Source organism: Theropithecus gelada, chromosome 15 (assembly GCF_003255815.1).
Source record: "Theropithecus gelada isolate Dixy chromosome 15, Tgel_1.0, whole genome shotgun sequence".
NCBI lineage: Eukaryota > Metazoa > Chordata > Mammalia > Primates > Cercopithecidae > Theropithecus > Theropithecus gelada.
In genome coordinates, this window is record NC_037683.1 from 105,078,957 (window position 1) to 105,223,135 (window position 144,179).

At 41.8% G+C, this 144,179-nt stretch overlaps 2 protein-coding genes across 6 annotated transcripts; one reads left to right on the plus strand and one right to left on the minus strand.

Annotated features, from left to right (window-relative positions):
- Positions 1–22,612: 22,612 nt before the first annotated feature.
- SPTLC1 (serine palmitoyltransferase long chain base subunit 1) lies at positions 22,613–97,041 on the minus strand. Of its 5 annotated transcripts, XM_025359176.1 has the most exons (16): positions 96,887–97,007; positions 94,511–94,618; positions 90,780–90,874; positions 70,142–70,235; positions 69,266–69,338; positions 63,723–63,782; positions 61,028–61,160; positions 51,202–51,331; positions 47,388–47,477; positions 41,359–41,466; positions 39,034–39,129; positions 38,585–38,681; positions 37,421–37,475; positions 29,909–30,026; positions 26,539–26,612; positions 22,613–24,029 (listed from the first exon to the last, which is right to left on the minus strand). In XM_025359176.1, exons 1-16 carry the CDS (start codon positions 96,941–96,943, stop codon positions 23,936–23,938), a joined length of 1,482 nt encoding a protein of 493 aa, XP_025214961.1. In that variant the 5' UTR covers positions 96,944–97,007; the 3' UTR covers positions 22,613–23,935. The 5 variants fall into 5 exon arrangements, 4 of the variants coding, with proteins under 4 accessions (XP_025214961.1, XP_025214963.1, XP_025214962.1 ...); XM_025359178.1 differs by lacking the exon at positions 63,723–63,782 and having other exon boundaries at positions 22,613–23,997; positions 96,887–97,041; XM_025359177.1 differs by lacking the exon at positions 63,723–63,782 and having other exon boundaries at positions 96,887–97,041.
- On the plus strand, positions 86,663–88,159 carry LOC112607887 (putative UPF0607 protein ENSP00000382826). Its single transcript, XM_025359180.1, has 2 exons — positions 86,663–86,881; positions 86,945–88,159. Exons 1-2 carry the CDS (start codon positions 86,838–86,840, stop codon positions 88,155–88,157), a joined length of 1,257 nt encoding a protein of 418 aa, XP_025214965.1. The 5' UTR covers positions 86,663–86,837; the 3' UTR covers positions 88,158–88,159.
- Positions 97,042–144,179: the final 47,138 nt, after the last annotated feature.

Sequence of the window (144,179 nt, forward strand, 5' to 3'; positions counted from 1 at the left end):
TCCAGGATGGTCTTGATCTCTTGTGATTCACCTGCCTCGGCCTCCGAAAGTGTTGGGATTACAGGCGTGAGCCACCATGCCCGGCCCTGAATAGCAAATATTCTTTTTGGAAGAGAAAAGGAGACCTCAGGGTGATCAGATAAATAAATAGATACATCAGACAGACAGATGGGTGAACAGATGAATGGACAGATAGACTGATGGATAGATGAATGAAAGGATGGATAGATGAGTGGGTGGAGGTATGTATGGATGGATGGATGGATGGATGGATGGACAGGTACAAGTAGATAGCAGTATCATCAGCTTTTGGAAAATAGTAGCCTCTTTACTTCAGATTAGCAATCAATGTGATATTTTCTCTGAAAGATGCAGCCTTAAACCCTGATAGATACTTGCCCAAGAATTCAGAGGTATGAGGCTCTGTCTCACAAATGGCTTAAGTATACTGAAATTGAAGTATGAAAACTTTGTTCATTCATTCATTCATTCATTCATTCGATCAACAAATCATTATGGAATGTCCACTCTGTACCATGGCCCAGCAATGACCCCTGTCACTATGGAACTTAATGGCTCATTCCCATTTTTATTTGTAAAGTCGTAAATGACACTTGTAGTTCAAGAACAAGAAAGTATAGATGGCTGGGTGTGGTGGCTCATGCCTGTAATCCCAGCAGTTTGGGAGGCTGAGGTGGGCAGATTGTGGTCAGGAGTTCCAGATCAGCCTGGCCAACATTATGAAACCATGTTTCTACCAAAAATACAAAAACTGAGGCTGGGCGCAGAGGCTCATGCCTGTAATCCCAATACTTTGGGAGGTCAAGGTGGGCGGATCAGGAGATCGAGACCATCCTGGCCAACATGGTGAAACCCGATCTCTACTAAAATACAAAAAATTATCCGGGCATTGTGGCGTGCCCCTATAGTCCCAGCTACTCAGGATGCTGAGGCAGGGGAATCGCTTAAACCCAGGAGGTGGAGCTTGCAGTGAGCTGAGATTGAACCCGGGAGGCGGAGCTTGCAGTGAGCTGAGATCGCACCACTGCACTCCAGCCTGGGCGACAGAGCGAGCCTCCATCTCAAAAAAAAAAAAAAAAAAAAAAAGCGGGGGGGCTGAAGCCACTGGGCTTATATCTTCATGTGCCATTTCATGTGCACTGCATGCCCTTCGTGATATAGGGTAGGGGGATGCTGGGCTTTGCTAATGCTGCCCCTGTAGATGGATTAGCCCACTCACCAATTACCCAAGCGTGGAGTAAGGGTTGGGTCAACCCAGCAGGGTTTTGGAGGAAAATCAGGCCACCTGTTTGTGCCCAGTTGTGAAACAGGAGTTAGAGCTCCCCATTTGGTCTCTGTTGTGCTTTGCCTTTACCCAGTTCTCGAGCCAGACTTTTGTTTGTCTGTCTGATTGTTCGTCTATGCCTATTGGAGGTTTCAGGCCTCTCTGGCATCCAGTCTGGGGTCATATGGGATATATAAAGAAAAACCAGAGAACTCACCATGTTGTCATTTCTGAAGTTTTAAGGCCTCTAACCTATCTCCCTTCTTCTGTCAAGCACTCAGAATTCTTTTATCATTGTCTGTTGAATGATTTCCAGGGTATTTTGTTATTTTCAGAGGTGTTAGAGGGTAAGAGGAGAAAAAGGTGAATTTATACTTTGTCTCTTTTTTTTTTTTTTCAGATGGAGTCTCACTCTGTTGCCCAGGCTGGAGTGCAGTGGTGCAATCTTGGCTCACTGCAACCTCTGCCTCCCGGGTTTAAGCAATTCTCATTGCCTTAGTCTCCTGAGTAGCTGGGATTATAGGCATAATCCACCTCGCCACCTTGCCCGGCTAGTTTTTTGTATTTTTTAGTAGAGACGGGGTGTCACCATCTGTTAGCCAGGATGGTCTCGATCTCCTGACCTCGTGATCCACCCGTCTTGGCCTCCCAAAGTGCTGGGATTACAGGCTTGAGCCACCGCGCCCGGCCGGCTTCAGCCCCTTTTAACTCCCATGGCAGAGGATGGCCTAGGAATATCTGGTGATCCAGGAAAGCAACTTCCACTCCTTAAAGGAGCCGCAGCAGGAATCAAGCGAGAACTTCAAAAATATCAGAAGAATGAGGCAAACCGGAAGAGAACTGCAAGGGCTCTGAAAACTAAACTGTTGTTTAGTACATTTTCTGCTGATATAACAGAATACTTGAGACTGGGTAATTTATAAAGAAAAGAAATTTATTTGACTCACAGTTGTGGAGGCTCAGAAGTCCAAGATTGAGGGGCCACATCTGGTGAGGGCTTTCTTGCATGTCATCCCATGTCAGAAGGTGGAAGACCAAGAGAATGTGTGTGAGAAAGCAAGAGATTAAACTTGCAGCCTCAAGTCCTTTTATAATCGACATTAATCCATTCATGACGGGAGAGCCCTCCTGACCCAAAGCCTTCCATGAGGCTCCACCTCCCAACACTGTTGCATTTGGGATTAAATTCTCAACACATGCTTTTTAGGGAACAAATTGAAACCATAGCAGCTGTCATTGGAACCATAGCTCACAAAAGTGGGCCAGAAGCTAGACTAAATTGGAAAAGGGTAACTGTCTGCTAACACAGAAGATTTAAGTGGCATCAGCAGCCTCGTAACATGAGCAACCAAAGTGCTCAGGATACAATAAAAATGTACTCATCATACCAAAAATCTGGAAAATCACACTTTTAATGATAAAAACTCAACCGATGCTAATACTAAAATATAACATGGAAATTATTTGGCAATTATTTAAAAAGGTTTTAAAACTTTTGCAATAAGAATGCTTCAATAAGCAATTGTGATTCTCTTGAAACAAAAAATTAAAAACCTCAGAAAGAGAAGTTATAAAAAAAGAACCATATGGAAATTTTAGAACTGAAAAATACAATTGAAATAAAAAATTCATTGGATAGACTCAATACTAGAGTAGAGATGACAGGGAAACTTGAAAACAGATCAACAGAAGGTATTCAATCTGGAAAATAGAGGAAAAAGACTGAAAAAAGTGAACACAGCCACAGGGACCTGTGAGACAGATATCCAACTCTCTTAAGTATCTAACATTCATATCATCAGAGTTCCAGAAGGAAAAGAGAATAAGGTGGGACTGGGGCCAAGAAGAACTCAAAAAACTAATGGCTGACAACTTCCCAACTTTGGAAAGAGGCATAAAACTACAGAATCAAAAAGTTCAGCAAAATGAAATGGGATAAACCCCAAGAAATCCACACAGAGACACATCATAAACTTCTGAAAAACTGAAGACAAAAAATTTTTTAAAACAGCTAGAGATAGGCTGGGCATGGTGGCTCACGCCTGTAATCCCAGCACTTTGGGAGGCTGAGGTGGGCGGATCATGAGGTCAGGAGATTGAGACCATCCTGGCTAACATGGTGAAACCCCATCTCTACTAAAAATATTAAAAAAAAAAAAAAAAAAAAATTAGCCGGGCATGGTGGCAGGCACCTGTAGTCCCAGCTACTTGGGAGGTTGAGGCAGGAGAATGGCGTGAACCCAGGAGGCAGAGCTTGCAGTGAGCCGAGATCACACCACTGCACTCCAGCCTGGGCAACAGAACAAGACTCCATCTCAAAAAAAAAAAAACAAAAGAAAACAAAAGAACAGCTAGACAGCTAGAGATAAATGATGCATTACCTATAGTGGAAGACCAACTTGAATGACAGTTGATTTCTCATCTGAAACTATCAAGGCCATATTTTTCAAGTGATTAAAAAAAAAAAAAAAAGCAAAAATCAGCCAAACAAAAATCCCAACTATCAACAGTGAATACTATATGTAACAAGCCATCTTTCAACAGTGAAGAGGAAGTAAGACGTTTTTAGATGGAAAAAAACTAAGAATTTGTTGCTAGTAGATTTAGCCTTTTGCTAAACAATGGTCCCCAAACATAAAGAAAATGTTAGGTACTAAATTGTGTCCCCTCCACCCTCACCTTTCTTTTTTTTTTTTTTTGAGACGGAGTCTCACTTTGTCGTCCAGGCTGGAGTGCAGTGGCGCGATCTCGGCTCACTGCAAGCTCCGCCTCCCGGGTTCACACCATTCTCCTGCCTCAGCCTCGGAGTAGCTGGGACTACAGGTGCGCACCACCACGCTCAGCTAATTTTTTGTATTTTTAGTAGAGACGGGGTTTCACCGTGTTAGCCAGGATGGTCTCGATCTCCTGACTTCATGATCCACCGGCCTCAGCCTCCCAAAGTGCTGGGATTACAGGCGTGAGCCACCGCGCCCGGCCCACCCTCACCTTTCTATACTGAAGTCCTAACCTCCAATGTGACTGTACTTGTAAACAAGGCCCTTAAAGAGGTAATTAAGGTTAAATGAGGACATAAGTGTGGGTCCCTAATCCACTAGGACTGGTGTCCCTATAAAAAGAGGCAGGCACACCAGCTGTGTATATACAGAACAAAGGCCATGTAAGGACACAGCAAGAAGATGGTCATCTGCAAGCCAAGGAGAGAGGCCCCAGAAGAAATCAAACCTGCCAACATCTTGGACTTCCAGCTTCTAGAACTGTGAGAAATAAATTTCTGTTGTTTAAGACATTTGGCCTATGGTATTTTGTTATGGTAGCACTAGCAGACTAAGACAGACAAAGGCAATAGATGAATGATTGTACCTTCAGAAAGGAAAGAATAATGGAATAGGTAAATAGAGAGGTAAGCATAATAGACTACTCTTCACTTGTGGAGTTTCTTTAACCGTACTTTGTGTTTGAAGCCACAATTATAACACTATTCAGTATGGTATTTGATGTACGTAAACACTTCATACAATTATATTTAAAATGTTGGAAAGGTAAAGAGATCTATATAGAAGCAAGGTTTCTTAACTTCACTCAAAGAGGTAAAACAGTGACATGGGCAGGCTACAGTAAATTACATATATATGTGGTAATGCCTACAGCAATCACTAACAAAATTGTACAAAGTAGTACACTAAGAAATATTATAAATAGGCCAGGTGCAATGGCTCACACCTGTAATCCCAGCACTTTGGGAGGCTGAGGTGGGCAGATCACGAGGTCAGGAGAGCGAGACCATCCTGGCTAACACGGTGAAACCCCATCTCTACTAAACAAACTACAAAAAATTAGCTGGGCGTGGTGGCGGGCACCTGTAGTCCCAGCTACTCGGGAGGCTGAGGCAGGAGAATGGCGTGAACCCGGAAGGTGGAGCTTGCAATGAGCTGAGATCGTACCATTGCACTCCAGCCTGGGCGACAGAGCGAGAGTCCATCTCAAAAAAAAAAAAAAAAAAAAGAAGTATTACAAATAAAAAGGAATCTAATTCCAATGAATGTTTAAGTAACTCACAAGAAAGTAAGGCGAAAATACCAAAGGAATAAGAAACAAAGTAGACAAACAGAAAACAAATAAAAAAAATGGCAGACTTAAGCCTTAGCATATAAATGATTAATTTAAATATAAATGGTATAAATATACCAATTCAAAGATTGTCACATTGGGTGCCACAGGACTTAATTATGTGTCTATGAACTAAAGATGTAAAAAATAACAACACAGGTAGGAAACAAAAAATGGAGAAAGATATTCCATGCAAACATAAATGAGAAAAAAAGCAGGAGTGACTATATTAATGTCACATAAAGTACACTTCAGAGCAAATGATATCATTAGAAACAAAAAGAGCATTACATAATAATTGAGAATTAATCCTCCAAGATATAGCAATCCTAATTGTGTATGCAGCACACAATAGTGTTTCAAAATACATGGAGTAAAATCCAATAGAGATGAAAAGAGAAATAAATTCAGAATTATAGTTAGGGAATTCAAAACTCAGTTTGAAGCAATTGATAGCACTACTAGAGATAAATTAGCAAGGATATGGAAGAATAAACAGCACCATTAACTGACATTTATAGACTACTCCATCAAACAACAGCAGAATATATATATTCCATTCAAGTGCTCATGGAACATTCATTATTAAGGCTCTATCCTAGGTCATACGATAAACCTTAACCAATTTAAAAAGACTGAAATCATGCAGAGTATATTCTCTAACCATAATTGAATTCAAGTGGAAATCAATCACTTAAAGACAACAGGCCGGGCGCGGTGGCTCACGCCTGTAATCCCAGCACTTTGGGAGGCCGAGGCGGGTGGATCACAAGGTCAGGAGATCGAGACCATGGTGAAACCCCGTCTCTACTAAAAATAGAAAAAAAAAAAATTAGCCGGGCGCAGCGGCGGGCACCTGTAGTCCCAGCTACTCGGGAGGCTGAGGCAGGAGAATGGCATGAACCCGGGAGGCGGAGCTTGCAGTGAGCCAAGATTGCGCCACTGCACTCCAGCCTGGGCAACAGAGCAAGACTCCGTCTCAAAAAAAAAAAAAAAAAGACAACAGAAAAAAATCTCCAAACACCTGGAAATTAAATAATACACTTCTGAGTCATCTATGGGTCAAAGAAGTCTCAAAGGATATTGAAAAATAAAAACAAAATGGACGTCAATGAAATTGAAAACACAGCTTTATCAAATGTGTGGGTTTCAGCTAAAGCAATGTTGAGAGCGATATTCGTAGCACTTAAATGCTTACATTAGAAAAGAAAAAATAGGGCCGGGCGCGGTGGCTCAAGCTTGTAATCCCAGCACTTTGGGAGGCCGAGACGGGCGGATCACGAGGTCGGGAGATCGAGACCATCCTGGCTAACACGGTGAAACCCCGTCTCTACTAAAAAATACAAAAAACTAGCCAGGCGAGGTGGCGGGCTCCTGTAGTCCCAGCTACTCCGGAGGCTGAGGCAGGAGAATGGCGTAAACCCGGGAGGCGGAGCTTGCAGTGAGCTGAGATCCGGCCACAGCACTCCAGCCTGGGCGACAGAGCCAGACTCCGTCTCAAAAAAAAAAAAAAAAAAAAAAAAAAAAAAAAAAAAAAAAAAAAAAAAGAAAAAAGAAAAAATATATCAATTGATAAGCTAAGTTCTAGTTCAAGAGACTCGACAAAGAAGAGAAAAAAATGAAATAAACAAACCAAAGCAAGCAGAAGGAACAAAATAATAAAACAGAAATCAATAAAATTGAATACATGAAGAGAAAATTAATAAAGCAAAAAATCTCATTTGTCAAAAAAATCAATAAAATTGATAAATCTCTAGTAATACTGACAAAGATAAAAAAGAAGACATAAATAATTCCCAGTGTCAAAAGGAAAGTATATCAACATATCCTGCAGCCATTAAAATAACAAGTAAATACTATAAACAACTCTATGCTCATAAAATTGACAAAATTTGGGCTTCTGTTCAATGAGACAGGTAATAAATAAATGACGAATATCTGACAGTGCAATTACCTAAAACCTGTGAGGGGATGCTACCCAACCCAGCATAAACTGGGAACTCTTATAAGAATGAACACACAAAAGGCAGTAATTTAGATAGCAAAATGGGGAAGGAGATATATAAAAGAGTTACAAAATAGGAAATCCTAATTACTGCTGAAGGTTGATAAATCAGAAAATAAGGGCATCATATCATTTAGGCAAATGTTTGGTTCTTCAGTAGAATGAAAGAGAACATGGTTTAAGTGGTTCCCTCTTGAGAGTGTGGCTGAAGGTGGGGACACTTATGGTGGAAATCTTCCAATTCAATTTGATTTTTAAACCATATGTGTGTATTAGTTTGCTGGGTTTTTATGTTAAAAGAAAAAGGAATAAAGGTCAAATAGCTTCATCTACATCTTTCAAAAAATTAAAGGAAATATCTCACTTAAGAGTCACCCAGACAATAATATTTATACTTAGCAAGTTGCATAAAAATTAAAAATTAAAAATATAATTCCCAAAATGATGGCAACATATTATTCACAAAATAGGAGTCAAATAGGTAAAGACAGATATTTGACAAATAAAACACAGGTATAAATACAGAAATCTTATATAGCAATTAAATATATCCCATTCTACTCTTAAAAAACATTTTTAGTAGGTTACAAGAATATAAAAATACATTAAATAAAAAAATAGATTGTGAATGTAGCAGTTAGGGAATACAAAAATGAAGAAGAATGCACAAAAATATAATAAATATTTAATTTCTAAAGTACTTTATAGTACTTCCAAGTATCTTCCTTTTCTAATACAGATTCATTTTTTTTTCTAAAAATAAAATAAGTATATTATTGAATTTTCAAGTGACACCAGAAAATTGTAAAGAATCCAGCATTTCTCGGCTGGGCGCGGTGGCTTACGCCTGTAATCCCAGCATTTTGGGAGGCCAAGGCGGGCAGATCACAAGGTCAGGAGATCAAGACTATTCTGCCTAACGCGGTGAAACCCCGTCTCTACTAAAAATACAACAACAAAAAAATTAGCCAGGCGTGGTGGCGGGCGCCTGTAGTCCCAGCTACTTGGGAGGCTGAGGCAGGAGAATGGTGTGAACCCGGGAGGTGGAGCTGGCAGTGAGCTGAGATGGTGCCACTGCACTCCAGCCTGGGCAACAGAGCGAGACTCCATCTTTAAAAAAAAAAAAAGAATCTAGCATTTCTCAACATTACAGCATCTAGAAATAATTACTATTAACATCAGCTGAACATTCCTCCAGACACATTACTTTGGGTATATGTATCTAACACAGACAGACATCTAACATACATACACACTCAAACAGAAAGAGCACCAAGAAAATGGGATCTTGTTTAAGAAAGCCATGTGATTTCGTGGTCAGGAGCACAAACACTGCAGCCAGACTGCCTGGACTGTATCCAGAGTCCACCTCTTACAGGTGTGTGGCCATGGGTGAGTCCCCTCACCTCTCTGTGCCTCAATGTCCTCAGTCATAAAATGTGGATGTCAGTAGCATCCGCCTCCCAGGATTTTTGGGAAGATTAAGTGAGTTAACACATAAGGAGTGAATGGAATGGCATAGGGCCCATTGCAAGCCTTTAGTCTGGGAATGTCGTTTTCCGGTGTGATTTCCAGTGGCCTGAAGGCACCAAGAGGAGCAGGAGGGAAAGGCTATCCTGGGTCTAGGCTCTGTACACCGGAGATTTTGTCAGACGTTCTAAGCAGAAGTTCATTCGTCATCTGAGGAGGTGTTCTCGCCGGGGCCACAGGCTGCTTCCCATGACTTCTGGAGGTTTGGGAACAGCATGTCTCTTGCTTCCTCCAGAGCCTTCTGCACGAGTGGTGCATGGCAGATGGCTGCGGGAGAACGTTTTCATTTCTTTACTGGCTTTTACCTGTATTTCCACCCTTTCATTTCATTAGACATGCAGCGTCACTGTAGTACATGTCTTTTTTCTGGTTTTTTTTTTTTTTTTTTTGAGACGGAGTCTCACTCTGTCACCAGGCTGGAGTGCAGTGGCGCCATCTCAGCTCACTGCAACCTCCGTCTCCTGGGTCCAAGTGATTCTCCTGCCTCAGCCTCCTGAGTTGCTGGGACTACAGGCACACACCACCATGCCCAGCTAATTTTTGTGTTTTTGGTAGAGACGGGGTTTCACCACGTTGGGCAACAAGAGAGAAACTCCTTCTGAAAAAAAAAAAGTTGGTATCTATCAAAGGCTTTGGAAGCCCTTTGACTCAGCCGTTCCAATTCTAAGAATCCATACCCCAGAAACACTTGCAGATCTACGTAACACTACAGGGTCAAGGATGTTCATTTCAGCATTGTTTGTAATAGGGTAAAAAAAGAAACTTAAATGTCTACGAAAAGAAAATGGGTCAAATAAATTGTACGACATCCAAACTACAGAATACTATGCAAGAATACTATGCAGAATACTATGCAAGAATACAGAATACTATGGGCTGGGTGTGGTGGCTCACACCTGTAATCCCCACACTTTGGGAGGCCGAGGCAGGTGGATCACGAGGTCAGGAGTTCAAGACCAGCCTGACCAACATAGTGAAACCCTATCTCTACTAAAAATACGAAAATTAGCCGGGCATGGTGGCGCACACCTGTAATCCAAGCTACTCAGGAGGCTGAGGCAGGAGAATCGCTTGAACCCAGGAGGCGGAGGTTGCAGTGAGCTGAGATCGAGCCACTGCATTCCAGCCTGGATGACATAGTGAATGAAGTAATGGTATGCAAATTTTCCTACGTTAAATCAGAACAATGAAGTTGCTCTATGTTGTGTAAAAAGCAATTTGAATACAGGTACATATGTAAATGTTTAGAAACCATTCTTGGAGGATAGCCAACAAACTGTTAAAACAGTTACCTCTGGAGAAGGGAGTAAAACTGGGTGAAAATAGGATTTTCAAGTTTTATTCTTCAGGCCTCCTTACTGTTTGGATGTTTAATAGGAATGTATACCACTTGTGTAATGTAAACAACAGACACAACAGAATAGCAAGGCTTCTTGTCTCTAGGGACAACAAACAAGGAGCTCCCAGGCCCTGCTAAGTGAGAGTTACATGAAACACACACCCTGAGCCAGGAGGACCACACAGGCACCAGGTGAGGAGAAACAGACGAGGAACAATGGACAGCGCACAGTTACCGACCCCTGGTCGCGCTCAGCTCCAGGCAGAGACTGTGGACATCCGCACCAGGGCAAAACAAGGGTTTTATCTTCACTTGAACAAAATAAATCAAGAGTTTTGAAAAGGTCAACGTGACAGCCATTAAGACTGTATCTTCCAAAGATCTGGAGGCTGTGGAAATGGGAGGCTGAGACGCACACTGCTGCTCAGTCCTGTTCCAACCCAGTGTCCACTCAGAAACCTTCCCAGGACTCTTCCATGGGACCCTGCTCTGAGCAGGGGGCAGGGGACTTCTTCCTGGGGAGGGCCCCCAGGCTTGTGTGTGTGTGGAGGGCAGCCTCACACTCAATTTATTCGCTCCGAGCTTGCGGGCTGAGGAAAGGCGAAGCTGCAGATAGGACTCTTTGTCACCTGGAAGGGTTGGGAAAGTCCCCAGGCAACACCAGCCTCCCGACTGTCACTTCTGGAGGCGGCTCTCCGTGCTGGGATGCTATTAGTGATTTGAACAGAGTTCTCTCTGACTTGTTAACTTTCTTTAGCAGGGTGGGAGGTGCAGAGGTCGACTGGGAACTGACTGCCAGGATAGCTGGATTTCTCAGTGTAGCATCCAGGAAGCTGATTCTAAAGCTGTGCATGTGAGTTAATAAGGACAGAAACATTCCTTTCTCTAAAGCAGGGGTATCCAACCCCCAGGCTGGGGACTGCTTGGTACCAGTCCCTGGCCTGTTAGGATCCGGGCCGCATAGCAGCAAGTGAGTGATGGCCAGCCAGCATTACCACGTGAGCTCTGCCTCCTGTTACATCAGTGTGGGCATCAGATTCTCACAGGAGCGCGAACTCTATTCTGAACTATGCATGTGAGGGCTCTGCGCGTTGCTTATGAGAATCTAATGCTTGGTGACCTGGGGTGGAACACCCTCAACTCCCTGCGTCCCCCACCCCCGGGCCAAAAAAGTTGGGGACCGCTGTGCTAGAAGATGAACAGCAGGAAACGCAGCTGCAAAGAAATTGCTTCAAAGCCATTCATTAGGGAAGGGGTAATATTAAGTTTTGGGGGACAGAGACACTCCGAGGATAAGTAACAAGAGTTCCAGGAATGGAATACGTTTGAAGCTTTTGGTTTGCACACTTTGGTCAAAAAGAACACTGGCACCATGGCTCACACCTGTAATCCCAGCGCTTTGGGAGGCCCAGGCAGGAGAATCACTTGAGGCTAGGAGTTCAAGACCAGCCTAGGCAACATGCCAAGACCCCGTCTCTCTAAAACATTTTAAATGTTACCCAGATGTGGTGGTGCACGCCTACTTGGGAGGCTGAAGTGGGAGGATTGGGAGTTCGAGGCTGCAGTGAGCTATGATTGCACTATGCACTTCAGCCTGGGCGACGGCATTAGCCATCTCTAAAAACAAAAACTAACCGGTTAGTGTGAATAAGAACAAAAGGGATTTTGAACTTTTCTAGAGGAAGGTATGTGTAGTAATTTCTCAATGACTGAGGTGTGTCTGGAGCCAAGTAGAGTTTCCCAATCTGGCCTGGGGAAAATACTATGAGAAGAGGAGGATTCGATAGTTCTGAAAAATACAGCTCTCCAGTGCAACCCCCTATTTTGTAGGTGAGGACGTGTTCAGCGAAGACCATGTCCTCGGACTTGTGGCTAGGACTAGACTGGGAGAGAGCTCTCTGTTGTAAAGTTTGCCTCATGCTGCCTCCTTTCTCTGTGTGGCATCCTGCCCCGGTGTGTAGACATGCCACTTGTCCCACATCACAGACTTCTAAATATTTGTTATGGGCAGTCCAGATAAGAAACTCTTTGCTGTAATGACAGAAAGTCGATTCATTAATGCCTCTGTTTATTGTCCTACGCTGGGGCTTGCACTTGACTCAACAGATTTTAGTATATTCACAGAGTTGTACAGCCATCACCATGATCATTTTTACAACACCTCCATTACCCCAGAAAGATCCCTCCAGCTGGTATTCAGTCAATCCCATTTGCACTGCTAGCTGTGGCCGACTACAAAATCTGTCTTCTGTCTCTTTCAATTTGTATTTTTTTTTTTTTTTTGAGACGGAGTTTTGCTCTTGTTGCACAGGCTGGAGTTGCCCAGGCTGGAGTGCAATGGTGCGATCTTGGCTCACTACAACCTCCACCTCCCGGGTTTAAGTGATTCTCTTGCCTCAGCCTCACAAGTAGCTGGGATTACAGGCATGCGCTACCACGCACGGCTAATTTTGTGTTTTTAGTAGAGACAGGGTTTTCTTCATGTTGGTCAGGCTAGTCTCGAACTCCCAACCTCAGGTGATCCACCCACCTTGGCCTCCCAAAGTGCTGGGATTACAGGCATGAGTCACTGCGGTCGGCCTCAATTTGTTTTTTCTGGACATTGAATATATATAGAATCATACACTACGTGGTCTGGTCTATCGCATCTGGTTTCTTTCAGTTAGAATGTTTTTGAGATTCATCCATGTTGAAACACTTTGTCCATAGTTCATTTCTTTTTTTGCTGAATTGTATTCCATTGTGTGGACATACCACACTCTGTTTATTCATTCACAAGTTGGTAGGTGATGTGGTTTGGTTGTGTCCCCACCCAAAGCTCATCATGTAGTTCCTCTAATCCCCATGTGTTGTGGGAGGGACCCAGTGGGAGGTGTTTGAATCATGCTGCTGTTCTCATGATAGTGAGTGAGTTCTCATGAGATCTGATGATTTTACAAGCGACGTTTTCCCCTTTGCTTGGCACTTCTCCTTCCTGCCACCATGTGAAGAAGGACATGTTTGCTTCCCCTTCTACCATGATTGTAAGTTTCCTGAGGTCTCCCCAGCCATGTTGAAGTGTGAGTCAACTAAACCTGTTTTCTTTATAAATTACCCGGTCTCGGGTATTTCTTCATAGCAGTGTGAGAACAGGCTAATACTGTACGCATTTGGACAGATTCCAGTTTTTCACCATCATAAATAATGCTGCTATTAGCATTTGTTTACAAGTTTTTGCATAAACATGTTTTTGTTTCTCTTGGAAGCAGAATTGCTAGGCCATATTGTCTTAGTCTGGATGGGCTGCTATAAAAAATACTGTAGACGGGGTGGCTTATAAACAAGATCTTTATTTCTTACCGTTTTGAAGGCTGGAAAGTCGAAGATCAAGGTGCCAGCAGGTTTGGGGTCTGATGAGGTCTTGCTTTCTCACAGACTATGCCTTGTCACTCTGTCCTCACATAGTGGAAGGGGCCACTGGATTTCCTTGGGCTTTTTAAGGACTTTAATTCCATTCATGAGGGCTCCACCCTCATGATCTAATCACTTCCCAAAGGCCTTGCCCTTTAATAGTATTATATTGGGGAATGGGTTTCAACATACAAATTTCAGGGGAACACAAACATTTAGACCATAGCACACAACACATTTGTAAACTTTTTAAAGAAACTGTCACATTGTTTTCCAAAGTGATCACACCATTTTACATTTCTACCAGCCATGTATCAAGTTTCTCTTTTTCCGTATCTTGCCAATATTTGGTATCTTCTTTTTGACTATTCTAGTGAGTGTGTAATGATGTTGCTTCATAGTTTTAACTTGCATTTTTTCTGATGCCTAATAGTGTTAATGACTCTTTCATGTGCTTATTATCATTTCTATGGCTCTCATGTTGAAATACCAACTCTTTCACCCACTTGTAAATTGGGTTTTTAAATTTCTTATGACTGAGTTGTAAGAGTTCTTTATATAGTTGGATATACATCCTTTATAAGTATATAATTTGCAAACATTTTTTCACAGTCTCTGGCTTGTTTTCATTTCCTTCATGGGGGTTTCGGAGATCAAAAGTTTTAAATTTTAATGAAATCCAGTATATCAATTTTTTTTCTTTTCTATCTCATGCTTTTGGTGTTTTATATATAAGCACTTTTTGCTTAACTCAAGATTTAAAAGATTTTCTCCTGGAAGTTTTGTAGTTTTAGTTCTTACACTGACGTCTATGGGCAATTTGAAGTAATTTATATATACAAAGTAGGTCTAAGGTTTTCGTTTTCAAATAGATTCTGTATTAGTTTCTGATGGCCTCTGTAACAAATTAGTGCCAACTGGTGGCTTACAACTATAGGACTTTATTTTGTCACTGTTCTGGAGGCCAGAGCCTGAAATCACGGCATCAGAAAGAGATGCTCCCTTGAGGACTCCAGAGAAGAATGGGTGCCTTACCTCCTCTACCTTCTGGTGGCTGTTGGCATTCCTTGGCTTGCAGTTGATATCTCCTATATCTGCCTGTTTTCACACTGCCTTCTCCTCTGTCGGTGACCCCCTCTATGTCTGTGTCACCTCTTTCTGCCTGTATCTTACAAGGACTCTTTGATGGTATTTAGGGCCTACCAATGTAATTCAGGATAAGCTCATATCAAAATCCTTAACCATCACACCGACACAGATTCCCTTTTTTCCAGAGAAGGTAACATTTACAAGATCCGGGGATTAGGACTTGATTCTTCAGGTGGCCATCATTTAACCTACTACAATATCAAATTCTCCCAGTGATGTTTGTTAAGAAGACTATCATTTCCTTATTGAATTGCCTTGGCACTTTGTTGAAAGTCAACTGGCCATAAATATAAGGGTTTATTGATTTCTGGACTCTCAATTCTGTTCCATGGATGTATCCTTGTATCAGCAAAACACACTGTCTTGCTAATGCAGTATTATGGCAAGTTCTGAAATCAGATAATGTAAATTCTCCAACTTTGTTCTTTTTAAAAATTGCCATTGACTACTGTAGGACCTTGTATTATATTTTCACATACATTTTAGGTTCAGCTTATCAATTTCTGTGCAAAAATCTGCTGGAATCTTGATGGGAACTGAACTGAAACTATAATCTGGGATATGTTTTAGTCCATGGAATGGCTCTCCATCTATTTAAACCTTAATTTTTTTTTTTTTTTTGAGACGGAGTCTTGCTTTGTTACCCAGGCTGGAGTGCAGGGGCGTGATCTTGGCTCACTGCAACCTCCACCTCCTGGGTTCAAGCAATTCTCCTGCCTTAGTCTCCCAAGTAGCTGTGATTACAGGTGCTCACCACCATGCCGTTTTTTTTTTTTTCTTCCATTTTTAGTAGAGACAGGGTTTCACTACGTTGGCCAGGCTGGTTTCGAACTCCTGACCTCAAATGATTTGCCTGCCTTGGCCTCCCAAAGTGCTAGAATTACAGGCGTGAGCCACCACGTCCAGCCAATCTCTCTTTTATTGAGATGGAGCCTCGCTTTGTCTCCCAGGCTGGAGTGCAGTAGCACCATCTTGGCTCACTGCAGCCTCTGCCACCCGGGTTCAAGCAATTCTCCTGCTTTAGTCTCCTGAGTAGCTGGGATTACAGGCGTGTGCCGCCATGCCCGGCTAATTTTTGTACTTTTAGTAGAGACGGGTTTCACCATGTTGGCCAGGATGGTCTTGATCACTTCACTTCATGATCTGCCCGCCTCAGCCTCCCAAAGTGATGTGATTACTGGTGTGAGCCACCTCGCCCAGCCTGCCAATCTTAATTCTTATAGCAATGTTTTGTAGTTTTCAGTGTATAAGCCTTATACATTTTTGTTAAATTAATTATTATTTTATTCTCTTTGACATTATACAGAGAATTGTTTTCTAAACTGGATGCTTTCCAATCTGGATGCTTTTAATTTTCTTTTTTAGCTTTATTATATAGGCTAGATTCTCGAACACCATTTTGAAAAGGAGTTAAAGATATTTGTGTCTACGTTCAGGAGGGAAATTCATATGCAGTTTTCTTGTAATTTGTCTGGCTTTGGTATCAACATAATAATAATCTCATAGAATGAACTGTGAGATGTTGCCACCTTCTCAATTTTTCTGAAAGAAATTTGTGAGTGATTAGTACTACTTTTTCTTTATTTGATAGAATTCACTAGTGTCTACCTGTATATGGATATTTTTGTGAAAATATTTTAAATTATTAATTCCATTTCTTTAGTTGTGATGGTCTATCAGATTTTCTATTTCTTCTTCTTTTTTTTTGAGACAGGGTTTCAATCCTGTTGCCCAGGCTGGAGCACAATGGCTCCATCTCGGCTCACTACATCCTCTGCCCCTCAGGCTCAAAAGAGATTCTCTCTGGAGTTGCTGGGACTCCAGGCACATGCCATGCAGCCTGGCTAATTTTTGTATTTTTAGTAGAGATGGGGTTTCACCATGTTGGCCAGGCTGTCTTGAACTCCTGACCTCAAGTGATCCACCCACCTCATCCTCCCAAAGTGCTAAGATTACAGGCGTGAGCCACCACCTTGGCAGATTTTCTTTTTATTCTAGAGTTTGATAATTTGTGTCTTTCTTGGAGTACATTTGTGTCATTTAAGTTGTCTAGTTTCTGTAGGGTTGGTAGTGATGTTACCTCTTTAGGTCCTAAATTGGCAATTTATGTCTTCTCTGTTATTTTCTTGGTTAGTCCAGTTAAAGGTTTGTCAGTTTTGTTGATGTCTTTTAAATAAAGTCTTTTGATTTCATTATTTTTCTTTATTTAAAAAAATTCCTCTCTTTCTGCCCTCCCTCTCCCACAGGCTGGTCTGCAGAGCCCTACTCCCAAGGAGTACGGCCCTGGGTGGAGCTCAGCAGAGTCTGCCCACTCCCTACGCTGGCCCACACAGGCCTCCAGGAGCCCTGAGAGGGACCAGCAGAGCAGACCCCTAGAGTGTGATGGGCGCCAGCCCTGCCTGAGGCCCAGTCGGGGATCTTTCTGCAGATCTACCTCTGGCTCAGCGCATGCCCCCTGCCCTGAGAACAGGAAAGGGCCCAGAAGGGCTGACTCACTGGGCCGACACTCACACGGAAATAGGATGCACTTTATTTACCGGTGCAAAGGCAGGTGAGAGTGCCTCCTGTGTGACTGTTGGCTCTCCTGCCTGGTGGCTCTGAAGGGAAGGAGCCAGTGAGCCTGACCCCGGGAGCGGCCATCCCCGTGTGCCCTGCTTGGCGGGCCCCAGGCGGCTTCCCCAGGCCCAGGTCTGGGGCCCCAGGCTCTCCCCTGCCTTGTGGCCACGCGTCCGGTGCTTTGGGTTTTTTAATGCCAGTTCTCAGTACAGAAGTGCATTCTTAAAGAGGTTCCAGCTATCACTTTTAACCACATATATATACATATATAGTCTATCTACAAAGTGGTTTATTTGCAAGATGTTTCAACAGTGAGCTCGGGCCCCGCCCGCCTTGTGACCATCTGTCCCCAGTCCTCGTCCCCGCCCGTGCCCTGGTCCCGAGTGGCGTGGGGACAGGCCACTGTATGTATTAAAATGACTGCATCAAATAAATGTTTATTGATTTAAAAAAAAAAAAAAATCCTCTCCAGGCCAGGCATGGTGGCTCACGGCACTTTGGGAGGCTGAGGTGGGCGGATCACAAGGTCAGGAGACCGAGACCATTCTGGCTAACATGGTGAAACCCCATCTTTACTAAAAATACAGAAAAATTGGTCGGGTGTGGTGGTGCATGCCTGTAGTCCCAGCTGAGGGAGGAGAATGGCGTGAACCCAGGGGGTGGAGCTTGCAGTGAGCCGAGATCGCGCCACTGCCCTCCACTCCAGCCGGGGAGACAGAGCGAGATTCCATCCCAAAAAAAAAAAAAAAAAAGCCTCTCTAATCTTTATTTCCTTCCTTCTACTTGCTTTGGGGTTTTACTTTAAGGCGGAAGCTTAGGTTATTACTAAGATTTTTCTTTTCTGATACAGGTATTTAAAAACCTGCATAAATTTCCTCTTAACCACTGCTTTAGCCGCCTCACATAAACTTTTGATTTGTTGGCCTGTGGTGGCAGCACGAGAGCAGAACATGAGCTATGGCTGCTGTAGGAGTCATGGCAGAACCAGCATTTAGAAAGTTTCTTCCACTCTTCAGAAGAAGGTACTGGTTGAAAGGCAAGTATTGGTTGAAAGGAGTGCAGCAGAAACTGTAACCAAAGGAGACGTCAGGCTTATGAAAAATCTAAAGGAAAAGTATTGCAAGCAACAGTAGTAGCTGCTGGATGAGGCTATAAGGGAAAAGGTGGAGAGATTCAACCAGTTAGCGTTAAAGTCAGAAATAAATTTCCTCCAGGATAGAGAGACACCAAAATAGTTCTAGATGACAAGGACTGTATCTTATTAAGAGACAGCGGACATTCTTGAAAGTATGTAGACTGAAACAAACCACTATTGAAATGGCATCAACATGAAGCTGCCCACTGAAGTTCTGCAATCTTCCATCATGCAAATAATTTGTCTTTTATAATAAAACTGGTAACTAAATTTTTTTGATATATTGTATTTGCTTCAGTTCATAACATTTTGAAACCTCCTTTGTGTATTTCTTTGATCTGTGGGTTGTTTAGGAGCATACTGGTTAATCTGGGTGTTTTCCAGTTTCCTTTTTTTTTTTTTTTTGAGATGGAGTCTCACTCAGTCGCCCAGGCTGGAGTGCAGTGGCGCAGTCTTGGCTCACTGCAAGCTCTGCCTCCCGGGTTCACGCCATTCTCCTGCCTCAGCCTCCCAAGTACCTGGGACTACAGGCACCCACCACCGTGCCCAGCTAATTTTTTGCATTTTTAGTAGAGATGGGGTTTTACTGTGTTAGCCAGGATGGTCTTGATCTCCTGACCTCGTGATCCGCCTGCCTCGGCCTCCCAAAGTGCTGGGATTACAGGCGTGAGCCACCGTGCCCGGCCTTCCAGTTTCCTTTCTACTGTGGATGTCTGATTTAATCATGTTGCAGCCAGAGAATATACTTTTTATGACTTCAATCTTTTTAGATTTACTGAGACTTGTTTTATGGCCCAGCATGTGGTCTATACTGGAGAATGTTTCATGTACACTTGAAAAGACTGTACTTTGGAATCTCTGGGTGAAGAGTTCTTTCTTACCACCCCCGGCTAATTTTTTTTTTTTTTTTTTTTGAGACGGAGTCTCGCGCTGTGTCACCCAGGCTGGAGTGCAGTGGCGCGATCTCGGCTCACTGCAAGCTCCGCCTCCCAGGTTCAGGCCATTCTCCTGCCTCAGCCTCCGAGTAGCTGGGACTACAGGCGCCCGCCACCACGCCCGGCTAGTTTTTTTCGTATTTTTAGTAGAGACGGGGTTTCACCATGTTAGCCAGGATGGTCTCGATCTCCTGACCTCGTGATCCGCCCGCCTCGGCCTCCCAAAGTGCTGGGATTACAGGCTTGAGCCACCGCGCCCGGCCCCGGCTAATTTTTGTATTTTTGGTAGAGACAGGGTTTCTCCACGTTGGTCAGGCTGGTCTCCAACTCCCGACCTCAGGTGATCTGTCTGCCTCGGCCTTCCCAAAGTGCTGGGATTACAGGCATGAGCCACTGTGCTCGGCCATGTTTAGCTTTTCTTGTCTCTTGTATGTAGCAGAGTTTGTGTTTTGCTTTGTGAACCAATTTGAAAATTTTTTTCTTAGAGTAGAAATAAAGTGCACGGGCCACATGCGGTCGCTTATGCATGTAATCCTAGCATTTTGGGAGACTGAGGTGGGCACCCTGTTTGAGCCCAGGAGTTTGACATCAGCCTGGGCAACAGAGTTAAACTCTGTCCCTACAAAAATATTTTTAAAATTAGCCAGGCACTGCGGCACACACCTATAGTCCCAGCTACTCAGGAGGCTGAGGCAGGAGGATCGCTTGAGCCCAGGAAGTTGAGGCTGCAATAAGCTGTGATCGCGCCACTGCACTCCAGCCTAGGCAACAGGGTAAGACCCTGTCTCAAAAAAAAAAACCACAAACAGAAAGTGGATGCCCATTCACTGTATGATATGTTTAAATTAGTCTCAACTCATGCTGTTTTGTCGTATTTTTAAAAAAATTTTATAGATTCAGGGAGTACAGTGCAATTTTGATACTTGGGTGTATTTTCTGTGTGTATTGCATTATATTTATTATTTTTCCCCTGTATAGGCTCTAATTTTGCTTTTTTTGAATTTAGGAAGTTTCGTTTTTATTCTACTACTTATCTTTATAATAAAACTTCCTATAATGTACCTAATCCCCCGTTTTTGTACTTCTAGTATTCCCTTTGTCTAAATATTTTTGTACTGTACTCCACCTATTTACATAATACACTATGAGCAAATTATTTTCTTTTTTTCAACTTTTAGATTTAGGGGTACATGTGCAGTTTCTTACCTGGGTATACTGCATGATGCTGAGGTTTGGAGTACAAATGGTCTCATCACCAAGGTGTTGAGCATAGTACCCAATAGTTTTTCAACCCTTGCCCTGCCTCCTTCCCTCCCCACAGTCAGCATCTATTGTTCCCATCTTCATGTCCATGAGTATGCGGTGGTTAGCTCCTAATTATAAGTGAGAACATGCAGTATTTGGTTTTGTTTCTGAGTTAATTTGCAAGGTATAATTTACATACATTGAAGTATTTTACTTTTTAAAAACTCATCTCATGACAGATTATTCTGCTTTTTTTCTTTGAGACAGGGTCTCACTCTGTTGCCCAGGCTGGAGTGCAGTGCTAGAATCACAGCTCATGACTGCCTTGACCTCCCAGGCTCACATCATCCTCTTGCCTCAGCCTCTCAAGTATCTAGGACTACAGGTGCACACCACCATGTCTGGGTTTTATTTTTTGTAGACATCAGGTTTCGCTATGTTCCCCAAGCTGGTTTCAAACTCCCGATCTCAGGCAGTCCTCCTGCCTTGGCCTTCCAAAATGCTGAGATTACAGGTGTGACCCACCATGCCCGGCCTTGTATTTCTTAATCAGATGCTTTCCCCTAGTGGTTTCCTCAGGAAGGGCTCAACAAGAAGTATTAAATTCTAATTTTAAATTGTTTTTCTATAACCTTGTTATCTGAAAGACTGCTTTGTAGATATAAAATCCTTGAATCGTATTTCCTTCTTCCTTCAAATCTCTAGAAAATGTTGCTGTCGAGATGACTTATTTTACCTGTGTTCCATCATCCTTAAGCTTCCTACTCCTCTTCACCAGGAAATAAGTAAGGAAATTAAATTTAAGCATCCTCCATAGCTTAACCCGTACTCTGAGGTGTACGTTATGAATGTTTTTATTTAAGTCATCACAAGGACAGTGTTCTGGAAAGATGCATGGAGATATTTCAGATTTAGATGTTGGACATCTCTATCTTCTGGGACTAACGTCTTATGTCCACAAGGAAAGACGGCATGAGGCCCACACATCAGATGATTATTATTTCACAGACTTAAAGATACATCTTCTCCACCCACATTGCAATATCTCTAATTTTGGAAGACATCTTACAGCATAATACAGGTAGAATTATTTTCTTCTAGTACATAAAAAAAAGTACACATGGTACAATTAGTGAAGTACTGAATTTGATGAAATACTGGTGTATTTTCTGTCCCAACTTGACCCAAAGTCCCATTTTTCCAGAGTTAGAATTTAGTCATAGACAATAAAAAGGTGGTGTGGTTCTCTTCTTCCCTGTGGATGTCCTGCTGAGTGGAAATGGGCTCCAAATGGTCTCTACCCTGCTCGCCCCAAGCCACTGCCTTTTAAAACACAGACTCATCGGTAGAGCGCTCTGGAAACTTCCCACTCTGTGAAAGAGAAATTTGTAACTTGGTCCAGATTTGAGATGACTGTACTTTCTCAGCATTTTGCTTCAGTTTGATCCAAATTTTACTGTTTCTAGTAGACATTTCTTTGTGGTATATATTACTGGATTATGGTCACTCTATAATTGTAACATAAAAATTTTACTTTTGGTTCTTTTTGTTTACAATGTTGGTTTTAAGGATTGAAGTAATGTGCCTGATCCGCCATCTTTCCCAGAAACTTATGGTCATATTTTCAAAAAGTTTATTACAAACATGATTTTGATGTTGCTATTTTGACTTAGAAAGTATTATAAAAGAAGCTGAAAAGTTATTATTTATGAAAATAATGGCCATGATATTTTTGTAGTCCTATGAGGTCAGCAGGAACCTAGGAAACTTCAGATACCATATATTCTTTGGTTGGATGTGAAAAAAGGAACTAAGAAATTTAGTTGTTATTTTCTAAAATAAGACAAAACAACACACAGAGAATACTACCCCAGTGCAAAAGAGTTAAAATTAAGACACTATTCTGTTGGATATATTACATATGCAAATAGACTAATAATCAGGAATGTAGGTTTATTTCATTAAAAAATAAAACAAAACAAACCAGACTCATCCCCCAAAGAGTACTTTATCCTTTAAAGCAGCAGCCATCACAAGGCACATACGTACAAAATACCTCAAGCAAAATAGAAACTGAACATTCAAAAAATACGTGTTATTTAAAAAGATGTTGAAGATCATTTGAGTAATATGAGCATAGATTATAAAAATGGTAATTTTATTCTTCTACCTTTAACAAGAGAAGGAATGATGGTGTAATATTTATATGCTATCTTGTGGCACATATAACAAACCTTTATACCACGTAACCTGGTTTGCTAAAGAAAAAACAGGTAAAGTACTGCTTAAAAATGGTATTTTTAGTGCTTTCACATCTTTTGTAGACATCGGGAATCTGTAAGCTGAAAAGAAAAATTATCTTTTTCCTTAGCTTAGAAAAAGCCTGTAGTTACATGTCCCTAGGCAAACCCACCATACAGAAAAGGAATACATTTGAGATATTCTAAAATATAAAGGATATTATTTATATTCTGGGATCAACATAATAACCAACCCTCTTCCTAAAACAGATTAGAGGTGAACACATAAGAAATGTAAAGAAAGGTCAATTATATTAAAATAAAATAGCATCTGATTTAAATTATTGCTCACTTAGGAAGTATAATGAACATTCTCTGGCTAGGGATGCTCAGTTTAGAAATGGTGTGACATCAATACTTAGTGTGTACAAAAGTTCTAGGATTCAAATACAAGGCAAAGTTTATAATAATCACACAAAAAGTGTTCCTTTTAGCCACCATTTAGCTTCACACGATGAAGAGTGGAAAATCTGTGGTTTAATTAGATCTTCAACATAAATTTGTACCACATACGTTGAAGTGTTCCTCTTAGCTTTAATGCTGCAGTCATTTTTATATGAAATATTAAGGAGTTAAGGAGTGCTTACTGTATCATTACTATTAGAAGGGAGGGAAGAGACACTGAAGCTCCAGTTTTAAACGACAACAAAAGAATATAAAATACTAGTGTAAGAAAACATTTAAATAGTACTAAATGCACAATTTAAATATCAGTTATACACTGTCATTAGTTTTCCTCTTTAAAAAAATCAGTTCCTGGGCTTTTAGACGTGTTTTCTTTTTAAAAAAATAAGCATCCTTCTCATGGTCAATTGGTCCATATTGACATCATTTGGTAACAATCCTATCAAAGATCCACATGTTCTTGCTCTCCTTCAGGCCCCTCCGTGGCCAGCGGGAGTCTTGAGTCCTGTCTGCCTATTGTGTGGCAGGAGGCCACGGTCCTGGGACTGTCCCTAGAGCAGGACGGCCTGGGCCACCTCCTTGATGGTGGACGCAGCTCTCTCCAGTTCTTCTGCTGTTTGTTCCACCGTGACCACAACCCGAATGCTGAGAACAGTAAAGGACACAAAGAATTATCTTTGTGGGCCAGGTGCGGTGGCTGACGCCTGCAATCCCAGCACTTTGGGAGGCCGAGGCAGGCAGATCATTGAGGTCAGGAGATCGAGATCATCCTGGCTAACACGGTGAAACCCCAACCCCATCTCTACTAAAAATAAAAAAAAATTAGGTGGGCATGGTGGCGGGCGCCTGTAGTCCCAGGTACTTGGGAGGCTGAGGCAGGAGAATGGCGTGAACCTGGGAGGCGGAGCTAGCAGTGAGCCAAGATCGCGCCACTGCACTCCAGCCTGGGTGACAGTGCAAGACTTCCTCTCAAACCAAAACAAAAAAACAAAAACAAAAACAAAAAACCAAAACAAAAAAAAACAAAAAAGAATTATCTAGGCCGGGCGCGGTGGCTCAAGCCTATAATCCCAGCACTTTGGGAGGCCGAGGTGGGCGGATCACGAGGTCAGGAGATCGAGACTATCCTGGCTAACACGGTGAAACCCCGTCTCTACTAAAAAATACAAAAAACTAGCCAGACGAGGTGGCGGGCGCCTGTAGTCCCAGCTACTCGGGAGGCTGAGGTAGGAGAATGGCGTGGATCCGGGAGGCGGAGCTTGCAGTGAGCTGAAATCCGGTCACTGCACTCCAGCCTGGGCGACAGAGCGAGACTCTGTCTCAAAAAAAAAAAAAAAGAATTATCTATATGAGGTGAGGACCTGCGCTCACAGTCAGCCATCTATGGCCTGAGAGTCAAATCCACTGCCTCCTATTTCTGTAAACAAACCTCTCTTGGCAGTTGGCCTGTCTATTCATGTACCTGCTGCCCACAGCTGCTTTCTCACTACTGTGGCAGGTAGGTTGCTGTGGCAGGGACTCTGCAACCTGCAGGCCTTGGCGTACACCACCAGTGCATACCCAGTTAGAGTGAGTTGCGGTAGGCCCTGCCTCAGAGGCTGGGAAACAGCATCCTGTCCACCATGTACTGCTTCAGGCAGCGCCAGGCACAAAGCAGGAATTCCATCCTTCTCAAACCAGCGAGAGTTGGATTATGCATATTTATGTCAATAGCAATGTGAAAGCTCTGTAATTCTCTAAGGTATGACAGAAATGTTCAAGTTTTCAGGAAATCAAAGAAATAATAGCTTGAAAGGGCAATGCTACCTCTGTCCCCTCCGTTCCCTCTGCAAACATCTGCTTCATGCATGTGACACATATTTATTGAGCTGTACTATGCTGTGCATGGAGTCCCGAGGGCACAAAACCAGCATGGCTCCCGTCCTCATGCACCTACAGTCTTACTAACAAGTAAACGTAGGATGTAGGATTATACCTTTGGGTAAGTGCAATACAAGATGAAGGGAGCAGCCCAGGCTGGAGTGCAATGGAGTGATCTCAGCTCACTGCAGCCTTCACCTCCCAGAACCAGGTGATTTTCTCACCTCAGCCTCCCAAGTAGCTGGGACCACAGGCGTGCACCACCATGCCCGGCTAATTTTTACAGAGATGGGGTTTCACCATGGTGCCCAGGCTGGTCTTGTACTCCTGGGCTCAAGTGATCTGCCCACCTCGGCCTCCCAAGTGTTGGGATTACAGGTGTGGGCCACTGCGCTTGGCTGAGAAGGGCAGGGTCTTTAAGGTGCTTTGAGCTGCTACCACAGTGATCTTCCAAATCCTGATCTGGCGCTCCAGGCCAGCAGAGCATTCAAACTCCCCAGTGGGCTCTCCTGCAGCCTCCCTGACTTGGCACCTGGCCTCAGGACCCTTCTCTCCAGCTCTTCTGCAGCTTCCAGTCTGTACTCCCAGATGAACCTGGAGGTCTCCAAGCCACTGACAACCCTGAGCAAAGCACACACCACCGCATCTGATGGAAAGCCACGATGCCCACCGGATGCCCAACACACACACTTCTCCAGGCTTGGTGTAGACATCACCTGCTCTCAAAAGCCTGGGCAATGAATGCCCCAGGGCAGAACTGACCATGTCCATGCCCCCTGCTGTGACTGCCTGGCCCAGTGTTAAACATTCGTCTTTTACTTTTGGTGTTTTTTCTTGATGCTGCAGCTTTTCCCCACCGTTGCTTGGTTTTCCCCAAGTGTTAGTGAGTGTCGCTGACTGAAGGAGCAGTGGAGAGGTGTGCCCACCCCCACCCAACACTGCCGATCGTCCCTGCAGGACAGTCCTTGTGGCAGAACTCCTGGTCCGGCACGTGCCACCTTTCAGATGTGGCAGATATGAGCTGATGGAAACTCAGTTTGCCCGAGTTCATTCCTGGGCTCCCAGACATTTCTCTGAGTTAACTGAGAGGGTACTCAGTGAGTCCTCGGGAGCTTTTCAGTTAAAATTTAAAACACTTCTAGTTTAAGAGCAGAAAACAGGTAATGTACTATATTTTAATGACACATATTCTTCCTTAGCCTATGATAGTCTTTCAAAACTTTTCAAAAGATAATGTATTTCATAGAGCTCAGAGCAGGGGAAAAAACTAAGGTCATATTTGAATGTCACCGACCTGGGAGGAGGGAGACACTTCTCTTCCTTCTCCAAGTAGCGCGCCTGAGTTAACGCGATACTTCTGTTCATGCACTGCAGGAGGAAAAAGAACATGTCAGCAACCTGGACTTCAGACACGGCGGTAATTAAACTGGGCGAATGCTGAAATCCTGCAATGGTAGCTTTAACTCACTTTTCCAATCATAATTGCTAGAAGATATCACCAAGATACTACACCACCACTTTGGCAGCAATGTCCACAGAACTTTCTGCGATGACAAATCCCTCTGTTCTGTAGTGCCCAGCAGTCGCCATGAGCACTGTGTGCCTGCTGGGCACAGGGAGATGTGGCTGGTGCTACTGAGAGGTCACAGTTGTGCCTTTTATTTCCACTTAGTTTAAATTTAAACAGCCATAGATAGCCAGTGGCTACCATTTAGACAAAGCAGAGTTAGAACATGAGGAAATGGTGCGAGCAAAGTCCTGCAGGCTGGACTTAAGACCACCACCACCAGTAGGACTGTGTCAGAGAAAAACCATTGCACTTCAGATATTAGCAAAAACGATGTCCACATGTGGCATCTGGGCATGGGGCCGCTGGGCACTGCAGACTCTCGCGTTAACAACGTTTTACACAGCTTTCCTACATATTAACCATCTGTCAACATTAAGAAAAAATGAAAACAATCTCTACTAAAATAAAGAAAGCATAAACACCAGAGCAAGGTAATAGGCTACAGTGTTTTCCCTCTGGAGTGATGAAAATGTTTTGGAATGAGATAGTAACGGTTGCACAACCTACTGCATGTATGATACTAAAAGCCACTTAACGATATACTTCAATAGGGTGAATTTTATGGTATGTGGTATGTGCGTTATATTAAAAAAAAGTAGCAACAGAGCAAAGGCCAGTGTAAAGGAAAGAACAACCATTCCACGTGTCTGGCAGTAAAGGTATCTGCCTGAAGAGGGGTCACGTCATAGGCTGCGAGGAAGAGATGGAAAACCCATACCAGGCAATGACAACAGCCTCCCGCTGACTCCAGGCTCTGCAAGTGTGCTTGGAAAAGTGAACTCCTGCAAACATCTGGACTGGCTCTGTTTCTAGCCCTGGCTAGTTAAGAGACACTATAAACAATAGCTCAGTTTGTAAAAACAGTGTCCTGTTGAGCAACTCAAAATAAACTTGGCAAAGCCTCTCAGATCTGCGAAACTTAAGTAAGAGTTACGGCGGCATGGTTCTTTCCTCTCCTTCAAATACTGAAAAGAAGATGAGGCAAGTGGGACGAAAGATCCGGAAGATTTTACAAATGGAAGCTATGATGATGCACAGAAGTGGGAAGATATATATATATATATAAATGAAGTTTCTAGATAGTATTCTGTTCCCTACCCCAGACTGTTCTCTTCTCACTCAACTCGCAAGAGGATTTCCTTAAGAGAACCAGTATCAAACCAGGCCCAGACAGGAGTTTGAGATCTGTGAGCTGTCCACAGACTTTTCACTTCCTCTTTCGTTACGTGGCTAATCCTTGTAAGCACAGTATTTTAACACCGAGTTGCTTCATTCACACGTTCTCCTCTGCGTCTCTCTTTGCTACAAAGCAGTAATAAGACTTTAGCTGTTGCTATCTAATGAAAAGAGAACACAGGTGGATTTACTATGCAATGAATACACTGGCATCTGAAGGAGGCGACTGTCCCTCATCATGAAGTATGTGTGGACAACTGTCCCGATGCAGTTCGAGAAGAGACTCAGTGAGAACGGCGGAGCCATCACTCAGACCCAACACTGGCGTGTGCAGCTCATGAGCCTGCTCTGCAAACACAGCTCTCAGCTGTCCCGCTGGGGCAAGTCTATTGAAAACAACAAATTCACCTGCCTCATGAAGGTAACGAAATGAATGGGAATTTTACTGGCTTGTCCATCTAGTATGTATTTAATTTACACATTTGTTTTAGTTTTCCATTTGTATGAGAACTCTAATCACAAACACGTTATGCTTAGTTTTGTGTTTGTATGTATTTAAGGAACGTCACAACACAAACGATGAGGTAGTAAAGCAGGCAGCGGGATGTTTTCCCTGTCGAGAGAGTCTTCATGTCCAGAGTTATTCCTGAGGGGACATCAGCTGCATTTCCTCACCTCACAAGATAAGCAGCTCCAGCCTGATCATTCATAAGCTGACACGTTTCTTTAGGAAGCTCAGATCCTGGGGCTTGTTTTATGTTTTTGTTAATGTAGCTGACTCTAGAAGGCCACAAATTTTATGAAGTTCTCCACAAATCTGTTATTCCAGATTATGTGGCTCAAACATTTGGGACATAGGACAGCTGAAGCCAGGGAGGCAGCAGAGGCTGCCCGCACACCCGGTCTGTATACTGCACAGCCACGTGGCCTAGAAGAGCCTGCCTGAGAGGCTGTATAGGCAGATGAGGCTTAGGACAGGGCCTGGCCTCGGAAAGGCACATGATAGGTGGTAGCTGCCATTATGACCCCAGAAGCCTGGTAGCATCGCTCATAGCTACAGCCTCTGGACAAGGAAGCAGAATCATGCCCATTTGCATTCTCAAATACATACTAGGTACATGTCAGACTTTTCTAAAAGCAGCAGCAGCAGCAGCCCACATAAAAGTCCAGATTCTTCTGAAAGCAGATGTCCAGCATCCCAGGACTTGGAAGAGGGGAGCAGGGTGGGTGGCATTCCACTGCCCCTCCTGAGTCCTTCCTGCCCAGGTTACTCCGCTGCTCTTCCTCCCCCTTTTAAAGAAACTTCTGTTGTCCCTGCATCACTGTAAACCCACGTGCCCAGGGCAGGAAGCACTCTGGAGGGGTAGTGCTGCCAGATGAAAATGGGCAAGTGGTTTCCCTGGTGATGTGTTTCTTAGACAATTAGTAGTAAAATAACTTTTGGAAGATACAAGAGCATCCTAACTTCAGGGTGACTGCGAGTGGACTGTCCCTGAGCTGTGCTGTGGGGACAGTCAGCTGTCCAGGAATGTGTGCGATGCCCACACACAATGCCTCCCCCAACTACACATAGGAAAGCCTGGCTTTGTAAAATGGTGAGCAAGTGAGTTTTCTGCAAGGCTAATTTTTCAGAGGAGAGGCCAAGTATATTTAAATGCAAAGTGGTACAAAACAGAATAACTTTGGAGGGAGCCACATATTGACCCAATGGGAGGGCCTGCTGCCCGTTACCATGGCCAGAAGCTAGGAAGGACCTGGAGGATTAAGATTCCATGTCCAGAGTGGGTCACCAGCATCTTCCTTTCTACTCTCTTCTCTCAGGGCAAACAGACTTTTCTTAACAAATAACATTAAAAAATTGCTTGGGGCAAGGGCAGAAGTGGTGTGGGGGGATTTCCTCAAGTAAATGGATACTTACTTGGTCTACAATTTCCTGAAGCAGTCTGACATCTTGCTCGCGAGACCCAGTGCTCTCTTCCAGTTGCAGGTGAAAGGCTGGAGAAAGGGACTCCCCCACCACTTTTAATCCAGAAATCCTGAAGAAGGGAAACACACACACAGCCATAAGTTCCTTCCAGGCTCCAAGATCACTCACGGAGAAATAATGTTAGAAGTCCACAATGTCAAGGCACAGTGAATGTACAGAAGCTTGCGACTGACGGGGAGCATTATTCCAATTCCAACAAAGAAAGCGAAGCGAGGCACCCTGGGCGGTGCTTCCTCCTCTAAAAAAGTTTGCCTGTGATGTGGCTTCCTGAGCGCAGGACCGGGTCTCATGGCCCCAGCCTCCCACCAGAGAGTCTGTGCACCGTACTCCCGCCTGGGCGCCCCTTCTTATAGGTCCTCTGGGCCCCAGCTTGGTCTGTCATTCCCTTGCCATGTGCTCCCTCGCCTCTGATGTTTGTTCTTCCCTGTGCTGGCTGCACATGCTGGGGCCCAGCTCCAGCACTGCCTGCTGCTGGGCCTTCTTCATCACCCACTTTAGGGAAGGCTCTGCTCCATCATTTGCTATTTTTCACCCTGTCTGGATCCTTCACAAGCTTCTCACTACAGTTTATGTTACGCTTCCTTATTATCTATGTCTTTAGTTTTTATTTTGTTTCTCATTAATTACAGGGATGATTTCTAACATTAACAACATTATGCCCCATCTCTACAAACAAAACAAAAACAAAAATACAAAAATTGGCCAGGTGTAGTGGCTTGCACCTGTAGTCCCAGCTACTTGGGAAGCTCAGGTGGGAGGATCGCTTGAACTCAGGAGGTCAAGGTTGCAGTGAGCTGAGATTGTGCCACTATACTCCAGCTTGGGTGACAGAGTAAAACCTTGTCTCAAAAAAAAAAAAAAAAAAAAAAAAACCAACAAAAACCAAACATACATTATATTTTGACTAATAGCAATATGTTTAGATAGAAAAATGTCCTTATTTGCATGTTATGTTTTAGATTTTACTTGCATTAAAATTATTTTGTTTTCACTTAGGATTAACAGCACAAAAATCTGTAGCTTCTCAAAGACAGATCTTTAGGGGCCAAATCCTGTATTTTTAAATTAAATTAAATTAAATCCTGTAGTTGTACTATAGCTGTCAGGAGATGCTATGCCACATTATTAATATCCAGTCAGGTTCATTTAAAGTCTATTTTATCCTATGATAACAAATATTATTTGAGTTTTGACCTACCTCCTAGGACACAAATGTGATACATGTCTATTTGAAACTGGGCTAAACATTTTAGATCCTTTCATTTAGTTTGTTTCACCTAAAATGATTTGTTTTTCCCTCAGAATGAAATAACAACAAAAAGCACTAGGTAGCACAACTGAATCTTCCCAGTTTAGGACTCGACAAGCCTTTACAGAATGACTACTGCATGTTACAATAATGTGAATTCTGGAAACTCATCTGACCTGGCCTTCCAATCACCCTTGGAACATTATTAATTAGCATCTCCTTCCTTTAAATATAATGCATCATGCTAGATCTCTCAATAAAGCAGCCTACAGGTCTGAATCATGGAATCTTGAGGATGTGGAATGTGAGGGAACCTCCTAGGTTAGTTCTTTACTAATGTAGAAACTAAGCAATACACTTTCAAAACCCATTTCCTGTGTAAATTCTGACCATGTTAAACACATACATCAAGTATCTTTTTTTTTTTTTTTTAAGGTCATATATTCTCAGAGTATTAAAAAATTGCTTTCAGCCAGGTGTGGTGGCTCATGACTGTAATCTCAGCCCTTTGGGAGGCTGAGGCAGGTGGATCACCAGAGGTCAGGAGTTTGAGACCAGCCTGACCGACATGGTAAAACCCCGTCTCTACTAAAAATACAAAAATTAGCCAGGTGTGGTGGTGGGTGCCTGTAATCCCAGCTACTCAGGAGGCTGAGACAGGGGAATTGCTTGAACCCTGGAGGCAGAGGTTACAGTAAGCCAAGATCGTGCCACTGCACTCCAGCCTGGGCAACAAGAGCAAGACTCTGTCTCAAAAAAAAAAAAAAAAAAAATTGCTTTCCAAATAACATTTCATATGAATCAAATGGCCTCAATTTTCCTCAGGAAATACCAAGGGGCCAGGCACGATGGCTTGTACCTATAATCCCAGCACTTTGGGAGGCCAAGGCGGGGGGGAACACGAGGTCAGGAGTTCGAGATCAGCCTGACCAACATGGTGAAACCCCGTCTCTACTAAAAATACAAAAATTAGCCGGGCATGGTGGCAAGTACCTGTAACCCCAGCTACTCAGGAGGCTGAGACAGGAGAATCGCTTGAACCCAGGAGGTGGAGGTTGCAGTGAGCTGAGATCGTGCCACTGTGCTCCAGCCTGAGCAACAGAGCAAGACTCCATCTCAAAAGAAAAAAGAAAAAAAAAAAGAAATACAAGGCACGTGAGGTCCAAATCTAACTTGTGCTTTTTGATCAAATGGTCTCACCTCACATGCTGGTGAGAGAAGGAATTAAACAAAATGCCCTATCTCTGGTTGCCTAGATGCTGAATGTCAGATGAGTTTAATTAAAACCAAATGGACACAGTTGTAGCTTGAGTTCAGAGAAGCCATGTTTCAGAGTCTATTACATTACTCTTTAACGAAAGACTTTGCCGGACATATCATCTTATCCCAACGGATAAACAAGCACTGGGCTAGCTCCCAGGGACAGAGCAATCACCAAGGTAGCCACGGTCTACACTGTGTGCTTACAGTCTATAGGGAGAACCAGGCACCAATAACTACAATTACAATGAAAACAGAGGCAAACCAGCATAGGATGTCAACTTTCTTTTCCAAACTCAACCTCAGGGATGAGAGAAGTGAAAAATTAGAGAAAAATTGAACAAAAAAATTACTCAGAACTAAGCATTGAAGATACTGCCTCTAAAAATATTTATCTTTAATATATTTATTAGAAAATAAGAAATAAAACCAAAAGCTAAATGCAAGAAGCTGAAGAAGAGTAAGAACACAATGCAATGAGACAGTGCATAAAAATATGGAAGAAAACACTGCGATGAAAACACACAAAATCAAACTTACACAAATAGTTAAAATAATATGGATATATGAGAGATAATCAACAACTATCCCCAAGCCAAAGGCTCCAAGCCTATACGGCCTTAAAGTGGGAGACCTACTCTCAACTTTTGAAGAAACGATCAAGCCATGTTTTACTCAGTGGAGCCATGAAGTAGAAAGAGTGGAAAATAGCCAAATCATCTAGTGAAGCTACCCTAATACTGACTCCCATGTTACATAAAATTGGTATAAAGTTATAGATCCATTTAAATTATAAACATAGATATAAAAAGTCAAATTAAAATATTAGCTAAATAAATCTAACAGTGGAGAAAAACATATTATAATGAAGGGTTTTCTCAAGAATGCAAGGATGGTTTAACATCAGAAAATATTTCAGTGTAATTCAGCCATAAGACAAATTTATGATTTACCTTAATAGATGTTTAAAAAAAAAAAAAAAAAAAGGATAAAGTTCAACATTTATTTATGATTTTAACAAAAGGTCTTCAAATTTAGGAATAATTTAGCCAGGTGCAGTGGTACATGCCTGTAGTCCCAACTAGTTGGGAAGTGAAGGTAGGAGGATTAACTTGAGTCCAGGAGTTTGAGGCTGTAGTGTGTTGACTATATCTGTGAATAGCCACTGCACTCTAGCCTGGGCAACACAGAGCAATCCTGTCTCTTAAAAAAAACACAAAACAAAATAAAACTAGGAGTAATTTGATAAAGGCTACTCACCAAAAACCCATAGCATGATGTTTTATATTTAATGAAGAAGTGCTTCTATACTGGGAATAAGAAAAGAATGTTTGCTATTATTGCCACTGTTCAATACAGATTAGAGACCCAGACCAAAGCAATAAAATAACAAAATGAACTAAGATGTAAAAGCACTAGGAAGCAAAGAAAGAACACTATTATTGCAGATAACAGGACTTCTATGTACATCATCATAACAGAATGAAACAACTACTGGAAATAATAAGAGTTTAGAAAGACTCCTGGATATAAGGTCAGTTTAGAGAAAACAGTAATATTCTTATGAATTAACAATAAAGTAGAAAATATAAGAGAAAAGACAACTCCATTCACAACAGCAACAAAATCTATAGGATGTCTGAAAATCCCCTTTAAAGGTTCCATGAAGGTACAAGGGCTTTATAGGAATTCCATTACAACACACAAAGGGAGATTTAACTAAAGAGCTCTTGTTCATGATGACAATTCCCTCCACATTCATCAGAAAATTTAATGCAATTCCAATCAAGATTCTAGCAATAACTTTGGAGGAACCTGTATTCCAAAACAGCAATAAAAACAGACACTAGTGATAAACCTGTATTCCAAAACAGTGACAAAAACAGAGAAAATAAAAACAGTCTGAGTAATGAGCAAATATACCAATGGAATGGAAGAGACAGTTCAAAAACAGACCTAAGTACAAATGGGAACCTGGTATATGATAGAGACAGTACTGCCAACCAGTAGGAGAAAGGATGTTTTATACTTAGCTAGACGTTATTCAGAAATTGACCTCAGTAATCTTAAACTGAAATATTCTTCTCTTGACCAATTTCTTTCTCTAGCCACTATCTTGTTTCTCAGCACCTCTTTAGAGAAAAACTCCTCAAAATAGTCATCTAAGCTGTGTCCAACTGTCCGGAATCTCCTTCAAGCAGGCGTTTTACCCCACACTCCCGTGAAACTGCTCACCATGTCATAATACCTTTACATGATGAAGTCAAAGGATCAGTGTTCTGTTATCTGGTCTGGCCTGTAAGCAGTGGCATATCACAGGCTGACCTCTTACATAAGCAATTTCTTCCCTGGATTCCAGGACTCTAGGCTCTTCTAGCCTGCGTCTTCCTCACTGGTCACTCTTTCTCGGACTAGTCGTGGCTAAGTTTCTGACCTCTTCACATTGAAATGCTTCAAATAATATCTATACCCCAAGACTCAAAAATTTGTCTCTAGCTCAGTACTCTTCCTCACACTTCAGACTTGCACATCCAGCTGCTGCTCTGCACTCCATGTCTGACGGGCACTTCGGGCTTAACACAACCACTGCTGACCTTCCCCAGTAAGTGTTTCTCCACAGTTCTATCACTCTCTCTCACTAGCGACTCTACCTACTTACTTTGACCAAACCCCCTAAGCTCCACCTGGAGTCTTCTCTTTCTCACTCACCCTGCATATGAACTGCTAGATCCAGTGTGCTCTCCCTTCAGAAGATACCCAGACTTCTCACGTCACGGATCCCACCATGGTCAGAGTCACCATCACCTTTCGCCTGCGTCAATCTCCTAACTGGTCTCCCTGCTTCTGTTCTTATTGCTGTTCAATGTATTTTTTCACACCATGCAAAAGTAATTTTGCTAGGGTATCCGACAGGGTGTGTCACTTTTTTGCTCAAAACCATGCCAGGACTTTCTCTGTGTGTCAAAGCTCTCATCAGGGCTCACAAGTCCCTGTGTGTGGATGGCCCAGGACCCAGACCTCATCTTCCACTAGATTCCCTACTCCTTCCCTCCTGTAACTTTGACCTCTTTGCTGTTTTTTCACTCTTCTCTGTAACCATCTAGATACCAGCACGTTTGCTCCTGCGACCCTTTTGAATGCGTGTTTGCTATGAGGTGCCGTGGAGTCTTCCAACTGTGGATACTGAGCAGGCAACTGAGTGTGAGACCTGGAGCTGCAGTGGTCCAGGGTGGAGATATGAAGCTGGGAGCTGTCTACATACAGGTGTCATGAAATGATGTGGAGCTCCAGGTGTGGAAGAAGGTAATGAGAAGAACAGAATCACAAACAAAGCCTCGAAGAACAAGGTGTTGAAAGAAAGCCTTCAGAGACCGAGATGGAACCATTCAAAGATGTAAGAGGAAATCCAGGCGTGCAGTGTAGCAGAGTCCAAAGAAGGAAAGAGTGGTCACCTGTGCTGAAAACTATGGGACATCAAGATGAGCTCTGAAGATGGTCCACTGGATTCAGTAGTCAGTGGAGACCTCCACAAAAACAGTCCAGATGAAGGGCAGTAGCAGAAGCCAGGTCTCAGAGCTGCCAGTGCAAATGAAGACGTGGAGATGATAGCTACTGAGAGGAGTAAAGACATGGGAAGTTGCAGAGGGAAATGTCGGGTGACAGGCAAGAGGAATTTAAAGTGGACGTGACTGCTAATCAAATGATGCAAAAAAGGGAACAGGCTGATGACAAAGTAGCAGGGACAAGCAAAGGCACTCAGTCCTTAAAAAAGGGCCTGTGGTTGTTGGAGCAACATTTATTGGTCTACAGGAGGGAAGACTGGTTCAGATACCCATAGGTGTGTAGATTTGTCAGGAAATATGACAGAGTCCCAAGTGACAGCATAAGGCCAGGTTGTTAGCTGAAAGTGAGGGGAGTGAAGACAGAGGGCTAGGAATTTTGGAAAGAAAAAGTGTGACAGGGCTGGGGAAAGTGGAGGATTGGACTTAGAAACTAAGACAGGTTAACACCATAGAGTGAAGGGTATGTGAGGCTGCCGCTGATCAATTTCCAGTGACTCCAATATGCTAGGCTGTGTTGGCATATTAATATTTCACAAACCAATGGAACTGGAACCAATACAAATATATCTCCCTACCATAAATCATGCAAGAACTGCTGTTACTATCACACAGACACACCCAGAACTTTAATTGTCTCTGCCCCTTCTTTATCTGGAACAGCTGTGATGTATTCATTTATCAATTGTCCTTTTCTTTTAGTTAAAGTCTCCAGTTTCCATATCTGGAACAGAGAGATTACTTTCATGACCAAGAAAGCATGTCTCACCTTAGGAAAGGCAAAAAGAAATACCTTGGGCAATGTGAAATCACTTTCTATAAGACCAGGAATGTGCGTGGAGACAGCACCAACCTCGATCTTTTTTTAACTACAGAGGAATCTTAAAGAGTGACTCTTGTGTAGTTTAAAAAAAGAAAGAAAAAAGAAACACTCACAAAATTTCACTTATTTTTCTTGTGTTAAAACTTAGTAATTTACTAAAAAGTAACACAGATGGTATGAACCCAGTCATCTAATTATGTAATATATAATGGCATCCCTGTATGTGTGCAGACATGGAGAGATGCTTCAATGTTTACCCTAGTTATTTCCAGTGGTAAGACGTTGGGTTGTTATTTTCATCTTTCTATCTTCTGTACTGTTGTAATATTTTATTAATGAGTTTGTTTCATTTTCAGAAAAACAAAGTCATGATTCTTTAAAACAGATGATCTGGTTCTATACAAATAAACCAATGTGAGTGAACTAAGTTTTTGGTTTCTTAGTTGCAATTTGGTCAAACTGACCCAAGCCTATAAATTTAAAACTTTTCATTAGTTGTTTAAGTGTGGTGCAGATAAACTTTATGTTGGTTGAAAATATATAAAACTCACCCTTGTAAAGCTTTATGAATTTGTCTGCACTTTTCCTTCAACACTGCAAAAATACCTAGATGAAAAAAATACATTTGAGAGTCTCCTTGGAACGTATGATAGTACTAACCTAAAAATATTTTTGAAGACCCAGATCAAGTTCATCAATTTAAAATGCTGCAAATCCTTCTACATACGAACAGAGCCAGGAACCCATGCTCCCCTGAAGGCCCAGGCTTCGTCTCTGGTGCATGCTAACTGGCCCCTTCTTACCTCACTATCCCACTTTCAACAAACCTGGAATGATGCTTTCAAGAGCAATCAATGCCTCTTGCTCTTATCAAGATCCTACAGGTAATCTGGCTAAGAATCAAAGGGCACAAATTTACTGCTTATTTCTTTATCCTAAACAATTTGGTAAAAAATCAACTGTAGTAATTTTTACAATCTTTTCTTGATATTTTCCTTTTTTATTCAAGGAAAATCCCAAAACTAAAGTATCTGAAGAGAAGTTAGGAGTGCCAGGCCATCTGAGAAGCAAGCATATGAATGAGCACAGAGACATACATCTTTTGGTTCTCTGTATCAGTGATGAAGATTCAGAAATACTTTACCGGGTAGGGCCTGCAGCTCCCTTTCTGTGTTAAGCTTTGCAGAGGTGGCCCTGTCATAGCCAAAGGCCACATTTTAAATTCTTAGACTTTTTATTTTTCCCACTGAGTAAGTTCTTTGCTGGTAAACCGGGCTTGGCTTCGGTACCAACTGATGATTCAAAGGCTAAAGGCGAAAACTCACAATATTTATAAAATTACACAGATAAAAAAGGAGCATGCTTCAGCTGATTTCTCAAATAACCAAATAAGGACTGGCTTATTTACACCAATGGAACGTTTAGGCCCAGAACTGGCTGAGAGCCCCTCCTCCTCCCAGTATCTCCACCCACTATCTGAGCCAGCCTTGCTTTGGCTCTGGCTCTGGCCCTGGCTCTAAGCACAGGAGAAAAGCTCTGACCCCAAGTCCCCGGGGCAGGAACAGCTTCTTCACTGCCACTCTTCCTACGAAGGCCAGATAGTGTAATTGCAAACCAGTTTTGTCTGGCAAATAATTTCTCCAGTAAGTAAATCCGTAACACAACTAATGTAACCTGAAATCTCTTTGATTTCTCGGGTTTTTCAAGGGTTATACCTGGATTCTCTTCCATGATGTTGAGGGCCTCAATTGCTGCAGCAGCTAACAGGGGAGGTAACGAAGCTGAAAAGCAGTATCCCTGGCCGGAAAGTCGCTGAGAAGAAACAAATCAGTTGAGGACACATATATACATTCTCTGCCCTTTCTAGGTAAACATTTTTAAGGCATCAGTTCTCTAAAACAACTACTGAACAGCGTGTACATGTGGTGACGGGGGTAAGATCCAGCCATAAATAAACATGATACGTGTAACAGAAACAAGATTTTTTGTTAAATGAGAAATCATTTCTAAATAGAAAGTATTTTGAATGATTCTTTAAAAATTGACATTTAAATAAAAATTGTGTGATAAACTAAGTAAAATTTTGTGTTTCAAAGTTATATTTTGAGGTGACCAATGGAGAAATTAGTTTCAGTTTTAGCTCCTTTTTTAAAAAAGAACCCACCTGATGGTCAATTACAAAAGACCTGCCACAGCAGAAACCTCCAATAGAAGCAAGTGCATTCTCCATGTTGGCACTGATAAGATCAATATCATCAATCTGCCAGAAAAGGAGTGACAGTTATTCCACAGTGTAAAAAAAAAGGCCAACTTCAGCCCTAGAGACAAAATGTAACAGCATCAAATGTCTGTTAACATCTGGATTCAAACTACCTATCTACATGAAAATAAAAAATAAACCATATAACATCTATCGCTGAATGAACTGTAGTTTCATGGCCCATCTCTGAAACTGTCTCATTTTATATATTTTTACCATTTCATTATACATGACAAATTAACTCATAGCAAAGACAAATAAATCATAAGAAGATAAAACCCAAAGCTGTTCAAAATTAAAAGCAGTCACAGGTACAAAATAAGACTATTTCCTTGCTAAAACAGTGGTCTAGCTGGCCTTCCCCATGGGATGCACCTGAGATAAATAAAAATAAGTCTCTTGAAGTTTTGAGCACTTTATTCTTGTATTCAACATGATTTTCAGCATTTCATAAATCAATTTATCCAAACGTCATGGCGATGGAATCTTTGACCGACCGGACAGCAGAAGAACCTAATGTGCTCTAATGACCTAATGGGCTTTGAGTCCTACATCTTTCTGACCACTCAGAACTCCTTTCATGCTCATCTTCGGCTCCAGCCCTCGGCACCAAGTTCCATTCTGGGCACAGAGTAGGCATTCAATCATTATTTACTGATGGGCATGTTAATGGACTGTCAGAACACAGCTAGTGTTTTCCTCAGTGTTTCATAGCTCCAACAGAGAAACTCTGCACTCCTGCTCTTTTTAAAAAACGTTTTTAAACCTTTCATTGCGAAAAATTTCAAGCCTGAACAAAGTAGAACAGAACAAAGAATCCCCATCACCCAGATTCAATCATTATAAACTCAAGGACAACCCTGCTTCATCTATATCCCCTACCACCATCATCATTTCTTTGTAGTGAATCCCAGACTTCATGGGGTTTCATCTATAAACATTTCACTGTGTATTTCTTAACGATAAAAACTCTTTCAAAAACATAATCACAAAACTACTATCATACTTAAGACGTTAACAATTTTTAAATGTTAAATGTAAATTTGATGTTAAATATATTCAAATATTCAGTGTTCAAATAATCTCTGATTGTCTCACCAAATTTTCTTTTAACAGCATCTGTTTGAATCAGGATCCAAATAAAGTCCACACATTCCGCTCTCTACTCTCAGGCGCTTGTGAGTATTTCCTCAGTGACAACTGCTAGAAGCATTCAGAAAACTACAGCAGTGAAGTTTGAGTTTTTTCCTTCATAAAAATTTTCATGCCTTAAAAAAGGCTGTTGTGTACTGCTAAATTTGCTTGAATTACACTTCCATTTATTCCATTTATCTCCTCGGTGCACGTAACTGCTGAATGTCAGTCTGCCTTAGAGGAGGTGCTTATATCCAGCCTCTCAGGATATTCACTCTGCTCTGCATTTTTCTCTGGGACTACATAGTAGTGGGATGTAGATAATCTCAGGCAATTTATGTTTTTTATATTTCAACTCTGTAACATAGGTTGCACAGCTCTTATGCGCATGTTTTGGAGAAAAAGCTTTCTGTAACTCTTCCCTTGGTGGTTGGTAAGACAGCTGTTGAAGACTGGCTGACTTCCTCTGCCCTGAGGCTCCAGGAGCAAAACCCACTAGGCACTGTGGGCAGTCTGGGTCCATTTCCCTCAGAAAAGGAACACGACACCTCACTCTGTTTGGGACTTTAAGAGGTTTTGCTGAATGCATGCCAGTGCTGTTTCTGACACACACACACACACTGACATACACACACACACACACACACACACACGCATAACTGTATCTACCTCCCACAAACATATTATATAGAATACAGATTTTAAAATACTAGAAACAGTACTGTTTCTCTGCTGTCATGAATACTTCTGAAAAGACTACTCAGGAAATTCTTGATGATTTTAAGAAATAATTGGAAGGCAACATTTAACCATTTCTAGAGAAGAGACACTAAAGGCCAATTCAAATGCAATTTTGCAAACACGGCACAAACCCTGACTACCCACTCTGAGTTAATAAGTTCAGAAGGAAGATGGGGTTCCCTCTTCTGGCTGACTAGACCCATCCTGGGCTCACTGAGGTGACAGACACCAAAGTTTCGTGACCCTTCAAACTGCTAAGGAGTGCTGTCTTGTGCCTATAAAAATATATGCCTCGCAGAATGGAACTACATGTCTCCCGTAAGAGGCGAAACATTCCTAAAAAGGGGAACTTACATTGATTCCATAGTGTTCAGTGACTCCTCGGCCATGCTCTCCTAGGACTCCAAACGAAAGGCTTTCCTCCAGGAAGATTCTTGCTTTGTATTTGTATTTTAACTTAACCTAAGTGTTATATAAAGGTTAGGATACTAATGATTAGCATCATATAGAACATTATTATGAAGAAAAAAATTAAGATTAAAAAGTATGTACAGCTGATCCTCGATACTTGTGAATTCTGTATGTGCAAATTCATCTACTTATTAAAATTATTTGCAACCTCCAAATCGACACTTTCTTCCTGTCATTACAGACATGTGCATGTGCAGAGCAGTGAAGAATTTGAATTACCTGACACGTGTTTTCCCAGGTGAGGGTGAACGGGCAACTGTTTCAGCTCTGATCCTGTGAATTAGTACCCTATGGAAGGTCTATTTATTGCCACTTTTTTGGACTTCTGTGTTTTTTGTTGGTGAGTTTGCTATTTAGAGTGGCCCCCAAGTGTCATGCTAAAGTGCCGTCTACTACTCCTAGTGCACGAAGGCTGTGATGTCCCTCATGGAGAAAATTTGTGTGTTAGAGAAGCTCTGTTCAGGCATGAGTTGTAGTGCAATGAATCAACAGACTTTAAATAAGACATCTTTAAACAAAAACACACATAAAGCAAGTTTTGTGTCAACTGGTTGATGAAAATGTTGTAACCAGAGGCTCAGAGGAACCTAACCCTATAATTTGCCAAGCAGCAATAGTTTAGTATTTCTTATTCCAGTGTTCATGGCAACTTTACAGAATATTAAGTAGAGTGAATGATGAGAATCAATTGTACTTTAGATGGTCTAAAATGATTCAACTTAACAACAGACAGCACAATACTGATTTTTTTTTTTTTTTTTTTTTGAGACAGAGTCTTGCTCTTGCCACCCAGGCTGCAGTGCAGTGGCAGGATCATGGCTCACTGCAGCCTTGACCTCCTGGGTTCAAGTGATTCTGCCACCTCAGCCACCCAGTGTGTTGGGATTAAAGGTGTGAACCACCATGCCCAGCTTCAGTGCTTACCTACACTTGAGCTGTTCCTACACTTCATCTTTAGTTTCATTGCTCTGGCTGTGTATCTGTCCATCAGTACTGCTTCATTACTGTAGTCCTATAGTATATGTCCTAGTACCTCTGGTTCACTACCTCCCTCACATTATTCCATCAACCACTGACACTCTTACAAAAACAGAAAGAAGAAAACAAATACGTCTCTTCTACTGATACTTAAAATATATTTAGATTTCTTCAGAAAGTGAAAAAATTAAAAAATAACATATGAAATCCTTATTTTGAATCCTTATTCAATTAATAGACTCCTAGATTAAAATCTCAATGGCCGAATGCAAGGATGGTTCAACATGGAAAAATAAAATATGTATTACATACACATTAGTACAATGTAGGGGGAAAAAACCCCACATGATCATCCCAATAAATGCAGAAAAACACGTTTGACAAAATCCAACAACCTCTCATGATAAAACACTCAATAAATTAAAAATGGGAAGGAACTTCCTCAACCCGATAAAAGGTTATTACAAAAAACTCACAGCTAACATCATACTCAACGGTAGGAGACTGAAAGCTTTCCTTGTAAGAGCAGGAACAAGACAAAGATGCTCACTTTCACCACCTCTAGTCAACACTGTAGTCGAGGTCCTAGCCAGGGCAATCAGGCAAGAAAGATAAAAGGCATCCAGATTGAAAAGAAACAACTAAAACTATCTCTATTCACAGATGGCGTAATCTTATATATAGAATAAGATCCACAAAAGTACTAGTCGAGCTAAAAAATTCAGCAGAAGTTACATTATGCAAAAGCAATACACAAAAGTCTGTTGTATTTCTATAAACCAGCAGTAAACAATCTAAAAAGGAAATTAAGGAAACAATTCCATTTATAATAGAATAAAAAAATCAAATACTTATTGATAAATTTAACCAAAGAGGTGCAGGATATGTATACTAAAAACCACACAACATTGCTGAAGGAAATATCTAAATAAATGGAAACATCCCAAGTTCATAGACTGGAAGACTTATTATCATTAAGATGGTAATACTTCCCAAAGTGACTACATATTCAATGCAATCCCCACCAAAATCCCAACAATACCTTTTACAGAAATGGAAAAGCTAATCCTAAAATTCAAATGGAATTTCAAGAGACCCCAAACAGCTAAAACAATTTTGAAAAAGAAAAAAGTTGAACTCACATGTCCTGATTTCAAGCCTACTACAAAGCTACAATAATTGACACAGTGTAGTACTGGCATAAGGACAGATATATAGCAAAGAATGAAACAGAATAGGGTCTAGAAATAAACCCATACGTCTATGGTCAATTAATTTCCACAAGGGTGCCAAGACCAGTCAATGGGGAAACATTCAACAAATGATGCAGGCAAAACTGGATAACCACTTGATGACCTATTCATCATCGCACATGCAAAAATGAACTCAAATGAACTACAGACCTAAATGTAAGATTGAAAACTATAAACTCGGCCGGGCGCGGTGGCTCAAGCCTGTAATCCCAGCACTTTGGGAGGCCGAGACGGGCAGATCACGAGATCAGGAGATCAAGACCATCCTGGCTAACACGGTGAAACCCTGTCTCTACTAAAAATACAAAAAACTAGCCGGGTGAGGTGGCGGGCGCCTGTAGTCCCAGCTACTCGGGAGGCTAAGGCAGGAGAATGGTGGGAACCTGGGAGGCGGAGCTTGCAGTGAGCAGTGATCCCGCCACTGCACTCCAGCCTGGGCGACAGAGCGAGACTCCGTCTCAAAAAAAAAAAAAAAGAAAACTATAAACTCTTAGGGGGAAACACAGCAGTAAATCTTGATAATTTTGGATTAAACAAAGATTTTTTTTTTCTTTTTTTTGAGATGGAGTCTCATTCCACCCAGGCTGGAGTGCACTGGTGTGATCTTGGCTCACTGCAACCTCCGCATCCCAGGTTCAAGCAATTCTCCTGCCTCAGCCTCTCGAGTAGCTGGGATTACAGGCGTGTACCACTATGCCCGGCTAATTTGTTTTGTATTTTTAGTAGAGACAGGGTTTTACCATGTTGGCCAGGCTGGTCTCGAACTCCTGACCTCAAATGATCCACCTGCCTTGGCCTCCCAAAGTGCTGGGATTACAGACGTGAGCCACCATGCCCGGCCAGATTAAACAAAGATTTTAAAATAAAACACAAAAGCACAAGCAACAACAAAACAGATAAATTGGACATCATCAAAATTTTAAAAATTGTGTGTCAAAGGACAGTATCAAATAAACGAAACAAACCCCCACAAAATAGGAGAATATATTTGCAAATCATGTATCTGATAAACATCTAGTATCCAGAATATATAACGAATTCTTTTAAAAACAAAAAGACAAACAACCCAATTTTTAAAAATGGGCAAAGCACTTGAATAGATACGTCTCCAAAGATATACACATGGCCAAACAAACAAACAAACAAAAAAAACAAGAAAAGAGGCTCAACATCATTAGTCATTTGGGAAACACAAATCAAAACCACAGTGAGATACTACCTCACGCTCACTAGGATGGCTAAAACAAACCAGCAAAAAACCCTAGAAAATATAAGTTCTGACAAAGATGTAGAGAAACTGTACCTCTGGTACATAGCTGACAGGAATGTAAAATGGTGCAATCGCTGTGGAAAACGGTATGTCAGTTCCTCATTAAGTTAAACAGAATTACCATATAATCCAGCAACTACACTGCTAGATATATACATGAAAGAACTGAAAACAGGAATTCAAACAAATACCTATACACAAATGTTCACAACAGCACTATTTGCAACAGCAAAAAGGTAGAAAGAACCCAAATATCCATCTGTGGATGAACATATAAAACAAAATGTGGTATTATCCCTACAGTGGACTATTACTTAGCATTAAAAAGGTATGAAATACGGATACATGGTATACAATGTTAATGAACTTTAAAAACATTAAGTGAATGAAGCCAGAAAGAAAAGGTCATATATTATACGATGCCATTGATAGGAAATAACCAGAAAAGGTAAATCCATAGAGATAGAAAGCAGATTGGTGGTTGCTGGGAGCTAGAGGGAGAAGAAAATGGGGAGTGACTGTTTAATGGGTTTGAGGTCTTCTTTGCGAGTCATGAAAAGGTTTTTGACCTAGAGTTGATGATTGCACACATGGTAAATGTAATAAATATCACTGTCCTGTACAATTTAAATTGGTTAACTTTGTGTTATGTGAATTTCACCTCAATAAACGAAATTTCAATGGTCATGGTTTTTAAAAACAGTTATGTTGCTTTCACTACCAAAAAGCTAAATTTTGGCCAGGCACGGTGGCTCACACCTGTAATCCCGGGGCTTTGGGAGGCCAAGGAGGGCGGATCACCTGAGGTCAGGAGTTCAAGACCAGCCTGACCAACATGGAGAAACCTAGTCTCTACTAAAAATACAAAATTAGCCGGGCGTGGGGGCACATGCTTGTAATCCCAGCTACTTGGGAGGCTCAGGTAGGAGAATCGCTTGCACCCAGGAGGCGAAGGTTGCAGTGAGCCAAGATCGTGCCATTGCACTCCCCAGCCTGGGCAACAAAAGCGAAACTCTGTCTCAAACAAACAAAAAAAGCAAGCTATGCTTTCATTCATACACAATTCTATAAAAGGTAAAACTAATCTACAGGAAGAGAAAGTAGATTAATGGCTGTCTGGGGCCAACATGGGTACTTACTACAAAGAGGTATCAGGAAGCTTTCTGGATAAAGTTTTCTTTCTGGATAAACATTTTCTTACATAAAAATGTTCTGTATCTTGACTATGGTGGTGATGGTTATAGTGATAGAGATGTATATACATCTGTCAAAACTTACCAAATTTTACACTTAAAGTAGGTGTATTTTACACGTTGATTTCACCTAAATAAAGCTGGATCTTAAAAGCTAAGTAGGGCCAACGTGGTGGCTCACGCCTGTAATCTCAGCATTTCGGGAGGCCAAGGTGGGTGTATCACGAGGTCAAGAGATCGAGACCATCCTAGCCGACATGGTGAAACCCAGTCTCTACTAAAACTACAAAAATTAGCTGGGGGTGGCTGCGCACGCCTGTAGTTCTAGCTACTCGAGAGGCTGAGGCAGGAGAATGAACTGCCTGAACCAGGGAGGCGGAGGTTGCAGTGAGCCAAGATGGTGCCACTGCCCTCCAGCCCGGTGACAGGGCAAGACTCTGTCTCAAAAAAATAAAAATAAAAAGGCTGGGCACGGTAGCTCACGCCTGTAATCCCAGCACTTTGTGAGGCTGAGGCTGGTGGATCACGAGGTCAGGAAATCAAGACCATCCTGGCTAAGACGGTGAAACCCCATCTCTACTAAAAAATACAAAAAAAAAAAAAAAAATCAGCCGGGCGTGGTGGCAGGCTCCTGTAGTTCCAGCTACTCGGGAGGCTGAGGCAGGAGAATGGCGTAAACCCGGGAGGTGGAGCTTGCAGTGAGCCAAGATCCGGCGACAGAGCAAGACTCCATCTCAAAAAAAAAAGCTAAGTCTTGGCCAGGCATGGTGGCTCATACCTGTAATACCAGCACTTTGGCAGGCTGAGGCGGGAGGATCGCTTGAGTCCAAGAGTTTGAGACCAGCCTAGGTAACACAGTGAGGCTCTGACTCCACAAAAAAGGGAAAAATGAGCCAGGTGCGGTGGCATGTGCCTGTAGTCCCAGCTAACTCAGAAAGCTAAGGTGGAAGGATCACTTGAGCCCAGGAGGGTAAGGCTGCAATGAGCTGGGTTCACATCACTGCACTCCAGCCTGGGCAACAGAGCAGTCCTTATTACTCTGTGAAGGCCAGCACGGGCATTCAATGTTGTTCTTTTTCCCTGATCTGAGCAAATTACGCTTATGAGGCCTAATGTGCAAAGCAACGCAGACATTATACACTAAAAGTGGTCATAAACAAAAGGCACCTGTGTCAAATAGTCCAAATATTAAAATTATGACTGAACATGGTTGCTTACCAATTCTGGAAGAGGACAAATAGTTCCAGTATTCATATACAATCCTTCTACTACAATGAAACGCCGAGTTACACGAGCCTTGCGAGGATTCTTTAAAAGAGAAAAAGCAGACATCTTACATTTCAGTAACTCTAAAGACAAGATCTGTTAAATATTCCCCAGCACTTTCACCTTCCAAGATTTATTCCTAAAAAAATATTCCGAATGAACTGAAAGCTCAGTGTTTGTGACGGGTTATTTTGAGATGAACAACAGTGCTATCTTCTCTCAGACACGCTTCTCAGCTCACAGCATTAGCTGGATGACCTCACACACACACAAACTAATTAGGCACTCTGAGAATATTAAAACACAAACAAAACCCTTCAACCCTCCAACTGGGAAGGGGCCTAAGGGAACTCTGTAAAGAAATGGGAATGTTTTACATCATAATGGAGCCGACATTCCCGGGTTACATGGGTATAATCACTGGTCAAAATTGTATAGCTGTATTCATATGATTCAATGTCTATCAATTTTACCCAGAACAACTATAATGAAGATCATCATCATGAAGATGGGGTGAGGAACAGATGGCACAAGAATGATGTAATGCTGATAACAAAGCTGGGAGAAGGGTATGGCGGGCTTCACTATACCACTGTGTTTCCTTCTTCTATGTTGGCATTTTTCCATAACAAAAAGTTACAAAACTCAAACCCTGTTTTCCTTCACCTCCCAAAACAAGGGCAACCCTGTTCCTTCCTCACTCCCCACTGATCTATTATCGGATCAAGTAAAATTTGACTATGACTTTGTCCAATGATGTTCCTTGGCTGTGGGGTAGAGAGGTCTCCTTTTCTTTTTTTTTTTGAGACGGAGTCTCGCTCTGTCACTCAGGCTGGAGTGCGGTGGCGCCATCTCGGCTCACTGTAACCTCCGCCTCCCAGGTTCAAGCAATTCTCTGCCTCAGCCTCCCGAGTAGCTGGGATTACAGGCAACTGCCACCACGCCCAGCTAATTTTTGTATTTTTAGTAGAGATGGGGTTTCACCATGTTGGCCAGGCTGGTCTTGAACTCCTGACCTCTTGATCTACTGACACTGGCCTCTCAAACTGCTGGGGTTACAGGTGTGAGCCACTGCACCGGGCCGAGGTCTTCTTTTCAAAAAACACACACCTTCACACACTCCACTCAGAGCAAGTCACTAATAAATCTCTCACATGTATGAAACTGTATATGGTTCAGGTGTGCGGGACTGCAAAAAACCCTGAGATCCACAGATAGAGTTTGCCATTACCTTCTTACTCAGAGGTTTCTTGCCTCTAAGCTTCTGCTCCAATGGACAATTAGAAATGATCAGAATTAGAAAGTATCAGAGCAATGCTTTAAAGGAGTATTTTACAACCCACAGCAGTAGCACTAAAAAAAAAAAAATGTTTGTTGAGGAATAAAAAAGTATACATCACTGATGTTGCTCAATCATCTTTACTCTGTCAACTCACAACTGAAAGCTGGGGAGCTAGCAATATGTTAGAAGTGACTGATGAAGAGGTGCCACCCTAATTTCTACACAGGGCATGCTACCTCTGCCTGTCTTTAAGGAAAAACATTTTTCTTAGATTTAAAAATATTCAAATTTTGGGAAATGGAAAAGTACAAAAAACAAATAAATTAGCTAATCATACCACATGGTGATAATTTTTGTCTTTCTTGCATAAACATATAAATTACTTTGTTCAGAATCAGGATTTTACTGTAGTTTTAGGACCTGCTTTTAAAAACATTATACTGTGAGCATTTCTAAATTATTTCAGATTACATGATTTTAATGGAGATGTTCTGCCTATGGATATACCATAAACTACTTAACTATTTCCCTGATGTTGGATTTAGTTGTTTCCCTCATTTGCTTTTTCATATCACAATATGAATATCCCTCAATATGTGACATCATTTCCGATAATTTTTTAAAGACACCACCACAGGAATGGGTCAAACGGCATGGAATTACTTGGATCCTGCAATGTATCTGCCAATTTACCTTCTAGAAAAGAAGTGCTAATTTAAACTCTTTCCAGAGTCATAGACTCTTTGTCTCAACACATCTGTGTTGGCACTGACTACTACTATTAAAAACATGCCCTAATTTAAAAGGCAAAACTCCTAGCCTAATTTCCTTAATTATTAGTGAGTCTAGGCTATTTTTCACTTGTTCATAGTTACATGTATTCCTTTTATGAACTACTGTTCATATCCACTGACCATTCTTTAAGAAGAATTAATATGGCACAAAAGAACCCTGTAGGAAAAGGGATAAAAAACAATTTATGAACCACAGCACTTGGGAAATGGACAAAGAAAACATTCAAAGTATTAATGACCAGATTATTTATGTGAAAATAAAATTGAAAATGAGTATTTCTAAAAACCAAAATGTAAAGTTACTTAGAAAGCCTGCTCTCATCAAGAAAAATATAAATTAGTAAAAAAGTAAAAATTATAAAGTAGAAATAAGTTTCAAGATATTTAATTTTATTTCTTGTTGTTGCTCATTAAAAAAAAAAGTTCTATGGCTTACGGATCTTGTAGAAAAAGAGCACATACAAAACCTGAATCTGATGTTTTCCAAATTTATATAATACTAACTTGGCAAAACAAATGGCAGCAGACTGCAATTCTATTACTGAATACAGACTAGCATTCTATTACTGCATAATCGTAAGAAACATCTTTTTATACTTTGTAGAAAGAAATTAACCAGTGGAATGGGCTCAGTTTTCAGATTTTCCCTATAGGTTTTTCTAAATTCTGTAAATGTGAAACATTAGCCTACAGCAGATTAAGTCTAAAATGGCAAGATCATGCATATTCATCATGAGAATGTGTATATTCATGAAGTGATGCACTTAGGCTGACATCTGAACAAAGATGACAGAATCCTAAATGAATAATGCAAATATTTGGAAAATTGAAAATTAACATAAAATTAAGAAATGTGATGAGCATTTTTATAATTTGTTCTAGTTATGAATGAGTTGCGCTGGCAAAGTCCACCTGAAACTGTGTCTGAGATGAAGACACACATCATGGTGCCCTGCTCAGAGCCACAGACCGGAGCTACTTTACTTACCCATGTCATCAGGGGAAAATAAATTATAATTTTAACAACGATGCTCTGAACACACTTCCTTTATTTCACTCTAATCAGAACACCAAGGAGCTACTTCCAAATCACCATCACCTGAGGTTATGTTAGGTTCTTGAGAGGAAAGAGCTGAAACCAGGGCTGCAAGCTGGAAGGAGACCATGTTGGGGCAGTCATTTCCCACGGGCAGCAGCTGCTCAGAGCAGGATACAGGTGGGGTGGGGAGAAAGGGCTTCACTTTGTTCAAATATTAATAAAATAAGCTTGCTGCCATTCTTTCCTCATGTAATTGATACATGATTTATTCTGGTGTGAATAAGCCTATTCTGAATTCACTAGGTATATGTCATTAAAGGCCTAGGAAGTTTTGGTGTCATTACGCCCAGCTATGAGTAGACATCTCCCCGCCTCACTAAGCACATGCTGTTTTTCAGCCTCTCTTGATCTCTTAGAAAGCTGCTTGGATTACCTCCCCTCAATTTGCTATATGTAATTATGGCAATGACAAGGCAATTACAATCAGACTTGGCTCTCCAATATGAAGTACATTTAATAAGCAGGAACACCCTTCTTAATATCCAAATGTGATCCACAGGCAAGTTTTCATGACAAATTACCATTTCATATATAATTTAGCTGGTTAGAAAGTACAAAAGAACTGTATAATTTTCTTCAAAAGAATCATACCTTTTGATCTTCGATCTCTTGTTCTTTTAGTAGTCGCTCGAGGTCAGCCATGTCATTATGCTTAAATAACTTAATGTCACTACGGGATGCCTGTAATCCTTTCTGAATAGCAAAGCAGGCAGCTCTGTCTCTGCAAGGATAAGAGATCCACCAAATTGGGTTTAAAGGGTCTTGTCAACATTCTCAAAAAGGAACGCTTGTTTTTGTAAGCTGACCAATCAGTGATTGTTAACACGAGCATAGCAAATAAATAAAACATGTTTGAATATTTATACATCATTGTGTGCGCTTCATCCATGAGTCCTTTTCACATAACTACCATACTTAATCTGTTCCAAGAAGCACACTCTCACTATGTATTAATCTCTCTGAAATCAGCATGCATCTTACTATGGATGACGTATCAGTGTATTCACATACTTTTCTCTTTGTAAGAAACATAAAATACTGGTGTGCCTCGCGATCAGTGGCATCTGTGATTTGACTGACACATTACTCTACCATTATTTTGTCCTGAGAAGTAATACTGGCAGCCCAGCTAGCCAGAAAACTTTTAGATAATAACTATTCTACTGTAGCCAAACACCACAGAAACAAATGAGGGGTACCCAGCCCCATCCATGTCAGCAAAGGCTGAGCAGGAAACCTATACATCGACCCTTGAGAGGCTCTAACAAGGCAACGCCCCTCCTAGGGTGTTGTCAGGGAAGGCCAAGTAGGACGCTGAGCCTTTTATTCCTATCAGTTGATAACAACAAGTGGACTCCCTCCACCCCCACTGTGGGGTCAGCAAAGAACACATGGAGAGCCCTAACTTCCACCTGCACCTAGGAGTAGTGGGCACCCTACCCATCTCCTCCTGGGCAGTGTCAGAGGAGGGCGAGTGGAGAGTCAGGACTATTACCATCACCCAGCAGCAACGAAGAAATCCACTGGAGGCTGAGTAGGCCCCTGACTTGTCCCTCCTCCTGGCAGTATGAGGCAGCAGTCCCCCAGCCCCTTCCCCTGTCAGAGAAAGCCAAATAAAAGAGATGGCTTAAACTAGACATGGACTGCAGCAGTGTAATATGAAAGTGTCTAGGTTTCCATCAAATATCCCTTACATCAAGAACCAGAAGATATCAAGTAGAATGAAACAAGTGTCAATAGTGAGATGACAGAGATATCAAGCTTATCTGACAACAATTTTAGAGCAGCCATGATAAAAATATTTTAATGAGCCACCATGAAGACACCTGAAGCAAATGAAATAATAAAAAGCCTCAGTGATGAAATGGAAGATACAAAGAAGAGTCCTATGGAGCTATCAGAACGGAAAAAACAAAATTACTAAAATAAGAAGCTTAGTGGATGGGCTTGCAGCAGAATGAAGGAGACAGAGGAAGTATCAGTGAACTGAGACAAGCAACAGAAATTATTCACTGACGGCCGGGCGCGGTGGCTCACGCCTGTAATCCCAGCACTTTGGGAGGATAAGGAGGGTGGATCACGAGGTCAGGAGATCGAGACCATCCTGGCTAACACGGTGAAACCCCGTCTCCACTGAAAAAAAAATACAAAAAAATTAGCCGGGTGTGGTGGCGGGCGCTCATAGTCCCAGCTACTCAAGGGGGCTGAGGCAGGAGAATGGCGTGAACCCGGGAGGCGGAGCTTACAGTGAGCCAAGATCACGCCACTGCACTCCAGCCTGGGATACAGAGCGAGACTCTGTCTCAAAAAAAAAAAAAGAAAAAGAAAAAAAAAAAGAAATTATTCACTGAGCACAACAGAAAAAAAATAGAATAGAAAGAAATGAACAGAGTCTCAGGGAACCGTGGGATTACACTAAAAGACGTAACATTTGTGTCACTGGAATTCCAGAAGAAGAGAAAGGGGGTGGGGCTAAAAAAGCATTCAAACAAATAATGGCTAAAAACTCCCTAAATTTGTCAAGTGGTTTCAATCTACAGATTAAAGAAGCTGAGCAGGGAACCTAGACTTTGACCCTTGAGAGGCTCTAACAAGGCGACACCCCTCCTAGGGTGTTGTCAGGGAAGGCCAAGTAGGACGCTTTGCAAATGCAAACGAGCAAATGCAAACAAATAGTTGCCAAGGCACATCATAGATAACTTCCAAAAAAAAATGACACAAAAAATCTTGAAAGCAACCAGAGAAAAATGACACCTTACACATAGAGAAAAACAATTTGAATAACGGGAGATTTTTCATCAGAAACCAGACACCAGAAAAAAAAAGCATCACAATGTGTTCCTAATGCTGAAAGAAAATAACTGTCAACCCAGAATCCTATAACCAGCAAAAATATCCTTTAGTAATGAAGGTGAAATCAAGACATTCTCCGTTAAGAAAAATGAAGAGTATTTGTCACTAGCAGACCTACCCTAAAGATACGGCCTAAGGAAGTCCTCTAAATAGGAAAAAAGCCATAAAAGAAGACTGTTAGATTATCAAAGGAGGAAGAAGCACAGTAAGTAAAAAATATGGGCAAATTCACTAGGCTTTTTTTTCTCCTCTGGAGTTTTCTAAATTATTTTGGACAGTTAAAGCAAAAATTACAACACTGATGTGGTTCTCACTGTATGTATAGGAAATATTTAAAACAATCATAATGTAAATGAGGGAAATAAAGGAATGTAAAGGAAAGTAAAAGTTTCTACACTTGAATTGGTACAATGATGACACCAGTAGTCTATTATAGTATACGTGTAATGTAATACGCAGAGTAATGACTAAAAAAGCTATACAAAGAAAAAATAAATTCTAAAAACACGTTCGATTAGCCCACAGAAAGGCAGAAAAGAGAAAATAAACACAAAGTAAGTGAACAGACAAGAAACAAAAAACAAAATGGCAGACTTCGTTTTAACACACTTAAACCCTACTGTATCAAATACTTACATTAAATGTAAATGTACAAATACATGATTTAAAGACAGGCAGGCAGAATAAATTAAATAACATGACCCAACTATATGCTGTCTGTAAGAAACTCACTTCAAATATAACAATATAGGTAGTAAAAAATACAGATATATACACACAACTATGTAATATACAAAATAAAAAGGGCATCTGACAAAGTAAACCTTGGAACAAAGAAAATTATCAGAGTGTTTGCTTTGGCAGCACATACACAAAAAGCAGAAAATTATCAGAGACAGAGAAGAACATCATGAAATGCCAAAAGGGTCAATTCATCAAGAAAACTTAGCAATCCTAAATATGCACTAAACAAAAAAGCTAAAAAATTTAAGATGCGGCCGGGCGCGGTGGCTCAAGCCTGTAATCCCAGCACTTTGGGAGGCCGAGACGGGCGGATCACGAGGTCAGGAGATTGAGACCATCCTGGCTAACACGGTGAAACCCTGTCTCTACTAAAAAAAAACATAAAACTAGCCGGGCGAGGTGGCAGGCGCCTGTAGTCCCAGCTACTCGGGAGGCTAAGGCAGGAGAATGGAGTAAACCCGGAAGGCAGAGCTTGCAGTGAGCTGAGATTCGGCCACTGCACTCCAGCCTGGGCAACAGAGCGAGACTCCGTCTCAAAAAAAAAAAATTTAAGATGCAACAGCTAATAAAACTGAAAGAAGAAACAGACAAACCCACAATTACAGTTGAAAACTTCATTATCCTTCTCAACAACTGATAGAAGAACTATACAGAAAATCACCAAGAGAGAACCCAGAAACACCATCAACCAAAAAGACCTGACATTTATAGAACACTCCACCAAATAGCAGAATACACATTTTTAAGTGCCCATGTAACATATTCCAAAATAGACTACAGTATTAGCCATAAACCAAACTACAACAAATTTAAAGTCCCCAAACACCTGAAAAGTAGAAAATACACTTCTAAATAATCCTTAGGTCAAAGGGAAAGTCTAAGCTGGGCACAGTGGTGTGTTCTTGTAGTGCCAACTACCCAGGAGGTTGAAGCAAAAGTATCCATTGAGCCCAGGAGTTCACAGCCAACCAGGGCAAAACAGTGACACCCTATTTCTTAAAACGAAAATGAACTAAATACAAATGAAAACACAACACATCAAAATTTGTGAGACACAACTAAAGCAGCGTTGAGAGGGCAATTCATAGCACTAAATGAACATTCAAGAAAAGAGAAAAAGTTTCAAATTAATAATTTAAGCTCCTACCTCAAAATCAAGAAAAAGAACAAAATAAATCAAAAGTGAACAGAAGGCAGGAAATAACAGGAGAATTCAATCAATGAAACTGACAAGAAAAATACAAGAGAAAAATCAATGAAACAAACAGCTGATTCTTTCAAAAGATCAATAAAATGGACACACCTCCAACAAGACCGACAAAGAAAAAAAGGAGAAAAGGCACAAATTACCAATACCAGGAGTGAAACAAGGTATATAACTATAGACTCTGCAGACATCAGAATAATAAGGGGATACCATGAACAGCACCACACATATACATCTGACAACTTATAGGAAATGGACCAATTCCTTGAAAAGCACAAACTACCTCAATTCACTCAATATGACAGATAATTTGAACAGCCTGATAACTACTAAGGAAACTGAATTCAGATTTAAGATACTTGCAAAAAAGAAATCTCGGCCGGGCGCGGTGGCTCAAGCCTGTAATCCCAGCACTTTGGGAGGCCGAGACGGGCGGATCACGAGGTCAGGAGATCGAGACCATCCTGGCTAACACGGTGAAACCCCGTCTCTACTAAAAAATACAAAAAAACTAGCCGGGCGAGGTGGCGGGCGCCTGTAGTCCCAGCTACTCGGGAGGCTGAGGCAGGAGAATGGCGTGAACCCGGGAGGCGGAGCTTGCAGTGAGCTGAGATCTGGCCAATGCACTCCAGCCTGGGTGACAGAGCAAGACTCTGTCTCAAAAAAAAAAAAAAAAAAAAAAAAAAAAGAAATCTCCAGGCCCACATGGTTTCATGGGAGAATTCTACCAAACAATTAAATAATTAAAAATAATTCTATACAAATAGCTCCACAAAATAGAAGACAGAGCACTTCCCAGTTGATTCTATGAAGTGTTATTCTGCGACCAAAACCAAAGTAAGTATCAAAAAAAGTGTATTATAGGACAGTCTCCCTCATGAACACAGATTCAAAATCCTTAACAAAGGATTGGCAAATAGAATTTAGCTTTTTATAAAAAAAATTATTCCCCATAACCAAGTGGTGTTTATTCCAGGTATGCAAGGCTGGTTCAATATTTGAAAATAAATCAATGTTACCCACCACATTAACAGACTAAAAAAGAAAAATCACATGATCATACCAACCAACACAGAAAAAGTAGCTGACCAACCAAATTCAACATTAATTTACAATGAAAATGCTCAGAAAAAAAGGATGAGGTGCAGGAAAGTGGATGTAATAAAGTGCATTGTAAGAAATCTGCATCTAACATGATACTTATTGGTGAAAGAGTAAATGATTTCTAATATCAGGAACAGGGTAAGAATGTCTTCTCTTACTACTCTTACCACAGTCCTGGAAGTTCTTGCCTCTGCAATAAGGCAATAAAAGGGAATAAAAAGTAAGTAGATCAGAAAATAAATAAAACTATTTACAGATGACATGATGACTGTCTACATGGAAAATCCTAAGCAATCTAGAAAAACAGTTCCTAGAGCTAAATGAGTTTGGCGAGGTTGCAGGATATAAGATCAGCACACAAAAAATCCATTTCATCTCTATATGTTATCAATGAATATGTGGACATCAAAATTTGTATTTGCAAACCACATATCTGATAAAGAATTATGATCTAGAATGTATAAAGAACTCTCAAAACTCAGTATAAAAACAAATCATACAACTAGAAAATGGACAAAAGGCATGAAAAGACATTTCACTGAAGAGATGGCAAATATGCATATGAATGGATGTTCAACATCATTAGCCATCAGAAAAATATAAATTTCTCTACACACCTATCAGACTGACTAAAAAAGTAGTGACAACATTAAATGCCTCTGAAGACGTGGAGAACCTTGATCATTCATATATTGCTGATGGGAACATAAAATGGTATAGACGTTTTGGAAAACAGTTTGGCAGTTCCTTTAAAAACTGTGCAATACTATAAACATAGCAACTGCATTTCTTGGCATGTATTCCACAGAAATAAAAACTTATGCTCACACAGCATGAATGTACATGAATGTTTAGAGCAGCTTTTTTTTTTTTTTAATAATAGCACAAAGCTGGCAACAACTCAGATGTCTTTAGTAGGTAACTTCAATAATGGTGGTGCCTTCATGCCATGGAATAATACTCATCAATCAAAAGGAACCAACTCTGGATACAAGCAACAACTTGGACGAACCATCAGAGAATTACGCCAAATGAAAAAAGCCAACCCCAAAGCGTTGCCTACTGAATGATTCCATTTGTATAACATTCCTAAAAAGACAAAATTAACAAATAGAACAGATCAGTGGTTGCCAGGGGTTAGGGAGTGGGCAGGTGGGAGGAATGGGGGTGTGGCAACATGAAGGATCCTTGTGGTGACAGAAATGTTCTGCATCTTGACAATGACAAAGCCAATATCCTGGCTGTGAAACTGTTCATTCTGCAAGAGGTCCCCACTGGAAGACACTTAGGATTTCTGTATTATTTCTTACAAGTGCTTTTGAATCTACAATTATCTGAATGTAAAAAGTTTAATTTTAAAAAGATCTGTGAAGCAGCATGAACACAGACTTAGAGGAGTGATAGGACAGACTTAAGTCCATGAATGACCACTGTGCTGAGACCCACTATTGGCAAAGCATTAACACTGTTTACTGAAAGGAAGGAAATGAAGCATCAGACAGTGTCTATGCCTGACAAATTTATCAAAACAAATTTACCAAACACCATGTTTACCTCTAGCACTCATACATTCAAACACATTTCAGGTAGAATATTTAAATTATGTAGCAGAATAAACAGGTTAGCAACTCACTGGAATCAGAAGTTTTAAGATACTGAGCATAACACATGGAAGAGAATTTAGCCTGTTTCCTAGCAGTAAAAAAAAAAAAAAGAATGTATTTATCAAAGGAAGCATATGAGTTCACCAGCAACCATCAACTTTTTCTGGACTTAAAAAGAATTTATAGTGGGGTGCTTGTGCATAAAGTGACACTGAATGACACTGCAGCTGTCTATAACTCTGCTTTTACTAAAAACCCAGAAACACTGTTTAAGTCAATGGCGCTCCAGTTAGTGATGAGTCTTCCACATTATTTTTTAAACTATGTGCCAAAAATTAATAAAAATATTCATTTTTATGCTCACATTAGTATACTACTCAGACCCGGGACATTTGCTGTAGTGCTCCTAGACTGTTGTAGAGCTATAGTGAGGAATGGGTCACATGTACTGCAGAAGCCCCAGGTAGAGTCAGCTCTGTAGTAATTGTGATAGAAAGTTCTGTCGCTGCACAAGCAAGAGTTCCAATGGTGAGTGGTAAGTAAGAGGCCAGTGCAGGGCTTGAGGGAGGCCAGGCTCTACCATACAGTTATCTGGCCCCTATTCTGAGCTCCAGCTTCCTTTCATTCATTTACTGAACTAGTGTTTACTGACCATTACTAAATGATAAATACTATTCTAAGTAATGGGCTCCCAGCAAGAAACAGAAGCAAATAACCACACAGATATAAAATTATAAACTATTACAAGTTCTACAAAATAAAAGTATAGTTAAGTATGAAGCAAATGAGCAGAGCAGTGTGTGTGAGAGTGTGTGTGTGTCTGTGTGTGGGAGGGAGGCTTGAGAAGCAGGGTGACCTTGAGAGGCAGTTTGAGTGCTTGTGTGAGCATGGATAAACAAGAACAATAAATTCTCTCTGGTTGTAAGATTGTGTCCACATGCAGCAGGGGTCTTGACCTGCTCTGAGAGGTGTGGGACGGCTTCCCTGCAGAAGTATGTGTAGGATGAGAAGGTTAAGTAGGATAGGAGAGGAGGAACAGTGTTCTAGTCAGAACAAGCATGTGTGTGGGTCCCGAGGTGAGAGGACACTAGTGTACAGGGCTGGCAAGGCTACAGCTTAAACACCTCAGGAAAATGGTACAAAATAAGCCTGGAAAAGTGGTGCAGAGCTCACAAGATCATACAAAGGACTTGGGTCTTCATTTTAGCAACAACAGAAGCTTTAAATTGTATTAAATAAAAAGTGACATAATAGGATTTACATTTTAAAAAGATTACTCTGGCTATGGTGTTAAAAAGGAAAAGAGGAGGCCAGGCGCAGTGGCTCAAGCCTGTAATCCCAGCACTTTGGGAGGCTGAGGCAGGCAAATCACCTGAGGTCAGGAGTTCAAGACCAGCCTAGCCAACATGGTGAAACCCCATCTCTACTAAAAATACAAAAAATTAGCAAAGCATGGTGGCAGGCACCTGTAATCCCAGCTACTTGGGAGGCTGAGGTAGGAGAATTGCTTGAACTCAGTAAGTGGAGCTTGCAGTGAGCCGAGATCACTTCATTACACTTCAGCCTGGGTGACAAGAGTGAAAGACCGTCTCAAAATAAAAAAATTAAAAGAAAGAAAGAAAAAAAAGGCCAGGAATGGTGGCTCACGCCTGTAATCCTAGCACTTTGGGAAGCCGAGGCGGGTGGATCACCTGAGGTCAGGAGTTCGAGACCAGCCTGGCCAACATGGTAAAACCCCATCTCTACGGATAATACATAAAATTAGCTGGGAGTGGTGGCGGGCACCTGTAATCCCAGCTACTTGGGAGACTGAGGCCAGAGAATTGCTTAGAGTTAGGAAGTGGAGGTTGCAGTGAGCTGAGATTGCGCCTCTGCACTCCAGCCCCAGCGACAAAGTGAGACTCCGTCTCAAAAAAAAAAAAAAAAAAAAAAAAAAAAAGAAAAAAAGGAAAAGAGAAAATAAAAGTAAATTTGAGACCCAAATTTTAGTCCACTCAAAGGACGACAGGGGCTTGGCCTGGGGCGGCGACAGATGCTTCTGACTGGTTTAATCAGCTGCCTGGAGCCTTCCAGCCCTTGCTTGGCTGCCCTCTGCCCTTCACAATAAATCTCCATAGCATGCATTCAGGACAGGCAGCAAGTGTGAAGATCTACTTGTGGGTAGTCAAGAAAGTGTCCGCCGGGCGCGGTGGCTCACGCCTGTAATCCCAGCACTTTGGGAGGCCGAGGCGGGCGGATCACAAGGTCAGGAGATCGAGACCACGGTGAAACCTCGTCTCTACTAAAAATACAAAAAATTAGCCGGGCGCGGTTGTGGGCGCCTGTAGTCCCAGCTACTTGGGAGGCTGAGGCAGGAGAATGGCGGGAACCCGGGAGGCGGAGCTTGCAGTGAGCTGAGATCCGGCCACTGCACTCCAGCCTGGGCGACAGAGCGAGACTCCGTCTCAAAAAAAAAAAAAAAAAAAAAAAAGAAAGTGTCCAAGTCATGGCTCCTCTATCCTTAATAAGGTAGGAAGCAAGATCGGCTGAGGCCAGGAGACGGGGTGAACGGGTGATGAGACATGGAGAGACTTTGCCGGGCAGTCTGAGTGACAACATGAGGTGGTGACCACGGATTAGGATAACACACAGCCACAGAGCTGCACAAAGAAGGCAGATAGCTGTCCTCATCCGGACATCAATAAAGAATTATCATGGCAGATAAATGACTACAGACACTGTTAAGCATCTTTTAAGTGAAGGTTTCACAAATTTTGAAACCTTTGGTGAGGTGACTTTCTTGAAAAACAATAAAAAGCAGTATTATTTTATGCAGATAACTTCTAATGAAGTATTTCTCTAAGGAATTTATCTCAGTATTATCTCAAAGGAATTGCTATTAGAAAACTAGGTAAAGGTTACTTACACAAAAACAATGTCCCCTCTTTTAGAGTAAGCAGGAATAGCACTGGCTATGGTGGCAAATCCATATGAGTATATAATGGCTTCTTCTGTCTTCATAAATTTTGCCAGGCGGTCTTCCAAATCCAAATGAACATCTATTTCAGTTAAAAAATTAAATGGTTACACTGTCTTATAATTCTTTTTCTCTACTAAAGAATAAATAAAAGAACACAAACAGTATAATTATCACTACTTTCATCTTATGGCCAAAATGGAATTGTTTTTAAATGATAGATTATATAAGATCTATTAAAATAATTCCAGGCCCATACAACTTCTAAAATACATGAACTAAATCAGCTACTCATCTATCTGCAAAATGTGTTACTGGGGCAGTTCCAACTTCGGGTTATGCTTTGATATCACTCTACTGTAAGACTTCAAGGCCTACCAAGTTTCCCTGCATTAACTGCCCTTGACCAAAACCACTGAGGTCTCACCAATGTCTGATGTTAACTTATTAATGTCTATTTGCATTTTAGCAAAAAGAACTCTGTATACTTTGCATCAAGAAGGTGACACTTACTAGAACTCCAGTGACCATTCCTCTAACAATCTGTGTCAGCATTTAGTAGTGGCACCTCCCATCACTTTTTGGGGCTGGGATTCTGTCTGAATTTCTTATAAGTGTAATGAATAATAATTCAAATTTATAGTACAAAAGGAAATATAGTACTTTTATAGATGCACCATAAGAAGGATGTTGACATAACAATGAGGATAAATTATAATTATTAGACTGATTATTATTTTCCTCTGAAATCATGGCTCCTTACAGCCTTTTTTATTTTTTTTATTTTTTGGAGATGGAGTCTCGCTCTGTCACCCAGGCTGGAGTGCAGTGGCACGATCTCGGCTCACTGCAAGCTCCGCCTCCCGGGTTCATGCCATTCTCCTGCCTTAGCCTCCTGAGTAGCTGGCACTACAGGCACCCACCACCACGCCCGGCTAATTTTTTCTATTTTTAGTAGAGATAGGGTTTCACCGTGTTAGCCAGGATGGTCTTGATCTCCTGACCTCATGATCTGCCCGCCTCCACCTCCCAAAGTGCTGGGATTACAGGCAAGAGCCACTGCGCCTGGTCCTCCTTACAGCCTTTTAGCTCTCAGACTGAACCATGAGGCTTCATGCCCTCGGACGGAGGACCAGTGATGCTTAGAATAAACAGGCCACTGGCCAGTTTAGAATCTTAAAAAGTTTAAAGCAGTCTTAAAATGAGGTATTATCAAGGAGGGAAAGGGATTTTTAAAAAAAAATTCCTTTAGCTCTTTTAACTATGGCAGGACCCAAGCCTGGAGGACTAGATAACAGAGTTTCACCACAGGTCCTGTGTGGGGAGGGCTCAGAGAAGCCAGGCCCCTCCAGTCTTAGGGCGCTATGCGAGAAAGGAGGGAAATCAGAGCCCACAGAGTTGGATTTTGAGACCCAGGATGAGGGAGCCGTGGTGTGCCTACTGATGAGAACCCAAGCACGGGCAACGGCAGGCGGTCTGGGCATTCCTGAGCTAGGGGCAGCAGAGAGGGCTGACGGCCTGGCAGGAGGCAGCGTATTTACAGACTTCCTAAAGAATGTTACAGAACTGTTAAATGAACTATTAATTTCACTCCTATCAAATAGTGATAAAATATGAGGCATGCTTCTTCCTATTTGTACGTTAACATGGTCAATATCATTTGATTTCCATTACCAATTGGTTATCGTTATTTTATAAAATGGACACTTTTCATTATACCAATATTAAACAAATGTGGGACTTTATAACACACAGAGTTTAGAAGAACATATCCCAGGTGATCTTCGAGTGTAAGATCTCTGACATTATGATCACATGAAATCCAAGGTCGTGATCCCTTTTGTCTGCCAGCCACCCTCTAGGAGAGATGCTATCAGAAAAGGTTTCAGGTAAAATCTAGCAAGAAAGAGGAACACAGCCAAGGAGCTGAGCATGGGTTACTCTGGGGTATGTCTTCCTTCTCATCCTCATTACTGTTCTCTGAGTGCCACCACTTTGCCACCTGTCATGTTCCCAGGTTGGAGGCCTCCTTCAAATTATAATGGTGCTTCTAATTGAAAATTTCTGCCACAAACCTTCACAGTTCAGCCAGAAGGACAACCCGGGCCACAATGGTTTGCTTTCATTTGGTATCTCCATTTCAAAAAGAAAAACATGCTATGTATACAAACTATTTTTGCTAACGACAAAAGGGATTTTAAATCATTCTGTAGACTTCTTAGCTCTCAATGACTCTTTTCAGTGATGAATGACGAGACTGTAAAACTGAGTACGACCCTGTTTCAGGACTTTAGAGTGAGTTACCCAGGTGATGAAAATCAGCATGTTACAAATCTTCCTATCATTAGGTATACTCGTAACTGTTTATATACAGTTGCCATAACGTGGGAAGAAGAATCTCTCAACAATAAATCAATGACTTATTGGTTCAAGCATAGTCCCAAAAGTTCACACAGACTAGTCTTTTCCTTCTATCAAAAGACACTGGGTTTTAGCCGATGACAGCCTTGCAGAGCAGGTTTTGTGACAGGTAAATATGGGTAACTGCAGCACTTGCTTCTCTTGATGCTCCTTTGTGCAACGAAGAAACTCTCAACCCAAGGGAGCGGAGGGCAGCACGCAGGAAAACTACACGGGCACTCACTTTTCTTCCATTTCTGACGTCCAGATCTTCTGTATGTATGATCCACTTCACTAACTGCAGCTGTAGACTTGCACGGAATAAAACAAAAGTACTATATTCTACAATTCACTGTTAGCACTCAACACGGCAGAGAAGTGACCATGGAGGAAGGTGTCCTAGAACGCCTCCGCACACCTCACAGCCCTCAGCACTTTCTTGCACTTGCTGATCTGGTGTCTGGCTCCCTCACCAGAACCTCAGGGACGGGAGGCCTCATTGCCTCCGTCATCACAGAGCTCAGACTGTAGTTAGGTCCGGGGGGGTCAGCCCTGGGCAGCCTCGGCGCCTTCCTCTGTCGAATAGGGGGGATAGTCCTACCTTCCTCAAGGGTTAGCAGGAGGACTACATGAGTTAATGCTGATAAAACACTCAGAACACCGCCTGGCATGGAACAAGCAATGCGCTATTGAAGAGTTTGTTTAATTACATTAATATTGTAGAATAAAAGAAAAGGTTTTATTTCAAAAGTAAAAACCTGGTCACACTTTAGGCAATCTTCTAATTAAGTTATCTGAATTCTGAATTGTTGAGACTATCTTCTAATAAGAGCCACTTGGTTCAGCTTCTCACTTACAAGGAGGAGAGATTATGACCTTCCTGGATGTTCTCCAGAGAAAATACCATAAAATAGCTGACTTTAGGACAGTTTAGAAACAAACTACATTTTCTCTTAAGGCCTTCATATTTTTGCATACATACTGTCCTTAAAAAAAAATCCCTAGAGGCCAGGTGTGGCGGCTCACACCTGTAATCCCAGCACTTTGGGAGGCCGAGGCAGGCGGATCACCTGAGGTCAGGAGTTTTGAGACCAGCCTGACAAACATGGAGAAACCCCATCTCTACTTAAAAAAAAAAAAAAAAAAAAATTAGTTGGGCATGGTGGCGCATGCCTATAATCCCAGCTACCCAGGAGGCTGAGGCAGGAGAATCGCCTGAACCTGGGGGACGGAGGTTGCGGTGAGCCAAGATCGCGCCACTGCACTCCAGCCTAGGCAACAAGAGTGAAACTCCGTCTCAACAATAACAACAACACACACACACACACACACACACATCCCGAGACATGCACAATTTTTCTTCTTAAGAGTATAAATGATAGCCCTTAGGTAGTCACTGGAACACACAGGGCCGAATGTCTTTCATGTTTTCACATGCAGTACCTTATGTGATCCGTAGCAAAGTGTTCTAAAGCCATGCAAGTAATGATTGTTCCCGCTCACACCTGAGAAAACCATGATTCCCACGACTGGTAAGAAGAAGTGGCAGATCTAGGAATTTTATAACCAAATTGTAAGGTCCCCTGAGAGCAGGCTGTGCCATGGTCAAGTCATCGTGACCCCTGTGACCCACACATATACATCCAGAAGGTCTCCTGCAGCCAGAAAGTCTGGGACAACAGGAAAACCACGAAAGAAGAAAAACGGCTTGTACCTGTCTTAGCTGATTAGCCAACCTTGTGACATTCTACCATTGTAACAGGCTCTACCCTATGTGATCAATCAACCTCGTGACACTGTGCTCTGTAACCTCATGATAATGTACCTTGTGACATTCTTCCCCTACCCGCAAAAACTGGCCCCTAACTGTAACTTTCCACTGCCTACCCCTAACCTATAAAACCATCTCCAATCTCACCACCCTCTGCTGACTCCCTTTTCGGACCCAGCTCGCTCGCACACGGGTGAATAAACAGCCTTGTTGCTCACACTTAGCCTGTTCAGGTTGTCTCTTCAATTAGGCACGTGCATAACACAAATGTTCTTCCTACTGAAAAAGGTGGTCATGGATCAGTTGACTGTTCTAAAACAAAGAAGGCAAATATTTTTATAAACTACTGAAATGAACAACTTTTACTCTAGACTGGCTCTAGAACACAATTAAATGCTATTATCTCTCATAATGAAGCCTTGCCACCCAACTGTTTTTTGACCTAGTTTAAGACAATGAATCATTACATATGCAAAACAGACCCCAGGGAACCAGGGATAAATCACATGTGAATAAGACCTAAATGTACTAAAAACAAAGAAAGAAACAAACAAAAAGTTTACCAACAGACACTTTCCTAAGTACAATGGGATCCCACTGGCCTTAGAGGAAAGGAAGGTTCCACAACTCAATGAAACCACTTGCTGAGTTCTAAAATACACATCAGTGGGTGTGAAGAAATCTAGTTCACATGGTCCTAAGGCAACTGTTCTAATAACTTGCTGAGTTCTACCCGCCTGGCCTTGAGGAGGTAGGGGAATGTTTAGCCTTAAAAAACTAGTTGAATCTTAATCCAGTCATTGCTCCATTACTTTTTCTGAATTAATCATTTAACAGATATGTTACCGTGAAATAGTAAACAAGAGAGAATGTTTAATAAGGAAATTGACTCTTAAAAGTGATTCACATTCACTATTTCACGAGTTGGGAAGAAAGCTACAAGCTGTGTGCTTTGAAACTAGTTGCGATACGTTGGAGGGCGGGAAAGACAATATTAAAAGCAATCATGTGGGAGTCCAGGGAAAGCTATCCTACACTTCAAATTAAACTCTGCAAGAATACATAAGCAATTGTAAACAAGAGAAACAGGGCTTCATGTCTGCGTTATTGCTCGGTGCAAAAGGCAAACATCCCCTACATATTTAGAATAATTTAAATGTATACGGTATTTTAGACATACAATTTAGCCTTAGATAACTTCATGTAGCTTCTCCAATTGTAACTAATGCTAAAATTTCAAAGTATTTTAATAAAACTATAATAATTCAAGTTATTACTTCCAGAATAAGAAAAGACATAGAAAAAAATCCTGTCAGAAAATTTAAAAAGTACAAATATGGGCAATACATATATTTAAAGAAAGGAAAAACGATGACAAGTAAACATGGGCAACTGTTAAGAATGAATAAAACCATGTTTATCTGAAGGACAATGCACTCAGAAAACATTACACATTAAGTTGTAGATTTGGTGTCTTGTTTGAAAACAGTCCCCACTGCAAATTCTCTTGCAACCTTTGTCCAGAAGCCACAGTCTGTCTGAACCTGCACCTATAGCTTTAGGATAAGGATGATTCTTACCCTAAAGTGACCAATAAAGTGGCTTACAGAGGATCTGATCTATGCTTGTGCGTTCATTGCCTCTGACTGCCCAGTTAGACATCTGAAGGATCAAACCCAGTTTAAATTTAAAACACACTCACTTCAACAGCAAGGTACAGAAAAATGTGTACGGTATGCTAGCATTTTTCTAACAATGGAGGAAAAAAAGAAATATGTGGAAGTGGTTCACATATGCTGATAAAAGGTCTCTGGAAGAATTAACAAGAAACTACTGACAGTAGCTTGTCTTTAGGTGGTAGGATGGCAGTGAGGAAAACAGGACCTGAGGTTAGGAGCTTACTCATGTCTATCTTTGTACACTTTTTGAAGTTTCTATCATGTATTGAATTACCCAATCAAGAAAATTAATTAAAAAACCATTAATCTAAAGAACCCATGTTTGGAAACATCTAGCATGCTATTATGCAGGTGATTCAAAGGGAAAGGTGACTAGGATATTTTAACAATATATTTCACAGCTTTCAGAAAACTTGCCTTGAAGATTTGAAACTTTCACAGTTGGACTTGTCAATAAATCTCTCATTTGTCCAGATCAAGACTCAAGCGGGGCCAAGGTTACACAAGCCAATAAAATCCACTAGAAAGAGAGGCTTTTAAGAAACAATTCCTTTACCTCAGCAAGCAGTCACAGAAAGCCTTCATCAGATTACAACTGACAACCCCATAAAACGTGACTTTTCTAGTTTTCTAATACCTGCCAAGAAAATAATTCCCTACCAATTAAAAAAAAAGTAAAAACCCCTGTTTGCATTAGACTGGAGGAATGTGGGAGGCTCTGATACGAGCTCATTTCTTCAAACTTGCCATCAAGAATGGAAGTCAGGATACTTGGTTTATATTATTATTATTATTATTAATATTTTTGAGACGGTCTCGCTCTGTCATCCAGGCCGAATTGCAGTGGTATGAACACAGCTCATCACAGCCTCAACCTCCTGGGATCAAGGGATCCTTCTGCGTCAGCCTCCCGTGTAGCTCGGACTACAGGTGCACACTAGTGCCCAGTTTATTTTTATTTTTTGTAAACACAGGGTCTCACTACATTGCCCAGGCTAGTCTCAAATGCCTAGGCTCAAGCAATCCTCCCTTCTCGGCCTCCCATAGTGTTAGGATTACAGGCGTGAGCCGCTAAACCTGGCCAGTTTCTAATTTTAGGGTTAGAACTAAAGATTTTAAAGATCACTTTCAGCTGTAGGATTCCTGGACACTAATTCTCCTCATCTGTTTCCAAGACAAATAATGTAATCACCAAACTAGCTTAGGGATAACGTAAGGTGCTCCCTTACGTAAAAAAATCAGAAAAGTAAAAAACTTAACTGTTAAAGTAAAAAACTACAAAAAGACCCAGAAATGGAAATAAGAATAGAAGGTGGAAGATATTTCCCTTGCTCTGCTTTCCCCACACTGTGACAATTTTTTATAAGCCAAAATGTTATTTCCAGCAAAAAATTCATCTGAACAATTTTATTTACTTGTTTAGAGACAGAGTCTCGCTCTGTTGCCCAGGCTGGAGTGCACTGGCGTGATCTCGGCTCACTGCAACCTCTGCCTCCCAGGTTAAAGCGATTCTCCCACCTCAGCCTCCCAAGTAGCTGGAATTACAGGTACCCACCACCATGCCCAGCTAATTTTTGTATTTTTAGTAGAGACAAGGTTTCAGCCAGGCCGGTTTTGAACTCCTGACCTCAGGTGATCCGCCCGCCTAAGTCTTCCAAAGTGCTGGGATTACAGGCATGAGCCACTATGTGTGGCCTGAACAATTATTTAATAACATTTTCAGGAGCAAAGAATATACACTTAATAAAAACAACCATAAAATGCCAGAGTCTTTTTTGATGACTCCCAGGGAATTCACTGTATTTGAAATCATACACTCATCAAATATTTAGTTGGCCTGTTTCTGGATTATCCATACACAAGGAAATCAATGATCCTTCATCTTCATTCTAGAAAGAAAAAAAACTACACTTTATCCCCCCTCCCTCCACCCCAGGCAATCTGCTCTCCACTTTCTTCCTAGAGCTGTTTCTCAGCCCCCTGCATGGCTAGTCAGGGCAGGGGTTCTGCTCTCATCAATGGACTGTGGGCAGAAGTATGAGACCATCTCCCCTGCATAGAGAGTCCTGCTGCTCTGCCCTCGTTTCCCCACACTGCAATCCCCACACATGCACACGAGGATGAGCCCACCATGCCCGGCTAATTTTATTATTTTTTCTAGAGACAGGGTCTCCCTATATTGCCCATGCTGGTCTCAAATTCCTGGGCTCAAACAATCCTCCCACCTCAGCCTCTCCAAAGTGCTGGGATTACAGGTGTGATCCACCTTGCCTGGCCTAAAATCGAATCTTAACTATTGAAAGTAGTAGTCTGAAAGAGAACACAACAAAAACTTACCAAATGTGCCATAAAATCCTCTGGGTCCACAAGTCCCCACGCCATACTTCTTTAGAGATGCTAAAGCTGCTGCCTTTATTGAAGTAAAATAATTATACTTTAATAATTTATCTTGAAGAGTTCAAAACGAACATTTCCTATTTTTTAACCCACAGAGCTCCTTCCACCCTCCTCCACTTTTCTTCCTTTCTTAGAACTACGATGACTCTAACAGAATATAAAGACAGATGTAAAGACTGAGTATATGACTTAAAACACGGAAAAGTTATACTAGCCTGATTCTCAAAACCTGGTTAACTTTTCTGCATTTGTGGGCCAAGTCTCTCCTGGAAAATGCCTGTTAGCCCACAATCCCAATAGGAGAGAAAGCAATTTCCTAGACCCTTCTCCAGCTATTCTCCAGGTCCGGCCCGTTCAGTTCTGTGGTTGTTGCCCAACACTGAGCCACATAAGACACTCTTGCCCCTCTCTGTCTAGGTCCAGATCACAACTCTTGTCAGACAAAAAGTAATGGGAAAAACTTGCATAGCCCTTTCCGATACTCTGTGGTTTTTTTTTTTTTTGAGACAGAGTCTCGCTCTGTTGCCCAGGCTGGAGTGCAGTGGCACCATCTCGGCTCACTGCAACATCCACCTCCTGGGTTCAACAAATTCTCCCACCTCAGCCTCCCGAGTAGCTGGGACTACAGGCCTGTGGCACCATGCCTGACTAATTTTTGCATTTTTTGGTAGAGATGGGGTTTCACCATCTTGGCCAGGCTGGTCGTAAACTCCTGACCTCAAGTGATCCACCGCGCCCAGCCTGCATTTGTCTTTTATGTCCAGTGTCTTAAATCAGTAATGTTATCTGTCCACTTCAGCATTATGTGCTACTCACCTTAACCCTAGGGTTATCCAACAATCCAAGAAAATTAAATGAGGCGAAATTTATACATTCTTTTCCATTCACCACAATTTTGTGGCTTGGAGGGCTAGGGAAGAGATAAAGAGAGGTACACGTCAATTATACATTCATGTTACATGTTATTATATTACCTTGGTGGCAGGCACAACAACAAAGTGTTGTCATCCTACCCTATTTGCATACTGGTCTTTGATTTCTTGTTTTTAAGAAGCAGTATTAGAGCATGGTACATTAAAAATAAGATATTTTTCCATTAATTTTATTTTTAATAAACTACCTGTACTACTAAAATAAAAAAAGAAAAATAAGCTAGAATTCCAAGATGAATGAGTGCCAAATCTTAAATGCTTTGGTTTTAAAACTCGCTTAAGAATGAAGTTGCCAAAAAAGTATCTCAGAAAAATCTGGAATAAGCCAAACAGGAAGAAAATATAAAATAAGATCAAAGGCAAGAACAGGCAGAATGAGTTATGATCTTGTATAGTTAAGTGGCTTAAAAAGAAATGGTATCTATAGGAAGCCACTAAAGAGTAAGTGGGATATGTTCCCAATGTCTAAAGTTAACGCTGGAATGCTGTTGAAGAGGAATCCCCACACTCCTGGGTAGTGGGCAGAATGTGGGTGGCAGCTACACTGGAGCCAGATATGAGCCCGGCTGGGACAGGAGAATGGGCTCCTGAGGATACTTCTGTTAAGCCCTCTACAGATCTATATTCCAGCCATGAGCCATGCTTCAAAATCATGGGCTCAAATTATGGGTTGCAAATTGTTAAAGGGCTGTGAGACCAAGTTAGTTGGTCACAATCAGCCTATTTTAACCAGAGGAAACAGTAAAACGAAATAGAATGGAAAAGAAAACATCAGAACCATGGCACAGGGTGAGTGATGGGACTATGTATCTGTACTGGTCCATGTACTGGGTTGCTCGATAAAACGCACTGTAGCCAGAAAAGATGGAGAAACACTATTCTCATTGATACCTTTTAACAGCATTGATCATCCTTGAGAAAACACAGATGCTGGGAAACCCGGAAAAGGAAAGAATGACGACGTGAAGTAAATTCATGAAAGCTAACTAACTCATAAAAAAGGCAAGACTCAGTGAAAAAAACAGGGGTTGTAGAGTCTGTCAGACAGGCCCCCTCTGTATTACGGCTACTGATGACTTCAGAAGCTTAGGGACATCACTGACCTCTGGGATTCTCAGTTTCTTCATCATTAAAGTAGGCGGAGAGCCTACCTCCCAGGGAAACTGCTATTATGGAAGTGCCTGGCTCATAAGAGGTACTCTCCAAATATTTTCTTCCTTCTTCCCTAAGGCTTCAAGGGCTTCTCTTTCAAATCCAGTGCCACTCACTTCCTCAACTGTGATTCTGATTTTATCATGTTATTTAGGTTCCTACTTCTCAGGGTTTCCTTAAGTTTCCTAAGTCCTCCCTGATTCCACAGTCAGAAATTGGCAGTCACAAAAAGATTTTAAAAAACAAACAAACAAACAGCTAGGTAGACCACCCCTGTACCAAAGGTGCTGCAAACACTGAGACCATTCTACAAAAACTGTAATACACAGAAAACAAATGATTAAGAACAAGTACATCCAAAACCCCTCACCACGGCTCAAAAGCTATCAGGAGGCAGCATGATGTGATGCAGGGATGCTATTGCTGTCCAGCACTTGGAGTAGGGAAGGAACAAAGTTTCCAGTGAGAAATGGAAGTCTCAGACCTGTGCCCCATGCAGGCTAGCAGGAACAGGTCATAACGGGCACCTGATACAGGAATCCTGGAACCTAAAATCTTACAGGGTACACTGCAGAATCAGGTAAAACCAACCAGAAAGACATCTCCACAATCAAGACCCGAGAGGACTCAAGAGAGAAAACAACTTTCCCAATCAAAAACCACAAACCCACCACGAGTGACAGTCAACACACAAGACATGCAGAAGGGCTGCCGCCCAAGAACGCGAGATGCTGGACATAGAAAGTGCTGAGGACCAAGAGCATAAATACAAGGAAAGGTTAAAAAGCTACTAAGAAAACGACAGGCTGGGTTGGGCGCAGTGGCTCACGCCTGTAATCCCAGCACTTTGGGAGGCCAAGGTGGGCAGATTACCTGAGGTCAGGAGTTCAAGACCAGCCTGACCAACATGGTGAAACCTCATCTCCACTAATAATACAAAAAAATTAGCTGGGCATGGTGGCGCACGCCTGTAATGCCAGCTACTCAGAAGGCTAAAGCAGGAGAATCACTTGAACCCAAGAGGCGGAGGTTGCAGTGAGTCAAGATTGTGCCATGGCACTCCAGCCTGGGCAACAAGAATGAAATTCCATCGCAAAAACAAAACAAAACAAAACAACAACAACAACAACAACAACAAAAAGGACAGGTTAACTTGCTAAATAGTCAAATACAACTTCCGGAAATAAAATCTAAGAGTCAATAAAATTAGAAATCCAAAAGATAGATTAAATACCCCATCAGACACAGCAGAAAAACGAAAGACAGAGCTGAGATTACCAACAGATGCAAAAATATGAAAGAGTACATACTGAACATGCGGGATATGAAGGTTAAAAGTACACTGAACATTAGTTCTACCGGGAAAAACTGGAGGAAAAAAGTGAGAGACAATGTTTGAACAGATAACAGTTTAAAAAGTCCCAGAATTCATGGGACACAGATCCACAGACTGAAGTAGAAAAATGAATCCCAAGTAGGATAAATATGAATAAATCACAACAAGACACATGACAGTGAAACTGTAGAATTTTACAGAGAAAAAGAATTGTGAAAGCCACTAGAAAAACCAGAAGATGAACAACAATTAGACTGGCACAGTCTCTTCAGAGGCCAGGCCATGATGAAGAAATCCTCCAAGGGCCGCAGGGCAAATAATGATCCACTTAGAACTTGTTATCCACTAACTGTCATCCAAGGAGGTAAAATAAAAACATTTCTCATTAAGAGATACAGATTACCTTCTCTGAATCTCCACATAACAATCTAATAGAGAATATATTTTAGAGAAAGGAATTTTAAGCCCGAAGAAGTTACACAGATAAAGAAATAAATACCTAAAGATTGGCAATAAGAAACTGGTAAATAGGTAAAGAAGGTGATTCTCCTATAATAATCCTGGAGGATATAAAATAAGTGGAAGTCAAATATCAGACCAGGACATCAAGAAAGGGGGAGTGGGGACGGGGAACAACTGAAGTAGAAGGAGTCTAGTAAGTCCCTGTACTGCTCAGTAAGGAGAGAGGAAGATTAATTAACATTTGGGGCAAGGTGGCTCATGCCTGCAAACCCGGCACTTTGGGAGGCCAAAGTGGGAGGGGGATCATTTGAGGTCCGCAGTCCGAGACCAGTCTGGCCAACATGGTGAAACCCTGTCTCTACTAAAAATACAAACAATATTAGCTGGGCGTGGTGGTGCATGCATGTAATCCCAGCTACTCCAGAGGCGGAGGCAGGAGAATCCCCTGAATCCAGGAGAGAGACACTGCAGTGAGCCGAGACGGTGCCACTACATTCCAGCCTGGGCAACAGAGTGAGACTCTGTCTCAACAAACAAAAAAAACTGGATAGGAATTACTTACGTGAAGCATGAGGAGAAGAAAAGAATAAAGGAAGTCTAATCAAGAAAACCTGATCAAGCAGACTAAAGGCAAGGGAAAAAAAAAAAAAAAAAGAAATGAAATACTTAAGGCCACTGCCCTGGAACAAAAGACCACGTCTGTCAGCTGCTCCTGCAACTAAGTGTGGCCAGCGTTGAGGTCACCAAGCTGACAGGGCCAGAAGGAGCCTCTTTTCTGCCCGTCTGCCCGCCATCTTCCGTTAAGGTGACTACGAATGGAAGACACACACCTCAAAGGCAGAGCAGCAGGATGGTAGCCTGGGTCCCTGATCATCTGTGGCGCCAGCTACCTCGCTCCACACTTGTGAGGGCAAATAAACTTGTACTTTGCCGGAGCCACCTAAGTTTGGGTTTCCTATTATATGCAGTTGTACCCACTGCTAATTAGTTACAACTTCAACCAGAATGATCTCTAACAATGCTACCTTTAGGTGTTTTGAAGAAATCAGTTTTGTTTTTTTTTTTTTTTTAAAGGGAGAGAAAATAATTTGACACAGATCTTGTACTTATTTCCCACACATAATACATATTCCTGGGAGAGGGACTTCACAGTGAAACACTATACAACCAAGTAAGCAAGGCTTTTTAAAGACCACAACAAAAAGCAACCCTGAAAGGGGTCAAGCGTAGAATCACAAATACCGAATGAGCGTTGGGTAACCTTTTGAGGGACAGCAGCATACACAGATTCAAAAAGTTACGCATCCAGGTATTCAGACAGAAGTGAAAATGACAGACTTTAAACATACATTTTTCAATGCTTCTAATGGTATCCCAGATGCCTAGGAAGACTTAGGATAAAACTGCTGCATGGGGCAAAGGAAGCAGCAGTATTTTTGAATATATTATTTGCACAATGACATTTTAAATATATATGTGCAATTAATAAATCAAATAACATTATTTTTGGCTATTTCCTCTTTAAGTTTACATATCAAATGGGCCAACAAACTTGTTTTAAACGTCATTGGGAAAATTGTGAATCACCTCATATTTCAGCAGAAATAGTGTTTCCTACACAAATGAGTGAGTAATCAAAATAAATGTAAACAGATTAAACTCCTCAGTTAAAAAATGATACTAGGATTAAAATCCAATTATGTACAAAAGAACTACACACAATGACACAGTAAAACTGAAAATGGAGTCCTGTTAATCACATAATAACTAAATGAAAGCTGGTGTAGCTACACTGCTATCGGACAAATGGACTCTAAGGTAAAACAGAAGTTTTGTTAGAGATAAGGGACATTAAAAAAGATGTAGAAATGCTGAGCCCACATACATCTAATAATATACCTTCGAACTAAACAAGTTAAAAACAAAACAGAGACAGAGAATGAATCCACACATGGGGGGTAACACTGATCTTCACTGTCTCTTTCTTTCTCATTCACTTATATACCAGACAGAAAATTGCTAAGACTGTCAACTATTTGAATAATAACTAAAATGCTTGATGTAATGGACACAAGACACCTTGAATAAAAGGAATATATAATATAAATTTTTGTGATAAAGCCGTGGAACATTTGCAAAATTTACAATGAAGACATAAAGCAAGTCTCAACAAGAGCAGCAGAATCATTCAGGAAAGCTATCATCCAGAACATGTTTTTTAATCACATAGCAATAAATTATAAATTACTGAAAAGACGAAAACTCAAGGAAAACATTATGCTTTAGTCAAAGAAAAAAAAAACCACAATAAAAATTAGAAAATATTTAGGTCTGGGCCGGGCACAGTGGCTCACGCCTGTAATCCCAGCACTTTGGAAGGCCGAGGCAGGCAGATCACCTGAGGTCAGAAGTTCGAGACCAGCCTGATCAACACAGAGAAACCCTATCTCTACTAAAATACAAAAGAATTAGCCAGGCATGGTGGCGCATCCCTACAATCCCAGCTACTCGGGAGGCTGAGGCAGAAGAATCACTTGAACCTGGGAGGCAGAGGTTGCGGTGAGCCGAGATCGCGTCATTGTACTCCAGCCTGGGCAACAAGAGTGAAACTCCATCTCAAAAATATAAATAAATAAATAAATAAAATATTTAGGTCTGAATAATACACATTAAAATACAGCCTACAGGCTGGGTGCAGTGACTCATGCCTGTAATACCAGCACTTTGGGAGGCTAAGGTATGTGGATCACCTGAGGTCAGGAGATTGAGACCATCCTGGCCAACATGGTGAAATCCCATCTCTATTTAAAAAAAAAAAAAAAATTAGCTGGGCGTGGTGGTGCGCGCCTGTAGTTCCAGCTACTGGGGAAGTTGAGGCAGGAGAATGGCTTGAACCCGGGAGGCGGAGGTTGCAGTGAGTCGAGATCGCACCACTGCACTCCAGCCTGGGCGACAGAGCGAGACTCCATTCCCCTCGCCCCCCCAAAAAAAGTATAGCCTACAGCTGGAATAGTACTTAGAAAGGAATTTATAGGCTTAAACACAGAAAAGTTCATTATCCCTCATACACAATTTTGAAAGTTTGCAGCAAGTTCATTAAGTAGCAAAACCTGTCCTAAACATACATGAAACTCTTTACTGATTTTATTTATTCAATGGAATGAAACTATTCTGGGGGTGCTGCCCTAGACTACATGAGAGTGGTTCTGTAATAAGGAATATGTACTTTATTATCTTTCAAAACCTTTTTTTAAGCCTGAATTCTGAATTACACTCAGGGTCTTTTGTAAAGAGAATGTGAATCAGTACTAGAAAAGATCAAAAATGTAAAGTAAGTGTTCAGCTAAGTTAGAAAAAGAACAGAGTACATCTAAGAGATATATGAATAGAAGTTAAATAACAAGAATTTCAGAAAATACAACATAATAAAGAAAAGTCATGCAATGATCTTAGATGCAGAAGTGACATTTGATGAAGTTTAATATCTATTTATAAAACTTAGAAAACTAGGATCGGGGGGAATGGTCTCGAACTGATTAGACTATAATACCTAAAATCTACAGATATTAACTGGGAAACAAGAGAGGCTTACTTTTACGAACATGAACAAAACAAAGATGCTTGGTATCTTTTCACTATTCAGCATATTACTAAAGACCATACCAGTAAAACTGTAAGTCCAAAAATGTGAATAAACAAGTGTGCCCACACACACACACGTCTGAGAAGAGTCACATTGTTATCGGCAGGTGATATGATCACCTTACATAAAAAACTCAATGAAATCAACAAACCATTGGAATTAATAGTAATAAAGGCAACAAAATATAAAGTATTTACAGTATCAAGAAAAATATAGACAGTAATAAATGATAAGATATAATGGCTCAACATTTTAAAGATATTATATTTTGCCAAAATAAACTACAAACTCAATGCAATCACAATTAAAATTCCACCAGAATTTCTAACAGAACTCTATAAACTTCAATAATTACACAGAAGGATACAAGTTCAGGAATGACTAACTGAATTTAGAAACAGGGAGGTGCTTTACCGGAAGGAAGCAAATATTACAGACCCCTGTTAACAACAGGTTTGGTACTGCAGCAGGTATACAGAGACCAATGAAAGAATCTAGAACTCAAGAGAGCTGTGTACATATGAATACCTGGAAAATGACAGCAGTTACCCCACAAACCACTAGGTTTCACACAAATTTTTCTCTATGGATAAAGTTGAACAGCCTGGTACAAAGTGAATTCCAGATATATTAAAAACCTAAAAGGTATTTTAGAAAAGATAACAAAAAGTAGAAGAATGTCTTTGGGACCTCAGGGTAGGAGGGTAGGATATGATTTCTTAACCAAGTCTCCAAGAACACAAACCTAGCCAAGATGGATGCATTTGACTAAGTCAAAATTAAGAAATTTGGTTCAGCGAAAGATACCAAAGATAAAGTTAACAGACGGATGATAGAGAAGAGGTTTATTGTATTTCACTGAACCTAAGATGTCATCAATTGCATTTTATCCATCACTAAGGAAGAGAAACAGTGTCAATTAAAATACATTGATATTTTCTTGTCATGTACAGCTTTTTAGTTTATGCTTAATGAAAAGGTCTATTATACATTCTTAGATACAGATTTTTGTTACACTACATTTGTACTTGTGAAAAGGAAAATAGAAGCAAGATAAATCAGTCGAGACATTCCTAAAACCTCTTTAGCTGAGTTCTGTCCCTCTCCTCTAAGTCACTGATACCACAAGTTTTCATACCATGGTCTCCTTCTTGCTCTTGGCAGTATCTTGGCATTTTTTTACCAGCATGCTCCACTATCATTTCTGAGATTATCTGACATGTTAACTGTCACTCATTCTCAAGTTCTGATGCTGCAACTTTCCTATTGAACCAACCTCACAGTTTTATCGTCCTTCCAATTAAATCACGTTTCTAGAAAGTGAGCTGATACTACCCAAAGGCAACAGGAAGTCTGACAAAGAGATCTTCAAAGCCTTTCGTCATCCTAGCCTCTGCGAGCCTCTGCTCTGCAGATCTGGCCATTTCTCCGGCCATCAGCTGCCTCACTGACCAGCAGGGCACGCACCTCAGCTGGAGTGCTGACAGTAAGCTCACCACCACCAAGTTCACCGGTATATAGGCAATGAGAACCATGCCACAAACTCCCTTCCTGGCTGACAATGACTCACCAGTGACTCTCAGCAGCTTTAAGATTCACCCCCACTTCAGGGATTTTAAACTAGGGAAAAATAGTATGTGTCTTAGAATCAATGTAATAGACTACTAAGTCAAAAACTGACTAAGGATTCAAATCTACAAGGTATATCAAAAGACAGACTGGGAATCCAGTGGAAAAATAGGTAAAAGATATGAAGACACATTCAAAGAAGCAGAAAACTCCAACAGCTAAAAAGCAGATGAAATGATGCTCAAAGGCTCAAATAGCAAGAGAAATCCAAAGCAAACAGTATTGCTAAACAGAGATGTAGGGAAAACTTGAATTCCTGTATACTATCTCAGGGGACCACAGACGACACAGGAAAGTCCTAAGGGAAAATCAGGCAGGCATGTATCAGTATCCTATTCCTGGCTCTATACCCCCAGAGAAATTCAAGGGAATATTAGGTTCATGGGGGAATATTAATCAGAGGATTATTTGCAGCAGTGGGAAATGGGGGCGGTTTAGGTGTCTATCATGAGGAAAATGGAGAAGTGAAATTTGGTGGCTGTACACAACAGAAGAATATGTGACAGTCAAAAGAAATGAACAAGAAATACATGCAGCAACCCCACCTCTCTTTACTGACCCTGCTTTGATATTTCTTCATCCCATTTAATATTAGCTAACATTAAAAACCACCTCACCCCTTGATCTCTTCTGAAAGCACACTCGGAAAGCAAATGCAAAATGCATACAAAGTTTAAAGGTCTAAACCTACCCAGACCAGAACAAGGAGAAGAGCTGACAAAATGTTGGAAACCGGAAAGCAAATGGACAAGTTGTATTTGATAAGTCAAAGAGATCAAAGAGAAAGACAAGCCTGGGCCAGCAGTGAAAAGCCAAGCAGCAATGCCTGAAACATGCTCCCAAACTGGGGTACCAGCTTCCTCTAAACATGGGAAAATGGGAAAGGCTGACAACAGGAGGACTGGCTGGGTGCCTAGACAACAAGCAGTCACTCCCCTCCACCTTGAAGAAATGCTCTCTGGAAAGGCTGTGTATAAACTGGAAGTCCTTAAGAGAAAGAACGAGTGAAGGCAGGGGTGCCACTCTGAAGACAAAAATTAGTGTAAGTTACATAATGAATGGTAAGACCCTGGGCCTCTTGCCTTCAACTCAGCTCCCAAATGGTGGAAAGCAGCTTTTTACCTGCAAAGTAACAGACTAGAGGACTCCTCTCCTGGGAAACACAAAGCCAAGAGAATAAAAACTACAAATACTAAGTTTGGGGGTCCCCTCAAATAAACGAGCAGGTCCCTGTCTGATTATCCTAGTGCAAGCCCCTCAGTCAAAAAGCCCACCCCATCCTCACCCCTCTAAAACACAAACGGTAACTAAATGTGGTGACTGATATGTTAATTAATTTGATTGTGATCACTATTTCACAATGTGTGTGTGCGCTTGTGTGTATATACATAAAAATATAAAATCATATTATACACCTTGAATATATACAATTTTTATTTGGCAATTATGCCTCAGTAAAACTGAAGAAAATTAACAGGGCTCTCAATGACCGTTTTAGTGTGTCATTCTTGAAAATAGATAGACCATCCTTAGATTTATGGTCAACTGATTTTCAACAAGACAACTCAGAAGGGAAATAGTCTTTTCAACAAATGGTGCTAGGACAACTTGACATCCACCTGCAAAAAAGATAAAGATAGGCCTCTACCTCACACCATACACAAAAATTAACTTGAATTACACACTAAATGTTAAGGGCAAAAACTATAAATGGTTAGAAGACAGCAAAGAGTAAATCTTCATAACCTTAGATTAAGCCAAAGTTTTTACAGATGACAAAAAAACACAAGCAACAAAAGGAAAAATAGGTTAGACTTCATTAAAATAAATTTTGAATTTCAAAGATCACTATCAAAGAAGTAAAATAAAATCCCACAGAATGAAAAAAAAATCTGCAAATCATATATCTGACAAGGGACAAGGATTCAAAATATATAAAGAACTTTTACAGTTTTAATGATAGAAAGAACCCCCAACTGAAAACAGCCAAGTGATTAAAGTAGACTTTTCTCCAAAGAAAACATACAAATGGCCAATAAGCCGATGAAAAGATGCTCAACATCATTAGTTATCTGGGAAATGCAAATTAAAACCACAAGATCCCACTTCCCACCTACTAGGATGGCTACAATAAAATAGAAAATAATAAGCATTGCTGAAGATGTGAAGATACTATAAACCTCATATGTAGCTAGTGGGAATACAAAATGATGCAACCACTTTGGAAAACAGTTTGGGGATTCCTCAAAATGTTAAACACAGAGTTACCATATGACCCAGCAATCCTACTCCTAGATACATATCTAAGAAAAATTAAAACATTATGCCCACGCAAAAATGTGTACACATTATTTCATAGCAGTTTTATTCATACATTTTATTTTTTCATATACTCTTACGAGGGAAAAAACCCAATTTTGCTTCAACTGATTAATGTATAAACAAAATGTGTATATTCAGAAACTGAAATATTATTTCATGATAAAATGAAGTATGGATACACACTACAATGTGGATGAGTCCTGAAAACATTACGTTAAATGAAAGAATCCAGAAACTAAGGCTAAGTATTGTTTATTCCTTTTAATGTGAAATGTCCCGAATAGGCAAGTCCATAAAGAAAGTAGATAAATGGTTGCTAAGGCCTGCGCAGAGGAAGGAGTGGGAAGTGACTGCTAATGGCTTTGGGATTTCTTTTGGGGTGATAAAAATGTTCCAGAATTAGATGGTGGTGATAGTTGTATAACTCTGGGAATATGCTAAAAACCACTTAATTATACACTTCAAAATGATGGATTTTACGGTACGTAGATTATGTATCAATATGGCTGCTGTTTAAAGTCAAAAAAACTTACACTTCAAAATGGTAAATTTTATGGTATATAGATTATATATCAATACGGCTGCTGTTTAAAGAAAAAAAACTTAAGTAAATTCACTTACTCTTGTGTCAACTCAGTACTGAATATAAATAGGTATTGCATAAGTTGAAGAAAAGTAACACTCAACGTATGACTATCAACAAAACATCTTTCTATTTTCTTGTAGTTTTCTGCAAACAATTTACATAATGTTCTTGATGACAATAAAAATATTGTGCATATTGGAAAAAAAAGAAGGGATGTTAACAATCACCAGATATTGAGGAAGTGTCTAACAGATCAATAAAAACTGATAAAACAATCAGTACAGTGCAAAAGGGTAAAAATAAAAAATTTTAAGATGTGTAGGTTTCAAAAAAGAAATTCACCTCCCATGACCCTTCTCCGAAATCCATCTATAATCTACTGTAAACCAAGAGATAGGAAATAGCCAATGCAGAACAGAGAAATGAAATTCTCAAGCTAATGGTGATTGGACACACCAGGGCCACCCTATGTAGCGGCTGCAAATAACAACCAGTCAGGAATGGAGCAGGATAGAGAAAGAACAAAGAAAGTGAATCCAGCAGATAACTAACGTGTGAACATTCTGAATGGAGTTTTATGCTCCTAGAGGAAAACAACATTAAATTAAAGACCAGTATAGAACCAATCAAGTGACCAAACAAAAATGATTACCTCTGGGGAAAACAAAAGTATCCGATAAAGAAAATACAGTCTCATAACATTGGCCCAACTAATGAGTAATACTAATGAAGTCATAAAAATATAACCACTAAATTATTTAAGGACACATTATGCTATATCTGAACTCTGCCAGAAGAAAGGGCAGCGCAAGGCCGCTGCATGAGCTGGGGTCCTAGAAGGGGCACCCAGGTGTTGGCACCACAGCCCAAGGTCTGCACCAGGCTGCTGCACTTACTGGAGGAAGAGTACCCTCCCCTAATCCACACAAAGGCACGACAGGAGCTAGTCCAGGCCTGGGGACAGTGAGTGTAGATGTGTTTTCCGAGAGCCAGTCTCAATCACCTACAATTAATGGATATACAGTCATGTGCCACATAACGACATCTCAATTGACAAAACGGACCACATATACAACAGCAGTCCTATAAGATTATAATACTGTATTTTTACTGTACTTTTTTTTGGGGGGGAGGGGGGGACAGGGTCTGGCTGTGTTGCCTAGGATGGAGCACAGTGGCGCAATCTTGTCTCACTGCAACCTCCACCTCCCGGGCTCAAGCCATCCTCCCACCTCATCCTCCCAAGTAGCTGGGACTACAGGCCTATACCACCACACCCAGCTAATTTTTTGGATTCTTTGGTAGAGAAGGGGTTTTGTCATGTTGCCCAGGCTGGTCTCAAATTCCTGGGCTCAAGTGACCTGCCCACCTCAGCCTCCCAAAGTGCTGAGATCACAGGCATAAGCCACCATGCCTGGCCCTACTGTACCTTCTCTATACTTAAATATATTTAGATACACAAATACAAGTTTGCTACAACTGCCTAGAGCATTCAGTAGAGTAACATGCTGTATAGTTTGTAATTTAGGAGTAACAGGCTATACCACATAGCCTAGGTGTACCAGGTTATAGGTACACACTACACATGTAGGTCTGTGTAAGTTTACTCGATGATGTTTGCATGACAATGGAACTGCCTAACACATTTCTCAGAACGTATCTACGTCATTAAGTGATGCATGATTGTAAGGAAACCTGGGGGAAAAAATCAAGAAGAAAATAAAGAACAACATAAGCAAGTTTCTTTAAAAAAAAAAAAAAAGGTAGGCCAGGTATGGTGGCTCACGCCTGTAATCCCAGCACTTTGGGAGGCCGAGGCGGGCAGATTACCAGAGGTCAGGAGTTTGAGACCAACCTGACCAACATAGAGAAACCCCATCTCTAGCAGCCTAGTTTAGGGAGCTGCTTGATGTCCACAGGGCTATACTGCCCCAGAGAAGGAGCCCACATACAGCACCATCTAGAAAGCCAAGCCATAGCTGTGTATATTCTGCTCCGTGAACTAGTGGTCACTGCCTCCTCTGAAATGACAGAGGCTACCCTGTCATTACAACAGCGTTCTCCAGGAAAGCAGCTACTGCTCTCTCTATCCTAGAAACAAACTCTCAAAGAGGTTTGCCTTCCACATCCTAGTGACTGCGACACTCTAACTGTGGGCTGATTTCTCATGCCATTGGTGTGCTCACCAACTGGGCCTGTTGCTTCCAGAGGATCCCCATCTCAAGCCTGCAGACCAGCCCCAGTAATCCACAGCCAGGCGAGTTTTTCCAGGGGAATCCCATCTCAAACTGGTGAACCAACCCTTATGACTCAGTAACACACTCACTAGCTAGGCATGCAGCTTCCTGAGACTGCCGCCTTCCTCCACAACCCCCAGTCCTGAGCAGAAAAACAAACTGCACATGCTCCTGCAGCCTAGGTCACCAAGGCACTCACAGGTATCACCAAAATGGATAATAGCAAAAGAAAAAAAAAAAGGCAAGAGAAAAGCACAGATACTACATTATTCTGTCCTCCCGGAACTAAAGCAGATGCAGCCCATCCAACTGTCACCCTAAGACACTTCTCCAGGTGAAAGTCTTTCTCTACATAAACTACTCTATACAACTGGAAAAGGTGACCATGTCAACACTATCATAAATATAAACATAGGAGATAAGAAACATGAAAATGCAATGAAACTCGACACCACCAAAGGTGCATAATGTTTCACAAAGTTACCCTAAATAAATGGCAATTTTCAAACTGCCTTAAAAGGAATTTCAAATATTGATCTTAAGAAAATTCAATGAGATACAAGAGAATACAGATAGAAAACCTAACAAATAATTAAAAAAAAGCCATAACCTGAATGAGAAATTCAACAAAGACATAGATATCATTAAAGAAAACAAACCAACAGAAACCTTAGGAATGAAGAACTGAACGAGTGAAATAAAAAGTACAACTGAGCTTCAATTGCACACTAGGTCAAACAAAAGAAAGAATTTCTGAACTTGCAGACAGGACTTTTGAAATAACCCAGCCTGAGGGAAAAAAGGAGGAAAAAAAGAGGAAAAAGAATCAAAGAAAGCCTATGAGACTTGTGCCATGACATTACGATAACAGATTTTGGAAATATAGAAGAGAAACAGAGAGAAGAGACAAAGACACAGAAAACTTACTTAACAAAATAATAGCTGAAAATCTCCCAATTCTTGGGAGACATATGGACACCCAGTTCCACGAAGCTTAAAAGGTCTAATACATATTCAACCCAAAAAGGCCTTGTCTAAGGTACATTATAATCAATTTCTCAAAAGTCAAACACAAAGAAAAAATTCTAAAATTAGCAAGAGAGAAGCATCAAATCCCAAGTAAGCAAGTCTCCTTTAGACTATCAGGAGTTTTCACAGCAGAAACCTTGAAGGCTAGGAGAGATTAGGATGATATATTCAAACAAAGTGCTAATGAGAAATCTGTCAGCAAAGAGTACTGTACTTAGCACAGCTACCCATCAGAAATTAAAGAAATAAAGTCTTTACCAGACAAGCAAATGCTTATGGAATTCATCACCATAAGACCAGCCTGACAAGAAATGCTTAAGGGAGTGCTTCAATCACAAGTGAAAGAACAATAACTACTAATGCAAAAACACAGGACATTATCAACCTGTTAAAAATAAATTAACATTCAAATTGAGAATTCTACATTACTGAAATGATGCTTTAGAATCTTTCAAATCACCCTTGAGAAAGGTGAACATCAAAATAGTCAAAGATATTTATATCCACAATGAGTTCTTAATAAATGCCCAATACAGAACAATATAAATTAAGGCAAAAAAGTACAAATTCTGTGCACTGACAGGGGATGTGGGGATAGTACAGCAGGTTCGTGTGTGATCAAAACTTTTTACCAGCTTTAAATAGTCTATCACAACTATAAATTTTTAAATGGAAGAGTAACCAAAGAGAAAAAAAATTACACCAGATATGTCAATGAAATAAAGAATCAAAGTTTATCAGTACAGAAACTCACCAAACCATAAAGCGAACAATAAAAGAAACAAAAGATCTACAAAACAACCAGAAAACAATTAACAAAATGACAGAAGTTAACTTCTTGCCTTTTAATAATATCTTTGAATACAGACAGTTTCAATTCTCCAATAAAAAGATGTAGAGTGGCTGAATGGTTTTTCATACGTTTCCCTAGTCCAGACACCCAAGAGTATGTCCTTCTCTAGGGCATAAGAAAATCTAGAGTTACATTTAGGGCATCATAATGTGTGGTGAATAGCTGACTGAGCTGGCATGCTCACAATGACCAAATTATGTTCGCCATATTTTAATCCAATACATTGATCTACTATTAACTTGTAAATAATGTATTTGTTTTCTAGACACATTCCAGGAAGACCAGAGAAACTGACTTTTATCTATATGGAATAATCCACTGGCAAATTTCTTTTAGGATAGACCAAAGCTGATCTAGAACATAATCTTTACATACTTGGATCCTTCCCATCAGACAAGAAAGAACATCTGGGGTGAAAGGCTCCATTAGAAGAGCAATGTGGGATGGTGCTGTGTTAATTGGTAGTCCCTGCCCTACATCTTTGTAGAGGACTGGAGCCCAGAGTGGGCCATGGTCAACTTATACGTTGAAGTGAAGGCCTCCTTCTAGGTGTGCATGTGCTTATTACAGATATGCCACGGTGCGAAGTACCCCAGGACTACAGGAATAAATAAGAATACGTGCTGTATCCATGATCGGGAGGCACACAGGCCAGAGTGCCAGCTGTGGAATAGCACAGCTCGGGTCCAAAGCCTGGCTGGGCCATGACCACCTGAATGACCTGAGTAAAGAGGCAGCATCCAGTCAGGTCAGGGCACGGTGTCCTCTCCTTGGAAACCTGCTCAGCGAGGCTGGAGGTCCTCAAGGCCACGGCAGCCATGGAGAAGGCGGGCCTGGCTCCAGGCGGCACAGAAGCAATGGAGAGGCCCTGGGGAGCCTGATGAGATCTGGCTGGTCCTGCGCCCTGCTTCCAGCAAGTTCTGGCACTGTAACCCGGGGAACAGGGCCAGCCAAGACAGGGCCACTGGGTGCCAGCCAGCACCTGGGCCAGGCACTAGGCGGGAAGGGCTCTGGCGGATCAGCCCCGCACCCCCAACAGCCCCCAGGCCCCATCCAGAGCCACACATGTGCCCCCAGGAGCAGGACGTCCCTGAGGCTAGAGTCCAGCTGGACCGGTGGAGGGGCCCCGCCCTTTGTCCTTTGACTCCTCTTGTACGCACCCTCGCTGGGCTCCTAAGCACTCCTCCACACCCTGGCTCTGTCACCAGCCCCATGGTGATGTCATAAGCTCCCAGGTGCCCAGTGCGCACCCAGCCACAGAAAAGTGGGTGACTTAGGAGTATCCTCTCCACTTCTGACCCCTAGTTTCGTCCGCGCACAACTTGCTCAAAATGGGCAACTCACTAAGCATATTTTGTTCCTGGTTCCGCCGCAGGTCCCGGCGAGGCCATCGGCAACGTGCTCGTCTCAGCGTATTTTGTTCCTGGTTCCACCACAGGTTCCCGCCATGCCATTGGCAACCTGCTCGTGTTATCCGTGAGGCCTTCCCAGCTGGCAGGGCTCACCCTGCGGCTCCTGCACCTATGCCTGCCTCGAGAACCCTGGGCTGTTCCCGATTCCTCTTCAACCCTCAGCGACATCCTGTGCCTTCTTTTCCAGCCAGGTGGGACGGCGCCCCTACGAGGCTGTGTCTTCTCCCTCGGAACAGGGGCACCCCACCGAGGGTCCCGCCTCCTGTGGTCTGGAGCGCCCCCTCAAGGAAGAAACCCGTGCTGTCTGCTCGCAACTCCATGATGTTCGGACACTCCAGCCCTGTGAGGATCCCTCGTCTCAAACGCACGTTTAACCTCCGACTGCCTTCATTAGATGAGCAGATGATCCCAGCCAGGCTCCCGAAGACGGAGGTGAGGGCAGAAGAGCCCAAAGAAGCAACGGAGGTGAAAGACCAGGTAGAGACGCAGGGGCAGGAGGACAATAAAAGGGGCCCTTGTAGCAATGGGGAAGCAGCCTCCACCTCTAGGCCCCTGGAGACTCAGGGAAACCTCACTTCCTCCTGGTGCAGTCCCAGGCCCTTGGACGGAAATGCCCACCTCAAGAGCTTGACAGAAAAGAACCAGAGTGACAAGGCCCAGGTGCATGCAGTGAGTTTCTACTCCAAGGGCCATGGAGTTTCCAGCTCACACAGCCCTGCTGGAGGCATCCTTCCCTTTGGGAAGCCTGACCCAGCTCCAACAGTGCTCCCTGCCCCAGTTCCGGGCTGCTCCCTGTGGCCAGAGAAGGCAGCCTTGAAGGTGCTGGGTAAAGACCACCTGCCCAGCTCTCCAGGCTTGCTGATCGCGGGGAAGGACATGCAGCTCAAAGATCCTGCAGCCCTTCTTGGATCAAGTAGCTCTTCTCCACCCAGAGCTGCCAGCCACGGGTCCCGCAAAAGAAAGCTGTCAGGGCCACCACTGCAGCTGCAACCCACCCCTCCCCTGCAACTGAGGTGGGATAGAAACGAGCGGGCCCCACCCGCTAAGCTTCCCTGCCTATCTCCTGAGGCGCTGTTAGAGCTGGGTCAGGCTTCCCAAAGGGAAGGACGCCTCCAGCTGGGCAACATCGATAAGAACATGGGGGTGTTAAGTAGAACATCAAAATCCAGGAGACGAAAACAGCCGCTTGGGAGGAGAAAGAAGATACGGCAGGGCAGGCGCCGTGGCTCACGCCTGTAATCCAGCACTCTGGGAGGCCGAGGCGGTGGATCAGGAGGTCAAGAGATCAAGACCTGAAGAGCATCTCTGCCTGGTCCCCGCACCATCTGGGCAGTGAGGAGCGCCTCTGCCTGGCCCCCGCCCCGTCTGGGCAGTGACGAGCGCCTCTGCCTGGCCCCCCGCCCGGTCTGGGCAGTGAGGAGCGCCTCTGCCCCGCTGCCTCACAGTTTGGAAAGAGAGGAGCACCTCTTTCTGGCCGCTGTCCCATCTTGGCAGTAAGAAGCGCCTCTGCTCGGCCCCCTCACCGTCTCTGTCCGGCCCCCTCAACGTCTGGGAAACGAGGAGCGCCTCTGCCAGGCCACCGCCCCGTCTGCGAAGTTAGGAGCCCTTCTGCCTGGCCTCCGCCCTGTCTGGGCAATGAGGAGCACCTCTGCCCGGGCCCCTCACCGTTTGTAAGGGAGGAGCGCCTCTGCCCAGCCCCTGCACCCTCTGGGAAGTGAGGAGCACCTCTGCTCGGCCCCCTCACCATCTGGGAAGTGAGAAGCGCCTCTGCCGGGCTACTGTGCAACCCTCCAGGTGTGAAGTGACAGTCTTGTGTGTGATTTTTCTGCCCTTCCCAACTTTGTGTTTTTGACATTAAAGCTTTTAATTAAAAAAAAAGAGATCGAGATCATTCTGGCCACCATGGTGAAGCTCCATCTCTACCGAAAATACAAAAATTAGCCGGGCATGGTGGCTCGTGCCTGTAGTCCCAGCTACTCGGGAGGTTGAGGCAGAAGAATGGCTTGAACCCGGGAGGCGGAGGTTGCAGTGAGCCAAGATTGCGCCACTGCACTCCAGCCTGGCGACAGAGCAAGACTCAAGTATACAAGACAAAAGACCCAAGTATGCAAGCAATATATATCATATAAATGGGTAGTGAGATTAAGTATCAGCAAGATACCAAGCCTCCTAAATTAATCCATAAATTCAACACACTTCTAATAAAAAACCCAAATGCATTTTTTTGGTTAGGTATGATCACCCAAACCTAAACTCACAGTGAAGAAGGGTCAAGAATAGCCTAGACAATTCTGAAGAACATGGAGGTAGAAAGACACTCTAATCAACGTTTATTATAAAGCTGTGGTATATATGAATGAGTCTCTGGTACACAGAGATACAAATATACCCAATGAATAAAAATAAAAGCCAGAAACAGACCCTTTAGAAGGGAATCTGGCTTACCAAAGAAGGGAAATTTCCAAGCAGTAGGTAAATACTAGATTATTCAACTAATAATGCTGGGACAACTGGCCATCATATGGAAAACAATCAAATTAGACCTTTAGGGTAGGAAAGGATTCCCTAAGACCTCAAAAGATCAAATTATAAAAGACTGCTAAGTTTGGGCCGGGTGCGGTGGCTCACATCTGTAATCCCAGCACTTTGGGAGGCCAAGGCGGGCAGATCACAAGGTCAGGAGATCGAGACCATCCTGGCTAACACAGTGAAACTCCGTCTCTACTAAAAACACAAAAAATTAGCCAGGTGTGCCGGTGTGTGCCTGTAGTCCCAGCTACTGGGGAGGCTGAGGCAGGAGAATGGCGTGAACCCGGGAGGCGGAGCTTGCAGTGAGCCAAGATCGCGCCACTGCACTCCAGCCTGGGCGACAGAGCGAGACTCTTGTCTCAAAAAAAAAAAAAAAAAAGATTGGTAGGTTTGATTTCAGAATATATAAAACTTTTATAAGACTAAAGAGATCTTCAGAAGTGAAGAATAAAAGCTTCTCTGTGATCAGATCAGAATCAGAACAATAATACTCAGGAAAATATCTCGTATCACATTTTAAAATAAACTAAATATTTTTATGGCAACAGGCATATATGGTAAAATTATAAATATAAGCAAAGACAATCACCAACTTCAAGACGGTGGTTATCTGTATGAGAGGCAAGAGTAAGTGACGGAGGCGAAGGAATTTCTTAAGATACATTTGTAATATTGTATTTATCTGTAAAAGTAAGTTTGAATTAAAAATAGCAAACTGTTAACACCTATTAATTCTGGATGGCAGGTATATAGGTGTCTGATATCAACTTTCTGTATTCTTAATATATTTCTTAACTAATGAAAATACATACAATATAGCAAAGATAGCCAAGAGAATGAAAAGTGAAAAATAGATGAGACACTGGAAGCAAGCAGGGAAGAGGCGTAAGTGAGCAGAAGCTCCATAATTCATACTGTGGGATCAACAGGTGTTGTCTGTAGTTGGTGAATCAACAAACGGTAGTTAAGCATACTATAGTATCTAGAATTATGAAGGTAACATGTAACAGATTTAAAATCAGAAAATAACCAGATGGGTAAAAACCAGGAGTCTGTTGCTTTTCATTTTAAGTGTTCGACCATTTGAAATATTAACACGTGCACATTCTTGGAAAAAAGGGCAAGCATTAATGCTTACATTGGAGATTTTTAAAAATGTCTATATCGTCCCTAGAATAAATTTTTTAAAATCAGGAGCTAAAGCTGTTACTCCTGGGAACTTCTAAACGTCTTGTTTCAGATAAAAAAGGACTACTACATATAAAGCACTATACACTGCAAGTTACTACAAGAAGCCAAATACAAGTATTTCAGGTAGCAAAATCAATTTACCCTGAAACGATGTTGTAGTTGAGAGCGGGATGGTCTTTCGGGACAGGAGGAACAAGAGGTTCTGGCTGCCACTCTTCAATCAGTTCTTCTTTTTCCTATAGGAGAAAAAGAATTAAAATACAGTGCAGTGCTAATATTATCAATTATTAGTGTCTCTGCTACTTCACTATCTCTTATTATTCTAATTCTACTAACTATTCTCAAGTTCGCTGTCACTCTTATTCAAGCTTATGTCTTCACATTATTAGTAAGTCTTTGTTTGCATGATAATACATAATGACCCACCAGACACATGCCTACCATATAGTTGTACCTAGCCCTTGACCACTAACAGGAGCTCTCTCGGCTCTCCGAATAACATCTGGCCTAACCATAGGATTACTTTAATTCTACCACTCTTAAAAGTTAAAACTTTAGGCCTACTAACCAACACACTGACTATATATCAATGATGACGTGATATTGTCCGAGAAAGTACATTCCAAGGCCACCACACAGCAGTTGTCCAAAAAGGCCTCTGATACGGGATGCTCCTATTATCTCAGAAGTATTCTTCTTCGCCAGTTTTTTCTGGGCATTCTATCACTCCAGTTTAGCACCAACCCCAGAATTAGGAGGACACTGACCCCCAACAGGTATTCTTCCCCTGAACCCTTTAGAAGTACCTCTCCTAAATACGTCTGTATTACTTGCATCAGGAGTTCCAATTACTTGAGCCCATCACAGCCTAATAGAAGGTAACCAAAAACAAGTAATTCAAGCACTATTTACCACAATCCTCTTAGGAGTCTATCTCACCCTTCTAAAATCTCAGAATATTTCGAGGCCCCCTTTATTATCTCTGATGGAATCTACAGCTCAACATTATTTACAGCCACAGGCTTTCATGGACTTCATGTTATTATTGGATCAACAATTCTCACCATCTGCCTTCTCTGCCAATTAAAATTTCATTTTAGGCCAGGCATAGTGGCTCATGCCTGTAATCCCAGCACTTTGGGAGGCCGAGGTGGGCAGATCACCTGAGGTCGGGAGTTCGAGACCAGCCCGACCAACATGGAGAAACCCCGTCTCTAATAAAAATACAAAATTTGCCAGGCGTGGTGGTGGCGCATGCCTATGATCCCAACTACTCGGGCAGGCTGAGGCAGGAGAATTGCTTGAACCTGGGAGGCAGAGGCTGCGGTGAGGCGAGATTGCGCCATTGCACTCCAGCCTGGGCAGCAAGAGCAAAACTCTGTTTCAAAAAAAAAAAATTCATTTTACATCCAACCACCATTTGACTTTGAAGCCGCCACCTGATATTGACACTCTGTAGATGTCGTATGACTATTCCTATGTGTCTCTATCTACTGATGAGGGTCCTACTACTCTTTCAGTATAAGCAGTACCACTGACTTCCAATCAACTAGTTTCGACAAAGTCTGAAAAAGAGTAATTAACCTAGCACTAGCCCTAATAACTGACACCTTATTAACTCTATTAGTAGTAATTACATTTTGACTCCCATAACTTAATACTTATATAGAAAAATCCAGCCCTTATGAATGTGGATTTGATCCATTAACCTCCACCTGCCTCCTCTTCTCCATAAAATTCTTCCTAGTAGCCATCACATTTCTCCTATTCGATTTAGAAATCGCCCTACTACTACCCCTGCCATGAGCCCTTCAAATAACCTTATCCTAATAATCAGCAGAGCCCTTCTACTAATTACCATTCTAATCCTAGGCCTAATTTATGAATGAACCCAAAAAAGGATTAGATTGAGTTAAATTGGTAAATAGTTTAAATTAAATGATTTCGACTCATTAGATTATGATAGACCATATTTACCAAATGCCATTTATTTATATTAACATTGTATTAGCATACACCGTAGCACTGCTGGGAGTACTAATCTATCGATCCCACCTAACATCATCCCAATTATGCCTAGAAGGCATCATACTGTCAATATTTATCATAAATATGTCATGCATTTCACTCTAGGATTCCTCATACCCACTATCCTCTTGGTATTTGCTGCCTGCAGAGCCGCAGTAGGCCTTGCTTTGCTAGTCTCCATCTCCAACGCATCTGGCCTAGACTATGTACAAAATCTAAATTGACTCCAATGCCAAAAATTATCATTCCAACAACTATAGTGTTACAATATGACTCTCCAAAAACTCTATAATCTGAATATAGCTACTCGTAGCCTATTCATCAGCCTCATTACCCTATTTTTTAATCAACCTAACAATAATTCATCTAACTTCTCATTAACTTTTTCTTCTGACCCATTAACATCACCTCTTCCAATCCAAACAGCCTGACTACTACCTCTTATAATCCCAGTAGGCCAACATCACCTGTCTAATGAATCACCCCTATGGAAAAACACTCAATATTTCCAAATTAATTTTCCTACAAACTTTTTAAATTACAGCATTTACAGCCACAGAACTAGTTATATTTTACATTCTTTTCAAAGCTACAGTCATCCCTACCCTAATCGCTATTACCCGCTGAGGTAACCAACCAGAATGCCTAATGCAAGCTCATATTTATTTTATACACTAGTAGGATCCCCTCCCTTACTTATTACACTCATCCATACCTGAAATAGCTCAGGTTCACTAAATATCCTAATAATAATGTTTACTAATTAAGAACTATTGAACTCCTGATCTAACAACCTTATATGACTAGTATGTATTATGGCTTCTATAGTAAAAATACCTCTACATGGACTTCACCTATGACTCCCTAAAGCCCACATAGAAGTCCCTATTGCCAGCTCAATAGTACTTGCAGCAGTACTACTAAAACTAGGCGGCTACGGTATCATATGACTTACCCTCGTCCTCAGCACCCTAACAGAATATATATCCTACCCCTTCCTCATACTATCCTTATGAGGAATAGTTATAACAAGCTCTATTTGTCTAAGCCAAACTGACTTAACATCACTTATCGCTTATTCCTCTGTAAGCCACATAGCACTTGTTATCATAGCTATCCTTATTCAACCCCCCTGAAGCTTTTCAGGCACAGTCACTTTACATCAACTTCGGCAGTATCAAAATTGTCTGTTGCAATGCAAAAGTCACAGGGAATACACTGCTAGAAATACCATGTCTAGTTGCAGCTAGAATAAAAACAGAATCACTTGTGAGTTTTGTGCACTTACCACGCGCGCCTCTTTCCTTATCACTAGAGCTAGAGGCTCTTTTCCATGTAGTTTTGTGGGTGACTTGACAATTTATGAAAATTTAACTTCTATGCTCAGAATTTTTTTTTCTTTACCATACACAACACATCAAAATTCCATTTGAGGTGGGTATGAGTAGGATTCTTTTCTACTCTGACTCTCCTTCAGGAAGACCACAGGGAAAACTTTATCCCACACTTCAGAAATAGTTGTGCTATTCTGCAGCAACTCACACAACCCTTATATGAACATTCAAACTCCAGCAGTTGCCCAGGCTTCCTTCTAACCATCTATTTGCAAGACTGCTGTTTACTCCTAGCAAAGTACCCAAGACATAATATGGTCTTCATTTGGGTACTGACTTTATTTCTAGATTTCCCCATATTTTGCCTACCCTGATATTTCATTCCCCTTGATTTCCTTACATTACAGAAAATGCTTTAACACACATAGTTGAGCCACCAAAAATCCTTTCTGGAAGGACAGAGCAACTATAATCACATACTCAATAATTAAAACAGATTTAATTTCTTACCTTGACTGTAAGATCAGATCGTTCTTGTAATTTGTAAGTCTTAGAGAAAAGAAGTCTGATTATCCAGAGTATCAGAATCCCTTCCAAAATAAGATGGTAAGCAGGAGCCTAAGAGTGAGTCAAAAACAAATAAGAAATGAACCATACACTTCTAACACCTGCACATAAAATTTACTACACCTGCATATACTGCCTCCTATGACTTTTAGCCTATTCGTAACAATTTACTTTAGAAGCTCCCTTAATTTCTATTCATTCCTTTCCCCATTTCTAATAGCAGGCGATTTCTCCTTCACATGAAAAACCCCTAATATTTTTAGCTTTTAAAACTTCTTTGGGAATAAAATTTAAAAAAATAAAATCTAGGCCGGGCGTAGTGGCTCATACCTGTAATCCCAGCACTTTGGGAGGCCGAGGTGGGCAGATTACCTGAGGTAGGAAATTCGAGACAAGCCTGACCAACATGGAGAAACCCTGTCTCTACTAAAAATACAAAATTAGCTGGGTGTGGTGGCGCACGCCTGTAATCCCAGCTACTTGGGAGGCTGAGGCAGGAGAATCGCTTGAACCCAGGAGGTGGAGGTTGTGGTGAGCCGAGACCATACCGCTGCACTCCAGCCTGGGCAACAGGAGCAAAACTCCATCTCAAATAAATAAATAAATAAAATCTAACACAGAATCCCAATATTTAAAACGATATCAACTATCAGATTATTTAATTTCAGTGGTTATTTCTTTTTTGGGTACACTATACAAGATACTCATATTCTACATTCAATGTGCATAGGAATTGGGAGTAAGAAGTTTATTTTTATGAATTTTAAAATTTGCTCATCCCCCTAAATACAATTAATTTATGAATGTCTAAATACCCTTTTAGTTTTCTCAATAGTTGGATTCTAGCAAGCAAACATCTACCCAAGCCACTAGTTAAGAGTTCACTCCAAAAAGAAATCGCCTAAGTTGAGAAACTATTTGTCTAGTGAATAAAAATCACAAACGCCACTTCTTTTCCTTCCCAGGAAATGTTACATAAAGGAGTTCTCCCAAGTCTCACTGCTGGACAGTTTTGGGGAATGAAAAGTTACACTACTGTCAATCTTCAAAAAGGAAGCAAACAACATTTAACAGAAAATAATCCATTTCTTTAAAAAATCATTTATAAAAAAGATTATTCAATTTTAGTGACTCATTTTAGGTCACTATAATTAATCTAATATTGGGCGTCACTTAATATATGAGCATAAGACAGAGCCATATCTGCTGTCTCTGCTATGTTTCAAGATAAAATTTCCAGTATGTCCTGCAATGGAAGACACCATCATTACCCCTACCAGTAGACAGTGATATGAAGTTTGGTGACACTAAATCATTAAAAGTAACGTGAAATTCACTTGAAATGAATGTAAGCTCTATAGGCACAGGCACTTTTGCCTATTTGTTCACCGCAGTATCCCTAGAATCTAGACTTGTGTGGTCCAATGTGGACAGTCACTAAGTTACATGGGGCTATTTAAGTTAAATTTAAAATTCAGTTGCAGCTGGGTGTGGTGGCTCATGCCTGTAATCCCAGCACTTTGAGAGGCCAAAGCAGGAGGACTGCTTGAGGCCAGGAGTTCGAGGCCAGCCTGGGCAACATAGCAAGTACCCCGTCTCTATTTAAAAAAAAAAAAAAAAAGATTACTTGGGTGTGGTGGTATCTGGTCCTAGCTACTCGGGAGTCTAAGGCAGGATAATCGCTTGAACCTGGGAGGCGGAGGTTGTAGTGAGCCGAGATCGCGCCATTGCACTCCAGCTTGAGCAACAATAGCGAAATTCCGTCTCAATAAATAAGTATCTACTAAACTAGTTGTATCTTTATAAGATAGAAAACTGATGTGCGCAGAAGAATGACAAACTATTTCTTATTCACAGATCCTAAATCACTTGGTTTCTTTTCGACAAAAACAAACTCCAATTTATTACAATTTTATTCCCCAACGAACTGTTCCATAGTTCCAAAGAACTGACTTCCTTAGGACGTTCCCAGACCAAGGTTTTCCACTCATTTTCACCACTTCGTTTTATCGTCCGTCTAAACTCTGGTTTTTGCAGACCTGTCTCCTGCGACCCCTTACACATGTTCCTTTCCTGACCCTCCAGGGGACCCGGAGCATAAGAACTCAAACCGAGACCCTCGGTCCCAGCCCCCACCCGTTCCTCCCTACACTCAACCGCTGGGAATAGAAGCTCCCGGCAGTCCTTCCAGCAAGAGACGCCGAGTCTGGGCGTGACCAAGCCAGTCCCGCCGAGGTCCCAGGCCACAAATCCACACGCGCCGTCCCACCCTCCCCAGGCCCGGGTGTGGTCGCGGACCGCTCACGGCGCGGAGCCCACCTCGTAGAGTGCCTGAACCATCTCCACCAGGACCCACTGCTCCGTGGCGGTCGCCATAGTTAACCGCTTCCTTCCGGAAGGCGGGTCACAAACACGTTCTAAAAGTGCGCGTCGCCGCTCAGTGACGTCTTCGCCTCCGAGGAGGGCGGGGCGGTGGAGCGCTGGGCACCGCCTCCTCGCACTTGCGCACTAGTTGAGAGGAGGCTGGGCGCGGTCGGGTGGGATTCCGCAAAATTCTTCCAGGAATTGTTTACCTTGTGTCCATTACGCACTCTGCTGGATTTGGGATGGAGAAAGTAGTAATGAACGGGCCTTACCCTTGGCCATCAGCTGGGCGCAGAGTGTTAAAATGATGAAATACGTTTACTTTTTTTTTTTTTGAGACGGAGTTTCGCTCTTGTTGCCCAGGCTGGAGTGCAATGGCATGATCTTGGCTCACCGCAACCTCCGCCTCCCGGGTGCAAGCGATTCTCCTGCCTCAGCCTCCCGAGTAGCTGAGATTAGAGGCGTGCGCCACCACGCCTGGCTAATTTTGTATTTTTAGTAGAGACGGGGTTTCTCCATGTTGGTCAGGCTGGTCTCAAACTCCCGACCTCGGGTGATCCGCCCGCCTGGGCCTCCCAAAGCGCTGGGATTAGAGGCGTGAGCCACCGCGCCTGGCCAATACGTTTACGTTTAGTAACATAAGTAATCCAGGAATGCATTATCATTAAGAAATGCATAATTATACACACAAATAGCCAACTCAAATAGCACTTCCTATTTGTCAGACACAGGCCAAGGCTTTGCAGGTATTAAATCTATAGCAGTTCGGTGCAGAACCTTTTGGAGCCTTCCAATGCATATGCAAGCAGTATGCACGCACACATACTTAATTGGATTGGATTTCTTAAATATGATTGAGATCATAGGGACAATACTCTTCTACAACTTACTTTTTTTTTTTCCAGCATTTTTTCCCCTAATATATCTCGTATTTAATGGCTGAAGACTTTAATGGAATAATTTATGTATATTTCTCGTTCCATTTTATTTAAACATTTACCTATTGGTGAATACTTATGTTGTTCCCACCTTTCCTCTCTTACAAATAATGCTGCCATAACTGTCGATGTTCCTTCTATGTATATCTTTCTGTGCATGTTGGAGTTTTTCTGACTGGTTTCTTCAAAATGGAATATATCTAAAGACTATGCACGTTATTAATTTTGATAAGTACTGCCAAAATGGCTCAACCAATTAAAATAATTTGAAAGTTTTTCCATGCTGTAGTCCATGATGGATATTATCAATCTTTTAAAAAAATTTGCCAGTTTAATGGAGATAAAATGATACCTCACTAACCTTTATTATTGATGCTTCTGGTTACTCATGAGGTTGCGCAGCTTCTTATATGTTTAGTGGCATTTATAGACTGTATGAATCGCCAATTCATATTAATCCATTTTTCTATTGGTTATTTTTGCTTTCTTATGGATTTATAGGAACTCTATACATTCTGCATATCTTACATTTTTCTGTTTCCTATGTGAAAACTATTTTTGCTCAGTTTCCACCTAGTGGTTTCTGCTCTTTCATCATACTTTAATTTTAAATTTTATGCAGTGCTTCAGTCTGTTCCCTTTTTGTCTCTGGATCTGCATATTGCTTAGAAAGGCCTTCTTCACCACATCTGTGATTTCCAACCATTCATGCAGCAGTTTGTTGTTATTTGCAATTAGCTCTTTATTCTGGAAACTACATTTTTGTATAATGAGAGTTAAGGGACTTAATTATGTTTTTTTCTAAAGGAATAACGATTTTTTGAGTGCCATTTATTTGAGTAACCCTGACTTTCCCCAGTACTCTGAAATGGTACCAGTGATATTGATACAGGAGTTAAAAAGCAATTATTTAGGCAGATAGTGAGGGTAAGAGAGTCCTCAGCAGAGCTTCTTTCTGAACAAAAAGCAACCCTAAAATTATTTCTTTACTGACAAAGAGCAGCCTGAAAAAATTGAGCTGGAAACATAGATAAGCAAGCTGGAAGCGCATAGGAGAATGCTGGCAGTTGTGCCAATAGAAAAGGGCTACCTGGAAACCAGGTATGTTCAACATGGAGACTCCGTCTTCCATTTTCTTTTTCACCACGTGTACAGTGAAGGAACAGGCAACAGGGCATCAGCCAGGTAGAGAAGCCATCTGCATAATCAAAGATTAGGGTGGGAGGCTAGCTTCTTCATGCACTGTGCAAATGGCACACCCGGTCCAACCAATCTTTCATTCCCTATGTAAATCAGACACTGCTTCCTCAAGCTCATCCATAAAACCCTGTGCATTTTACCGCAGAACTGGCAACCCATTTTCTCTGGGACCCCTTTCTCTGCATAGAGAGCTCTTCTCTTTCGTTTGCCTATTAAACTTCTGCTCTTAACCTCACTCTGGTGTGTCGCATCCTAGTTTTCTGTGGCTGTGGACCTCAGGTATTACCCCAGATCATGATGCCGCTACATTATGTGCTACATTTCCACATAAGTTGGCACTATGGAACCCGTGTCAGTGCTCTGCCCACAGTCCTGTGCTTGCGTGCATTTCCTCCCCCAGGTGCTTTCCTTCCAGCAGCCACGCCTGCATTTCTCAGAGGACCCCCTCGAAGGCTGCCATTCCTACATTTCCTGCTCTCCTAGAGAGTTGGAAGTATCTGAGAATGTATCTTCTCCTGGGCAGTACTTACCACTGTGGATGACGGATGGTAGCTGGAATATAAATATTGCAGCTTCCTTGCCCCACTTAGCAAGACAACTCTGAGAGGTGAACTTCACCATACTCTCTGCAATTCTGAGTCAATGGTACTATCTGCAAATTCTTTTATATACTTATCAAAAGGTGGAGTCTATTTTTCCTCTCCTTGAGACTGGGCATATCTTTGTGGCAGCTTCTATAAGAGAAAGCAGCTGCCATGTAGAAAGATCATGTGAGAATCACATAGAGGGGGAAAGAGATGACTAAGGGGCCCCAGCTGCCCCAGCCCCTGGCTGTTTGAGTCTTACTAGTCCAGGTACCAGACGTATGAGGGATGACACCTTCAAGGTGGCTCCAGTTCCAGCCACCATCTGGTTACCACCACTGAGAGACCCTGAGTGAGGTATGCCTAGCTAAGCCCAGATGACACCCAAATGTGTGGGCAAAATAAACGATTGTTATTGTTCTAAGCCACTGCTTTGGGATTGTTATATTTTGGGATAACTGGAAGGAACACACCGTGGGATTTTGCTTGATTTGGCACTTTTGCTTGGCACTTTTGTTTCCTAGGGGTACTGTAACACACAATCAAAAACTGGATGCTTTGAAACAACAGAAATTTATTTTCTCACATTTCTGGAGGCCAGATATACAAAATGAAGGTGTTGACAGGGCTATACTCCATCCAAAGGCTCTGGGGGAGAAGACTTTTTTGCCTCTTCCAGCGAGAGCCTTAACTTGGTTACATCTGTAAAGAACCTTTTTCCACATAGGCCATGTTCCCAGGTTCTAATCCCTGGTTCGAATGTTAACATGTCTTTTTGGGGTCTGCCATTTAACCTACTACAGTCCAACCTCTGGCCTTCCAAATTCACGTCTGCCTCATGTGCAAAATACATTCATTCCATCTCAACATCTCCAAAGGTCTTAACTCTCATCTAAATATCATAAAAATTAGTTCAAAGAGTCTCAAATATTCACATACAAATAATCTAATACTCAGGTGTAGGTGACTCTATGGGGATGAGCTAGGAAAGAGCCATATTCCTCTGCATCTATTGACTGGTGAGACTAGAAAACAAGTTACCTGCTTCCAAAACACAAAGGTGGGCCATGTATATGATAAACAATCTCACTGCAAAGCAGAGAAAATAGAAGGAATAAAAGGGTCATCAATCCCAAGCAAGTTAGAAACCCAGCAAGGCAAAGTCATTTGGTTTCAAGGTCTGGGAATAATCCTCTGTGGCTTGAAGCTGTGTCTTTTGGGCCCATGTCTTCACAGGTCTCTTTGCTCATGGCAGCTCGGTAGGTCTCTACTCTTGAACATTCAGCCTCTACCCCTGTGCCCATGACCCTGTCCTCAGAGTCATTCTTCCTTTTTCTTGCAAGGCAGCGCATGCTGATACCTGAGTAGTTCTATCAGTCCTCTTCTTGCCTGAAGAATTGTGCATATCTAACAGCCTGTCTTTCACTTTGTCCTGTCTCAGTCCCTTCAGGCCAAGCTGACAGTGTTTCTTCTGGTACAACCTGCTCAAGAACTTTTGAGGCTCCCATGTATGTTACAGGGATCCATGCCATTAGATAAAAGAACCCCCACAGATCTTTCCTGGATAACCCTGGATCTATCCTTGGATCTGTGAGATAATTGAGGGATCCATCAGTTGTACAGCAGATCTCTTCAGCGCAATATTGTCTAGGCACATCCTCTATCCAGAGTATACTTTCCCAACAGTGAATTTCCCAATTTTAGCATCTTTTGCAATCTGAATAGGCCAATAAACTCTCAATCATCAAGTGTTGTTTCTTTTTGCTTAACAGCTGCTTCCTCAATTTACTTCTTTCCTTTTGTATTTTATTACAAACAGAACGAAGAAACCAGGCCGCACCTTCCACACTTCGCTTAGAAATCTCCTCAGCTAAATATCCAAGTTCATTGCCTGCAAATTCTTCTATCCACCTAAGTAAAGGACACAATTCATCCCAATTCTTTGCCACTGTGTCACAAGGATCACTTTGCCTTCAGTTTCCAATAACAGGTTTCTCATTTCCTTCTTAGCCTTCAACATAAACCACCTTTAATATCCATATTTCTACTGACATTCTGCTCATGATGAGATATACATTTCTAAGATGATGGAAGAATTCTCTACCATGCTCTTCACTTCCTTCTGTTCCCTCACCAGAATTGCCTTTAAAATCCATAACTCCACTAACAGTCTCTTCAAGAAAGTCTACGATTTTTCTCTCAAGTACCTCAAAAACCATCCAACCTCTATTTGTTACTCAGTTCCAAAGTCACTTCCACAATTTGAGGTCTTTATTACAGTAGCACCCACTTCCTGGTACCAAAATCTGTATTAGTTTTCTAGAGCTGCCATAACAAATTGCCACAAACTACTGTGGCTTAAAACAGATAAAACTTTTTTCTCCAAAGTCTGGAGATCAGAAGTCCAACACCATGGTATTGATGGAGCCGCTCTCTGTCTGAAGGCTCTAGGAAAGTATCATTCTTGCCCCTTCCAGATCCTGGTGGCTCCAGGAATTCTTGGCTTGTGGCAGCATCACTGTAATTTCTACCTTAGTCTTTTAATGGCCTTCTCTTCCTATATGTGTCTCTCCTCTGTGTCTCTTATAAAGTCACTTCTCATTAGATTTAGGGCCCACCTGGATAATTCAGGATGATCTCATCTTGAGATCCTTCATTACATCTGTTAGGACCCTTTCACCAAATAAGGTCACATTGACATGTTCTGGGGTATAATAGGGCTCTCCAGGGAAACAGGATAAATAAAACACATATAGATCTCTACATAAGAGGAGATTTATTACAATGATTGGCTTGGCCAGGTACAGTGGCTCACGCCTGTAATCCCAGCACTCTGGGAGGCTGAGGCGGGTGGATCACCTGAGGTCAGGAGTTCGAGACCAGCCTGGCCAACATGGTGAAACCCCGTCTCTACTTAAAATACAAAAAATTAGCTGGGCATGGTGGTACGCACCTGTAATCCCAGCTACTTGGAAGGTTAAGGCAGCAGAATTGCTTGAACACAGGAGGTGGAAATTGCAGTGAGCCAAGATCACACACATTGCACTCCAGACTGGGGGACAAGAGTGAGACTTTGCCTCAAGAAAAAAAAAAAAAAAGAAAAGAAAAAAAAAAAAAGGCTCACATGATTATGGAAGTTGAGAAGTCACACAACTGCCATCTGCAAATTGGAGAACAAGGAACATCAGTGGTGTAATTTAGTCCTCGTCCAAAGGTTTAAGAACCAGGAGCACCAAAGTCCAGGGGCCGGAGAATATGGATGTCTCAGCTTACACAGAATGAAATGTACCCTTCCTCTGCTTTTTTATTCTACTCAAGCTTTCCATGGATTGAATCATGCCCACTCACATTAGTGAAGGCAATCTGCTTTATTTAGTCTATGAATGCAAATGCTAGTCTCTTCTGGAAATACCCTTACAGACGCACCCAGAAATAAATTTTACCAGCTATGTGAGGACCCCTTAGCCCAGTCAAGTTGACACCTAAAACTAACCATCACATGGAGATTAGGACATAGGCATGCCTGTTTGAGATCCACCATTCAACTCATTCCAGTCGCCTTCCCTTCCTCATCTCAACTCCCCTCTCTTTTACCATTTTTTTTGTGAGACTGCTCACTAATAAATTACTTTTACACAAATCCTTGTTTTGTGGTCTGCTTCTGGGGAAACAAACCTAATAGGGTTTATATGTGGAGTCTCTATTTCATTTCATTTGTCTATTTGTTTCTACCATACCAATACAATATTGCTTTAAAAATTATTTATTCTGGGATATTTGTTGATTCACATGCAGTTGTAAGAAATAATTCAGAAATAGCACATCCACTCTTTACCATCAATGTCATCAATATCCAGTTTTCCCCAGTGTTAACATCCTCCAAAACTATAGTACAATATCACAACCAGGACATTGACATTGACACTGTCAAGATACGGAATCATTTGTTTGCCACAAGGATCTCTCATGTTGTCTTTTTACCACTACACCCAGTTCCCTTCCTCTCCCTGCCTTGGCCCCTATCATCCACTAACCTTCTCTTCATTTCTATAGTTTTGGGTTTCTAGAATGTTATGAAAATGGAATCATACAATAGGAGACCTTTCAGGATTAACTTTTTTCATTGAGCATAATTCCCTAGAGATTCATCCAGGAAGGTGCATGGAATACTGGTTTGTTCCTTTTGATGGCCATGTAGCATTCATAGTATGAGTGTACCACAGTTTGTTTAGCTATTCACATATTAAAGGACATCTGGATAGTTTGCAGTTTTAGGTGGTCATGAATAAAAGATGCTATAAACATTTGTGTACAGATTTTTGCGTAAACATAAATTTTCATTTTTCTGGGATACTTGCCCAGGATTGCCATTGGTGGATCACATGGTAGTTTTATAAAAAATGTCCAAACTATTTTCCAGAGTGGCTGCATCATTTTGCATTCCCACCCGCAATATATGAGATGTTGAGATGATGCCAGCTGGGGCCCCAGGTGGACCACAGCTCCTGTTACAGTGGTAACAGGACACACAGACTTTATACTCAGCACCACGCCAGCATGCCTCCCATTCCAAGGTCCCGCTTTGAATACCCTCTTCCCAGCCTGAAGTTTGAAGACATTTCTGGATGTGTAAACTGGCTACTTTCCCACTGCTAGCTCGAATACAGTCACTTTCCTATCCCTGTACTTCATCCTTGTTACCAGCTGTGCAAGCTGCGAGCGGCCAGGCCTGAGCTTGGTTACAGTGCAAACTTAAAGACTCCAGATGAGATCACCCAAGGAAGGAATGGAGAGAGAAGAGGCTCAAGCCTGAGCCCCTAGGGACAGCCAGCCAAGGGGACTGAATGGGAATGTCCGGAATGTCTGAGGAAAACCAGGAGAGGGCTCTGGGACAACGGAGTGGCCACCTGGTTGAGCAGTGCTAAAAGGCCGAGAGGTAGACAAAGAAGTGACCACAGCTTTAGCAATGTGGGCATCACTGATGACCTCAGTAAGAGCAGTTTTGGTGGAGTGGTGGAGATGATGACCTGGTTGCAGGGGTAGTAGGAAAACGGGGGCGGAGGGAGAAAAACTGAACGTAACGCATATAAAACAATTTCACTTGTTCCTCTGAGAATGCAATTATACTTACCTCAGTGTTTCCAAGTATTTGATTTATTAACTGTTTCCAGGAGTAGTAATTCTCATTCAGGTGTTGATTTTCTACAACTTCTTAGTAATATCTGGGTATACATATTTTTAATTTTTATTTGCATTTATTTTATGCTGAATTTCTTCCCTGGCAATAAGTTTCTGTTTCTTCAGTCTCTTCTGAGATATCCTTTTATTCTTTGCGAACTCCTCTTCTGGTTTAGGAACAATGTTTTTTTTTCAGTAAGGATCTGTTCAAGGGACACTCATGTGTGGGTTAACCTGACCATGAACTCTGCAAGTATAATTGGACGGCACATTTCAAGGGGCTTTTTTCCTCAGGATAAGCTCAATGACCAGCCAATCTGCAGCTAACCCCTTGAGTTCAGCAGGACTCTCTGCATTGTTAAGCACGTGCAGCGAACATTCAGCTCTCTTTTTAGGCCACCAACCCTCTGTCCAGCCCCACTATATGGCCTGCACACACTCACCATCTCCACCCTGGTAATGATGGAGAGGCACACATTGCTTCTGTAAGGTGACATCTTTCACATACATGGTGGCTTTTTGTGTATGCATACTGGGATGGCCTGGGCAGTTTCTTGGATGCTCCTAAAGTGAATACAAAGATTTGAACCACTGGATTTGCATAATTTTGTGGGGTGTTCTGGGTCAAAGGGAATAGTGAACTGTTTTTTTTGTTTGTTTGTTTGTTTGTTTGTTTGTTTGTTTGTTTTTTAGATACAGTCTTGCTCTGTGGCCCAGGCTGGAGTGTAGTGGTGCAATCTCAGCTCACTGGAACCTCCGCCTCCTGGGTTCAAGTGATTGTCATCCCTTAGCCTCCCCAGTAGCTGGGATTACAGGAGTGCGCCACCATGCCCAGCTAATTTTTGTATTTTTAGTAGAGATGGGGGTTTCATGTTGGCCAGGCTGGTCTCGAACTCCTGACCTCAAGTGATCCACCCACCTCGGCCTCCCTCCTCGCTCTGGGATTACAGGCAGGAGCCACTGTGCCTGGCCCTGTGTGTGCTTTTTGATGTTTGATTTCTCCTGTTGATGTTTCTTCAAATGCTGTATGTTTTATCTCAGCCTTTCCACAGAGGATTGTTTCTTTTATTATAATTAAGTGATCCTGTTTGTCCTATTTCATGTTTGTATCTTGGAGGCTGGTTTGTGTGATGTCTGTAGTTCTCTACCTCCTTTTGTTAGATTGATCTGTTGACCTGTTACCTTGAAAATTTTCTAGAATGTGAAAAATATACATCCAGTTTATTTTTACCCACATTTACATGCATCAATAAGGATACATCTCAAAGACACTGTGCTGATGGAAAAAGCATATCATCAGAGGATATGATCTATTTATGTGTGTGTTTAAGTGCATGTAACAATATAGCATGTACCTGTGTATATATATACATAGGTATTATGGATAGTAAAGATAACCATTTTTATTTATTCTGCTGGATACTAGGTATGTTTTTTCAAGCTGAAGAATTGTGTCTTTCTTCAGTTCTAGAACAATTGTTTTCAATTTTTTTTTTTTTTTTTTTTTTTACTATTTCCTCCTCATTATTTATGTTCTTTCTTAAAACAAACAAACAAACAAAAAATCCTCCTGTTTCTGGAAGGAAATATTTGCAAAGCCTATATCTAATAAGGACTTAACATCCAGAATATATAAAAACAACTCCTACAGCTTAACAACAGCAGCAACAAACAACTCAGTTCAAAAATGGGCAACAGACTTGAATAGACATTTCTCCAAAGAAGATATACAAATGGCCAAGAAGCACATGAAAAGATGCTTAATGCCACTAACTTATACACTTAAAAATGATGAAAATGGTAAACTTTATATTTATGTATATTTTGTAACGATAAAAATTCCCTTTTCTTTAAATATATGTATATATTTATCTTTTATATACATTAACTTTTTCCAACATTTTCAATTTTTGTCCTTTTCTGTTTCATTTTGGCAAGATTCCTGATGTTAATATTCTAGTAAACTGATTTTATCTTTAGTTGTGCCTGCTTACCCCATCAGACCAGTCCGTTAGACTTTCATTTCAGCTTTAATTTCACTTCATCCATTCATTCGTTCACTCATATTCAGCATTGACTCTCTTAGTCACTGGAGATGTAGAAATGCATAAAATCATGTTTGATTTCCTGGGAACTTACATTCTAGTGGGTAGTTGACAATAAACAGATAGAGAACTAAATATTTAAGTTAACATCATAAAGTGCTATGAAGAAAGCGAAAGTATACGTGGAGATAAAGAATTAGAGAGATGGACAGGGAAGGCCTCTCCAAAGAGGTATTGTTGGAACAGAACTATTTTTAAAGTAAAGGAATGAGATTGATGAACGTTTGGTGAAAAGGTGAGCTAAGAAGGCAGAAGACCAAGTGCAAATGTTTTGAGGTGGGAAAATGCGAGTATGGCAGGAGAGTGTGAGTGAAGCAGCTGCGCAAGTCCTGACTTAGGCCCAGTGGTGGTGATGGTGAGGTGAGAAGTTGTCATACCTGAGACATCAGTGGAAGACAGGATTGGCTGCTGTAGGATGAGAGCAAAAGGGGGATCGAGGGTGCCCCCAGCTCTTTAGCCTGAACTGCGAGTGAATGGAATGACCATTTTTGAAGGTGGAGAGATTAAATGAGGAACAAGTTTGGGAGTGGATGTTACATACCCAAATAGAGAAGTCCCACAGGCGGCAGGATTCTTGGATCTGCAGTTCAGAGGAAAGATCGGAAATAGAAATATGAAGTGGATGGTCCAGTGACCTGGTGACATTTTGCCAGAAGAGGCATGAAGACTCTGCCTTAGAGTACTCCTTACCAGGCATGTTGATTATATTTACTTTAAAAATGTCTTCTGTTTTCCCAAATAACTATATTTATTAGCTATCCTTTTTTAATTTTAATTTTAATTTTTTAAATTTGAGACGGAGCCTCGCTCTTTCACCAGGCTGGAGTGCTGTGGTGCAATCTCGGCTCATTGCAACCTCCGCCTTCTGGGTTCAAGCGATTCTCTTGCCTCAGCCTCCCAAGTAGCTGGGACCACAGGCACGTGCCACCACGCCCGGCTAATTTTTTGTAATTTTAGTAGAGACGAGGTTTCGCCGTATTAGCCAGGATGGTCTCAAACTCCTGACCTCATGATCTGCCCGCCTCGGCCTCCCAAATTGCTGGGATTACAGGACTGAGCCACCGCGCCCGGCCTTATTTCGTTTTTTTTAAGAGACAGGATCTTTCTCTGTCACATAGGCTGGAGTGCAGTGGTACAATCACAGCTTTCTGAAATGCGGTGGTGTGATCACAGCTCACTGAAGCCTTGAACTCCTGGCCTCAAGCAATCCTCCTGCCTCAGCCTCCCAAGTAGTTGGGACTAGAGGTGTGTGTGCCACCATGACTGGCTATTTTTTTTATTATTTTTTATAGAGACAAGGTCTCATCAAAGAGGCTGGTCTCAAACTCCTGGCCTTAAGCAAACCTTCTGTCTTGGCCTCCCAAAGCACTGGGATTGCAGGTGTGAGCCACCACACTCATCCTAGATTTCATTTCTACTTGATCGCATTACATATCAATTTCTAGTTAGTGTATTTCGGGAGAAAAAAAGCAGAATTTTAAACATTCTAAAATTTTAGCTTTTTCCTGCTGTGGACTATTCCCCTCGAGAGAGACTGAATCCGTGGATATTTATATAGTGTCACACTCACGATAGTCTCTAGAAAGACTTTATTTAAGCTCATCAAAAATCTGTTTATTTATCTAGAGTGTCCTAGCTGTTAAACATAAAATGGCCATTGAGAGTCACCACGGAATTGAGGAAAGCCTCTAGGATGAAAGATCAATTCCAAAGGAGTAAAAAGAACTTGGTAACATTGGCTCCTTGTGACAGATATTGTGACAAATGTGCCATTCTAATGCAAGCTGTTAATACCAGGAGAAACCGGGTGTGGGGTAGAGAAGAACGCTTTGTACTACCTTTGTAATTTTTCTGTGACGTTAAAGCTATTCTAAAATAAAAATCTTATTTAAAAAAAAGAACTTGGAGAAGCAGAGTTAATGCACAGAGGAGAAGGAAAAACATAACATTAATATGTTCAGGGACAAAAGAAGAATATATTGTATTCAGGAGAAAACAGCCTATGATATATAAAGGAACATTTAGATAAGAAAGAGCTTTGGGGGCTGGACGTGGTGGCTCACGCCTGTAATCCCAGCACTTTGGGAAGCTGAGGCAGGTGGATCGCTTGAGCTCAGGAGTTTGAGACCAGCCTTGGCGACATGGTGAAACCCTGTCTCTACAAAAAATACAAAAGTTAGCTGGAGATGGCAGTGTGTGCCTGCAGTCCCAGCTACTTGGGAGGCTGAGGTGGGAGGATCGTTTGAGCCCTAGAAATCGAGACTGCAGCGAGCTGTGATTGCGCCACTGCACTCCAGCCTGGGTTACAGAGTGAGACCCTGTTTCAAAAAAAAAAAAAAAAAGAAAGAAAGAAAAAAAGAAAAAGAAAGGAAAGAAAATTTCTTTAAGTCTCTCATAAATCTACAGTATTTTGGCATACATGTAGTTTTGAATACACACCCTTGACTCCATTCCTGAAACTTTTCCTTAGATGTCTTTTAAGTGCCTTCAGTTCATCATGAGGTTTTTCAATGTAGGGGTATAAAACTGAGTTATTCAGACTAAGTTTAAAATAACTTGTAGTTCATTTATTTATCCACCGGCATATTTTCCCGTTTGCATCAGAGCCTCACTCGCATTCCCATCCCTTGTCCTTCTGCATACTCACTCTAATGCCTTTGAGTATACTTGTAGCTTTGCAAGACATACAGTGCCATTCAGTGTCCCAATTAGTCATGTAAAATTTAAAAAATGAGGTTCAGTCCACCCCAAGATAGCTCTAGTCCTGTGGCCCAACAAAGCCATTGAAGACCCTAGTTCCTTTGAGATCCTTGCTCTGCTACCTACCAGAATATTAATTTCCATTTAAGACCAATATCAAGATCATCTGAAGGCCAACATTCCTCACTGGTTATAAGACATCAGTCAACAGTCACCAGTTCTGTATGATTGCATTTACGCCTAGGCAAAGAGAGACTGGTTTCCTGAGGTTTTTCTTAAAAGCAAGTAACCAGCTTTCTCAGAGACTCTCAGAGCCCGGCTCAAATCTCAGAGACTCAAATTGACTTAGCTCTGCCCATCCCTGAATCAATCAATGTAAAGAAAGGAAGGAATGATCCTAACAAGGTCCACCTTGGAGCTGTAATCTATCACTTAGATGGTACCATTGCTACCCAATGGGAAGGACAGAATGAGTATTGGGAGTCACAATCCTCTAAAGCCACCTCACTGTCTCCCTGACTTTATTTTGCTTTCCTCCAATTCATACAACACAGCAACCGTCTGACTGTGTAACGCATCACTTATAACCCTTCCATGGTATGGTAGCTGGTCTTCAAAGATGGCCCTCCCACTTAGTTATACCATCTAGTATTCAACCTTGAATCTGGGTTGTGTCAGTATTTCCTTTTGACCAGTACAGTATAGTGGAAATGATGCCATGTGACTTCCAAAAGCAGATAATAAAAAAACCTTACTGGCTCTGCCTGAGACTCTAGAAACACTTTTTCAGGATATCCCCTCTAGGAAAGTAGTCCCCATACTGTGAGATGCCCCAGCCACAGGAAGCAGCCATGTGTAGGCACAGTGATTGACAGCCCCAGCTGAGCTCCCAGCAGCAGCTGGCATCAATCACCAGCCATGTCAGTGAACCACCCTGGACATCCTGCCCAGCTAAGCATTCGGATGACTGCAGCCCCGAACCGAGCCTTCACATGACTTCCCTGACTGACACCTCTCCCTATGTGAGACCTCAACTGAGAACCATCCAGCTGAAAATGGTCAACCTACACGACTGGGATAGATAATATTACATTGTTGCTATTAAACTGTTGCTTTATGCCATTAAGTTTTGGCATAAAGTAACAGTTTAATATTATCTATCCCAGTCCTGGGATAAAGCACCCTCTGAGAACTCTAACTTTAGAATGGCATAAAACCCCGTCTTAGAAATCTGCACTGCTTTGTTTCACATGATGAAACCTAAGGATGTTATTGTATATGAATGGACTAACATCTGCCTTCTCCATAGATCAAAGATTGGAGCTGGGACTATATATGTATATGTATATTTTTGTTTGTTTATTTGCTTTGTTTTGTTTTGGTTTGAGAGGGAGTCTCACTGTCACCCAGCCTGGAATGCAATGGTGCGATCTCAGCTCACTGCAGCCTCTGCCTCCTGGGTTCAAGCGATTCTCCTTCCTCAGCCTCCTGAGTAGCTGGGACTACAGGCATGTGCCACCACACCTGGCTAATTTTTGTATTTTTAGTAGCGACGTGGTTTCACCATGTTGGTCAGGCTGGTCTGAAACTCCTGACCTCAAGCGATTCACCCGATTTGGCCTCCCAAAGTGCTGGGATTACAGTCGTGAGCCACCGTGCCCAGCGGGGACAATATTTTTGTTACTGTATTCTCAAATATCTAGAAGATAATAAAGAATTATTAAATAAATAAGCGCCTGTTTTGCTCCCTTAACTCCACCCACACCTCTCTATGATAAACACATATGTCATTTAAAAAAGCTATTTTGGACGCTAAGTCCTGAAAATGTTCAACAGGGTGGTCTTAGATGGCCCGTAAACTAAATTCCGTTTTGCTTAAATGGGAGCTTATTTTATGCTTGGAGAAATTTACAAGTTTCAGTCCAGGATACTACAAATAAGCAATTTATGATGATACAGAATCATCTTCCAAATCTTGCATTACTATGTCACACACTTTTAAAAAAGTCTAGATTAACATGATTAGGCAACCCTCTCTTAAGGATGAACTAAGTTGATTGTCTAACTGATGTATTTCATTAATATGCCCAACTGCTAGTGCTTAGGGATGACCAGTGAGGAGGTTTTTGGGGGAATTAAATCTTAGTATTGTCTGGGCGCGGTGGCTCATGCCTATAATCCCAACGCTTTGGGAGGCCGAGGCGGATGGATCACGAGGTCAGAAGTTCGAGATCAGACTGGCCAACATAGTGAAACCCCGTCTCTCCTAAAAATACAAAAGTTAGCCAGGCACGATGGCGTGCGCCTGTAGTCCCAGCTACTCGGGAGGCTGAGGCAGGAGAATCGCTTGAACCCGGGAGGCGGAGGTTGTGATGAGCTGAGATCGTGTCACTGCGCTCCAGCCTGGGCAACAGAGGGGGACTCCATGTCAAAAAAAAAAAAAAAAAAATCCTAGTATTGGAGGAGGTCTTGAAAGTTAGAGTCTTTGGTAGTGGACAAATATTCTACACATAGATGTTAAAAACAATCTTTTCATACTCTATTATAAAAAAGTGGAAACATCATTCAAAGTTATGGCTCGCTGTTATGAATGTTTCTCCTACACATACTATCTGTGTGACCTTGGGTGGGTTGCATAACCTCTCTGGACCTAGTTTCTTCAACTGTCAAATGGAGATAAGACTGTGGATTGGGCGAAATTAGTACCTGCAATGTGCTGAGGACGGGGCTGGCCCTTAGAGAGTGCTGTCTGACTGCGGGCTTTTTATTCCAGTGTCTATCATGGCAGCAGGATCTCGATGCACAGTCACTAAAAACGTGGTGTTCAAGGTCTGAACCCAGACTCCATGGCTTAACCAGCTCTAAGACTGTTGATAAATTATTTAACTTCTCTAAACCTCTGTTTTCTCATCCATGAAATGGGGATATTAATAGGTACCTGATGAGATGAGGATTGGATGAAATCAAGCTGTGGCTGTTAGCACCTGGCACACTGTACCTCCCTCCCTCCAGGAATGCCAGGCCACAGCTTGGTGACTGTTGGGCAGGAAGGACCTTAGGAAGTCATCGAGTTCAAGTTCCGTCATTTTTCAGAGGCAAGAAGCCACGGCCTGAGGGAGAGGGGATGAAGTGACTTGTTCGAAGGCACCCAGTAGAGACAGAGACAAGTAGAACCCATGTTATAAATGAAAACAATCATGTATAGCTGTGTTCTATGATAACATCTACATTTCCACTGTGTTACTTTGCAGTGGCATGGTGCCTTTGATTCCAGAATTTGGAAACATTTCCTGTTATCCTGCTGTTACTCAATGGGATACAGAGAAGCAGGCATGAACTTGTCCCATTCACCAGCCCCCTTACCCCTCAACTGTCTTTTAGTAACGTTGTCACAGACAGTGGGTCCTCTGTGGAGGAGGAGCTCGGCACTGGGGGACCTCTGTCCCTTAGGGCCTGGGGCAGAGGCTGCTGGGGCCAGGAGTCCTGGCTTCTTTCAAATGACTGTGTTGGTTTTTCATGAAAATTAGTTGCTTAAAAATCAGCAATCTTTAATACTACTATTGTGCATCTAAAGAGAATATCTACAAAGAGTGTCAAAGGCGGAATCTGATACATATTTGGAAAGTGGAAAATGGTCCCAGTGCCTCACCTCCCTTGGAGGCTCATTGAGACAAACCTGGAGGGGGGTCATGAGCAACCACTGAGTGACCCCCCCAGGGAGCTGGGCCACTCCAGGACCTGACACGCCTCTCTGGGGTGGCTGGGGCAACTCACCATCGCAGCAGAGTCCTGGAGCTCTGCCTCTCACGTGAGAAGCTGTTGCTTAGTGTGGCTGCTCCTGAACTGGGCATTGCAGGAGACCCTGATGCTCTGTCTCTGGATCAACCCAGACCTGCTCCAGTTCAGCTGGGGAAATCCCCTCCGTCTCCTGAAAGAACAGAATCTCACTCACTTTTCAAGTCTGAATGCCACTTTATTTTTATAAAGAAAACAACATTTCATCTACGTCTAATTTCCACAACAAAGAAAATAAATCTAGTTTCCTGTGGAAGGAAAAGAGTGAAGATTCACATGAAGTCCAAGGAGACAAATTTAACAATCAAACTGCTTATAGGACACTTTAATCATGAATTTCAACTGCTAAAATGAACACATGTAAGAGGAAAAAAAATCCTATTTCCATGTTTAACTCTGCTGGCCACACCAGACAGAACAGTCAACCTAAAGTGACTAGGTCCTTGGGCCTCAGTGAAAGGAAATTTGATTTTGAGGTGACCTTCCGATCCTGCAGGGTCTGTGCTTAGGGTCAGAGGAGAGCCAGAGGCTGCGGGAGGGGTTAGGAGTTTGGGTTTAAATTTCGCGACCACGCCCCCTGCTTTCTGTCCTTGCCACACAGGAACAGAGCAGGACTCGCCTCCTGGGCCATTGCGGGGAACAAAGGAGATGGCACCTAGTGAGTGCTTAGGACCACACCTGGCACATAGGCCTTTGCTATTATTATGATGTCCCAGAAGAATCCTAATGTTTCAAAATGAAAACTTTCCACAAAAAAAAAAAAAAAATCTCTCTACATTTTAACTTTCATTTTGCTTTCTGTTCATCTGATTTTCAACATACTCATGATACTTCTGACTTTTGAGTACCTGTCACATTTTAGGCTTGATGACGGGAGATTTATTGTAGCTCATCTCCATTACTCCTCACAACAAAGAATAACTTCACAAGGTGCGTAGGGTTTCAGACTGGCAAAGTGGAACTGTGAGCTGGCATTGGTCAGGGACACTGTCCTGGAGCAGATAAGACTCAAGCTGGGTCATTTGGGAGGTGGAAGGTGACTGAGAAGGGCTGGGTAGAGGGTTGGCAGAGGAAGTTTTCCAGGGGAAGGGAACGGCCTGGGCAAAGGCGCAGAGGCAGGGGTGGGTCACCGTTTACCTGCTCAGCCAGGCCACCTTCCCCAGGGAAGAAATCAGAGCTCCCCAGATCCGCCAGCGGTCTCTGAATGCCACTGATAAATTCAGTTGCCCAGGCGTCTCCTATTCCTGTTCTACTGGCTGAGATGGGTAACTTGGCCTGAAATGCAGAAAGTAGCTTTTCAAAGGCCTTTAGCATGTCCATTTTAGCATGACTTACACGCATGTTCAACGGAGTCTTTACAGATTTTATGCATTAGAATACATTACCTATATATTCATATATCTACACACACCTACATATATTTACACACTCATGTATGTGTGAGTGTGTATATACATAGCTATCAATATTCTATTGGTGCACTACTACGGGTATCTTCAGGGTAATAAAATATCCTGATATAAGAAGGTTTTGCTTTAATAACTCTGTCTCTCCCTTCTTCCATCTCTTCTTTCTTTCCTCTCCTTCCCATCTAATACATTTCTTTGTTAGAGGAAGGTCCTAGGCATGAAATAATTGAGTCAATCCTGCTTGTTAGATTGTCAAGGATCATGGGGCTCTGGACCCAGCTTGGGTTCCAGATGTGGCGTGAGCATGGAGGAAGACAGAATTAAAATTGGGTTCTCTTGAGAGGGTTCACATTTTGGGGAGCTGGGCTGTGGAAGGAGGCCACAGCCAGCAGAAAGCACAGGAGAACCAATATAACCCAAGACCAGTGAGATGGATTGGCCTCAAGTCCTAGCTTTCAGGCTCTCAGCACATTAAGAAATCCCTGTCCTTTTGGTTTACTCATCTGTACAATGGGGATGGATAATCATGAAGATAAAATAGGTTTGGAAGTAATAGACAGTAATGATTAGCAGGTGCTGTTATCATTAGACAAGTTCCAGATTGAATGGGGACAGGAGGGCAGGAAGCCTTTGCCAGGATGCCAGATGGTGAGTTCAGAGCCAGCTCAGGGAGTGACGCTCTCCTGGTGATCCAGCAAGATCCCCTGCCAAGATAGGACCAGACATGCCCATATGTGGCTTCGTCAGGTCGCCTGGGATGAAGAAAGCATTCACACATCGTCTGGATAAAAAACGGCCAGTGGATGAGACAAAAGGAGCCTGGAACAGGTTTGTGATTTCAGCTCCCTTCTTCCTTCCTGCATGTCAGGGTTAGGGTTAGACTGAGTTGGATCCTATGAAAGGAAATTAAGATTTGGGACCCCAAACTCATATAGCCAAAGGGAAAAGTCAAGCTGGGAACTGGGTCACGCAAACCTCCCTCCCCCTTTTGGCTCCTAAATACGATGGCTACAAGATGAAAAATTCCATGCCTCCGCCATATTTTGCCCACAAGGAAATTCCTAGTGAGCTGTTAACATTTCACCATGGCAGTGTAAATTCATAGCTAGCTTATCATTACAGATGCAGTCACCCCAGCCCACCAGACACAAATGCATATGGGATTGCTTCCCTGCTCTGTTTTCTCTATGTTATCTTATATAAAATGCAGATTCCCTGCGTTTTTCCTCTGCCCCATTTGTCTATGTCTTTTTTTTTTTTTTTTTGAGACGGAGTCTCGCTCTGTCACCCAGGCTGGAGTGCAGTGGCCGGATCTCAGCTCATCCTGCAGGGTCTGTGCTTACGGTCAGGGAAGAGCCAGCTCCGCCTCCCGGGTTTACACCATTCTCCTGCCTCAGCCTCCCGAGTAGCTGGGACTACAGGCGCCTGCCACCACGCCCGGCTAGTTTTTTGTATTTTTTAGTAGAGACGGGGTTTCACCGTGTTAGCCAGGATGGTCTCGATCTCCTGACCTCGTGATCCACCCGTCTCGGCCTCCCAAAGTACTGGGATTACAGGCTTGAGCCACCGCACCCGGCCTGTCATCTTATGTAAAAATGCAGATTCACTGAGCCAGACAAAAAGGCATGAATGACTAGTTTTCCCTACCCACCTCTTACATGAAAATTATGTACTTCTCAATATATCGCCCTTTCCCCTTTAAATTTGGTGCCCTCAAAATCATCTTCGGAGAAAGGCATAGACCTGTCTCCCAGGCACGTCCTTAACTTTGGCAAATAAACTTCCTAAAATGATTGAGACTTGCCTCGTCGTTTTTCTCAATTGAAAATCCCATTAGATTTTTAACACAAAACTCTATTGTACTTTGTGTTTGAAACCTCAAGCTCCCAAACGGAGTTTCTGGTTATTTATGCCACTGGCTGGAAGACATTAACGACCACTGTTGCTTCACTCCAACTGTGTGAGTGTCCAGGTGCGTGGTCACATTTGTCCTGAACCCAGACAGCATCTTCTTTGGGTGGGAAAAGTTGAAGGAGCCAAAGAAAGAAGGCGTGTCCTTTGGCTTCTTGAATATCTTGATTAGGATCAAGTCCCAGGGTTTCTGGAGTAAAAACACACGAGAGCTACAAGGAGCAGAACCAGTTTGACAGCATCAAATCTCCTTTGCTGGACTCCTTTGAGCCCGATTTCCTAACAGCAGGTTTGCACAACAGCCTCCAGGAGGTTACAGGGCTACCCATTTTCCGACTGTGTTCCCTTTTCATTCCTGGGATTAAATACGGGTTTAAACCCTGGAACAGATTTTCCAGGGAGCGTAAGCGGCTTCCCCATTCCAAACCATTGTTATGGACACATGAGTGCTGAAACCTTTCAGGATTCCTGAGGGAATGAGCAGGTGGTTAGAAATGTACTGACTGGCTGGGTGTGGTGGTTCACGCCTATAGTCCCAGCACTTTGGGAGGCCGAGAAGGGTGGATCACTTGAGGTCGGGAGTTTGAGACCAGCCTGGCCAGCATGGAGAAACCCCGTCTCTACTAAAAATACAAAAAATTAGCTGGGTGTGGTGGCGAGCACCTGTAATCCCAGCTACTCGGGAGGCTGAGGCAGGAGAATTGCTTGAACCCGGGAGGCAGAGGTTGCAGTGAGCTGAGATCACACCACTGCATTCCAGCCTGGGCGACAGAGCAAGACTCGGTCTCAAAAAATAAATAAAATAAAATAAAATAAAATAAGATGAGATAAGATGAGATAAGATAAAATAAAATAAAATAAAATAAAATAAAATAAAGGTACTGACTAACATGCGTTGCTGGCCCCACTTCTTCTCTCCCTGTAAGAATTGGCCATGTAATCACCATAAAAATAATGAGGGCACAATATTGTTGGTGCCTTTGCTCCTCTAGTTATGTTGTTATTCTACACATCCTTGTTGTAAAAGACTCAAGGCATGATTAAGGGTATAGAAGAAAACACAGGGCTTTTTTACCCACACGCCTATTGTCACTTCCCTTCCCAGCAGAGGCAAACACTTAACATTTGGTGTGTGTATCCTGGGATCTTTTTCAAAGAATTTACGTTCATACTTATGGGTACATTCACCTACGTCTTTTACAAAAACATCAATGTTACCTTACCACACTTTTACATTTATTCAGAAATATGTGGCCAGGTGCTATGGCTCATGCCTGTAATCCCAGCACTTTGGAAGGCTGAGGCAGGAGGATTGCTTGAGCCCAGGAATTCAAGACCAACCTGGGCAACATGGTGAGACCCCCATCTCTACCAAAAATTGAAAAAATTAGCCGGGTATCATGGCACACACCTATAGTCCCAGCTACTCGGGAGGCTGAGGTGAGAGAATTGCTTGAGCCCAGGAGTTGAGGCTGCAATGAGCTGAGATGGTGCCACTGCACTCCAGTGTGAGCAACAGAGCAAGACCTTGCCTCAAAAACAAGCTAACTAACTAACTAGCTAACTAACCAGCTAACTAATGAAATGTGTGGCAGGGACTGTGAGGAAGATAAAATGGTAAGAAAACTAGACCCAGTCTTCATGGCACTGTTTCGGGCAGGAGACAGAGATGAATCCCAAATCGCACACACACAGACCGTCCTCTGGCAGGCACAATCCAGGAGCAGAGGAGACAGTGCTCCCAGTGTCTGGGGGAACAGCGTATGCACAGGGCTTTCAGGGAACTGAGCGGACAGAGGGCCGGGGCAAGGCGAGGCAGAAAATGTTCTGGAGCTTCAGCTTCCTTTTTAAAGGTGAAAAATGTCTTTGAGACACTTCCTTGTCAGTATCAATATGACAGGGCATTGGGATAGCTTTCTTGTCGCAGACAAAAGCTGCACAGGAGATTTTGCAAGAAATGAGTCAGATTGGGAAACTAGGTCAATGCTCCAAGCATTGGGGGTGTGTGAGAGAAAGAGGGAAACCAGCACACCCTGTGGGGAGGGGTGAGTCATCCATTCACCCGTTCAATAGGTACTTCCTGAGCACCTAGTGTATGCCAGGCACTGCTTTGGGTCCTGAGAAGGCAGCAGTAAAGAAAGCCCTCGTGGAGACCATCAGTAAAGGAGGTGAGACACATGGGAAGACAAGTAGTCAGGAATTAATAGACCTGGTGTGGTGGCTCATGCCTGTAATCCCAGAGCTTTGGGAAGTCAATGCAGGAGGATCGCTCAAGACCAGAGTTTAGGACCAGCCTGGGCAGCATAGCAAGACCCCATCTCTACATAAAATAAATGATCACAGTGGTGTGCACTTGTAGTCCCAGCTACTTGGGAAGCTGAAGCAGGAGGACTGATGGAGCCTAGGAGGTCAAGGCTGCAGTGACCTGAGATTGCACCACCCCACTCCGGTCTGGGGAACAGAGTGAGACCCTGTTTCAAAACAAAAACAAAAACAAAGAATAAGTAGAGTTGGAGTTGATTGCTATTCTCACGAGCCTCCTGAATTTTTTTCTTTTAGTAACTCAAATCTGGGCTAAGGAAAAATGATAAACAGAGGTACTGGCCACAGGGAGTGGAAAAATCCAAAACACGACTAAGAAATTCGGCTTTGGATGAGGTCATTGTTATGTGCCAAATTTTGTCTTCTTAAATTCACATGTTGAAGTCCTGAGGTCCAGTACCTCAGAATGTGACTGTATTTGGAGGCACGGCCTCTAAAGAGGTAAGTTAAAACAGGGTCATTAGCCTGTAATCCCAGCCCTTTAGGAGGCTGAGGCAGGCAGATCACCTGAGGTTGGGAGTTCGAGACCCACCCCCGCCTCCCAAAGTCCTGGGACTACAGGTGTGAGCCACCACACCTGGCCCTAATTTTCCTCGTATATTAAGTTATCTTGACTGTCTAGTCTTTAATGTCTGGCTCCCAAAGAGGTACAATAACAATGGACACCCATCCCTTTGTCTGTATCTCTGTGATCAGAAGTAGCAATCACTAATCAGAGCACAGATCCCCAGTAGTTGCAGAATAGAGATTTTTTTGCCTACCCTGGTTCCTGCAAGCTGTGTGCAAGTTGCTTCAGGAACATGTACACAGCTGCCTGCCAGGGTCTGGGGGTTGGTGGTGGTGGTGGGCAGCTGCTATTGTGTTAGGAGATGAAATTGACCAAAATCAACTACAAGTAATCCAAGCCTTCCCCTGGAAGTTGGAAGCCTTCAATAGACTCTAGATTTTCAAAATACTACATCAGAAAGATTCTGCCAGTGCAGTTGTTGTCTCGGTGGGGAGACAGACTCCGGGTGCCTCCTACTCTGCCATCTACCCAGAATTCTCTCAGGAACTCAGACACTTTTGCACAAGTGGAGGAGCAAAGCCACTTCTGAGTGGAGCCACAGCAAAGCTTCCTGACACCCCGCTGTGTCCCTCCATGTACTCTCCACTCACAGAAGTAGCACCTCATCCATCACACTGAGCTGGCCAGGGCCCATTGTGGTTAACACAGGGAAGACAGTGGTAGCAGGTGGAGTGGTCTTACAAGGAGGCTAGAGCCCTGGCTCTGCTGCAAACTGGTTGGGTGACTTCGAACTGGTCTTCACTTTCTCATTTGTAAGATGTAGTCACTGGAGTCAGAATCATTGGAGAACCTGAATAAAGCTGTATTCAGGCCCACTAGGCTATACAGCCATCCTGTGACCCGGAGAGCACCTTAAGGATAAAAGGCTTATGTTAAGTTTTGTACAACAGAAATATAGAGGAGCCTATATTATGAGAAAATAATCTGGGGTCCCTGTGACAGTGGTTTATGTATATTTTTTTATTATCTGCCCCCTTCCTGCCCCACTGGAATAAGAATTTGCCCAAATGTGTAGTAGAATGCTTGGCACAAAATAAATGCTCAATAAATATTTTAAAAGCAGTTTTGTTGGGATATTCACTTACTATACAATTCACTCATTTAAAATATATGCTTTTAGTATATTCAGGGTTGGGCATAGAGTCTCTCTCGGTCACTCAGGTTGGAGTGCAGTGGTGGGATCTTGGCTCACTGCAACCTCTGCCTCCCGGGTTCAAGCAATTCTCATGCCTCAGCCTCCTGAGTAACTGGGATTACAGGCGCCCGCCACCACGCCTGGCTAAGTTTTGTATTTTTAGTAGAGACTGGGCTTCACCATTTTGCCCAGGCTGGTCTCAAACTCCTGACCTCAGGTGATCTGCCCGCTTCAGCCTCCCAAAGTGCTGGGATTACAAGCACATTAAATTTTAGAGTGTTTTTATTACCCTCAGAAGAAACACCATGCCCCTTCTCCATCACCCTCCACCCCAGCCATTCCTACTAAATCCTAGGAAAACAGTAGTCTAATTTCTTTCTTTCTCTATTTGTCTATCCTGAGCATTTCATATAAATGGAATCATGCAATATACAGTCTTTTGTGACGGCTTCTTTCACTCAGCAGAATGTTTTCAGATTTGTCCATGTTGTGGCACAGATCAGTACTTCATTCCATTTGATAGCTGAATAATATTCCATTGGATGGATATACCTTCTCTTTTTTTTTGAGATGGAGTTTCACTCTTGTCACCCAGGCTGGAGTGCAGTGGTGCAATCTCAGCTCACTGCAACCTCTGCCTCCCAGGTTCAAGCAATTCTCCTGCCTCAGCATCCCAAGTAGCTGGGATTCAGGTGCCCACCACCATGCCTGGCTAATTTTTGTGTTTTTAGTAGAGATGGGGTTTCACCACATTGGCCAGGCTGGTCTTGAACTCCTGACCTCAGGTGATCCTCCCGCCTCGGCCTCCCAAAGTGCTGGGATTACAGGTGTTAGCCACTGCGCCCGACCGGGAAATACTCTCTTTTGTTTGTCCATTCATCATTTAGACATTTGGGTTGTTTGGACTTTTTGGCTATGATGAATAATGCTGCTGTGAACATTGTGTAGACATACATTTTCAATTCTCTTGCAGATCTAGGAGTGAAACCTCTGGGCTATAGAGTAACTCTGTTTAAACTTTTGAGGAACTGCCAGAATTTTTTCCTACACCAACTGCACCATTGTATCTTCCTCCCAGAAGAGTATGAGGTTTCTAATTTTTCTATAGTCTTGACAAGACATGTTGTTATCTGTCTCAATAAATGTTTTGTGACCCACGAATGAATGAAGGGGAGGGACCGGAACAATGCAAAAAGGATGCTGAGATGAGAAGGGATTGAGATAAACCTGTGAGAATGGGGAGCAGGGGGAGGGGAGAGCAAGCAGGGACTGGGCTGGGTGTAGGGAAGGCTGGAGGAAAGTGAGGTGTGAACAGGGAACATGTGAAGTAACGGGAAGGACAAAAGCACATTCTCCATATGGTTGCATTCTTTTAAGTTTACTGAAGTATGACCTGGATATGATCTATCTTGCTGAATGTTCTGCATGTACTGGAAAAGAACGTGGATTCTACTCTTTTTGGGTGCTTATGTTGTAATTGTCCTGTGTATTGCACATATATCCAAGACCCTATATGACAATGTTATCATTTTTATTTGAATTGTCATACATATTTTAAAGAACTTAAGCAGAGAAAAATTATTATATTCACTTACATAGTTAGTATTTCTTTTGCTCTTCCTTCTTTCCTGAAGTTCTCATTTTTCCTTGAGCATCATTTCACTTTCATCTGAAGCAATTCCTTTAGTCTTTCTTTTAGAGCATGTCGGCTGGTGACAAATTCTTAGTTTCCTTTCATCTGAGAATAGAACAATTTTGCCTTCATTCCTGAAGGATATTGTAACTGGATATAGATTTCTAGGTTTACTTCACTTTTTCTAGCACTTACAAAACATTCCAGCCAGGCACGGTGGCTCACACCTGTAATCCCAGCACTTTGGGAGGCGAAGGTGAGCAGATCACCTGAGGTCAGGAGTTCAAGACCAGCCTGACCAACATGGTAAAACCCAATCTCTACTAAAAATACAAAATTAACTGGGCATGGTGGCGCATGCCTGTAATCCCAGCTACTTGGGAGGCTGAAGCAGAAGAATTGCTTGAACCTGGGAGGTGGAGGTTGCAGTGAGCCAAGATCTCGCCACTGCACTCCAGCCTCGGTGACAGAGCAAGACTCCATCTCAAAAACAAAAACAAAAACAAAAACACAAAAAACATTCCACTGTCTTCTGACCTCCATGGTTTCAATGAGAAACATGCTATCATTCAGATTACTGTTCCTCTATGTGTAATGCATTATTTTTCTGTTTTTTTTTTTTTCTATAGTTTCCAGCAGTTTGATTGTGCTGCATTGAACATGGGTTTATTTGAATTCGCCAAGTTTTTTGAACCCTAATATTGGGAAATTTTCAGCTGCTATTACAAAACAATTATTTTTTTCTCTACCACAATCTTTCTCTTCTTTTCTGGGATGTCAATGACATAAATATTAAACTTTGTGGCTTTGTCTAATAGGTTTTTGAGGCTGTATTCCTTTTTTTGTTTTTCAATCTTTTTTTCTGTCTAATGTATTCCATGTATTTTTCTATTGCTGCACAACAAGTTACAATAAATGTAATGACCTGAAACAAGATGTACATTTCTGATCTCACAGTTTCTGTGGGTCAGGAATCCAGACACCATTCAGGTGGGTCTTCTGCTCAGTTCTTCATAAAGTTGTAATCAAAGTGCTGGTCAGGGTGTGTTCTCATCTGGAGGCTTGACTGGGGAAGCATCTACTTTTAAGTTCATTCCTGTTGTTGGCAAAATTTATTTTCTTGCAGCTGTATAACTTTTTGCTAACAATCAACTGGAGTCTGCCTTCAGATCCTAGAGGCCATCTGCTTTTATTTGTCATGTGAGCTTTGTCAACCTGACTACTTACTTCACCAAATGCTGCAGGAGACTCTGTATCTTTAGTCTGCTAGCAGGATGGAGTCTAATACAATGTAATGCAATCACAGCCGTGACATCTTGTCATCTTTAGCATATTCTATAGGCTAAAAGGAAGTCACAAGTCCCATCCACACTTAAGGGGAGAGGTATATAAGAGCATACCAGAAGACAGGGGTCACTGGAGAGGTCACCTCAGGGTCTGCCTGTCAGAGTCCACCCTCCGTCTCCAATGCTTCATACTAGTTCCTGTGTAAAAAACACATCCATCCTTTCCCAAGGTCCCCAAGAGTTTCATCCCATTGTAGCATCAGCTGAAAATCCAAAATCTCATCATTTAAATCAAGTCAAGGTGGTACAGATGAGGCTTCTGAGTCTAATCTATTAAATGTAGCTCTTAGGGCATAATTCCTCTTTTCCATGTGTAGATCTGTGAAAATAAAGAGACAAGTTATCTGCCCCGAACTTACTCAAAATATAATAGTTGGCCAGGCAAAGCATTACAACTGTAGACATTCTGGTTTAAAAGGGGAAAAATGGAAGATTAAAAAGGAGTCACTGATCCATCAAAGTTCTGAAGTCCAGCCAGGCAAAATGTTGGAAGTTCCTCAATTAGGTTTCAAGTCTTCCAGGTCTTGGCTCCAGCTCTTGGCTCTTGATTCTGTCCTCTGAGTCATCCTTTATTATTTTGTGAAAGGACGATGAGAAAGAGAAGCCTTCTCTTGGAATTCATTCTATTCACATCAAGCATGCAATTTCAGGTTTCAAGCTGTTTTGAATCCAGGCCAGAGGATTCCAAAGGAAAAACAAATCCAAGAACTTCATGGCTGCATTGTTCTTACTTGGGCTCTAATCTCCTTCAGTGTTCCTGCCATCATCTACTTTTCAGAGTCCATAGACAGTCACTTCATTCAATCCAAGGTTTGAGCTGCATGCTATCGCAGAGATAGGGGAGTGTGCTTATTCCATCTTCACCAGAACCAAAACCATCAATTATTTATCTAAAACATTTAAAAATGGAATAGACAGTAAATTTACATGGTACAAAAGAGTGAAAAACCTCTGTTTGCACTGTCTGCCACTTCTCAGTTCCCTTCTCTGGAGGCTAGCAATGTTGTTAATTTCCAATGTATTTGTTCAAAGAAAATTTACACATATGCATGCAAATACTAGTATAAACTTTGTGTCCCTCCTTTTCACAAAAAGTTGCACACTATATACTGTTAGACGTTTTGCTTTTTTTTGCTTTTTTCAACATGATGGAGATTAATCCATCAATACGGTGGCATTTTCTTGATGTCTTATATATGGCTGCTTAGTATTCCATTGTGTTGAAGTACCAAGATCTGTTTAACTATTTACTACCCTGAAAACAAAGCCACAGTGAATAATAAACTTGCCCATACAGTCTTCCAAACATGTAAGAGTTTATTTGTAGTATAAATTCTTACAAGTGGAATGGTTTAGTGAAAGAATATGGTGAGTTTCTAATTGTTATAGAGATGGTCAAAATTTCCTAAGAGTTCATATCAAGTTATGTCCCCTCCCCCCACAATCTGGGAGAGTCCCTGTTTCCCCACATCCCTGTTAACACAGCAAACTATTACCGTTTTAATCTAAAAATATTGTAGTGTCATTGTATTGGCAAACTTCCTTTTAATAGAGATAAAATCATCCATATGATAAAGTTGAAAATATTAAATTTAATAAAGTGAGTACTCCTGTGAAATCACCATCCAGATCAAGTAAGAGAATACCACCAATCCACCAGAAGGCCCTCAGCTTCCCTCTTGGTTATCAACCCTCCCAAAAATAGCCACTCTTCTGAGTCTATCACTGTGGAAAGTTTGCCTGCTCTTGAGAGTGTATCAGTAGAATCATGCACTACGGGCCTTTGGACCTCTGGTTTTCCCCTCCTTAGTATTATGTGTGAGAGGTTTATTTATGTTGTTGCATCTAGCAATATTTTATCATTGTTGCTGCATTCCTTCATGTGAATGCAAAATACTTGTAAAATATATTCTCCCCTTGATTGATGTCTGTATTATTCTGTTTCTTGGCAAGCACAAAATAATGCGCTATGAACATTTGTGTCCATGTCTTCTAGTCTATATATCTAGGCATTTGTATTGTGTTGCCAGGGGCGGAATCACCGCATTCTAAGGGACGCATACGTTCAGCTTCAAAAGATGCTGCGAATCAGTTTCCAAAACAGTTTTTATCAATTTACTTCCTCCCTAGAAATGTGTGGAAGTTCCAGTTCCTCAACACCCTCACTGACTTGGCATTTCCTGTCTTTTAAATTCTAGCCATTTTGGTGGTCCTGTAGTGGTATCACACTGAGGTTTTAATTTGTATCTCCCTGATGAAGGTAAAGTTGATAGCTCTAAGGCGGTGCCTGCCTTTTTCTCGTTGGTTGTATGTATACATGCGTATATACTCATAAAGTACATTATACATAAAAGGCATATAATTTGTATATTTTGTATACCCATAACTGATGTCTAGATACTCCCTGGATATGAGCCTTTACATAGACACATGAATTGCTAATATCTTCTCCTACTCAGGGACTGGTCTTTTTGTTCTCTCTTGGTCAACGGAAGCTCTTAATTTAAGGTACTTCAATTTATTGTTTCTTCCTTTAAAATTAGTAGTTTTTGTGTTTTATTTGAGGAAACTGCCTATCTCAAGTTCATCACAATCATCTCCTAAGTTTCCTTTTAAATGTTTAATACTTCACCCTTAGATTTATCATCCACATAAAATTTAGAATGTATTGACAGTGTGAGAACCCCAAAACATGAGCTCCACTTAATTCCTTTCTGCCACTTGTGATATTATCATTTATGTGCACATATATTTTAAAGCCCTTGTTATGACTGCTGTTTGAATAGTCACTGTTTATTTAGACTTATCCCTATATTGGCCATATATTAGTTCTCTTTATTCTTTTCTGCATTTACATATTTTCATCTATAATCCCTTCTGACTCAAAACTTCCTTTTAGCGTTTCTTTTAGTGTAGGCCTGTGGAGGTGAATTTTTTTTTAACTTTTTGCTTGTGTGAAAAGCTTTAACCACTTTCATTTTCGAAGTACAGGTGACTCTTGAACAACATGGGTTTGAACTATGCAGGCCCACTTACATATAGATTTTCTTCCATTGCTGTCACCCTGAGACAGCGAGACCAAGCCCTCTTCCTCCTTCTCCTCCTCACCTACTCTATGTGAAGATAACAGGATAAAGACTTGTATGATAAACTACTTCCACTTAATAGTAGATATAGTTTCTCTTTCTTACCATTTTCTTCTTCTTTTTTTTTTTTTTTTTTTTTTTTTGAGATGGAGTCTCGCTCTGTCGCCCAGGCTGGAGCGCAGTGGTGTGATCTCGGCCCACCGCAAGCTCTGCCTCCTGGGTTCACGCCATTCTCCTGCCTCAGCTTCCTGAGTAGCTGGGGCCACAGGCGCCTGCTACCACACCCGGCTAATTTTTTTTTGTATTTTTAGTAGAGACGGGGTTTCACCGTGTTGGCCAGGATAGTCTCGATCTCCTGACCTCATGATGCACCTGCCTCGGCCTCCTAAAGTGCTGGGATTACAGGTGTGAGCCACCGTGCCTGCCCCTCTTACCATTTTCTTAATACCATTTTCTTTCTCTAGCTTACTTTATTGTAAGAATACAGTATAGAATAAATGTAACATACAAAATATGTATTAATCAACTGTTTATATTATGGGTAAGTTTCCAGTCAGTAGTAGTTAAGTGGTTAAGTTTCTGGGGAGTCAAAAGTTATAGATTTTCGACTCCATGAGGCATCAGCAGCCCAGCCCCTGCATCACACTAGGGTATAGGATTATAAGCTGACAGTTTCATTAAGTACCTCAAAGATGTCATTCCATTATTTTCTCACTTTCATGATTTTTTGAGGAAAAGTCTTATTGTTGTTCCTTGGAAAGCAAAGTGTCCCCACTCTCACCCAGACCCATTCTCATGAATTTGCAGCAGTTTAGTAAGATAAGCCTAGGTGTGGTCCTGTATTTATTAGGTTCGAGGTTTGTAGAACTTCCGAGCACTACAGAAGTTCTGTAGAGTATCTTTACTCTGTGGTTCGATATTAATTTTGGAAAATTCTTGGCCACTATTTCTAACATTGCCTTTGTTCAATTCTCTCTCCACTCCCCTTGTACTCCAATACGTTCATGTTATACATTTTCACTGTTTTCATGTGGTACTTTGATAATTTTCTGTATTTCCCATTCCTTCCCCCATTGGTCTATCTGAAATATTTGTATTCATTCATTTTCCTGTTCACTAATCCTTTCTTTTGGGTTTACCCTATAGTTAAACCCATGTATTGGATCATTATTTCCAATGATGTGTTTGTGTGCTATAATTACCATCTGTGGTGGCCATGAGAACGCACCACTCTCTCCAGCTGCAGGGAGTGTAACTGACCATTGGTCTCCACAACTCCGCTCTGACATCTATCACTGTGTTTGTGCCAACGCTGTGATTCCCACAGGCTGCTCCCAGCCAATGGCTGAGCTCAGCAGGGATAGGATGCTGGCCTGACTCCGAGAGATGGGGAGCTGATTGGACAGGAGAGTGTGGCTTAAGAACACTCAATATCCTTGGCAAACATGCCTTAAAACTGTGCTGCAGCCAAAAGTCCTTCTACGTAATCTTCCTTCACTTCCTCCTTTCTTCTCCCAGGGACACAGGAGAAGGATTTTCCCAACGGATTTCTGGTTAATTTATCCTATCTAGATGTGTTATTGAATACGGTATCCTGAAAAGATGCATGGTTTTCAAATTTTCAATATTTGTGTATGTGTGTGTGGTGTGTATGTGCATGTGTATGTGTGTGGAGTGTATATGTAGTTGTATTTTTGTGTGTGGGGTTGTAGGTGCATGTGTGTGCGCACGTCTATGTGTGGGGGTGCATATGTGTGTTCGTATTTGTGTGTGGTATGTGCATGTGTGTGTGTGTGGGGTGTGTATGTGTGTTTATATTTGTGTGTGGTTTTTATGTGCATGTGTGTGGGGTGTGTATGTATGTATTTGTGTGTGGTATGTATGTGCATGTGTGTGGGTGTGCATGTTTATGTGTGCAGGGTGTGTATGTGTGTTTGTATTTGTGTGTGGTGTGTATGTGCACGTGTGTGGGTGTGCATGTTTATGTATGCAGGGTGTGTATGTGTGTTTGAATTTGTGTGTGGTGTGTATGTGCATGTGTGTGTATGTGTGTGGTGTGTATGTGCATGTGTATATGTGTATTTGTGCGTGGTGTGTATGTGCATGAGTGTATATGTGCATGTGCATGTGTGGGGGTGTGTGTATGAGTGTTTGTACTTATATGTGATGTGTATGTGCATGCGCGTGTGTGTGCATGTGTGCACGTGCCCAGTTCTTTCTGCTGAGAGGGCCCAGAAGAATGACAGGCCAGAAACAATGAGCTCACATACAGCAAGCATACATTGTTTTCTGAATATCACTCTCCATGAAGGAAACAAGGGTCCTTGGAAAATGCCTGATTCCAAACATGGGACAGAGAAGAGACAAGATAACTCAATACATCTTATGCCAGAAAGTAATTAAGTGCCCGACAATATTGGAGCTTGTGAAAGGACACAGGAGTTGGCCTGAACTCTCTCTCACCAATCAATAGGAGATAACTGGCTGGAGAAGATGTTATAGGGTAAAGGTCTATGTCCTCCCCAAATTCATGTTTTGTAGCCCTATCTGTCACCCGGTGTAAGGGTATTGGAGGTGAGGCCACAGGGCTGTAATTAAGATTAGATGCAGTCATGAGGGTGGGACCCTGAAGATGGCATTATTGATCTTATAAGAAGAGACACCAGAGAACTTGCAATCCAATCGCTCTCAATCTCTCTCCCCACAAGCACAACGAAGAGGACACGTGAGCACACATGTGAGACAGTTTCCACCTAGAAGCCAAAAGAAGAGGCCTCAGAATGATATCTACCTTGCCAGCACCTTGATCTTAGACTTCCGGTCTCCAGAACTGTGAGAAATAAAATGTTATTGTGTTAATGACCCAGTCTATGGTATCTTCTTACAGCAGCCAGAGTGGACTAAGATAGGAGACAATTAAGCATCAAGATAAACATTCACAAGAATAAAATAAAATAGGAGCCTATGAGTACATACTTATGTAAATTAATGAATAAATAATAAATGAGAGAAAAGGAAAAACTATTCCTTGCAGAGAAAACCAATTAATAAATGAGATGATGTCTGCAGGGCTCTGCATCGCAAGCATCACAGTAACACATAATTCAGGTTAAAAAGAACAGTGGATGAGCCAGGCGCAGTGGCTCACGCCTGTAATCCCAGCACTCTGGGAGGCCGAGGCAGGCAGATCACCTGAGGTCAGAAGTTCAAGACCAGCCTGGCCATGATGAAACTCTGTCTCTACTAAAAATACAAAAAATTAGCCGGGCATGGTGGTGTGCACCTGTAATCCCAGCTACTCGCGAGGCTGAGGCAGGAGAATAGCTTGAATCTGGGAGGCGGAGGTTGCAGTGAGCCGAGATCGTGCCTTTGCGCTCCAGCCCGGGCAACAAGAGCAAAACTCCATCTCAAAACAAAACAAAACAAAACAGTGGATGAAAGTGTGTGACAAAGGCCAGGATATCTTAGCCTTGACATATTTCCCCATAAAACAGTTCATTAGTTACAAATGGAAAAAAAGGAAACTTACAGTGGAGAAACCTAGTGAATATCTCCTTAACCCAATAGTCAATGGGACCCCATGGGACCCCGAGGCACATGGCCTGAGAGGTAAGTGCTGCCCTACAGGGTGAGCTGAGGACAGAACACCAGTTTTATGATAATCCTCCCCAAACACCTTAACGTGAATCATGTAGACAGGCCAGACTAACTCAAACAAAATAACTGGTCTGTATTCTTCAAACTTTCAAGGTCATAAAAGACAAAGACAGCCTAAGGAATATCTTCACATTAGAGGATAGTGATGAAGAATATTACTGGGACAATGGACAAAATGTGAATACGGACTGTGCTTTCGTTAGTAGTATCATGTCAACGTTGAATTTCCAGGTTTTTATCCTTGTACTGTTGTTATGCAAGAAATGTCTTTGTTCTCAAGTATTTGAGGGGTAACAGGGCAGAGTATCTGTAGGTTATTACATACATATGTTATATATATAATGTAAATATACGTGTGGATGTGTATATATATAGAGAGAGAGAGAATAACAAAGTAAATAGGGCAAAATATAGGAGGTCTTTGTATTATTCTTATACTTTTCTGCAATTGTGAAATTATATCAAGATTAAAGATTGAAGATTATCAAAAGAAATACCTCAACAAAGAAAAACAGAAAAAAGCTTATAACAGTTTCTGCTTTTCATATATAAATATTAAATATATATGATATAAATATATGATATATAACATATATTTCACATATATTACGTATGAAAAGCAGAAACTGTATATATATACAACTGTATATGTATTAATATATCTATATATTTATATTCCACACCCCTCTGAAATTTCATAATTCAAAGGCCATGTTGAATGATCAAGTGTCACAACGCCATCACCAAAATGCCCCTCCCCGATTTGTCCCATCCTATAGTGCAGGGATGGCTTCCTCCTTTCCCACAGGCCAGCTCATTGCAGATGGGCGACCATCCAGCCTGCACACTGAGCCTTCACGTTTAACTGCCACCTGTGCCAGAGGTCCCTGGAACTCCAGGGCAGGAGCCTTGCAGCCGCTGGGAGCAGCCGCTGGGAGCAGCCGCTGGGAGCAGCCGTTGGCCTAACAGCAGCAGCTCCTCCAGGTTGTTGGAGAACTAGAAATAGACTATCAGGCCTCCTTCTTCCGCTAAGATCTTGAAATCTCCCCAGGCAGGGAAGCCCTTGGATTGTGGTGTCACCAACAGCAAAAAGAGAGCTTCCTTATTCTGTAGGGTGATCAATTACAAGCCCTTGCAGAATTCCTCAGGAAGGTATCAAGACCTACATCCTCAATTCTTTCCCTATTCATTTTTCAGTAACAGCCTGCAATGCTTTTAAAAAATATGTCATAAAAAGCCTGTGTACTTATAGCTGGGTTTCTGCTTTCAAGTGAAGTTTTATTTTTATTTATGAAACAAATTTCTACGTTCTTTAAAAAATTGTGACAGGAAGTGGTGCTTTGAAATACAGGTAGCACTATGTTTAAAACATGTCATAAAATTAATGAGTTAGGGCCGGGCATGGTGGCTCACGCCTGCAATCCCAGCACTTTGGGAGGCTGAGGCGGGCAGATCACCTGAGTTCGAGACCAGCCTGGCCAACATGGCGAAACTCCATCTCTACTAAAAATGCAAAAATTTGCCGGGTGTGGTGGTGTGAGCCTGTAATCCCACCTACTAGGGAGGCTGAGGTAGGAGAGCTGCTTGAACCTGGGAGGTGGAAGTTGCAGTGAGCCGAATTTGTGCCACTGCACTCCAGCCAAGACTCTGTCTCAAAGAAAAAAAAAAATCACACAAACACAAATTAATGAATTAGGAAATTAATTGGGTGTATAACTCCTAAACATTCTTCAGTTCACTTTCTTGATTTATCAATGTTAAGGCTTTGACTGAGACTTAAAACTAATGTTTGTGTTTGTACTTATATACAGGCACACACACATATAAATACAGTTTTATCATGTTTTGTAACGTCCAGGCTCACAAAACTCCTAGAACTTTGGCGCCTGATTTGGCACCTAAGGACTTTGTGACCCCAATGCCTGTGCTGTTTCACTGTTAACATACAGAAAAGCCTGCACTAGAAAATACTTTTTCTCCTAAAAGCCTTTCATAACCATGCATCACATGTATGTATATTTGAGACGCAGTCTTGGTTTCAACAAGTTCCCTATAATTACATGTAATATAAAAGCATCCTAATTGAGCCCGACAAAGTCTGTAGATAGATCCAAAGAAATACGCTTTCCAAGTACATGAAGTTTAGTTGCAAGGGAATCTGTGGTATTTCCTCTTACGATAAGAATACAAGATGCTGTTAAGTTTTGTTTTAGCAACAGAAATATTCAAAATTGTGTAACTGATTTCTCTGTGGCACATCTTTTCTAAGGAAATTAGTGTAGGAATCAATTTTGATAGAGAAGTCGCAGTGCCACCAGTGTTGCTGCCTTCACGAAAATCACATGGCTGGAGGAGGAGGTGAGAGTGTGGTCCTTACTGCATTCTGTTAGTCCGAACTGCGTCCACCCTTTTGCAGGCCTTGGTCAAAGTGAAACATTCCAAGAGGGTTCGGGCGGTGTGAGACATCCTGCCTAACCACCTGACCACAAGGCAGACAAAGGCTCAGCTGAAGAAATATCTTCATTACATCCTGCAGCAAACAGCCAAGGAACATCCCTATCACATCCCACTGGGAAAAGGGCCAAACCACCTGATCATAGGAACATCTTATCAATATCTTGCCGGGCAGCAAGCCGCACTGACCAGACGCCTCCCACCTAGGTCTATAAAGTACCTCAGCCTGTAAGCGGCGGTGGGCTCTGGCATGAAGCTGGTCCCCCACCTCTGCAGATTTATGCTGGACGTAAATGCCTGCATTTGCTGTTGATCTGCCCCCTCTTTCTCTCTGTATCTTTCTTTAACCCTCGCCTTCCCTTCAAAACCTAACACATTCTACCTGTGTTTGATCAAGAACTCTTATCAGAGTTCCACTCCAGCATATGCTGGGATCATCTGGCATTTTAGTTCAAGATTGCTTTTACCTCCTGACAGTATTTTAGACTTAACTATAAGTTGCTGCTTATGTTGTTGGCATTCTTGTGTCCTATCTTCCCCTCTTTCTTGAATCCAGTTTGTGTTTTGCACTAGAGAGAAGCTGCTTGATGAATTCTTTCTGAAAAGTCTGTATGTAGTGAATTTTCTATCTTTTTGGATGCCCCAAAGTGTCTTTAGTTTGCTTTTGCACTTGAATTATCATTTGCCAGCCTTAGAACTTTTGAGGAAGTGATGAGACTAATCATCTGAGTGACTGGTCGGTCCCTCTGGAGATAGGGGTCTCATGCGGTTACATTAATAAATGGTATCCATGGTACACAATGCTCACCAGTAAACTATTTCAAGATGTGCTCAGTGTAGAATTTCAGTGCCTATGTTAAAATTTAAAGTAATCTCTAACTAAGAAAACAAAATGTTAAATAGTACTCATTCTTAATCGAGCAAAAACACTGTTTTTGCCCATAAAAGAATTAACACTTTCTCCAACTATACAATCTAAATTTAGAAAGTAGTCTATTCCCAACCAATGTGTCTTAAGTCTGGCCAGTCACTTCAGAGTTTCTAAGAGCTTTGTGAAGATCCAGGTTTATACATTTTGCTATTATCTCTATGTTTTTACTCTTTTCTATTGGTAGTAAATTATTTTTTATGACTCTTTAAAGAGTCATATGTTAAAACCTACTATAGTGTCTCTTTTCTATATACATATTTAGGTTGTTTTACCTTTTCCACATTTGCATTGTGTGTGTGTGTGTGTGTATATATATACATATATATTCCCCCCCACCCCCACAGGCTCTTGCTCTGTTGCCCAGGCTGGAGTCCAGTGGCATGATCTCAGTTCATTGCAACCTCCACCTCCCAGGTTCAAGTGATTCTCCTGGCTCAGCCTCCCAAGTAGCTGAGATTACAGGTGCCTGCCACCATGCCCAGCTAATTTTTGTATTTTGAGCCAAGATGGGGTTTCACCATGTTGGCCAGGTTGGTCTTGAACTCCTGACCTCAAGTGATCCGCCTGCCTCAGCCTCCCTAAGTGCTGGGATTACAGGCATGAGCCATCACACCCGGCTTATGTGTATTTTTTAAAGAAGCACCTCTCCTCAATGCTTTTGTTGGTTAGTGGAGAATTTCCTTTCGTTCTTACTATAAAAATAGGGAAAATTAAGCTTTAACAGTGTGAATGATAATTATGCAAATAGTCAATAAATGTGGCTAATGAATACATTAGAATGGTGTAATATTGGAGGGTAAAAGGGGAAAAAAAACCCAAAATTGAAACCAGAGTAAAAATGCAACACTGGTTTTCTACATAAACGTGCTCCAAAAGTCATTGAATGAGCTAAGGAGAAATATGAGCCTTTGAAGGCCGGTTTTCATGCCTAAAGCGCTGTTCACTTAACTGGAGTCATTAACGTTTGGATCAACTTCAATTCAAGAAGCTGAATTACAAAGCCAGAAGCTTTTCATGTTACATATGATCCAGTTATAAGACCAGTGTAGTTTATTGAACGTGAAAAGGAAAAGGCAATGCTCAGTATGTGAATGGTGCAGTGTAAAAAGCTGCTGCATAGCATCTGTGCAGCGTTTCAGAACACACATATTACCTCTTAGGCTCTGGGCCATGCAGATCACACATTTGCCCAAAAGTAGGTACGTATGTGAATCAAGTGGAAGAGAGTATACACATATTCATTTATTTGCTCCATTATTTTTGTTCCCCATGAAACAAATCCCAGTGTAGTTTCGTCAGATTACCCTTAATGGCATGCTGTTTAAATATGAAATTCAGTTTGACTGAGGATTCTAACCCCATTAGTCCCACATTCCAGTTATGTAGGATCCAATTATAGGTCAGTCTCAATCAGCTATTAGCGCTTAATGACATGTTCCCTTCTTTCTGCCTCTTTAAGTGAAATGAATGCCAAAGAGAAGTACCAGTCTGACCTGTGGTTAGAAATCGAACACCTGAATAAAGGTGAGGTGCTCAGATCGAGAAGGGTGTGGGGCTAATTGTCATCCAAATCGGGACCACTTGTACGGCACTTTCTTAGTCCGTTTGGCCACCGGAGAGCCAGCTTACCATGCAGCTGTGAGAATAGCTCCCATAAGCCAGCCTAGGGATACTGCGTGTGTGCGTGTGTGTGTGTGTGTGATCTTTTTTTTTTTTCTTGTGAGACAGAGTCTCACTCTGTCGCCCAGGCTGGAGTGCAGTGGCGTGATCTTGGCTCACTGCAACCTCTGCCTTCCGGGTTCAAGTGATTCTTGTGCCTCAGCTTCCTGAGTAGCTGGGATTATAGGCGCTTGCCACCATGCCCAGCTAATTTTTGTATTTTTAGTACAGACAAGGTTTCGCCATGTTAGCCAGGCTGGTCTCAAACTCCTGACCTCAGGTGATTCGCCCACCTTGGCCTCCCAAAGTGCTGGGATTACAGGTGTGAACCACCACACCTGGCTGTGTCTCATCTTTTCAAATAAAATGTGCAAAAAGCCATTTTGTTTGCTTTTATTTTTAACACTACAGGGTCTTTCTATGATAGTAAAAACAAAATATTTTGTTTTAAGTGGAACTACCTTTTTTTAATACCAGGAAATATTTCATAAAAATATTTTTTGTAATTGGTTACAGTTTTAAATTTCACGCCAGGTTTTACTTCCCAGTTTTGGGATGCTCCCATGTATCCAGCATGAGACAAAACTGTCCTGGCAATATGAAAGTGTTTCCGCGGGGCATGGTGGCTCACGCCTGTAATCCCAGCACCATGGGAGGCCAAGGTGGGTGGATCTCTTGAGGTCAGGAGTTCGAGACCAGCCTGGCCAACTTGATAAAAACTACGTCTCTATTAAAAATACAAAACAGCCAGGCATGGGGGTGCGCACCTGCAATCCCAGCTACTTGGGAAGCTGAGGCAGGAGAATTGCTTCAACCCAGGAGGTGGAGGTTGTAGTGAGCTGAGTTCATGCCACTGCACTCCAGCCTTGGCGACAGAGTGAGACTGTCTCAAAAAAAATAAATAAATAAGAAATAAAGAGAAAATAAAGTGTTTCGTGTTCAAACTGGTGGTCATTTTTCCATTACGAATGAGTGAGTGGCCCATCTACTATCTGTATGCGTTCCCTGCTGTGGTACACGTTGGACTGGATCAGGGTGGGGTGGGCCTCCCCAGGCTGATGAATCTCCGGGCATGGGGGCCGATTAATGAAGAATTTAGGCTAGGAAAGCAGTGGTTGTCCAATTAATATGTACAGATTTACTTTTTCTGTACATAGAAAATAGAAGAAACAGTGATTCAGTTGAACTAACTTGTCCCTGTGGGTGCTGCAGGTCAAATCCCTCAATTATGGCACATCAAATTTCTCAGTTGTGATCAACCCCTGCAGGTCAAATTCAAATTTGTTTTCTTTAGTGGTTTGATTTTGGGGAACATTTTTTATTTGAATTGAGAAAATTTTCATTTAACCTCTCCCAATGGATTGATGTTTATTTCAAGATACACTGCATCCCATACTACGAATTTTGGGCCATACTATAGTTGATACCTGCAATTTTTTGTCACAGAGTATGGAAGCATTACTTTGAACTGCATCCAATACAGCTTAGTGGTCCAGGTCATTACTTGCAAATCAACTAGTCCTATTTAAGCCACAAAATCAAGTATCATTACAGCTAAGAAGAGGGAAATATGGGTTTTTGATGTTGTAGAAACTATCCATCAACCAGCTAGTGGTTATGTGGAGCTTAGTAGTGACTCTTCCCAAACTCCACAGCCTATTTTGTAATGCATAGTTCTACCTTTTACGCTGATTCATGAGCTACTTGTCATAACATCCAACTTCTTCTTGGTTTCCAACATGCTCAGGTTAACTATAATGATCCCAACTTCCATTTTGTGACACCTCATGGCACACATACCCCAAAACCAGAGTTAAATGTAAAGCAAAGTACAAGAGCATGAGAGCATTTTATCGCGATGTGTTGGACTCGTATTTGGCCAAATTCATGTGATGTGATTGATTTGGAAATAATACTTTCAATTCCCTTTCACCACATCTATCAGAACAATTTCCTGTGAACGAATATATTTTGCCTTATGGTTTTAGTATGCTTTAGTACAAATATCCAGGGACAAATTCTTCAACTGAATACATCTGAGAGACAAATCATTCAGTTGATCTCAAACAGTTAAAGAGAACTCTAGCTACCCTTGCAAAAATGAAAGCCAAGATAGGTTCTAATTCTAGAGAGGTGCTGAATGTATTTCAGGTAGCTGTGGCCCCAGGGCAAGTGCTCCAACCATGAAGGCCTGGGCTAGCTACAGAACAACAGAGAAAGGGGACACTTGGAGTCTCAAAACATTGACTGCTGGGTCTGCTGACAGCTTGACATTTTTAAGAAGGATCCTAGGGGAGAAAGATGATTTCTGATCGTAATGTTTTTTGAAGTTAACATTTAACCCAGATTTTTATTTATTTATTTATTTATTTATTTATTTATTTTTTTTTTTTTTTTTTTTTTTTGAGACGGAGTCTCGCTCTGTCACCCAGGCTGGAGTGCAGTGGCCAGATCTCAGCTCACTGCAAGCTCCGCCTCCCGGGTTCACGCCATTCTCCTGCCTCAGCCTCCCGAGTAGCTGGGACTACAGGCGCCCGCCGCCACGCCCGGCTAAGTTTTTTTTTTGTATTTTTAGTAGAGACGGGGTTTCACCGTGTTAGCCAGGATGGTCTCGATCTCCTGACCTCGTGATCCGCCCGTCTCGGCCTCCCAAAGTGCTGGGATTACAGGCTTGAGCCACCGCGCCCGGCCTATTTATTTATTTTTTGAGGCAGAATCTCTCTCTGTCACCCAAGCTGGAGTGCAGTGGCATGACTCTTTGCTCATTGCAACCTTCACCTCCTGGGCTCAAGTGATCCTCCCACTTCTGCCTCCCAAGTAGCTGGGACTGCAGGTGCGCACTACCACACTCAGCTAATTTTTTAAATACATTTTTTGTGGACACAGGGTGTCACTATATTGTGTAGGCTGGTCTCGAACTCATGGGCTCAAGTGATCTATCTTGGTCTCCCAAAGTGATGGGGTTACAGGTATGAGCCAGTTTAACCTGCACTTGGCTTAACTTAGAGTTTCATTGTTCTCCATTATTTTCTTTTTGAATATTGCAGAGCAATAGCATGCTTTTGCAGTGTCATGGCATTTCTGAACACAATGCCTTTCTGATCACTGTGCAATCATGTTATCAGAAAAACTCCTGGCAATGCTCATTGCTAAAAGCATGCTTGTTAGAGAAATTTAAAATTTGTGCTTTTTTTATCTCTAACATTTAACTACAAGTGTAGTCATTCTTTAGGACTTCAATTTGAATATCGCATATTTAAAATTAGTACAATTGCTAATTTAAAATAAAATTAACAATGGATAAAATATGGTATTTAAAAAAAATCCCTTAGAGGAATCGGAAGTTGGAAGTGGTTGGATACTTTATTCTATATAAATAATATCTTGATACCATGATGAAAGTTTCCTTATAATTAAATATATTTGTTTTATGACTGCCTTTTTTTTTTTTTTTTTTTTTGAGACGGAGTCTTGCTCTGTGCCCCAGGCTGGAGTGCAGTGGCGCGATCTCAGCTCACTGCAAGCTCCGCCCCGCCGGGTTCACGCCATTCTCCTGCCTCAGCCTCCCGAGTAGCTAGGACTACAGGTGCCCGCCACCTCGCCCGGCTAATTTTCTTGTATTTTTAGTAGAGACGGGGTTTCACTGTGTTAGCCAGGATGGTCTCGATCTCCTGACCTCATGATCTGCCCGTCTCGGCCTCCCAAAGTGCTGGGATTACAGGCTTGAGCCACCACGCCCGGCCGACTGCCTGTGTTCTTATGAAAGGTAGCTTAGGTTAAGAAGTGCCACACCAGGGAGCTGTGAGGACTAATGTGAACTGAATACTTGGAGTGCAGAAAAGCCAGCATAGGGAAAGCAGCCATTGTTGGCCTGGCCAAATTTCTGAAATGTCCTTGGGTCTTCCAAAAAAGATTTCAGGATTTAAAAAAATGTAATGCCATTAAGGAAAAAAAGCAATGATTTGACACAGGGGAGTTAAATCATTCATGAAAACCGATATAATTTATTTTTGTACTTTCATTATAGGTCTACCACGAATTTGCTAAAAATGGTTTCATTTGACATGGAGAATGCTAAGATATATTGAATATATTTAATATATAAATAAACATGAACATATTTTGGTTTAAATATGAGCATGTGATAAATGTGATTACCTCTGAAAAATATGGTTTGAGAACAACTTAAAATAGATTAAGACTGGAAAAGGCACGAACATTGGTTTCAATGTTTACCATTGCCTTCCAGGTGGAGAGCAACAGGACTCGAGCCCATCTTTCTGGGTGCATTTTCATACAACTTGCAACACAATGGCTCAACGAGAAGTGAGGACTAAGCTTTATGAGCACGTTCTACAGCCACCTCAGAATCACTCTGTCGTCCTAAAAATAGCATTTTCCTCTCGCACTCAAACTATTTTAATATAATTCCATGTTAGAGAACTGCGAACTTGATATAAACACGTAAGAAATAAGCAGGTATTGGTGGAAAGTAATGCTGACAGTTTATGTAAGTTGTAGACATATCTGTATTATAATCAAAATGACTAACAATATTTTACATTGTGAACTATGACACCTATACAGAAAAGTGCATAAAACACCTGCGTAGCCTCCACTCAGTTGAAGATGTGAAATGAGGCTGATGCCCCAGAAATGTGCCATTCTAGGTTACAACCCCTCCCTCCCTGCTGGCAGGAACTGCTGCTCTGGTGCTCATGTTAATGACTGCCTTACTTTTTGTGATGTTTTAATAACCTCTATATGCATGCCTACCTAAATAATATGATTTACTTTCACACTGTATGTAAATGGAATCATACAGTAGATTTTTTTGTGTCATCCACACTAGGTTTGTAAATTTCATCCATGCTGTTGCATGCAGCAATAATTTGCTTGTTTTGCTATATAATATTTTATTACATGAATATTCCGTAATTTTTTTTCATTCTATCATTGATGCACCTTTGGATATGTATCTGGCTCCAGTCAGGAAAATAGAAACGATGCCAGTTGTTTCAATAGAGACATTTTAAAACAGAGAACTGGTTAAGCAGACATTGGAGGACTAAAAAGGCCCACAGCAAACAGGGAAGCCACACAGAAGCAGCAGCTGTGAGGAGCAGCTCTGGGCTGGAGAAACAAAACAGAGACGCTGGGCTCTCAGAACCTAGAAGCTTAGAAAAGGCACAACCCAGACATCTGGGGTGACCCCCCAAGGCTGGTTTTCAGGGTACAGAAAGAAAATGTGGACTGGAACTGACTGCTGCTACCAGAATAAGGCGCTGCTGCCAGAAAGGAGGGCTCTGCAGGCAATCATAAATTACAGGGCTATTGTGCACTAGGGAGGAGGAAACACCAGGTTTTTCAGAGATGATGAACACTGGCTCTAAGTTGAGGCTAATTCCTGGGACCTAAAGCACCACTATTGTCCACCAGCCAGGTGTGTCGAGAGTTCCCTTGGGGACACAACACTGAGCAGGACCCCTGTCCTGCCCCCCGCATCAGGACATGCGGAGTCCCCTGTCCACTCATGTCGCGCTCCCTCATTACACAAAATGCTATTTAAAATGAAGGGTGGGTGCTTATAAAATCTTTCTGGGGGCCAAGCGTGGCGGTTCACGCTTGTAATCCCTGCACTTTAGGAAGACGAGGCAGGTGGATCAAGAGGTCAGGAGATCAAGACCATCCTGGCCAACATGGTGAAACCCTGCCTCTACTAAAATACAAATAATTAGCCGGCTGTAGTGGTGCTCACCTGTAGTCCCAGCTACAGGCTGGGGAGGCTGAGGCAGGGGAATCACTTGAACCTAGGAGGCAAGGCTGCAGTGAGCCGAGATCGTGCCACTGCCCTCCAGCCTGGTGACAGAGCAAGACTCCATCTCAAAAAAAAGAAAAACAAAAAAAACCTTTCTGGGGCTACAAAAGCAGGCTCTGAACTGAGCTCCCAGGAGCACCTCCTGCCCCAGCATTGCTGGGCCTGGGACAGCAACCACCAGTGTTAGGAGAAGACAACACATTAGGAAGCTGCTGCCACCATCCAACCCTCAGAGCCCGGAGCTGCTGCTGGGCTCAGGGCTGACACTGCCACCAGAGTCTGAGAAGCCAGGACGTCACCTACAGAATAAGAATGCTCCCGCTGCATTTGGAAGCCACCACTGTGGCCGTGACCTTCAATATCCACCTGGGAGCATCGACACCAGTAGAATAGATGCTCTGCATCCTGCACCTCTCCCTGCTGGACTCAGAGTCTCACTCAAATTAATCGTATCAGTGGAACTTATATCAGGTCCAAAATGTTAGTTGCAAGGGAGTTGGGAAGTATAGTTTTTAGCATGTCAGCCTCTACAATAGACAGAATTATAATGGAGGGTGAGGGAGTTGGCCCATGATGGCCACCACAATCCAGTCTCTATTTTGTCCAAAGAGCATGTGGGCTCTTGTGTCACACAACCTGTGTAGAAAAAGCCCCAAGAGCTTGTCCAGTGCCTTCTCAACAGAAGAAGGGTCCCCTCCACCTAGACTCACCGGAAGGTGTGGGCACAGCCTATGAAGGCCGTGTCTGGGTAAGTGTCAATATTTTGGATTTAGATAAACTCTAAAAAGTTTATTAATTACCTCTCACTTTGTGAGCATGTGTGTCATATATAATCTTTGTAATATACAATGTAAATTACATTATGTGCAATTGAAAATTTTTGTTCCATCCTAACAAAATGACTTCACAGTGCAATATAGCTGATCACAGTAGGATATTTTGAAATGTTCCAGAGTTTTCTGCTGAGACCTTACCTTGTGATGAGCAAATGGTGAAATCCCTATAAATGATGTAGCTTTGACTCTCCACCCACTATAACAAATTATGAGTCTAAACTGAAATCATCTTGAGAAATATTTAAAATCTGAGTTGAACGTGAGGCATGCTATCAAATTCGAATTTCATGTTTCCTAAAGGCAAAACTATGACTGTTATTTTAATTAATCACTAGTGCTAACTGAAACAGTATCAATTTTATTTTTACAACATAAAAGTCATTCAGTCCTCAAAGGAATTGCTTTGTTTTTAGAATTTCATTTATGTTGTATAGTTCTGTTCTGTATCTTTAACAAGAAAAGTGACTTCTTGTCATAAATTTTTAATATTTTAATTTTACATGTAATAATTGGATAGTGTTTGATGTTTCCATTTGGATTACTTTCATTCATCTTTAAAACATCAAAACTAAAATTTCCAAAGAAAGCTGGAAGGAAGAAAGGCTGGTAGAGAGTGTTGGCTATGGTTTGTGACTTCAAACTCTTCCTGTATGATCTAAATGAAGAAAAAGATTGAAACCCAATGTCATAGTGAGTCAAGTGATTGATATGAGGTCAACTTTAAAGGAGACTTTTCCTAATCCCAAAATCTGTGAATAAAAATGCTTTCTGGGCCGGGCGCGGTGGCTTAAGCCTGTAATCCCAGCACTTTGGGAGGCCGAGACGGGCAGATCACGAGGTCAGGAGATCAAGACCATCCTGGCTAACACGGTGAAACCCAGTCTCTACTAAAAAAATACAAAAAACTAGCCAGGCATGGTGGCAGGCGCCTGTAGTCCCAGCTACTCGGGAGGCTGAGGCAGGAGAATGGCATGAACCCGGGAGGCAGAGTCTTCCAATGAGCCAAGATCCGGCCACTGCACTCCAGCCTGGGCAACAGAGCGAGACTCTGTCTCAAAAAAAAAAAAAAAAAAAAAGCTTTCTGATATTTTCTTTAAACAATGTCATTTAAATTTATGTTAAGCCTCCAATTTTCTCCATTGCCAAGTGAACTTCAATAGAGATTTTTTCCTGAAGTTTGCATCACTACCTTTGAGGTATAGATTATAATTTGGTGAGATGCTTATAAGAGTTTTTCAGCCAAGAGTTTATTTTCTGATTACGTATATGTATGCGTATGTGTATGTATGTATATAGTAAAAAAGGAAATAAACCTCAAAACCAGACATGAAAAACATTGAGATATAATTCATGTTCCATAAAATTCATTATTTTAAAAGTGTACAATCCACTGGTTGTTAGTATATTTACAAGATTGTGTAATCATCACCACAATCTAATTTTAGAACATTTTTATCACCCCAAAAAGAAACTCCATACTCATTAGCAGTCACCCGACATTACCCACTGTCCCCAGCCCCTCCCAACCACTACTCTCTTTTGCTTTCTGTCTCAATGGACTTGCCTGTTCTGGGCATTTCACATAAATGGAATCATGCAACACGTGGTGTTTTGTTGCTAGCTTCTTTCATCTTTCATAATGTTTTCATGGTTCATCCATGAAGCTTGTACCAATCCTTCATTACTTCTTATGGTTGATATCCTTTATCAGATTGAGGAAGTTTTCTTCTATTCCTAGTTTGTTGAGTATTTTTATTTGGAAGGGGTGTTTGGTGTTGTCAAATACTTTTTCTGTGTCTACTGAGATGACCGTATGGATTTTTTTCCCTTTTATTCCATTGACATGTGCATTACATTGACTGGCTTTTGTGCATAGTACCAACCTTGCATTCCTGGGATAAATCTCACTTGGTCATGGGTTATAATCCCATTAAATGCTGTCAGATTGAGGTTGGTAGAATTTACTGAAGGTTTTTACTCTAA

Excerpts from the sequence above, each read along its gene's own strand:
- LOC112607887 (XM_025359180.1), top strand. The coding sequence starts at position 86,838 with ATGGGCAACTCACTAAGCATATTTTGTTCCTGGTTCCGCCGCAG. Across the intron at positions 86,882-86,944 it reads TGTTCCTGGTTCCGCCGCAG|GTTCCCGCCATGCCATTGGC; the intron begins GTCCCGGCGAGG and ends GTTCCACCACAG.
- SPTLC1 (XM_025359176.1), bottom strand. The coding sequence starts at position 96,943 with ATGGCGACCGCCACGGAGCAGTGGGTCCTGGTGGAGATGGTTCAGGCA. Across the intron at positions 47,478-51,201 it reads AAGAGATCGAAGATCAAAAG|AATCCTCGCAAGGCTCGTGT; the intron begins GTATGATTCTTT and ends TCTCTTTTAAAG. Across the intron at positions 39,130-41,358 it reads CTGAACACTATGGAATCAAT|ATTGATGATATTGATCTTAT; the intron begins GTAAGTTCCCCT and ends CTTTTCTGGCAG.